We start from the raw sequence: 144,179 nt of genomic DNA on the forward strand, positions 1-144,179 counted from the left end.
CTACTCCATAGTTGTATTTACTGCCTGCAGGCCTTATTAACATGCCAACGGGCTCTCAATGTTTAGTCAGCTGACTTTAAATAAGGGGACACCCTAATGCCTAAGACCATCACTATTTAAGAGCATTTACCACCAAATGGGTGTGTGTCTATTTACTGATAGTAACACACAGACGGGTTAAAGGTAGTTTACACTTGTTTATTTATCCATTCTTGCAGTGATTTTTAGTCAACCAGGTGTGTCATAGGGGCCTTGTTCTTTGAACTGAGGCTGGGAACAGAGGATTCAGAACTACTAAGTGGCTCCTTTGGAAGTTTCACTACATACAAATATATATATATATATATATATATATATATATATATATATATATATGTATGTATAAACGTTTTGCCTTGCATTTTTACATTAAACTGAATTGAATGTTTTAAAAAAACAAGGGTTCACATATGCCTTACTTCTTCAAGATCCATGTAACTGGGGGTATGGATGTGTCCTTTGGCTCCATACTTTGTACTAGAAGATGTCCATCCTACTCATCTCAGATTCTTGGGAGATATACAATTACTGCACATATCAGTTATCTTTTAGACTGCTCTAATATGCAAATACTTACTTGCTTTTCACCCTTCCACATACAATTTCTCATGTATGTTCCAGTGATTTGATGGACACTCACCAAGTGTGAGGTGCTGGACCAAGTGTTAGCTTCCAGATGGAAGGCTATATTTAATATGTTTTGGGAGCCTGCAATGTACTTTGAAAGCTAACTGAGGAACACATATTGCTATTTAAAGTGGTTTACATAGAGGACAGGGAATATGGATACACTGAGGAAATGTACACATTTAGCAATACACACATAACATGACATAACACTATAAGCACAATATCAATGTAGCTCAACCATCTATTATAATTTAACAAGCCACATAAAACAACGTAATGATCTTATTTCAAGGGCTTAAGATCAATTCCCACACCGAGAACATATCATTAAGTTTTATTCTTGAAGTACCATTCTTAAGGAACATGTCTGCAGAAATAACCTGTGTGATCCAATCCCTGAGTTTGGGGACCTCAGATGACTTTTTTCTAGTTGTATTATGCATATGCTTTCCACTTCCTACAAGTTCCTTTCTATCCACTTAACTTGAAGAACATTCCCAATGCCAAGGGGTTGATTTACTAAAACTGGAGAGTGCAAAATCTGGTGCAGCTGTGCATAGAAACCAATCAGCTTCCAGGTTTTATTGTCAAAGCTTAATTCAACAAGCTGAAGTCAGAAGCTGAATGGCTACCATGTACAGCTGTACCAGATTTTCCACTGTCTAGTTTTAGTAAATCAATCCCCAAGTGTTTCATAGAATATTTTCTGGTGGACAGTGTTAAAAGCAGAGACTTGCTTGTGTTAGTTTTAAAATGAATAATTTTTCTTATGATGACCCTAACCTGTGAAGAGTTTCTGGTCATCTTCTTTGCATGCAAAGACCCATATGCCCAATTTAATATTCAAAGTCTACTCTAATCTGCATTATCAGAACTATCAGCAAATCTATTCATTTAATTAACACAGTCCAGCTGTGTATACACATACAACAAGCCTGATGAAGAAGGGCCGGTCCTAACCCTCTAAATACATTGTTTTTTCTTGTGCCATCCTGTTTGTGCATTAAAAAACCTATCATTCACTTAGGCTGGCCATATGTTATACAATTTTTCTGAGCTTTGTGCTTTAGATTTACCAAAAACCATATAATATGTCAAACCTAAACGACACTTTCAATTGTATCCAATTGGGCAAGCCCTTGCACTACATACTTAAAGGTAAATCTAAAGGAAATTGCACAGAAAATTGTATAATGTATGAGCAGCCTAAGGCTGGCTATACATTATACAATTTTTCTTGAGAATTTTGCTTTAGATTTACCAAAAACCACTTGAGATCAAACCTAAAAAACACTTTCAATTGTATCCAATAGTCAGGACCCTGCACTAAATAATTGAAGGTAAATCTAAAAGAAATCGAGCAGAAATTGGACAGAAAATTGCACAGTGTAACGCCAGCCTTAGTGCGGCTATAGTTATGTCCATCTAGATAAGTCAGCCAAGCAGAATAGTTCACTAATGAGTATCTAAGGCAAAGTACAGATATTTATTTGAACCAGGAACTTTGAAATTGCAAGGTAAAACAGATTTCGGGCTAGGTAATCACTCCTTTGAATAAAAATAAATAAATAAAATGACAACTGCAATTGGCAAAAATACTCAAATAACCCTATGATCAGAAGACATGCTTTCTCTCTTCTACTCTCCCAAGATTTCTCTCTTCTACTATAGCAAAAACAAGATCTGTTGGCAGTGGGCTTGGACTGTAGCGGTGGATCCCCTGTTTTTACTCACAGGGTTTAGGGAAGGTTTTATTTGTGAATGAGTGGGAATGGGATGAAAATGGAGGAATGATGATTTTAACACATTTTCTTAGAGATGGGCTTTACAGAATGCACAGATGCACACGTGGAAATCTAGTACCATTTTTTAAACCATATTTTATGTTACTCGTATTCCCTCTTGTAGAGTTCTATTACCTCTCCTCAGTATAAGGGGGGGAGGGTGGTGATGAAAGCAGTGTTACTATTTGAGGGAAGTGATGTTATAATTGTGAAGTTGTGTGTGGGAGTTACTTCATTCCTTGCTAGGAACCAAGAGTATAATACAGTTTAATTCCTGCCCTAATTGTCTTTCTATTTTTTCTCTTTAACAGCAACCAGTTGCTTGGTTTACTAAATGCAGATGTCAATCAAATGAGATGGGAGAACCCAGAGTGGGCCTGAGAGGAGCCATATTGTTATGTGCATTGATGTTCTCTGCCCTTTGTGGAAATGCAGAAGCTTATTAACATACTAAGTGGGAGGTGAGAAAATCCTATGACCCGTGGCTATTTAGATAAAAGAAATCCACCCAAAAAGTCATAGAGCATGTCCATCTGTTTTACCTGCAAAAGTACAAAGTTTTTCAGATTGGAATAAAGTCATTTTTAATATGCAATATGAGAGTGTGTGAATTAAAAAGATGATACTTTCATTATGCTGTAAGAACTCTTCTGTATTGAGGGTGACGGCTTTGACGGCTTCAATTTTAAGCTAAGCAGGTATCAGGGACAGTGTCATCTCAACTCTAAGACATAGAAGAGTGTTGAAGAGGTTTATTCTAATTTTCTTTTGACCCCTACCAAGCATTGTAGTTTCATCTCCCATGCTGCAACATTAAAGCAGAACTACAGACACATTTTTTTTTTATAGCGTAATGGAGGACTTTAACCCCTCTGGAAGTGGGAGGAAATCTACTCAAGGTGAAGGAATCCCCGGCTGTCCCCAAGGCCATCAAATCTAGTGTCCCCATTGGAAGATTTGCCATTTCTAACTGTTCTGGGGACAACCCATAATTTGGGAATTTTTTAACTTTCCCTTTTATTAACCGCTTCCCACCTGGAAACTGCACATAAACGGCCAGGTGGGAGCTTCACTGTTCTAAGTGGACATTCCTGAACGTTCTTCAGAATGTAAGCTGCAAGCTCTTGATGTGCCTGTGTCCCCTGGACACAGCGCAAAACCGCTTGGCATAAGGGCTCTCTGATTGACTCTTCTGATTGTATGACTGTGTCAAATCACACCTGTCATGTGATGTCAACAAAGCCGCCAATCAATTGAACAGCTCTGCTAGTGAGAAGCAGAGCTGATCTGTGAGTTAGAAAAACACACATCACCCTGTCACAGTACCAGTGATCCACATCTGTCACAGGAGCAGAGATCCACATCTGTGATCCACATCTGTCACAGTGCCCGTGATCCTCATCTGTCAAAGTACCTGTGATCCACATCTGTCACAGTACCAGTGATCCACATGTATGATCCACATCTGTCACAGTGCCAGTGATCCACATCTGTTACTGAGTATCAGTGATCCACATCTGTCATAGTGTACCAGTGTAAATTCCACATCTGTACCAGTGATCCATATCTGTCACGGCTTACCTTTGTAAAATTCACATTTATACTAGTGATCCACATCTGTCATGGCATACCAGTGTAAAATTCCATGTCTGTACCAGTGATCCACATCTGTCACAGTGTACCAGTGTAAGACCCACATCTGTCACAGTGTACCAGTGTAAAACTCCACAACTGTGCCAGTGATCCACATCCGTTACAGTGTACCAGTGATCCACATCTCTCATGGTTTACCAGTATGAAATTCACATCTGCCCCAGCGATCCACATCTGTCACGGCCTACCAGGGTCAAATCCACATCTGTCATAGTTTACCAGTGCTCGGTATCTGTCACACAGTACTAGTGTAAAATCCACATCAGTACCAGTGAATAACATTTGTCACAGTGTACCAGTGTCAAATCAACATCTGTACCAGTGATAAACATCTGTACCAGTGAACATAAAAATGTCTAAAAAATATTATACATCAGCAAGGAGGCTTTCGAGATATTGAGTATGATGGACGAGAGTAGCTGGGAACTCTTTTTGTCACACTCAGATTCTGAGTATGAGCCAGTTGAAAGCAGTGGGTCAGCAATGGATTCTGAGGAGGAGAGAGTCCAAACAAAGAGGTTCAGGAGATCTGAGGAAGAGCAGGCATCTACCAGTAGCTCTGTTAGTCTGACGGCTTCGAAGAGTTTGGGTGGCACGAAGCCTCTACCCCTGTGCCCAGGTCTTACCTGACCAAGGCCCTAAGCCTGATATTTCTGCCTGCTTACTGCCATCATGTCTCTGCCTGCCGCATGAACTGACAACACCTCTGCCTGCTACCTGTACTATGGACTGTGTTCCTGCCTACTACCAAGACTGATATTTTGGCTGTGCTGACCATGTCTCTGCCTGGACAACTCATTTGGCTGTTGCTGATGACATGTCTTCCTGCTTCCTGGACCAATGCATTGGCTGTGCTGGCAATACTTCTGCCTGCTGCCTGTAATGACTATGAACAGTATTCCTTCCTGCTGCCTGGGTGATTCCTTTTGCTGTCACTGATCAGCTTGCTGCCTGGACCATTGCTCTCCTCTGTGGATAACTGCACTACTAAAACCACAGGTAATTTGCTTGTTTACCCTTTGCTCAGCAGAATGTATTTTTGGGGTGTAATTCTTGGTATGTACATACTATGTGTTAGAAGGCTGAAGATGCTACTCGGATGTTGGGCCTCTGTATGTGGCCAGGCTGTGGAAAAGTCTTACACAGGTAGTATCGCCATACTCAGGAGGAGTAGCAGAATGTATTTTGGGGAGTATTTCTTGGTATGTACATGCTATGTGTTAAAAATATCTTATAAATGGATAACTTTGTGTAAAAAAAAATACATTTTAATTTTCTTGCCACATTTTCCAAAAATGTGTGGAAAAAAAGGACATGTTCAAAAGACTTATTATGCCCGTAGAATATACATTGGGGTGTCTTATTTCCAAAGTGGAGTCATTTTGTGGGTAATTCCATTGTCCTGGTGCACCAGGGCCTAAAAAATGTGATAGATAGGCAGGAATATATATTTGTAATTTATGCCTCTAGAACGCCTGTAGGTGCGACTTGGATGTTGGGCCTCTGTATGTGGCCAGGCTGTGGAAAAATCTTACACATGTGGTATACTCATACTCAGGAGGAGCAGCAGAATATATTTTGGGGTGTAATTTTTGGTATGTACATGCTGTGTGTTAAAAATATCTTATAAATGGATAAATTTGTGTAAAAAAAAAAATACATTTTCATTTTCTTTCCACATTTTCCAAAAATGTGTGGAAAAAAAGGACATGTTCAAAAGACTTATTATGCCTCGTAGAATATACATTGGGGTGTTTTCTTTTCAAAATGGAGTCATTTTGTGGATAATTCCATTGTCCTGGTGCTCCAGGGCCTTTTAAAAAATGTGTTGGGTGGTCAGGAAATGAGATGTGTAATTTATGCCTTTAGAATGCCTGTAGGTGCTTCTTGGATGTTGTGCCTCTGTATGTGGCCAGATTGTGGAAAAGTCTTACATTTTGCTACTCCTCCTAAGTATGGGGATACCACATGTGTATTTTGGGGTGTAATGTTTGGTATGGACATGCTATGTGTAAGAAATATCTTCTAAATGGATAACTTTGTGTAAAAAAAAAATACATTTTCATTTTCTTTCCACATTTTCTGAAAACCTGTGGAAAAAAATGACATGTTCAAAAGACTCATTATGCCTTGTAGAATATACATTGGGGTGTTTGATTTCCAAAATTGGGTAATTTTGTGGGTAATTCCATTGTCCTGGTGCTCCAGGGCTTTCAAAAGTGTGGTAGGTAGTCAGGAAATGAGATGTGTAATTTATGCCTCCAGAATGCCTGTAGGTACTACTTGGATGTTGGGACTCTGTATGTGACCAGGCTGTGGAAAAGTCTTACACATGTGGTATCCCCATACTCAGGAGGAGCAGCAGAATGTGTTTTGGGGTAAAGCTGCAAGTACTCATATGCCGTGTGAGAGGAATAACCTGTTAATATAATAGTTTTGTGAAAAAAAAACTAATTTTATTTACTTGTCCATTTTCCAAAGGATTGTGGGAAAAAATTACAAGTTCAAAAAACTCACCATGCATCTTACCTTGGAATGTCTACTTTCCAAAAAAAGGTAATTTGGGGGTATTTGTACTGTCCTGGCTTGTTAATGTCTCAAGAAATGAGATAGGCCATCAGTACATCAGGTTTGATTAGGTGTGTTCAATTTTTATTGATTGATACCATAACTTGTAAACTCTATAACTTTCACATAGACCAAAAAATACACACCGATTGGGATTATTTTTACCAAAGCAATGTAGCAATATACATTTTGGCTCAAATTTATGAAGAAAAATTACTGATTTGCTAAATTTTATAACAGAAACTAAGAAAAATGCTTTTTTTAAAGACAAATTTTGGTCTTTTTTTAATTTTATAGAGCAAAGAAAAAAAAACCCAGTGCTAAATACCACCAAAATAAATGTCTATTTGTGTGAAAAAAAGGACAAACGTAGTTTGGGTACAGTGTTGAATGACTGAGTAATTATCATTCAAAATGGGAGAGCGCTGAAAGCTGAAAATTGGTCTGGGCAGGAAGGGGGTAAATGTGCCCTGTATTGAGTTGGTTAATAACGGTAAACATGACAAATAGAGATGGTGAATCTCTCTAACAGGGGCACAGATAACAATAAAAATCTGCCAAGTTTTTTTTTTTTTTTAATTCTTTTATTAGAAAAATACAATATGTATATATATATATTTTTTACAACTTTTGTAACTCACAGAAATCAAAGTACATCATGTTACAGCACATCAACACAAAATAAAGTTTTCTTAATAATAAAAAAATACAGTCAACAGAAAAGCAACATATACAATCTGCATATTAAAGAAAATAAACAATCAACAACTGTGTATTTTGTCGTTATTTTCTCTTTTCTTTAGTCTTTGTACTTTCTTTAGGATTTCTGTTTTCCGTGCTCTATATGATGTTTTTCACGTGAGTGACAATTTCTCCTGCCCCTATACACTATACAATTTTCCATGCCTACGACTTTCCCTGTGGAACCACACATCCCACCACCGGAACTGTATATACTCCTACAAAGGAATCAGACAAGCATTAGAACATCAGCAAAAAAAGCTCTCTATCGTATTTGATCCTCCATGGACTCGGAAGAAGAACATCTTTAAAGAAAAATGACTGCAGAATAAGGTAACTGTCATTATATCAACATATCTAGAGACACATGATTTCTCCAACAAAGCCTCATGCCACCGCCCATGCTTTCCAGTTTCTGAAGTGCCACAAATCCTCTGCCACCTCAGCCCCAAATTTAACACGATCATAATACGCATAAGAATACAGACGGACCATGGCCATGCACTCTCTCTCTTTCAAACACTCTTTCTTATAAACCAACACATTCCTAACATCCCACAAGCATTCTTTCACACAACACAAAAGCATCCACATCACTCTCGCTTCTTTCTTACCTAACGGCCACAACCCATACAACACCATTTCATAAGACAACTTTCTCACTCCAGACAACCCTATAATCATTTTCTCCAAACTCTTCCATACTTCTTTCGCAAACTCACATTCCCAAAACAAATGCTAAACACTCTCCAACCCCATACATCCCTCTCTCGGACACCTCTGAGTCACTCATCCCTCTCTTCCGCTGAAACACCCTCACCGGCAGACATCCATGCACCCCCATCCATGCTATATCACTCTGCCTATTATCAATCTCTCTCATCCCCACATTCTTCCACATCCTTTCACTCTCCGCAACCGTCAAACCTCCAATCCATATCATCTCATCCCTTTCATCCAGCCCTTTCAACACTTTCTTAACTTCACGCCACTCATCCTTTTTCACCCCATCCAACCCAAACTTATACATCCCTCTCTCAATCCTTGTATAGAACCATGGACTTCGAAAACTAGTAGGCTTCCGTAAGTCCGTCCCACTCCATCCAAATTTCCTCACAACATTACCACCCACATACCTCATCATACAACCTGCCAAATTCTCTTTCGCACACAACGCCACACACATCCCAACATACCGCACAAACAACACTCTTTCCATACATACCATTCCTCTACCACCTTTCATCACATTCTTCACTACTTTCTCTCTTTTAAGCTTTTCCGCCCTAGAGGACCAAAAAAAGATAAAAATCTGCCTTATAATTCTCTTCAAAATTCTATCTTGGGCAGGAAAAACCTGGTATAAATACCACAAGATAGGCAAAAGTACTGCTTTTACAATCAAAATTTTACCACCAAAGTTTAAAGTCCTTAAAGACCACATGTTAATTTTTCTTTGAACCTTCCCGGCCACATCCTCCCAACTCTCACGCCCAAACAAATCACTCTCAAACTTAACACCCAACACTCTCACACTACCTTTACATACTTTCCACTCATGCTGCCCAGTCTCACCCCATTTACCAAAAAACTTGCACTCACTCTTCCCTACATTTACTTTAAATCCACTTGTCATACAAAAAAAATCAATCAACAACTTCACACGCCTCAGACTTGCCACATTCTTACACACCACAGTCACCTATAACTTTCAGCATTATCCCTCCACTCCCAGGTATCACCAAACCATTCACGCACTTATCCCTAGCAATCATCCTTATTAAAGGTTCTATTACGCATACAAACAACACGGGGGACAACGGGCACCCCGTCTCACACCTGACCGTACATTCACGCCCTCAGACACCCATCCATTCACCTGTATTCTACTCGTGATACCTGCATACAATGCTTTTACCCACCCAATCATCCGTGCAGGCACTCCCATTTTTTCCAACACCGCAAACATAAAATCATGCGCCACCCTATCATACGCTTTCTCAAAATCTATCGCTAACACAGCCGCACCTTGCTTTCGCTCTTTACTATCCCACAGTGTATCTCTCAGACAAATCAAGCTTTCCGCAGTCACACGCCCAGGCACCGCACATACTTGCTCATCACCCACCATTCTTTCCACCACCTCACGCAACCTATTTGCAAGTACTTTTGCTATAATTTTATAATCGACATTTAAAAGAGAAATTGGCCTCCAATTTTTTAAATCTCTGTTATCCCCTTTCTTGAATAGCAAAACAATCACGCTTTCTGACATACTTCCAGGCAACACTCCATCTTGCAAAACCTTCACAGATACTTCATGCACCCATTTACCAACCAACTCCCAGAACACACAAAAAAACTCAACAGGCAACCCATCCAAACCAGGGATTTTTCCCTTCCTCGTCCCTTTCATACCCAACTCTACCTCACCCAGGCTCACATCCTCACTCAGTGCCGCTCTATCTTCCTCACCCAGACATTTCTCAATTTCACTCAACACTTCTTTCTCTACATTCACATCTCTCTTACTCACTGCAAACAACTTATCATAAAACTTCCATACCTCTTTCATCACCCGTTCATTCCCATTTACCTCACAACCACCCTCATCCAATACACTCATCACCTCATTCTTACAACCATACGCTTTCTTGAAAAAAATTTTTGTACATTTCTCATCCTTCTCTCTCAACACAACCCTTGTTTGCGCCACAATCGCTCCCCCTTTCGCTTCCATAAACATTCCAACTTTTACCCGAGCTTCCGCAATTTCATTCTTTACATTCTCACCCCATTCACTTACTTCCTCCAAATACTGCAATCGCCTCTGCCACCAATCATACTCCTCTCACTCTCTCCTTACTTTCTCACATCCTTTCCTCACAAAAAACCTCTTCGTACATTCTTTCACCCATTCCCACCATACAACCACACTCTCAAAATCCAGTCTCTTCTTTTCCCATTTCAAAAACAAACACACATACTCCTTTCGTACATTCATATCCTCAAGCAAATCCACATTTAACTTCCAAACACCTCTTCCATGCACCATATCAGCCTTCATACTTACTTCATACTCAATCCGGCCATGATCCCTGAACGGTGCCCGCTGAATGGCAAAGGCTTTTGTCACGAAATCTATAGACAAAAAACAAAAGTCAATATGAGAGCATACTGTATTATTAGCAGAAAAATATGTCAATCCTTTGTTTTTCCCGGCATCCGCCAGACCAAGATCTGTGCATAACTCCTTTAGGAGTTTCCCAGACCTGTCAACACCACCACCTACACCTCCCCCACCCCCACCTCCCACACCTCTCCCACCCCCACCCCCCCATTCCCCCCTCCACCAACACCTCCCCTACTCCCACCCCCACCACCCACCCCTCTTCCCCCCTCCTCCCCCTCCCACCACCCCTTCCCACCCTATCCCCCACACCCAACACACAGTTAAAGTCCCCACAAACTATCAGGGGCTCCCTGCCCCCCAAAAAGAGCCACAACTTCTCAAAAAGGGCAATTCTATCCTTTTTATCTGCAGGGGCATATATGTTTACCACTCTGAAAACCAAACCCCCCACCTCCACTCTCACCAGCAAAGCCCTCCCTCTTTCTATATGTGTTGTTTTTAGAACCTTAAAATTCCAATTTCTGAATAAGATCCCAACACCTTAATTTTTTTGAGAACCTGCCGACCATATGGCTGGACCATGTACCCAATTTCTCTGATGAGGCTCATCTTTGATGTTACACTCTTGTAGAAAATGTATATCCCCAGGTACCAAGGACAAGAATCTCAATACTGCCGCCCTTCTAGGCGCAGACAATACACTCCTCACATTCAAAGATGAGATCTGTAGGTTCATTCCAGCTGAAAAAGGAAAGAAAGGTCATACACACACATATAACATCAAGTTGCTGCCTTTTTTTTGGCCCGACCCCGTCCTCCCTTTTCCTTCCCTTTACCACCGACCACACTTCCACTTCTGAGGCCAGTTTTCTTTTTAAATCCCATTAAGAACCGTAAATTCTCAACCTGTCCTGAGCTCATAAAGGACTCGGTTGACTGGGCAGAAGAGTCTGAGTCTATATCATGGCTGGAACCAGGGCTGGAAAACTCCTCTATTGCTTGGGATACTGACGCTTCCTCTGTATCCTCCTTCCTCCGCTTCAGCGTGTCCTGGGACAAATCCATTCCATCATCCCCCGCCATCCACCGCCGTGGGTGCCTCCGGCAAAGCCTCACTAGACTGGACCTCAGCCCCCACCACGGCTTCATCCGGCTTGGGCTGTACTGATGTCCCCGGGGCCACCTCTTCATCCCCTCGGACTTGGACCCCACCTCTAGCTACATCTGCATAAGAAGGGGCCGGTGTACTCCTCTCATCCATAGATCTGTCGCCCAACCGTGGGCACTGTCTTGCCAAGTGTGACTCACTGCCACAGAAGTGGCACTTCCTCCCCTCAGGGCACTCCACAGTTCTGTGGCCAGCTTTGAAGCAATTGCGGCAGACTGTACCAGCCTCACATTGATCACGCACATGGCCAAATGAGAAACAGTTCCTGCAAAATAAAGGCTGGTCCGGGTACCAAAGCACCCCTCTGTTTGGACCTATGGAGAATGCTTGGGGCGGGTGCGAACATCCTCCCACTCCGCTACTGTCTTTTTTAAGTTGAACGAAAAATCGCCGGTGGCCATTAAAAGTTCCCAGAATGTTAGTCTGCATTATACCAGCGGACACATTAGTACAGTATTTAGACAAAAAGACCCGGATTTCGTCTTCTCTGACAAAGGGATTATACATCTGTACCGTTATTGGCACCCTCTGTCTCGCCTCATTAGCCACAAAAGAAATGCCATCTACAGTTGCAAGAAAAAGTATGTGAACCCCTTGGGATTACGTGGAGTTTTGCATGAATTGGGCATAAAATGTGCTCTGAACGTCATCTAAGTCACAACAATAGAAGAACACAGTCTGCTGAACATAATACTACACAAACATTAGATGTGGCCATGGTTTAATTGCACATAACATGTAAACATTCACAGTGCAGGGAGGAAAAAGTATGTGAGGCCCTAGCTTAATGACTTCTCCCAGAGCTAATTGGAGCCAGGAGTGAGCCAACCTTGACTCCAATCAGTGTGATGATATTGGATGTGTTGCTGACAGCTGTCCTGCCCTTAAAAAACACACACCTGTTTTGGGTTTACTGGTTTCAAGAAGCACTGTCTGATGTAAACCATGCCTTGCAGAAAAGAGCTCTCAGAAGACCTACGATCAAGAATTGTTGACTTGCATGAAGCTGGAAAGGGTTACAAAAGTATCTCCAAAAGCCTGGATGTTCATGTGTCCACGGTAAGACAGACTGTCTACAAATGGAGAAAGTTTAGCACTGTTGCTACTCTCCCTAGGCGGGGTCGTCCTGTAAAAATGACTGCAAGAGTACAGCGCAGAATGCTGCATGAGGTAAAGAAGAATCCCAGAGTGTCAGCTAAAGACCTACAGAAATCTCTGGCACATGCTAACATTTTTGTTGACACATCTACAATAAGGAAAACATTAAACAAGAATAGAGTACATGGGAGGACATCACGGAGGAAGCCATTGCTGTCCAAAAAGAATATTCCAGCACGTTTGAAGTTTGCAAAAGAGCACCTGGATGTTCCACAGCACTACTGGCAAAATATACTGTGGACAGATGAAACCAAGATTGAGTTGTTTGGGAAGAACACACAACACTATGTGTGGAGAAAAAAAGGCACAGCACACCAACATCAAAACCTCATACCCACTGTAAAATATGGTGGAGGGAGCATCATGGTTTGGGGCTGCTTTGCTGCCTCAGGGCCTGGACAGATTGTTGTCATTGATGGGAAAATGAATTCCAGAGTTTATCAAGACATTTTGCAGGAAAACGTACGACCATCTGTCCGCCAACTGAAGCTCCACAGAGGATGGGTGATGCAACAGGACAATGACCCAAAGCATACAAGTAATTCAACAAAACAATGGCTGCAACAGCACAGAATACACCTTCTGGAGTGGCCCAGTCAGAGTCCTGACCTCAACCCGATTGAAATGCTGTGGCATGACCTTAAGAGAGCGATTCACACCAGACATCCCGGGAATATTGCTACACTGAAACAGTTTTATGAAGAGGAGTGGTCCAAAATTACTCCAGATCGTTGTGCAGGTCTGATCTGCAACTACAGGAAACGTTTGGTTGAGGTTATTGCTGCCAAAGGAGGGTCAACCAGTTATTAAGTCCAAAGGTTCACATACTTTTTCCTCCCTGCACTGTGAATGTTTACATGTTATGTGCAATTAAACCATGGCCACATCTAATGTTTGTGTAGTATTATGTTCAGCAGACTGTGTTCTTCTATTGTTGTGACTTGGATGACATTCAGAGCACATTTTATGCCCAATTCATGCAAAACTGCAAGTAATCCCAAGGGGTTCACATACTTTTTCTTGCAACTGTAGTATAGGGTCCTGCGCCTTCTCTTGTGCCCACAACAAACAGGTTCGTAAATCCACCAATCGAAAAAAGGACACGTCAAAGAATCCACTGGATGGGAAGGCTTGGACGCAGAAAATGCTCTCGAGTGGCATTCCGAGTAGATCCATCACCACCTTTTTCTGAATAAAGTACAATCCGCAATCAGCCCGACGGCTCTCCTCCACGGCCACCCTTACAGTATTGGGTGCTTCTGGCACCGCTGCCATACTCCTTCAGGAACCTCACCGCCCCAACCCCGAAGGGAAGGATTTAGCAAGGTTGATCCCAGCTCGCAGGGTTCAGGGAGCGCCACCCCCAATAGCAGCAAGCCGTGCTTTGTAGTACACGGCAAGGCCGAGGGCGCTGGTCCCTTACTTCCTCTACCTCTCAGCTGCAACCAAGGATGATCGCAGCCAAAAGGCCGAGAAGTGCTCTAATTTCTCTCCACTCTATCTAAGTATAACTAAAGACAAACCTTTTTTCTTTAAAGGCCTCACTATATCTTTTAAAATAGTGAGAAATTCAACGGGCTGAGATTCCTTGACTGCTGAAGAACATAGGCCTGAATCCCAACTGATAAATAAGTAACCTTGACCACATAAATAAACCACACGTAGAACCTTTGAGTTGGAAAGGGCAAGGCCACAGCTTTATTTAAAATTCTAAAACAGACAATTTCCAAGATAAACGATTTTAACCAGTGCCAGCCACAGTTCTACTGTGAGCACATTTTAACACTATGATAACCAAGTCAAAAGGGGCCTGTCCTTACCTGAAGTGCTGGACAGATATTAACTAATTCCAACTTCCGGTCAAGATTGTAGCCCATTACAGCAACTCTTCCAGTTGCACTTTCTCAAAGGCAAAATTGTTACCTCAGAAACCATTTTTAAATGAGCTCAGGCCCCACCCCATCACCTCATGTCACATTGCCGATCATCATTATCCACTTTGGATATTGTGTGTTACCACTCCCCAATCCTAGCCATGCCTCCTTTCTTACGGCTCCATTTCCCTACGAGGGTCAAGGGGCCTTTATTCTAATAGCTGCAATTAAAATGATTTCTGAATTATGGTGCACACGTTTTGCCTGTGGCATACATAACAGATGATGGATGATTTAACACACTAGACTTTGACCAAAACTAGAATATTATTTATAGTTAGGCTAAATATATTAGCTTAGTGTTGCATGGCATAAAAGGGTGAAAGGCAGACTATCTTACTACATTTTAGTATTACAAGGTTTTCTTGCAGAGGGCAGTGTGTCATCAATTAATTTAGTCTGCTTTGAAAATCAACTGAAAATTTTCAAATCAGCACAATAATAACTAAAAAATAAATCACAAAAATCAGTGCTAGTTGAAAACTAATATGATTTGTCCCAGGACAACGTAATCTGACATCCCTACACAGATACCAGTGTCAATCCCCAAGATAAGACGTCTCATGCTTGCCTATCTGCACTTACAATGGCCAAACTAGCATAGAGTGTAGAAATTACAGTCACTGAGCCCTCCCCTTCATATTGCCTGAGGTGGCAGTCTTTCCCACCTTTGATCACATCATTTTTTAATACATTAAACTTTTTAAGGCAAAAAAGTGTCATAAAAAATCTCCATAGTTCCAGCTTCTTTGGCAAGATGTGCACTGAACAGCCTTGGGACATTATGAGCACTACTTGCTATAGAAGATGAGCAAGCTGAGTCTAGAGAAGTCAAGTTTGATCAGCCTGTTTTGAACTGCCCCAGAAAATTCTGCAGTCCAGGTGTCTGCTCTGCTTTTTTTTCATTATTTTAAGTAATATATAAGTAATAAAAGGGCCATTGCCACCAATCAGCAAGTTTTTGTGGGGAAATGGTGTGAACGCACTCATCTCTGCTTGCTACTAAGATATTGTTCAGCATGTCTTCATGTTCTGCCCTATTTTATCTCTTCATAAAATGTTTGCTGTCAGTCCATATTTCATAGCAGCATTTTTGCTGGCCCAGCACAAAAATATGTAAAGTATATAGACAGTTGCCACTTCTGTTGTTTTACTGGCTCCCCGTTTTTTTCCTTCAACTTGATACATTATTAAAACAGTGCCCTATCAAGGTCACACAGCTGCTTTAATGGGGATTATGCTTTAAATCACAGTGGATAATTAAATAGGATAGAAAAAAATAGCAGCGGGCTTTGTACAAGAGACAGCAGGGGCAAAGACAATATAAAAAGCAGTTGTTTGTAAGTGAGACAGATGAGGTTAATGAAGGACGGTCATCTTATATCCATATGTCAGTACACACCAGCGCATATTTTTATGTCTTGTAGATAGAAATAAAAAATACACTATTCTCTTTTTTGACACTCTTCTTGCTACATTTGTCTCATTCTTTTTATACACACCATATGTACATGTCACCAGCACTGCAACATTGCTCTGGCATGAGCACGTATTCAGTCATCAATCATTAATCAACATGCAATATTACACAAAGGCATAAGGACCCCCCCTTCATCAAGGTAAGACTTGATAGTCTACAAAGTGTAGCCTGTGATTTTGCTACAGCCATGTGTTTTGTATGGCCAAGCCAATGACTAAATGTAGATTAGTGCTAGGACATGCCAGCACTGGTGTCTATCTTACATGTAGCGCTGATGTTGGTGGGATTGCTATGGAATTGATTTTTTTGGTTTACAAGTAGTGTGGCTTGCATATAGCAGATATACCTCAATCTGGTCCATTACAGTTTGAAAAAAAAGCTTGTTTTCAGTTAACTTTAGAAGTGACACATGCTTTTCCATCACACAGTATTAGACCTGCTTTGACCAGCAAATGGAAATTGGCCAATAGTTAGCGGAGGCTATCCCTGTGCTTTCTGCTGGTGGGGAAGGTCTTCATGAAAAAGAGAGGAAGGCACCTCTAAGTGCAGTATTAACAATTTATTAGTAGACAATGGAAAATTTTGCACTTACAAGATAAACGGTTAAAAAGACTCATCGTGTGGTAATTGGATCCAGGTGGGACATCCAGCTGTCCAGCAGCAAGCTATGCCTATAGGATCAGGAAGTAGAGTCCAGGATGTGCCTGTGCATCAAAAATGAAGCTTGGAGAGCAGAGTCAGCTGTAGCAGGTGAAAGGGGCGGTAATGCATTCCGGAGCATGCTCAATAGGCTTCTTCTTCAGACCTCAAGGTGCATTACCTGCTACATCTGACTCTGCTCCCCAAGCTTCATTTTTGATGCACAGGCACATCCTGAACTCTACTTCCTGATCCTATAGGCATAGCTGGCTGCTGAACGGCTGGATGTCCCACCTGGATCCAATTACCACACGATGAGTCTTTTTAACCGTTTATCTTGTAAGTGCAAATTTTCCATTGTCTACTAATAAATTGTTAATACTGCACTTAGAGGCATCATCAGACTTTTTCTCTGCCCAATTAGCAATACATGCCCTGGGTGTGGAGTGGCCCTCTATTTTTGTGCCTGCCCTTTGAAGTTGACTGTGGATTGGGGTTTTTCCAACTGTGCCCCCCCCCCCTTTCCACCGGGTGTAAGCAGTGCCTCCTAAACTTCTATACCAGTTCGCAAAAAGAGATCTCCTGAAAAAGTAATACTAGGGAAAAGAATAGAGATTCTACAGCCTCTTAAGCCCCACCATACCTGTATTAATATAACATTTTGCATATATTCTTATTATTTATTTTGCTCATTCTTTAGAAGTGGTTGTACTGGGCCCAAGACTGGGAGTGGTTGGTATATATTTTAATTACTGATCATGATTGTTGTAGTCTGGATATGATTTAAATTTTTAGTAGTTATTAAAATGTGACTTCTTACTCTATAATGTTTGTGTTCATTCCTGAGAAGTAGAGCACCATAAAAATCCCAATTTCTATTCCATAATTCTAAGGTCTGTTATTTAGAGATGTGGTGCTCAATATAACCATTCACATTATGTTTAGGGCTTAAGGCTTCACTACAATAATTAAGATACTACAGAGGATGCAGAGGTGTAAAATTGGCCAGCAGCAGAAGATTTTTAATGAGGAAGAATTGGCTGAAATGTACTAGAGTCAAACAGTGCAGGAAGTTGTTTTACTACTAGAATTATGAGACTGGAGATAACAAAGTACAAATGGCCAGCTATAGTACAATTTTAATGAACAAGGCTAAGCCCAAATTTACTAGAGACAAAGAGCATAGACTGAGGTTTTACTACAAGAATTACAATACTGCAAAGGATATAGCAGTATAAAACTTCCCAGCAGCCAGATAGTTTTAATTAGCGATAATAGGACTACTTGCTGTATGTCTAACTTTTATTCTAACTATGGGGATGGGAGGTTAGATAACTGTGAATGATCAATGTGAGGTGGTTTAGGTGCACACTGTTCTTGCACTTTGTTTTGCTTTTCTTTTAAATGATGCAGCATAGAAGCTGGAGACAGTCATCTATTCCGCTAGATTGGGTCAAACAAAAACTTAATTGGATTATGATAAATTATAAACTTACAAGTATTGTTAAAAATAAGACTTCTAAATTTGAGGCTACATGGGAACCATCGATTAGGTATATCTCTATCATTTAATGGAACTGCGGCTGACCCTCTCTTTTCTTTTTTCCTCCTTTCTTTCCTCTTCCCCCCTTTTTCTTTTCTTTCTTTTTTCCTTCTGTTATGTTCTTGATTATTTTGTTTTTTTATATTTAACTGCCCATGTTTACTGACCAATGGAACATTTGCTACCATATGGGGGTTGTATTTTTTGTTTACAATATCATTGATTGATACTTCTTACGTGCCTATATTTTTATGAACCTGCTTATTTGCCTCAACTCACCATGTAGGTGGGCTATGTTTTTGTGTTCTTGTTCTTGTATATTACTTTTTCATTAAAAATATTGAAATATAAATGATGCAGCAGCAAAGGCACCTTTAAGAACAGATGGTCAATACAAGTGAATGTTCCACTTTGAGAATTCTAAACTTAAAAAAAAGTTACTATCAACATAAAATATAAAAGAAAATACAAAAGTTCCCCAAAATACTACCCCTGACACAAAAAAACCCAAACAGTTTAAGCTAAAATAAAGGCTCTATCAACATAATATTAAAACTAATATACCCCCAAAATAAATGAAAATCACAAAACACCACCCCTTTTAAAAGGGAAGTCTTGTGTAGCAAATAAGACTGCAATGAAGGATAGGTTCACATCTCCATGTTCCTGCGGGCCACCTCTTGCGTGGGCATGAGAGCCCATTCATTTGAATGGACTCCCGTGCCCCGGGACATGCAGAGAAGAATTCCCTGCACTTCTTCCTTACAGTTTAATCCTGCAAATTCTCATGTAAACACATTCACTCATCAACCTAGTATAGCTTTTGTGGTCTTGTACTTGACAACTTTGTGCCACATTTTATATAATGGATTATGTGCCACACTGCATTAGACAAAATGCGCTTTCCTGCCACCAGCTCAATACAGACCCCTCTAAGCAATTGCCACCCTAAGGTTCCTTGATGTTTCCTTGGATATTCTTTCTAAGCTGCACAGTGAAGTGTTTCTCTCTTTGTCACCAAAACAGGAATAGTGGTGATATCTTCCAGTCAGGACACTTGTTCCTGTAACAGTTGTCAAAGAAGGGATTCCATCTCATTTACAGCTGTTTCCCAAAATCTCCCCAATGGAACACATCAAAAAGTATCCAAAACACAACCCAAAACATTAAAAGAAAGTTGATGTTAAAGTGGTTGTAAACCTCTGACATGAAAAATGAACAAAGCATATTGTTCTATAGTGTGTGCTTGCCTCAATTCAAAGTACTGAGTGTGGTTTCTGTCTGCAGTCTCTTTTCTCTTCTATCTGCATGTGTCATTTCTTACAAGATGTGCTGACTTTAAAGGATCGAAGGGGACTAGGGCGGAATCTCCAGCACACCACCTGTGATTGACAGCCTCAGCTGTCCATTTTTTCCTATGAATTGTGTAGAGTGGGGTTTGTCCATTCCCTCCACTCAGGTCCCAGATTACACTCAGCCCTCTTCTCTGAGCTGTGTGGTGTGTGACATCAAATCCCAGCCCCCAGACTTTGGAAGCTCAGAAAAGCTGTGTAAATTCTGGACTTTGAATTTCTGTAGCGGAGAGAGGGCTGAAGATAAACAGGTACAACATATGTAGGAGGAATTAAAATAATCTCTGTATAACACCTGAGGCTTGTCAATTCCCTGGTTATTTGTAAGGAATTAAAACCGCTTTAATGCTTTCTTTTAGCTTATTTAGACCAGATGTAAATGCATACAGTTAGCTGTGTTTCATAATGATTGGAAATTGCCTCTTCCGTTTAAAAGCTATTCATGTGAATGGGGCCCATTCTGATCATGGTATAGCGCATGTTAAACATATCCTGCGTGTTGGAGTTTTGGGTGTGTTCACCTGTAGTTTCCTATATAAGGCAATTGAATGTATAGCTCTGAAGAAGCAATTCAATGCACAATAAGTTGTGTTCAACACTTCATGGGGTTTATACGGTCACAAAGGTTTTTACTAAAGAAATGTTTAAAACTCTTCAATTGTAGATATGTTTCAACATCCCTTAATAAGACTAGGTTCACACCTGTGCTTCTGCTTCTTTATGTGTGTTTTGGTATGTTTTTGCAGCAAGTGTTAGACGCATTGCAATGCACTTTTCATGCTTCATGTTTTTCTTTTGTTTTGCATAGTTAGTGACAAGAAAGTTTGTATGCTGCAGTGTCATTTTATTACATATACATTAGTGTATGCATCAAAGTTATGTCCAGAATAAACGTATGTTTTCTTTCTTTCTGTGATGCCACGTAACTGTATCAATCCTTGCACACCTCGCAGGCAATGTCCTGCCGTGCCCTCTCACTCTTGGTGCTATCTTTTTGTTGATGTTGTTGGATGGGTCATAGAGAAAAGGCCTTGCTCTCACCAGCAGGATTAGATTTTCTGGGTCAACCATGCTGTGGTCTTCTCAATCTTTATGTGCAGCTTGTAGAGTAGATGTTGCTAGGAGGAGGTGTCTTGTTGTCATAGTACAAAACACATTGGAAATAAATCAAAAACACATGTACATGTAGCACTTTTTTCTGGTTAGGATGTTAGGCTAAATTTAGTTTTTTAACTCACTGTAGTCGGTGGAGCAGTGATCTATTGTTTTTGTCTGGTCAGGGCTTCCTAGCTGGGTATTTTATTTCTTCTACCTGCTTCTGAGGGAAGCTTCCAGAATATAGGGCAGGAAGAGTCAGATATCCATTGATGAATATTTATAATGTCTCAGCCAATCCCTGGAAGGAGGCATCCAGAAGGTGGCTGCGGAGGTGATAAATGTTTGAGAGAGGCCATTCTAGAGGGTTCTTCCTATGCTAACAGGGTTCCCGTTCTTCTGGGTCTGCTGCCCATGTGAGACAGCTTGAGTGTGGTGAGGAATTGCAATTGGGCCAGCAGGTGTTGGGCTGAGGACCCAGAGAAGATAACTAGAAAAGTATTTGCTGAAGGGTACTGTCCTAAAGACCTGTTCTGGAGAAGGATCTTTTGTCTCCCTCACTGAGGAACTACTGGTTGAAGCTGGGTGACAGTCAGTTTCTGGTACAATATGAGTAAGACCTACTGTGGGACTTTCATGTGTGCCTGCAACTATAAGAATTTGGGCTGGGTCACTTTGAAGTATCCTGAACCCTGGAACCCCTCTCTTATTTTAAGTTACTCTACAATAAATTCTAAAAAGACATCCCCTAAACTGAGCCTGTATTGTCATTGTGCATGGACCTGTGCTTTTGATTGGCAGCCTCTGTATTAGCAAGGGAAACATGGGTGTATCCTCAACAACCCCTCTTGGAGAGAATGCCGCATATGTGAGTTTTTGATCTGCTTCCATTGAAGTCTATGAACCCAAAATTTCACCATCCTGCACCAAAAGAAATGACGGCAGATGTTCCAAAATCACTCAAAGGTATGATTGAAGACTAAGAGGTGAAGCAAACATCTATCCAGTAGACTTATTCAAACTTAAAATACAAGAATACATTGGTACTAAAACAACTATGGACATCAGAATAAGCCCAGTATCAGCCAAGCTACAATGTGAAGCATTTTTTTAACAGGTTGAATATGCATGAGAAACCCAAGGTGTTCAAACCATCTTATTTCCAAAAAAGGTTAGAAGATCAGAGCAAAAGTGTAATCAATCAATAGATGTCAAACTTTTCTAAACAACATTGTAGAGTCAGACTTTAGAGATCTGATCTTTTTTGTTACCACAAAGTTAATTTGATTTTTCACAGCATCTAAACAGTGTCGGTTTTCTCCACATCATCGCTGTATGGAGTTCAGCAGCAATTGCTATAAATTGTATTAGCTTATGATAAAAATTGTTTAAACCTGAATATTTGTTTCCTAGAAGAACCAAGGGGATCTTCTAGACATCTGTATTAAAGATTACAAAGAGAATTCCAGTGATTTCAGTCCAAAGGGATGATGCACCTGGAATATGCCACCATATGTGAATAGAAGGGCCCAATTCTATACCGTCCCTAAAGCAATTTGGATAGAATGAAGTGTCAAACTTGTGAATCTTTTCTGGGATCATATAGTATTTATGTAAAAAATCAAACCTATGTGGCTTATGGCCAAAGTTAAAAAAAAGCTATAAATAATAAGAAAAGAGATGTCATTAACTATAAAAATGAAGGAACACTATCATCATTTAAACATTACAAAGAATATAACAGAATATGCAAAAAGGAATTCAAGGCTGAAAAAATTTAAAAAGAACAACAGATTGCAAAAGATAGCAAGACCAACCCCCAATAATTCTTCAAATATATTAATAGTAAAAAGGTCCAGTCCGAGCATGTAGGCCCTTTACAAAATAATCTAGAGTGGGTGACTGGGGACAAAGAGAAGGCAAATTTATTAAATACCTTCTTCAGCTCTGTATACAAAGGAGCATGTGGGAGCTTTTGTCCATAATGGTCATGGTATTGACACAGTACCAGATGATCCACATTGGCTTACAACTGATATGATACAGAAATATTAAGACAGAATAAAAGGGGAATAAAGCACCTGGACCAGATGGCATACACCCATGAGTCCTTAAAGACTTGAACTCTGTCATTTCAAAGACATTGTTTCTCATTTTTAGGGACTCTTTAATGACTGGCATAGTACCACTGGATTGACGTAAAGCCAATATGGTGTCTATATTTAAAAAGGGATCAAAATCTTTATTAAGTAATTATAGACCTGTTAGTTTAACTTCTATAGTTGGGAAGATACTGAAGAGTTTATTAACCATTAGCCGCCCGGCCAATGGCCGTTTGGCAGCTTCAGAAGTGTCTCTGCACTCCGGGTGCACGTCATTTGGCGTGCTCCCGCACATGTGCCGTTTGCGCTAATGCAGAGCGGCGCAGCAGTGCGATCTGTCACCGGCCGTGCACCTCGGACAAGGCCGATGACAGATCCGAGTACTGGCTCCCGTTGCTGGTACCATGTGACCTGCTGTGACCAATCACAGCAGGTCACATGACAGTTGTATACAATGGATGGCTTCATTCATGATGCCATCCATTGTATACTAGTGCCTAGCTGTGAATGGTCACAGCTAATCACATGCACATGTCATGTGATTAGCTGTGACCAAATCACAGCTAAGCACAAAAAAATAAAAAAAAGCTGAATGAATCGATTTCATTCAGGTAAATGCTTGCTTATAGCAAAGTAATTCTTTGCTATAAGCAAATTGTGTAAAAAAAAAAAAAACTGATCACTTCCCCAAAGTAGTACAATGTTACTATTGTAACATTGTACTACTTTGGTCATAGTAAAATATGAAAAAAAAATCTTAAAAAAAATTAAAAAATGTAATAAAAAATTAAATATAATAAAAAAATTAAAAAAAATTAAATATATATATATTTTTTTCATACTGTCACCAGTCAGTGTCCCTGATCACCGCCATGCCAGTTATATGATGATACTGTACTGCACTGGTGACAGTATGTAAAAAAAAAAATAGTGAAAATAATTTTTTTTATTTTTTCATTTTCCGAAAAATTATGACAAAAAAATACAACTTCAAAAAACTCGCCATGCCTCTTATGAAGTATGTCGGACTGTCTACTCTGCAAAAAGGGGTCATTTGGGGATATCTGTACTATTCTGACATTCTTGGACCTCAAGAAATTAGATTGGCTGTCAGTACTTCAGGACTGATCAATATTCAGATCTATACTATAGTTTGTGAACTCTATAACTTTCCTACAAACTAAAGAATACATCCTAATTTGGGTTATTTTCACCAAAGACATGTAGCAGAATACATCTCGGCCTAAATTTATGAAGAACAATTATTTATTTGTAAACTTTTATAACAGAAACAAAGAAAAATGTGTTTTTTTTCCCAAAATTTTTGGTCTTTTTTTGTTAATTTAGCAAAAAATAAAAACCCCAGCGGTGATTAAATACCACCAAAAGAAAGCTCTAGTTGTGTGAAGAAAATTATAAAATTTTAGTTTGGGTACAGTGTTGTATGACCACGCAATTGTCATTCAAAGTGTGAGAGCGCTGAAACCTGAAAAATGGCCTGGGCAGGAAGGTGTAAAATTGCACGGTATTGAAACGGTTAAAAGACCACCGAGATGAGTTTTTGCTATAAAGAATTATTTTAAGCAACAGACAGCATGGATTCATGAAAGACAGAAGTTGTCAAACAAATCTGATTTCTTTTTATGAGGAGGTGAGCAAAACTTTGGACAGAGGGGTGGCGGTGGACGTGGTATACATGGATTTTGCAAAAACGTTTGACACAGTTCCCCACACGCGGCTAATGTGAAAGGTAAAGTCTACAGGCTTGGAAAAATCTGTATGTAAATGGATAGAAAAGTGGCTAAAAGATTGTATTCAGAGAGTAGTGGTTAATGATTCATTCTCTGAATGGTCTAGGGTTGTCAGTGGTGTACCCCAAGGTTCAGTGTTGGGACACTTACATTTTAATATATTTATAAATGATATAGGGTCTGGGATTATAAATCCCATTTCAGTCTTTGCAGATGACACCAAGCTGTGTAGTGGAATAACGTCCTTACAGGATGTCTCTAACTTACAAGCCAAAGTCAATGCACTATTTAATTGGGAAACTATGTGGCAAATGAGGTTTAATGTTGATAAATATAAAGTTATGTACTTGGGGGCTAAGAATATGCACGCATCATACATACTGGGGGGAGTACAACTGGGGGAATCAATGGTGGAGAAGGATCTGGGAGTTCTGGTAGATCACAAGCTTAATAATGACATGCAATGCCAAGCTGCGGTTTCTAAAGCGAGCAAAATCCTCTCTTGTATTAAAAGAGGTATAGACTCCAGAGAGAGATATCATATTACCCCGGTACAAATCATTAGTTATCCCTCATCTGGAATGTGCAGTTCAGTTGTGGGCACCAATTTACCAAAAGAACATTGGGGAACTGGAGAAAGTACAGAGAAGGGCAACCAAACTGATAAGAGGAGGAGCTCAGCTATAAGGACATTTCGTCATTTTGGCCTAAATTTATGACGAAATTTGATTTTTAAAATTTTTTTTACTGGACTTGTTTAATAGCAAAAAGTCCAAAATATTGTTTTTTTTCTTGAAATAGTTGTTTTTGTTGTTTTATAGCACAAAAAATAAAAAACACACAGGCGATCAAATACCGCCGCAAAAAAGCTCAACTTGTGGGAGAAAAAGGATGTAAATTTCATATGGGTGCAGGGTTGCACAACCGCGCAATTGTCAGTTAAAATAACACAGCTCCATAATGCAAAGATGGCCTGGTCAGGAAGGGGGGGGGTAAATCCTCAGGAGGGCAAATGGTTAAAGAAACTGCCTTCAGAGCTTAGAGATAGGATTATTGCAAGGCACAGACTTGCGGAAGGCTGCAAATTTTCTGTTGCATTGAAGGTTTCCAACAGCACAGTAGCCTGCATTATTCTCAAATGGAAGAAGTTTTTCCTGGCACAGCCAGGACTCTTCCAAGAGCTGGTCGCCCAGCCAAACTTCATGGCAGAGTGTCTAGACAGAAGCCTCTCCTGCAGAGCACATGAGCCTGCTTAGAGTTTGCAGGCAGTTTCTTTGACCTCTTTGCTTTTGCTCTGACACAGTATGCATGGTCCGCTGTGAGGCCTTTTATAGGCTTGATTCACACTGATGCTTTTTGCTTTTGATCTATGCTTTTTTTTTTTTGTAATGCATTTTGCACTGTGCTTTATTTTTACACGCATGTTTTTGCTGCATTTTTCCTGTGTTCTGTGGTGTGTACGTGTTTTTTGTTGTTGTTGCTGGGCAGAAAAAAAAACGCAAAAAGTGACTACATAAGTTTTAAGCAGCTTCTCTATTGAACTCTATTGTAACAAAAACACTGCTTTATGCATTTAAAAAAAAGTCCCTGACCTTTTCCAAAAATGCAGCAGCACAAAAAAAAGCATAGATGTAAACATGTCCTATAGGAAACCATGTTAAATGAACTGGAATGTGTTTCTGCAAAAAGCACTAAAAAATGCATTGATGTGAACCAGGGGATAGAGAGGCATGTGCCTTGTCCAATTTAGAATTGTAGAAACATCTCATCAATGATCAAGAGAAATTGGAGGCACCTGAGCTAAATTTTAAGCGTTGTTACAAAGGGTCTGAATACTTATGCCAATGTGAGTGTGTGTATTTCAGTTTTTCCTTTTTTTTCATAAATTTGCAAACATTTCTAAAATTCTGTTTTCACTTTGTGATTATGGGGTGCTGAGTGTAGATTAATGAGAAAAAAATTAATTTAAACTGTAGTATCAGACTGCAACATAACAAAACTTTAAAAAATTAAGGGGGTCTGAATACTTTATGAATGCACTGGGTGTATATAGATAGACATATAATTATATATTTTTTGTCATCAAATATAAGCAAATTTTTCTGTCCAGTATTCATACCTTTCTCATATAATACACACTGAGGTGTCTTTAAATGCCTCTCCTGCTTTTGAAGTTAAATATCTACTGCTCTCAGTGGAACATTTCTATTTCTTTTAGTTTCAGAACAATTTTTCACATGCTGAGTGCTGTCTTCTTTAACCATTCCAAAGCAGCCTCCACCTGCAAAGAAAATGATATATTCTCTACAAGCTTTGTCACTGGTTGTAATAATTCCTGCCCCAGCAAATCTTAGCTAGTGAGTAGCTTTGTTTATTTTTCTGGCAACTGTGCTTTGGAATTGCTACATCATACCATGTTCCGGTTTTTCACTGACAGGTTCTCTTTAAATTACATTGATATTCAGTGCCCATTCCTGCTGAATATAAAACATATCTTCATAAGACCCATGAAGCCTTGAACAGAATTGTAATTACGAGATGCTGGTAGTGCATGAAATGAAAACACAGAAGGAAAAAAAATGAAAAACAACTTGTATCTTTTGTGTTTTAGGGCTACTAAGAAAAAAATCTTAGACATTGGTTAGAGAAATGATTAAAAAGCCTAATGAGGAAAAGAATTAATGGCCCAGAAGAGCTAAATTGCGAATTAAGAATTAATTGATTTATAAAAAAAAAATCAGATTCAAAGGGAATATTAAATGTAATTGTTCCAGAGTCATTAGGCTGGAAGTAATACAGGGTGTTAAGGCTGCTGTCCCTCCTCTACAATGTATTTCTGAATGTGCTATGCAGTATATTATCATTTCTAACACTCATAGTAGAGTGCGTACAGCGCAGTCACCAGACACACCAGTCTTAAATGTATTACCTGCGCATTTTTTTCCTTCTTTTATTTATTATTTTGTGTTTGGTTCTATTTTTGCTGTATAGTATTTTATATAGAAGAGTATATAAAATGCAAACAAACTGAAACATTTTGGGAGAAGCAAAGTTGCAAGAGATAAACATCTTAAATATATGTCCCTACAAATTGTTGTTCCTTTCCTTTTTTTGTTCAGATCTCAGCATATATTTTACTGTACTGCTGATTTAATTTAATATTTTCTTATATAAGAACCTCTAAAAGTATCTAAGCAAAAATCTTTACTTAATCAAGTAAAGATATCACAATGGGGAATATAATGATCAAACTTGTGGCATAACATTATGAAGCATGTTTAAACTATTCCCTGCAAATTGCATTAAAGTAAGGGTGCTCTTTCTTTTAGAAGAAGTCAAGATCTAATTTTAGATGCCACTTTTTTGATGGTTGAGTCAATGAAATTCAGCATCTAAAATTGATTCCCCCATTAAGGTTTAATTTTATGTCTGTTTCCCCAAATGTTAAACCAGTTCCCTTCTCATTTCTCTCATTAAGGGAACTAAACTAAAGATACAGAAAAATACAGTTCGACTTTCATGTGTAATTTAAAGTGGTTCTAAAGGCTTATGCATAGAATACATGAAGGTAAAAGCCATTCTGTGTGCAGTAACCTCCCCCCCAATCCTAACCTGAGACCCCTCCAATCCAACTTCTGCTGTGTTCCTCCTCATTGGCTGGTCCAACAGCAGGAACCCATCGGCTCCCTCTGCTGTCAATCACAGCCAGTGAGCCAAAGAGGAGAAAGCAGGGGGGGTTGAGTCACGCCTCCTATGTGTCTTATGGATGCATAGAACAGCGGCTCGAGGATGAGCATGCAGCAGTGTTCCCAGGGTGAGTGGCTTTCCCTGGGGGCATGACTTGAGGTGAAGGAACCAGGAACGCCGATGAGGACCCGAAAAGAAGAGGATAGGGGCTGCTCTGTGCAAAATCACTGCACAGAGCAGGTTAGTATAGGTATGTTTATTATAAAGAAAAAAAAATTAAGCTTTAGTGTCACTTTAAGTCTCTGGTCAGAGGTTTACCATAAGGAAAGTTGCAGAATTGGGCCACACAATGCTTCCATTTACATGACTGAAGTATTGCTGATGTTGCGGCTGCCTTGACCCATTACTACCATAACCCGTGTACCATTCAGCTTCTTTAAAAAATTACACAACGACATACTGTATCTTGGATTTACAGGGCCATAGCAGCCCTTTTATTAACAACCATAAAATAACAATCACTTTTAATACCAAATTCTTAAACATAAACTTTCTAATTATAAAGTATATAAATGACAATCTCCTTTTTGCCTCAGATTAATGAAGGCCCATTTTTACTACAGCATCGGCTGTATCACCCACCACGTTCCTATTCAGGCCCCTAGCCACATGTACACAATGCAACACACTAAGTGACAACACATCCCCAAACAACAACAAGGAACAGATTACAGAAAACACAGTGTTAGGAAGAAAAAAAAACACATGTTACAACAACAACAGCTACAAGAGTTGTGGATGAACATATAAATGGAAACGTTGGGATTCCCAATGACCAATCCGCAGCAGAATCTGGTCGCTCAGACCCACCAGGCAGCCTTCGTGGCCACCCCAATCTGGAAAAAAGTGTACTCTGGCGGCGAAAAACCCACCGCCACCAGGCACTTCCTGAATATAGCAATAAACTGAAAACATGACAAAGCTGAACCATCAGCATGTCTCAAGAAAGGCCTGGGCCCCGAAGTTTCAACCAAGCAAGCAACACAGAGACTGGGCATAGAAGAAAACCTGGAACCTGACCCAACTCTACCTTGGTCCCATGACCCAACTGGTCTGTTTTAGAAAGGCGATGGGGCAAAATCACCCTGTCTTCCTGAGCCACTACATCAGAATAGGCCAAACCCCCTTCCCTACGTGAAGAAGGACTCACCAACTCCCCCACCCTAAGCGCCCCAAAATAGGCCAGCACCAACGCCGTCCAAAACAGCTCAACTTTGAAGGCATTTGAACACATTGCAGGCAAGAGGTCTGACAGGACCCCAAGCATAGCAAAAGAAACCGAACGGCCAGAATCTGTAACGCGGCATCCCCTATGGTAACCCCTCAATGCCATCCGCACCAGAAAAGACTTTGTAACATCCTCGATTTCCGACAACCGGAATAGAAAGGCTAGGCCTGCCATTGTTTGGCTCAGCAAAGAAACAGACACCCTGCTCACAGTTCTTTCTGATAAGATACAGCAAAGCATGTAGCTTATCCTCATCCCCAAAGCATTTACCCACCAAACTTCCCAGTTCATGCCACTCCCGCCAGACCCGTTCTTATGCTGCCCAGGTAGTGTCCGCAACTGAGCGACATATTAGATTGTCGATGGTGGTGAGATGACATCCCACAAATGACTGGGGCACTGGATTCCAAGTCACTCTGCCCCCAGCACCAACTGACAGAACCTGTCCCACTGCAAGCGAGAAAGTGCATCAGCCACATTCTCAACTCCAGGAACATGGACAGCATACACAAAAACATTAATACTCAAACAGAAATAAATGCCTAAGTAGATTCACTACAGGAGGGGAAGAAGCAGAAATTGAGTTAAGGGCCTGCACCACCCCAAGGTTGTCACAGTGAAACCATACCTGCTTGTTCTGAAATTCAGAGCCCCACAATTCCACAGCGAGGACAATCAGAAACAATTCAAACAGTGCCATGTTGCAAATGAAATCCAATCTGCTCCATGAGCTAGGCTATCTCCCCGCGCACCAGAGTCCACGGAAAAAGGCTGCAAACCCCACGGAACCCACCATATCGATATACAGGTCCAGATCAGTGCTTGACACTGCCGACTCCATCCACAAAGACTTCCCATTGTGGGTAGCCAGAAACATCTCCCAAACCCACAGAACATCCTGATGTTCCTTGCCCAGTCAAACAGAGTGGTGGGGAGCTTTCACCCCTGAGGTAGCCATAGCCAACCTCCGCATCATGCAAAGTTAATAATGCCCAAGAGAGATTGCAAAGCACACAACTGCACTTTTGGGCAACGGATAACACTAGACACCACGTGCCGCAGGTTCTCCAATTTATCTGGTGGCAGTCGGCATTCCATTCTGACCGTGTCAAGAACAATCCCCAGGAACTTCAGTTCCATCATGGGGCCCTCCATCTTCTCCGATGCTAACGGCACCCCAAAGACATGAAACACATGCTGCAGTGTTACCAATAGATTCAAACAAGTCTGATCATCCGGGGGGTCAAGCACCAAAAAATCGTCCAATTAATGAATGATTGACCACAGACCAGACAAGTCTCGTGCCACCCACTCCAAGAAGGAACTAAAAATTTTGAAATAGGAACAAGAAATAGCACAGTCCATAGGCAAGCAATGATCAACAAAATACTGACCCTGCCACATGCATTCCAACAGCCGGCAACTGTCCGGGTGGACTGGCAACAATCTGAAGGCCGCTTCTATGTCAGTCTTTGCCATAAGAGCACCCTCACCAAACCTGTGCATCCACCCAACCTCCACATAAAAAGACGCATAAGATACTGTGCACAAGGAGTCATCAATTGTGTCGTTCACCGAACCACCTTTAGGGTAGAACAGGTAATGAATGAGTCGAAATCTATTAGGTTCCTGCTTGGGGACAACCCCCAGTGGAGAAACCACCAGATTATCCACTGGGGGAAAAGAAAACGGGCCTGCCATTCTACCCAAGGACACCTCATTGCTCCATTTTTCAAAAATCACGTCCGCATGCACTTATGCAGATTTCAAATTGGCCACCACCGGGGGGGGGGGATGGGGGGGCAGAGGACAAATTAGCCGAAATCAGTAAAACCTTCGGTGAAGCCTTGCAGAAGAAACAGGGCCTCATCCCGATTGGTGTATCTACTTAAGAATGGCACCAGCTTTTCCACCCTCACTGGCTTCATGCCTTTATCCAGCATCAGTCAGCTTCCCTTTTCCTTGCTTAAAACATTGTGACAATGGATGCGAATCTCCGCAGCTGGAAAATTTGTGTTGAAAATGGCAAGATTCTCCAAATCAACAGGTTCCCTCATTAAACTGCCAGCAATACCCCTTGCGTTTTACGGCCGATGGTGACGAGGCAGCAGAACCCCCGCCCCCCCAAAAAAAGGGAGAAGGAGTGGCCCTAGCCTGGGTCATAAGCTTCATCCACAAGCTGATGTCCTTATGATCCCACCTAAGCAAGGGTCTGACGGCCTTCCGTTGATGGAACTGCTCATCATAATGCAGCCATGCCAAGCTCCCGTACACTCTCTGGGCCTCATTAATGGAGTCCAGGTAGCAGAAAAGAGCCAAACAGTTCTCCGGTGCTTTTTCCCCGATGATGCTGGCTAAATATTGAATGCCTGTAGCCAGCTGGGGAAACTTCGGGGAATCAGTCGACAATGCCGCTTTTTTTCCTCCTCCTTCTTGCTCTCTTCAGGCTTGATTTTGTCCAGATTAAATTTTTCCAAGGGTAAGAGTGCAAATATATCTCAACACATTCCCCTTTCCAAATCTTCTCCTTCACTCCACACTTAAGGTGCACCCCGAGGGGACCCTCATAACAAACGTATACCTTGCATTGCGCAGAGTCAAACAAATGCACCCCATCAGCAGCCGAATCCCACCTTAAGGCCTCGACTACTGCCGTATCCGCAGCGGCAGGTAAAACTGCCAGAGAAGCATTCATAACCGAACTGGGGGTTACCCCGTCAGTCACAGGCGTGACTGAAAGCGCTGCCACAGAGAGGGGCACCAACGCCATCTGGGATGTTCCAGCGACGGCTGCTCCAACATCCCCCGGCAATGTCCACGCAGGTACCAGTGAACAAACTGGGGAAGAAGATGCACCAGCAATCAGCAGCCTATATTTTGTCTTTACATTCAGCTCTGGCAGGGGCGGACTGACAACTCATGGGGCCCCCGGGCAATAGGAGATCATGGGACCCCTGTGTCCTTGCCCAAACTCACAAAAGCCAATGAAAAAGGTACCAGGGGCATCTCATGGGGCCCCCTACTGACCCCGGGCCCTCGGGCAGTGCCCAAGTTTCCAAATGGTCAGTCCGCTCCTGAGCTCTGGGTACTTGGTGGTGTTTCTCTCTTTACTGGCACACCTCTCTGTGGACTAGACTTTGAGACCTAGATGTCTTTCCATTTCTTCTACCACTAGGTGCAGTCTCTTACACCTCTCGTATACTTGCTCACCATATGTCTCCTTTCTCACTATTATACTGCAGCTAGCATTACACATTATGTTTGTCGCTCATCACTTATCTTGGTTTCATCATTCATTTATCACTATTATGTATTTCTTTCCATAGTTATTATTTTGGGTGCTATCATGATTGCCCACCCACTTTGCACCTGCTTCTGGCTTGTCCCCTTGGGTCCTCGTGGAGATGTACTTCCACAGCTCCTGGGTGAGACTCCCCTGGTGATCACCATTTGGAAATATGCATTTTTAGCTGATTTGTAAGTATTAAGGTCCCTCTGGCGACCTTTGAGATTGGAGCTATTTTATATATTACAAGATACCACTAGGTCATTGTATACTTGATGTTTTACCTTGCAGATATTATACATGCATCTACTCCTGAAGAAGTGAACTAAGAGTCATGATACGCGTCGGGTTTTTGGATGCAATTTTAATGTAATTATGTATTGATATCTGGATTGTATATTGTCAATGGTATATCCAATTATGTATGAAATACATTAATATGGATTTATTACAAATCAGCTTGTTTCCATTTTATCCTCTTTTTGTAAGCAAGGAGAAGTTTACTCATTTATTAAAAATAAAATATTAATGTTAAAAACTAGTTATTCGTTGGTCATGTGTGTTGTGCCACATTTAAAGTCCCAAGACAAATAAATTGGTTGTATGGATATATTAAGGGATGGAGGCACATCACTTGGTACATCAGGTGACATTCTATTTTAGTGAAGATGTCATTGGCCGCTGCCTCCCCCTTCACCTGGCTGCACAATAGCTGTCTCCCACACCGAGCTCCGAGCGTTGCTGCTCCTTTCATTGATGCAAGCTGCTAGTCAGTCTCTGCTAGCAGCTCCCTCGCACCGACATAACCAGGACCTCGACTTCTTCCAGTGGGGATCTCTGCTGCCCCAGGAGCAAGGACCTCATGGCCTGGTGTTTTCAAAAAGTGACAGCTAGTACCGGGAACTTTTCCCCGTATGGCTGTGAGAAGGAGAGAGGACAGCAGGCGGCATCTGCACCAGTGGAACATGGTACAGTACATGTTCCACCCTAAAATAGGTAGAACATGTAACACGTTCCCAAAGGTGAACTTATCCTTTAGGTCCCATTCTTTTCTGCATTAAACCCAAATTCATCTGCAAAATGTCAGAGGTTCAGTAAGCAGTAGAGTTTTTGGCTTTTTGATAGCTAAATGAGAGTGAGTGGGCTCAGTACAGGGAGGGGCTTAATCTTGACTTTGCAGAATCTAGACTTGATATCAGGGGCGGACTGACAGCTCATGGGGCCCCCGGGCAATAGGGGATCATGGGGCCCCCTGTGTCCTCGCCCACACTCAAACCACACCCAAAAAAGCCTATGAAAGGTACCAGGGGCATCTCATGGGGCCCTCTACTGACCCTGGGACCTCTGGCAGTGCCCGACTTTCCAAATGGTCAGTCCGGCCCTGCTTGATATACATCTTTGGTTTAGAAAGCAAGGTGCTATCAGGGACTTGTCAAAAGCAAAGCATGTCTGCACTTCAGGGCTATTTGTAGATTGTCAGGTTTATAGTAAGGGGAAGAATGACACTTGTGGGAGCTATTTAGGGTCATTTATTAGGAAGATGCCAGAATAAGTGCTACAGAGTATTGGAATACTCTTAGCTTTGTGCACCAAAAGCAGCACATTCTGGTTCTACTCTCCCAGTCTTAGCATTAAGGTGGAACTTTGGGTATATTGCTAAGTACACAATTAAAATCCTTGTCACTGTTTTTCCTAAAAAGGATTTGTAAATCAACTTGGCCAATCATGCAATGTATGCTCCTTTGCAACACTACACAGCCACCTAAGTGACAGTTTTACTTCTGGCTATGCCTTGTTATTGACTGAACTCAATTAAAGGTAAGCCCTAGCACAGTGGCGTCCCAAGGCAGGTGCGGGGGGTGAGGTCCGCATTGCTTGACACCTACCGCATGGGGTGACACCGGACCCGCTCCACAAAAAGGTAAGTTGTAAAGCAAGCAGATGATCCACGCAGGATGGATCCGATCCATCCTGCGGGGATCGTCGGCTTTCTTTACAACTTACCTTTTCTTTACAACTTACCGTCGGCTTTCTTTACAACTTACAAAAAGGTAAGTTGTAAAGAAAGCCAGCGATCCCTGCAGGATGGATCGGATCTGCAGATTGAGCATAATCGATCAGAGTCCGATCCATTATGCTCAATCCGCTGACCCGATCCATTCTGCGGGGATCGCTGGAGGGGGTGTCACCAAGTGTTACCGTTCCGGGTGACACCAACCCTAGGGACGCCTCTGCCCTAACATCTTCCAATGAGCAACATGGCTTCCTGGTTCAGCAAAACAGCTTCCTTTGTTAGTTCTCCCCCTCTAACTTGCTCATTGGATAATAAATTATCATCATCATCTCTGTCATTACATTGATGACCCATAAGCCAGTAAAGCCCAAGAATAAGTAACCCTCAACCAGGAATTAGCAGATTCAGATTGATCTTCCTAACCAGTAGAGGTATGTGTATCACAAAAGTGCCTGGCCAAAACTAGAAATCATTGATGTGTAGAGCATTAAATGTAATAAAACTGTGTATTTAGCTGTTATCTAGGAATTTAAGCACTAAATTTCCTACAACTAATTCAACTCCTCCTGATTCTTGCAATTGCAACCTGATTTCCCTGTTGCTAGAGTATCAAAGATGACTTTTGGTAAAAAAAAAGGTGACAACCTAGTCCCATGTTTTTTTTTAATTACCTTCTTTTTGACAAGAACATCCTGCTTCAGTGGCACCGCAATACACAGCACAGCTGAACAGCCAACATGAAAAGTCGTGCCACTGAAGCTGGAGAATATTATTTCTGTTGTAAAAAAGAAAAAAAAAGTTAACTTTATTTGTTTCTTTTTATGTCACTCAAGCAGGAACCATATGAATAATTGGACTCAAGGCAAGGAGTGTTATCTCTTAAAACTTGAGTGCATTTTATTTGATTCTTCAAAATGCAAGAGAACTTTTGCATGGCACATTCAGATGCAGATCCATAACTGGTTCATGTAGTCCCAGTCTGCCCAAGACTGGGCGGGTTCAATTGAAATAGGAAATGTTAAATTGGTTGTAAAGGTTGAAGATTCTTTACCTTATTGGATTCTATACAGTAAGGTAAAAAACCTTCTGCATACAGCTTCCCCCATAGCGCCCCCCCCCCCAAATACATACCTGAGCCGATTTCAATCCAGCAATGTGCACAAGAGCTAAGGTTCTTATGGCTATTTCACTCCTCATTGGCTCAGATACAGCAGTAGGAGCAATAGACTGCTGCTGCTGTCAACTGGGGCCATTGACAAGGAGCGGGGGTGACTCAGATAGTGTTGCTGTTTTTCCCCTTTTTATTGTCCTTATAGAGTTGCTTCCACTCTGACAGCTGACTGCTTCTATAAGGAGTGCATATGGACTTATGACCCCAAGGACTGTTATTACTATTACCATGTGGACTTGAACACCTATATCTGTTTTTTTTTTCTCATGGCTTTATTTAGCTCCACTTCCCCCTAATTGCTCTTATAGCGCCACTGTATTTTCTTTTAGTTTTTCTATAGATATCTGCAGGTTGTACACCTCCGTTCACAAGAAACCTTGTCATCACACACTGTTCCATTTACTAAAACTGTTGTCTGCCATCTTGATTAATGGTCTCTGGATTGGCCCACTACATGTATGCTGCCTATCAGTAACAGGACACACTTGTCACTTACCACACTAGCATCCCTTTTTATACTTGTAAAATTAAAAGTCCTGGTTTGACTTGAACACCCCTTGTCTGTGTGTATGTATATATACACTGCTCAAAAAATTAAAGGAACACTTTTTAATCAGAGTATAGCATCAAGTAAATTAAACTCCTGGGATATTGATCTGGTCAGTTAAGTAGCAGAGGAGGTTGTTAATCAGTTTCAGCTGCTTTGATGTTAATGAATTTAACAACAGGTGCATCAGATAAACAACAATGAGATGACCCCCCAAAACGGTTTTGCAGGTGGAGGCCACTGACATTTTTTTCCCTACTCATCTTTTCTGACTATTTTTCATTAGTTTTGCATTTGGCTAGGGTCAGTGTCACTACTGGTAACATGAGGTGATACCTGGACCCTGCAGAGGTTGCACAGGCAGTCTAACTCTTCCAGGATGGCAGATCAATATGTACCATTGCCAGAAAGTTTGCTGTGTCTTCCACCACAGTCTCAAGAGCATGGAGGAGATTCCAGGAGACAGGCAGTTACTTTAGGAGAGCTGGACAGAGCCATAGAAGGTCCTTAACTGTCAAGGTCCTACCTTTTCCCAGAGGTTATGTTACTCCATGTGCTGGCATCCATCTTGGATTTATGCTGAGCATGGTGGGAAGCTTTTATGCCTTCAGGTCTCTGAGGTCCATCCCCAAGAGGGGTGTGGCTGAGTACATATAAGCCTGTGATCCGCACATGCTCTTTGCACTTGTGTCTTGTGTCTTTGTCTTGCTACAGCTCTGTGTATATGCTCGTGACTCTTCTGGTATTTGACTCGGCTTGTGACTAGACCATTCTCTGTGTTTTCCTTCGATCTGACCTTCCGTTGCTGAACCCGGCCCGTGACCTGTGATTCTCTGTCTACTGTTCTGTACTGATTTGTCCCGTTGTTGTTGACCCAGCTTGCCTGACTACGCTATTGTCATTCTCACCAGCTACACGCCATTGGTGGCGGCCATTACCGCAGCCGGGGTGTCTCGGGGGCCGCGACCTGGTTCCTGGCTGCGTCAAGTCCATCCCCACCATCAGGGGCCCTGGTGAAGGGCAGCCTGGGACTTAGACTCCGCGCCCTGAGGGACTTCGGTCTGTTGGTGGTGGTTGTCGTCAGCCAGTGCGTTACCCTGCCACTAGGCCTACCTGTCCGTTCCACAGCTGCCCTGACATTACACAAGTGCCATGAATCCCGACGGTGCAGGTACGCCTTCACTTCCAATGTTGGTCGCCAGACTGGATCAACAGGATCTCCTGTTGGATCAGTTCGCTCAGGCGTTGCAAACTCTGTTGGCACGTACCGCACACCTTACTCCTGGTGTTATTAGGCCGGTTGTCACTCCGGTGGTCGCTCCCGCTGCTGTTCCGCTGGTTGCGCCTACCGCCGCGGCTGCTGCGGTACCCGCGGCGCCCAGAGGTATGACTGGTTCAGCCCCTCTTCCACAGCGCTTTGGGGGTGAGCCAAGTCAGTGTCGTGGTTTCCTCAACCAGGTGGGGATTTACTTCGAATTAATACCCCACGCTTTTCCGACTGAGAGGTCAAAGGTGGGTTTCCTAATATCGCTACTCTCAGACAAGGCCTTGGCCTGGGCGAATCCCTTATGGGAGAGGAATGAACCAGTGATTCACGAGTTTTCCGGTTTTGTCGATGCCTTCCGTAGGGTATTCGACGTACCGGCTAGCTCCGCCTCGGCTGCCAAGCTGCTCATGTCTATGCATCAGGGTTCACGGACCGTTGCCGAGTACGCCATAGAGTTTTGTACCCTGGCAGCAGAGGTGGGTTGGAACAATGAGGCTCTGGTGGCTGCGTTTTCTCAGGGTCTTTCTGATGCATTGAAGGACGAGATCGCAGCCAAGGAATTGCCTGTGGAGCTGGAAGCACTAATTTCCTTCCTGATCCTGATTGATACCAGGCTCAGGGAGAGGCCTTTACTCAAGGAACGCCTGCGGAGGCCTTCCAATCGACTGGCACCTGCGTTTTCTGTCCCACCCATTCCTCCCTCTCCTCCCACGCCTCCTGGGGATAGCTTGTCTGGTGGTGAGCCCATGCAGCTGGGGTTTGCTCGCCTTTCCGAGGGAGAGCGGGCCGCTCGGCGTCAGGAGGGTCGCTGCCTGTACTGTGGTCTTGGTGGGCACTTTCGGCGGTCCTGTCCGGTCCGTCCGGGAAACGCTCGCACCTGAGATCCTGTCTGGGACAGATCTTGGGTGGAGTCTCCTCGTCCCCGGCGTTCCGCAGAGATAAGCCACTGATCATCGTTGTGCTCTCTTGGGTAGAGGGCTCGGTGACGGCCCAGGCGTTGGTAGATTCTGGGGCCGGCGGGTTGTTTATGGACAGCTCGTTTGCTGCCCAGCACTCCATTCCCCTGCAGGCTCGAGTTACCCCATTGGTTCTCGAGGCGATAGATGGCAGGCCCCTGCAACCACCGCAAGTTACCCACGAGACTATGCCAGTTGAAGTAGCTATTGGGGCTGTTCACAGGGAGTTGGCCTGTTTCCAGGTGATTTCTTCTCCGCACTATACGGTGGTTTTGGGGTATCCCTGGCTCCAGATGCACAATCCAACCTTCAATTGGCAAACTGCCGAGATTCTCTCGTGGTCTCCACAGTGTGGGGCCGGGTGCATCCGTGGGCCGGTTAAGGTGTTGTGTGCCTCCTCGGACTCTGCGTTGCCCACTGATTATGGGGAGTACCAGGACGTGTTTCATAAGGTACGCGCTGGTGCCTTACCTGCTCATCGTCCTTACGACTGCGCCATATCCTTGCAACCCGGTGCCACTCCTCCACGTGGCAGGGTGTATCCTCTCTCGGTTGCGGAGAATAAGGCCATGGAGGAGTACGTTGCGGATGCGCTTTCCCGGGGGCACATTCGTAAGTCTACTTCCCCAGCTGGAGCGGGCTTTTTCTTTGTAAAGAAGAAGGGTGGTGAATTGAGGCCCTGCATTGATTATAGGGGTCTCAATCGAATCACCACTAAGAATGCATACCCGATTCCCTTGATTACTGAGTTGTTCGACCGCCTTAAGGGGGCAACAGTCTTTACCAAACTTGACCTTAGGGCGGCGTACAACCTCGTACGGATCAAACAGGGGGATGAGTGGCAGACCGCGTTTAACACCAGAACCGGCCACTACGAATACCTGGTGATGCCCTTCGGGTTGTGTAACGCGCCCGCAGTTTTTCAGGAATTCATAAATGATGTCCTTCGTGACTTGTTGCAGCAGTGCGTGGTAGTTTACTTGGATGACATCCTGGTTTACTCTGCCTCCATGGAGTCCCATATCCAGGATGTCAAGCAGGTGCTGCAACAATTACGTGAGAACGAACTTTTTTGTAAACTTGAGAAGTGTGAATTCCATCGATCCCAAGTTGCCTTTTTAGGCTACATCATATCTGCGGAGGGATTCTCCATGGACCCTCAGAAGGTTTCGGCGGTTCTGCAGTGGCCTCGTCCCAATGGTCTTCGGCCCATTCAGCGTTATTTGGGTTTTGCCAACTACTATCGGAAGTTCATCAGGAACTTCTCCACGCTGGCAAAGCCTCTCTCAGACCTAACCAAGAAGGGCAGTAATCCTCACGAGTGGTCATCCGAGGCCATCGTAGCTTTCGAGGCTCTGAAATCCACCTTCGCTTCGGCTCCGATACTGTCTCATCCCAATCCTGGATTGCCCTTCGTCCTTGAGGCCGATGCATCCGAGACTGGAGTAGGCGCTCTCCTGTCTCAACGTCGGTCGCCCGATGGACCCCTACTTCCCTGTGGGTTCTACTCCAGGAAGCTTTCCTCTGCAGAGTGCAACTACCAGATTGGAGATAGGGAGTTGTTGGCAATCATACTGGCTCTCAAGGAATGGAGGCACCTGCTCGAGGGCTCCGCGGTTCCGGTCCTCATTCTTACCGATCATAATAACATGACTTATCTTTCGGAGGCAAAAAGATTGACACCTCGTCAGGCCAGATGGGCCTTGTTTTTGTCGCGGTTCAACTATGTGGTCTCCTATTTGCCTGGTTCCAAGAATGTCAGGGCTGATGCATTATCGCGGCAATACTCTGAGTTGTCCAGGGAGGACTCTGAGCCAGCCTCGGTCATACCTCCAGATCAGATCCTGGCTGCCATTCGCACCAGTCTGACTTCTCCCCTTTGGGAGCAGATTTTGGCGGCTCAAACTGACGCTCCTCCCGAGAGACCGGAGGGTAGATGTTTTGTACCCGAGGGGTTGCGCACCCGTCTGCTGCGTACTTACCATAACTCCAAAACTGCCGGGCATCCGGGGAGGAACCAGTTGTCTTGGGTCGTCTCTCGGTTGTTCTGGTGGCCAACTCTCCGTGCCGACATCGCCTCTTATGTAGCGGCATGTTCGATCTGTGCCCAGAATAAATCTCCACGGCATCTTCCAATGGGTCTTCTGCAACCCATTCCCAATGGGGAGCGTCCTTGGTCACACCTGGGCATGGACTTTATTGTAGACCTCCCTGTGTCTCGGGGTCATACGGTCATTCTCATGGTCGTCGATCGTTTTTCCAAAATGTGCCATTGTATTCCACTCAGGAAATTACCAACAGCGCAAGAACTGGCCACGGTCTTTTCCAGGGAGATTTTTCGCCTGCATGGGTTGCCCAAGGTGATTGTCTCGGACCGCGGGAGTCAGTTCGTGTCCAGATTCTGGCGCGCCTTCTGCTCCCAATTGGGTATTAGTCTCTCCTTTTCTTCAGCCTACCACCCGCAGTCCAATGGGGCTGCGGAGCGTTCCAATCAGGCCTTAGAACAATTTCTTCGGTGTTATATCTCGGACCATCAGGACGATTGGGCCGATCTCCTGCCTTGGGCAGAGTTTGCCAGGAACTCAGCGGTCAACTCCTCCTCCGGGATGTCTCCCTTCATGGCCAACTATGGGTACCAACCCGCGGTATTACCTGAGAGGTTCTCACCACAGGACATTCCGGCTGTGGAGAACCATCTTGCTGCCCTGCGTTCTTCATGGGGGCAGATCCAGAGGGCTTTGAGGGACTCGGCTCAGCGTCAGAAGTTCCAGGCTGAGCGCAGACGGTTGCCCGCTCCTTCATACCAGGTCGGCGATCGGGTGTGGTTGTCTATTCGTAACCTCAATCTTCGGGTGCCCACACCCAGACTAGCTCCCCGTTTTGTCGGTCCTTTTCGCATTCTCCTCAAGGTGAATCCGGTGGCCTATGCCCTTGCCCTTCCACCTGGGATGCGGATCTCCAATATCTTTCATGTATCACTGTTGAAACCTCTGATCTGCAATCGCTTCACTACCTCTCTGCCTCGGCCCCGTCCCATTCGGGTTGACGGTCATGAGGAGTATGAGGTGAGCCGGATCCTGGACTCTGGATTGGTGCGTGGTCGATTACAGTTCCTGGTTCATTGGCACGGTTATGGTCCCGAGGAGCGTTCCTGGGTTCCTTCCGCGGATGTCCATGCTCCTGCCCTCCTCCGCGCTTTTCATACCCGCTTTCCTCAGAAACCTTTTGTTGAGCCGCGGAGGGGGAAGGGCCCTTGAGGAGGAGGTACTGTCAAGGTCCTACCTTTTCCCAGAGGTTATGTTACTCCATGTGCTGGCATCCATCTTGGATTTATGCTGAGCATGGTGGGAAGCTTTTATGCCTTCAGGTCTCTGAGGTCCATCCCCCAGAGGGGTGTGGCTGAGTACATATACGCCTGTGATCCGCACATGCTCTTTGCACTTGTGTCTTGTGTCTTTGTCTTGCTACAGCTCTGTGTATATGCTCGTGACTTTTCTGGTATTTGACTCGGCTTGTGACTAGACCATTCTCTGTGTTTTCCTTCGATCTGACCTTCCGTTGCTGAACCCGGCCCGTGACCTGTGATTCTCTGTCTACTGTTCTGTACTGTTTTGTCCCGTTGTTGTTGACCCAGCTTGCCTGACTACGCTATTGTCATTCTCACCAGCTACACGCCATTGGCGGCGGCCATTACCGCAGCCAGGGTGTCTCGACCTGGTTCCTGGCTGCGTCAAGTCCATCCCCACCATCAGGGGCCCTGGTGAAGGGCAGCCTGGGACTTAGACTCCGCGCCCTGAGGGACTTCGGTCTGTTGGTGGTGGTTGTCGTCAGCCAGTGCGTTACCCTGCCAGTAGGCTTACCTGTCCGTTCCACAGCTGCCCTGACATTAACCCATCAGAAGGACCGGTATCTGCTCCTTTGTGCAAGGAGGAACAGGATGAGCACTGCCAGAGCCCTGCAAAATGACCTCCAGCAGGCCACTGGTGTGAATGTCTGTCTATGACCAAACAATCAGAAACAGACTTCATAAGGGTGGCCTGAGGGCCTGACCTCCTCTAGTGGGCCCTGTGCTCACTGTCCAGCACCATAGAACTCAATTGGAATTTGCCATTGAACACCAGAATTGGCAGGTCTGCCACTGGTGCCCTGTGCTTTTCACAGATGAGAGCAGGTTCCCCCTGAGCACATGTAACAGATGTGAAAGGGTCTGGAGAAGCTGTGGAGAACATTATGCTGCCTGTAACATAATTCATCATGACCATTTTGGTGGTGGGTCAGTGATGGTCTAGGCAGGAATATCCATGGAGGGACACACAGACCACTACAGGCTAGACAATGGCACCCTGACTGCCATTATGTATTGGGATGAAATCCTTTGACCCATTGTCATTCCCTATGTTGGTGCAATGGGCCCTGGGTTCCTCCTGGTGCCAGGCCTCATGTGGCGAGAGTATGCAGGCAGTTCCTGGAGGATGAAGGAATTGATACCATTGAATTGCCACCACGCTCCCCTGACCTAAATTCAATAGAACACCTCTGGGATATCATGTTTTGGTTCATCCGACACCGCCAGGTTGCACCTCAGACTGTCCAGGAGCTCAGTGATGCCCTGGTCCAGATCTAGGAGGAAATACCCCAGGAGACCATCCGTTGTCTCATTAGGAGCATGCCCCGACATTGTCAGGCATGCATACAAGCACATGGGGGCCATACAAACTACTGAGTACCATTTTGAGTTGCTGCAATGAAATTTCAGCAAAATGGACTAGCCTGCTGCATCATATTTTCACTTTGATTTTCAGTGTGTCTTTGAATTCAGTCCTCTGTAGTCTGAAAATGTTCATTTCCATCAAACGATGGGGCATCCTTATGTTCCTAACACATTACCCAGTCCATATCACTATAGATATCCAGCATGATATTTTTTCCCATTGAGATCTGATGTGTTTTCAAAGTGTTCCTTTAATTTTTTTAGCAGTGTGTGTGTGTGTATATATATATATACACTGTGTGTATATATATATATATATATATATATATATATATATATATATACATACAGGACAAGGACAAGGGGTGGGCAGGCTGCCCTGGGTGGGGTTGGAGATTTGGAGGGTCGTGCTAGAAGGGGTGATTTGAAGGGGGGTTTGTATTAGGTTGGATTTTTGTTAGTAGGGATGATTGGGGGGTTTTGTGCTGGGAGAGGGAGATTTGGAGGGGGAAGAGGATTTATGCTCAGAGGGGAAATTTGAGGGGTAGAGGATATTTGGAGAGGGAGAGGATTTGAACTGGTAGGGGAGATTTGTACTGGAAGAGGGTACATTTTTTTTAAGGGAGAATTTTTGACTTGCAGAAGGAATTTTTGCTTAGAAGGTGAGTGTGAAGATTAGTATTTGAATTTTTTTCTTGCTGACACCATGCTCATACATTGAAGAGGAACTGTTTGGCTTGCCATGGGCACTAGGTACTGTTTGGCTCGCCCTGGGCACTAAATGACCTTGTCCTGCACGCACTGTGTGTGTGTGTGTGTGTATATATATATATATATATACATTTTCTTTTAGTGTTACTTTATAAGTATGCCTACAAATATATACCATAGAATTGAAAGAGATGTAAGATAACATTTTACAAACCTGGATACGCACATCCTGATGAAGCAGGTGAGACCCAGGAAACACATTGACATGCGGGATATCCAGAAATGTGATACATATTGTAAATTTAATTTACTAAGGGTGTCCATTCAGTTCATACGGACATCATGGTTTAACCTCCTTGGCGGTATGATTATTTCAGGTTTTTGGTGCGGAAAGCGGTACCATTATTTTGCATGGAAATATGTAGTTTTTTTATTGTAGGCTGTAATTTTTAGGAATAACTCACTGAAATCTGTCCGAACAAGAGTCTAGTAAACATCCCGGGTATGATAAAACTTGAAACACGAAATCATAAATTATAATGTAATAAACAATCATAAAAAATAATAATATAATAATAATAAATTTAATTCAATAATATAATCAAACCAAAAACACTGAAATTTGAAATATAGCGCCAAGTTCGCACATTGCTGAGCAAAATCGCAGAATCGTTTTCAGTGTCTGATGACGAATTTCCCCATGAATCATTATCACTCAATTCTGCAAGTGGTTATAATTTACTATCGCTGTTCTCTAGCTGGTCTAAAACCGATTTTGACCTAAAGGGACTTTTTTTGGACGCCATGGACTTTTCCCAGTTTCCAGGCAGAAAGAACAGTCAAAATGCAGACAGGGCACAGGACAAAGCAGTAGGGACAAAATGTATGTGAAATGCTTTGAAACAGCAATGTTTTGCTATATAATAATATTTTTTTAAAAAATTACATTTTTGAAAACTTTCAAATTTGCCACCGGCGCCCGTACATCCAGACGTCACAGGGACAGGAACACGGAAGCCGGATGCCGGCATCAGCCGGAGGAGATGGCCGGGGACGCTGCAGGGGATGCATCGCGGGAGCGAAGGACAAGGTAAGCGCTGCAAGGAATCCCTGAGCAACGCCGCATGGTAAGCCCGAGTGTAGCTCGGGGTTACCGCTTGTGGTACTGAAATTTTACCCCGAGCTACACTCGGGAATACCGCCAGGGAGGTTAAATTGTAAAGAAGTATGGTGGGCTTCCATGTTTTATTGCAGTGGAATAAATTACGTAAAATTGAATAAATTATCTATTTTTTTTTTAATTAAGGTGTCAGATATTAATATACACAAGTGCTGAGCTGTGCAACAACCTCCTTTCACTATTTAAGAGTTGCTTTGGATACAATAAAAAATATTTATTGGGGTGATCAACATTGCAAAACCAATATATCGCATAGGATTGCCACTGTTTGAACTTATATGGATACTCTGCAGAATAACATGGAAAGTTCTGTATTTAAACCTGTCGATTCCATCTTCATGACAATTTTACACTGGCTATCTCTAGCAGCACTGAAAAACTGAAAATTTGTTTTTATGTCTCCACTTTCCAGGTTGAATCAATTTTGGTGTGTACTGACTGACACATTTCCTACACAGAAGAGAAATAAAGGACCCCCTTCTTTCCCTGAACAGGAAGATGTAGCTCTTAGGTCCTTTTCTGTAAATAGATCAGGGGAGAGAAAGTCCCTCAGAATGTGGAAGCACAAACACATCACGGATAATATGTTGAAAAGCCTGCGGTTGCCATAGTAACAGATTAAAGAAGCCTTTCTCTAGAGAGCCTAGAAATGAGTTTTACTACTCTGACTTTGATGGCATGGAGGTGGGTTTCTTCGAATTAATCCCCCTCCCTTAGCCTTGTATTTTCTTGCGGCATTGCCTGGAGATGTTTACATAGTCTGAACATCTTAAAAGCATTGGTAAATGAGAGGGAGCTTAAAATGGCTGCCAGTCAAACAGAAAGCCAGGCTTGTACACTTTAGTCCTTCCCCTAAACATTTGAGCCAAACAAAATAATTAAAATGATTATTGTGACTTCAGTGGAGGTAGGTGAGACCTGTGTCAAGAAAGAGGTTGCACCTGATATCATTTTAAACTAACAGACTAATGTATGCTGCTGCAGCATCTCTCTATGAGAGATAGAATGGCCAAGACTTTCATAGCTTTCATATCAGTAAGCCTAATGGGGTTGATTTACTAAAAGCAAATAGATTGTTCATTTTACAAAGGACTTTGCAAGGAAATTTGTCCCAGAGCTTAATGAATGAGGGGAAGTTGTACTGACTTGAATCATCCAATCATGCAAGGAAAATGCATTTTATTTTCCTTGCACATGTAGCGCTACTCCAACAGGGCTGCTTAATAATGCTTGTCCCCAGTGGTTGCCCTGACCCAACACCTCTGACACTCTGGGTTCAGACATATTTCAACAGTATAGAATAATAATGCAAGAGACACAATTCTTTAGTAACACCTCTATATTAGACTTGTTCAAAAGAGTAGACCACAGGAATAATGGGTTTAGGATATACAACCCCAGGTAATGCATAGAAGCAGAACACTGGTAAAAGAGGAATAACCAATTGACAATGTTTAACAGGCTATACAGTCCTGAGTAGTAAGCTTCAACTATTTATTTGCAACTCTACCAGCAAGAGGGGGAAGAAAGGGCTTTTGGACTTATCAGCTCCCTCTGTGCCACCAAACAAGATATACCTGTGCTCAAATCCCAATAGCTAGTACATGCATTTATCCATCAGATGATAAAGGGGTGTAACCACATATTAACACTAGAAATTCTGAAGGGCCCTCTGCACACTGATATATACCCTTTTACCCTTGTTCACATATATGCGGCCGTGCGGGCTGCGTTATGCGGCCGTGCGGGCTGCGTTTTGCGTGGGCACGAGAGCCCATTCATTTGAATGGACTCCCTTGCCCTGTGACATGCAGGAAAGAAGTCCCTGTACTTCTTTGGAAAACGCAGCCCACACGGGAACCTCAGATCCCAGTACGGTTCTATTTTCCAGTGCGGGCGGTATGCCATTAGAACTAATGGCACCTGCCCGCGGGTCTGCAGTCCTCTGTGCGAGTGGTTGGCTGCACAGATTTTTGTGCGAATCCGCAGTGGCACCACCCACACAGATGTGAACCTAGCCTCAAAGCAGACTGCAATAAATAGGAATATTTGGTTCACACATATTGCAAAACATGTTTAAGCTGGCCAACTGCATCAAAGTAATCCCTCTATGGCCAGTCCTACTCTGCTCTGCCTACGCAAATGCTACTGTGGACACAATGCCAACATAGGGGAAAAGACAAAGTGGGGGAGAGATACCAGGTTTAGGTCTGGCTACTGACCCACAATGCACAAACAAGATATACCTGTGCTCAAATCCCTATAGCTAGTACATGCATTTATCCATCAGGTGCTAAAAGGGTGTAACCACATATTAACACTAGAAATTCTGAAGGGCCCTCTGCACACTGGTATATACCCTTTCTGTGCCACCGGCGCCATAACAGGCAATGCAGAGAATTATATCTATCTGTGCCAAAGCATAAATTTACATAAGTATCTTAAGTTGATTAACAATAGCCCTATAAGAAAAAAAGGTCACTAGAGATTGTGACTTGAGTCCTGCAATGTTTAAATTTCCTGATATGGTGGTATCCGCTGTCTTCTGCTAGCAATGGTTGGGCCCATAAGCATTAGTAAATACTGGTAATTCAATAAAGTTAAACAGGTAAGTGGTGATACTGCTCAAAGCAAAAGTCTTCTGTTAACTGAAGTGTAAAGGTGTCTCCATGTCTCTGGAGTGATGACAGAAAGATGTTGGGCATCACCAATCCTATGGATAGCGCGGTCTCCTAGGAACAAGAGTTTTTGCACAGGCACTGCTATGTCTCGCAGCAGTAGACCAGCAACTTGTCTCCATAGGAGAATGGCAGTCCCCCTGTGTTCAGTTCTGAATCCTGCACCAAGAGAGAGAGACAGTCCCTTGCTGTAGAATATATCTGTTCTCCCAGCATTCTTCTGGTTCACCAGCTCTTTGGTAGTTGTAGTTCAATCAGCACTCAGAAATGCAGTATGTGTTAGCTATAGGACTACAAGTCCCAAGATCCTCTGCTGTCAGAAGAACTGGATCCACTCTGTTCACAGGAAGTGATGTAGCAGTCCCAGTACTGGGCACTAGGGAGAAAGGGAATAATCATAGTCTCATCTCTAAATGTTCCTGAAAGGCATAACAATATATCTGGCACCTGGCTGCACACATGATTGGGTATTCTTTGCAGAGTGAAACTTCACCATATACACTAAGCTGTGGGGCAAATTCCTTTGGAATCAAAGTCAGTGGGAGAAAGACAGATTTTACAACAACATCAAATTAGCTGGTTGGGCAATGAAGGGACAGAAACGGTGCTTGTGAAACAAATGAGGGGGGGATTGCAAATTAGATCACCTTCCTACACTATTACCTACATGCATGGCATGCTCCATTGTTGCTCATACTTGCATAAATTTTACATTACTGTTGCTTTTTGGCTGCACTGCTCAGACTGGGATTTTGTTATATATAAAATAATATCCAGCTAGTAACAGATGTGGAAGCAGAAGGAAGACTGCTGGTGCTAAGAGGAACCGGTTTCTATAGATAACACTGAAGATGTATCCCTTGACTTGGAAAATTAAGAACTGGAGTTAAGAAAAGCAAAAATTAGGCATCCCCTGACTACGTTCTTTCACCTGTTTTTTCAAATTGGTGCTATTGTTGCCTATTTGTTCTGCATCTGGTTCAGCAGAATCTTTGTAACATGCTTTGTCACTATCCTACTCCTTCTGTCCTTTGCCAGTAACATTCTTAACAGACCAAATGTCAGACTTTTTGTTGGCTTACGCTGGTGCAACCAGATTGATGACGATGTAAAAAGTCAGTGGATTTTTAAGCCAAAAAGGTTTCATCCAATAATTCGGCATCAACGGAGGTTGAAACTTGAACCTTCTGGCTGGGTTTAATTATCTGCCCCATGATATGAACCACTTTTTCCTTTAACACATTGTTTTCTCTAAAGAAAACATATGTTGCAATTCCACAAATGTAGTTTACGTGAAATGTCCTTTCAAATTGCAATATGTTGGCATACGTGGAATGTCCTTGAAAATTGGAATATGTTGGCAGGACAAAAAGAAAATAACATGTAAGAGTAGGTGAGCACATCACTAATATAAAACATGAGTTTGGGAAACACAATGTATCAATTCATTTTAAAAAGAAACATAAAGACTCAAGCTGTTTCACATTCAATGGCATAGATAGACTGTATAAAACCACACTGGAGGGGTAGTGATAATGTGAAAGCAATTTCAAAAAGGGAGATACAGCAGATATATCAGTTAGAAATATTGGAACCAGCAGGTATGAACATTGATAGTGATCTAAATAGCTTTTTAAGCAATTATTAAGATGGTATTGTCTGTTTGGGTAACAATATAAAAGAAGGTATTGAATATAAGGCTGAATATGTTTTACATATTATGCATGTTATCTGTATATTGATTTTTGTTGAGATAGAGTACTACTTTATGATAAGTTAATATGAAGAGTATTTTTTTAGAATGTGGTGTTAACTGTTACATCCAGAATTTGTGGACATGCATTTTTTTTCTGTTAGAGTACTTCTTTAATATATTGTAAGCCACTATGTAATTGAATATTTCCAGTATATTCAATATGAGATATGTGATAAGTTACATATATTTAAAGGTTGGTGAATTTTTAGGATGGATTAAATGTATTTTTTAAATGTAAAAATGATGCAGCGCTAAAAATAAAAAATACTATATATGAACAGAATACAGCATAAAAATAAATATAAATAAATGACCCACATCCACAGGGGGATATGGAAGGAACAATAGCCCTTAATAGACAAATGACAGTGGTTTAGTGCAAAATAAAGTGTCCATAGTTCATATTTCTAAGAAGTGCAAGTGAATCACAGCACACTCCAAACGTGATCCCAGGCAGTCTTGCTGCAATGGCCTCTCACCTCCACTCTATGACCCCACAGGGCCACAAAGCATAGTGTAGATCACCTCAGGATCCTCCAATTCAGTAACTCCTTAGATAAGATGGCATCACATGAACAGGGACAGTATTCATCCAGACCAGTGGGCAAACGGAAAACACTCTCCTCCGATGTCACAACCGCTCATAGGCTCATAAATGAGGAGATAAACACAATCCTCATAGTGTATTACTGCTTTAATGGCAAATGGGCAGCAATAAACCAAGAAGAAGGAGATAATCCACTTACATAGCAACAGCCTGTGTATAGATGATTTCAATGTGCTGGGTGTACAGCATGATCACAAAGGTGCACCAAGATGGCGTCACGCCGGAAGTACGTCACCACGCTAATGCCGTCGACGCGTTGCGTCACGTAACTCGTGACTTCATCAGGACAGCGTGATTGGCCAGCAGTACTTCCTTATAAAGGCCAAAGACCGCACCAATCCAGACTAATGGGCGGTGCGATCGCAGCCATGTTTTAATGGTCCAGTATGTGCAGACCTTTGCAGCCATGTTTTTGTGGTCCAATATGTGCAGACCTTCTCCCATTAGGCCTAGCGATCCCAATAGGGCAAAAAAGCTTACAATAAAAAAGAACCAAGCAACCAATATATCTCAATAACGGGCATATTAATCGTGGGAAAACGTATTAAAATTAGATGCGGAAAGCCACATACTTTAATAAAAAATATATATAAAGATAGAATCATACGAGCATGTCCATAAAATTATATATAACATGCCCTATATTAATAAATAATGAAAATATCATAAAAGGTCATAAAATAAAAAAATATATAAAAAATAAGAATAGCTCCTTTGTAATCATGCATGAACTCTTTGCTTCAAATACTTTAACACAAAATACACCAACATAGGAAATTTATCGATCGCTGATAAAGCAGTTCAAGTCGAACTCAATATTGAGTCCCATAGGGGCAAAGGTATCCATCAGAAAAATATATTTAGATTCTGTCTGACTCAAAGACCTCACTTTATGGGTCCCTCTCCAGTGTTTCTTGTATTTTTCAACTCCCCAGAATTTAAGACTAGAGGGATCTTGATTATGGCACAGCCAAAAATGGTTGGATAAACAATGTTTCGGGAAACCCTTCTTTATATTCTGTACATGTTCTCTCAGCCGGACCCACAAAGGCCTTTTTGTCCGTCCCACATATTGCAAGCCACATCCGCATTGGAGGACATATACGACCCCCTCCGTCCTACAAGATATGAAATCCTTGATCTGGAAGGACCTACCATTGCTAGTAGCTGTAAAAGAGCTCAATCTAATGTTCAAACCCTTTGTAGCCCTACAGGCATAGCATATTTTGCACGGGAAAAACCCTTTCTGATCAAGAAACGTAGCTTTAAAACTCTTAGTAGGGGGGTCCAGTACGCTACGAACCAATTTGGACCTAAGGGAAGGGGCCTTCCTATATATAAATTTGGGTGTAACCGGTAACAATTTTGAGAGAATGGGGTCAGTTTTTAAAATCGGCCAGTATCGTCTAAAGACATTTTCTATTTGTTTATAGTTACTAGTAAAGTCCAGAATAATTGCCGTATGGTCCCCCGAGTCTTCTATTTTGGGTTTATCCATAAGGAAATTACTCCTCATCATCGTTCCCACTTCGGCGATCTTGTTTTTTATTATTTCTCTAGAGTACCCTTTACTGCAGAATCTCTCTTCCATAATGTTGGCTTGCTCATAGTATTCCTTAATATCTGTGCAGTTCCTTCTAAGTCTAACCAGTTGTCCTTTCGGGATATTCATTAGCCAAGGAGGAAAATGGCAACTATCTAATGGGATATATCCATTGCGATCTACTTTTTTAAAAAAAGTTTTAGTATGGAGATTGTTGTCCTTAACAGAGATGCACAAATCCAAGAAATTAATAGATGTACTACTTACTTCCCACGAAAGCTTAATACTTTTATCATTGCTATTTAACTGATTTAAAAAAGACAATAAATCAGATTCTAATCCATCCCAAATAATGATAACATCGTCAATAAATCTTTTATAAAGAAGTAATTGTCTAGGGGGATTCCGATATACTGCCTCCTCCTCCCAGTGGGCCATAAATAAGTCGGCCACACTGGGGGCAAACCTTGCCCCCATAGCCACTCCTTTCATTTGGTTATAAAACTGCTTCTTATACCAGAAGTAGTTATGGGAGAGACAGTACTCAAGACTTTCCAAAATAAATTTCCTCTGTGACCATTGAAGGTCACTATATACTCTAATACCCCATCCTACTGAGTCCACTGCATCCTTATGGTCGATGATGGTATATAAAGCAGAGACATCTGCACTCGCAAGCAGAATACCATCATTCATATTGATACCATCTAATAGTTGTATAAGGTGTTTAGTGTCTCTCAGATAGGCCTTAGTTTTTTTAACAAGGGGTTGAAGGAATATGTCAATATATTGACCCATCCTAGACATAACAGATTGTATCCCATTGACAATGGGTCGCCCTGGTGGATTCAAAGGGTCTTTGTGCATCTTCGGTAAAGTGTAAATAACTGGTAATCTGCATACATCTGGGACCAAATATAGAGCTTCTTTTTTATTTAGTATCTTATTATCCTTTCCTTTCTTGACCAATGCAACAAGATCCTTTCTAAATTGATAGGTCGGATCTTTTGATAAAGGGAGGTACGTACTGGTGTCCCCTAATTGGGACTCCAATTCTTTCTCGTAATACTCTTTGGAAAGTATCACTATACTCCCCCCTTTATCAGCAGGTCTGATAACTATATTGTCCCTTTTGGACAGCCTCTTCTGTCCAATATATAATGCTTTATTTTGCCTCACTTTCCCAAAATTTAGATTCTTCATATCGCTATTGACCATTTTTTTGAAAACCTCTATCTGATTATTGTTAGCCACCTGAGGATTAAATAAAGATTTATTTCTTAATCCCGTATGGATAAAAACATCACTACTGGCACTGGACATAACATTCTTGGCTCCTGGCAGACTATAGAAGTGTTTCTTAATATTAAGTTTTCTAACATATTTGAGAGTATCTATATACACATTAAATCCATTCGCGGCTACAGGGGGAGCATATTTAAGACCTTTGTCTAACACTAACAGTTCTTCGGTGGTAAGTGTGACTGGGCTAAGATTGAACACCCCTTCACCTACAACTCAATTTTTCTTTTTGGCCTTCCAACCCCCTCTACATCCCCTCCTCTGTCGAAACTTCTCCGGACCGGGCTGAGATTGGTTCTGCCCCTCTCTAAAAAACCTTCATTCTGTTGAGACTCGGTGTATTGTGTTCTCAAAGGTTCATACCTATTATGCGTAGGTATAGGACTACTAGTATAGGGATGATGGTAATTCCTCTGACCATAGTACGGACCAGGGCTTCTGCCATATGAAGGTCCAGGGCTTCTACCTTGTGAGGGTCCGTGATATGATCGGGGTGGAGCTTCGTATGAATAGTGATTATATCTCTGGGGTATATTATAATCACGTCTAGGATAATCCTGATAAGGTTGCTGGTAATTATTTCCCTGTGTATAGTTAGTATTTTTCCATTGTTTCCCCCTTTTAAAAGGCTTTTTCTTAGGCTGTCCCCCACTACGTGGTTGCCAACCTTTCTTGGGGGAATGGTTCATAGGTCGATGAGAAGGATAATTATAAGGGTGTTTAGGACCATTATCTGGAGATTTCAACAGTCCAGAATTAGTGTTAAATCTAATTTCCTTAACTGGTGTGGTACTGATAGATGCTGCTTCAGTCTCAGCAATGGTATTTTGCCACTTATAAACCTGATCTTTATGAAAGTCATTCAAATCTCTATGATATTTCTTAATTTTCCTGCATTTTACCTCCTGGTCTACTCTCTCCAAGTCTTTATATAATCTATTTGTAAGATTGATAACCTCCGGATTATCTTTGAGGGGGTCTAGTTTGCATTTGATATCAGAGATCAAAGCTTCTAGATGTTTCATTTTCTTTTGTTTCCTCTTAAGGAGGAATTTGACCAGTTCCAACCCTCTTTCTTGGAAGAAATTAAACCACTCATCTCTGTCTTCTGTATCTAGTAACCCATCACTGATGGGGACGTCCCATCTAAGATGCCTAGGGACTAGTTTATCCTTGAGGTATCTCTCATGCGTGATCATATCCCACCAAGTAGTAACCTTTTTCTCCATAAGGTGACCCAGTCTCCTAAACTGAGTATCTAGGTCACTATTGAGATCATTAGGAGATTTAGAGAAAACCTCTTCAATGTTAATGGGTCTACTATCAATAAAACCAAATACATCCATAATCTGCAGCAGGAAGTGGAATGGTAAGAATAACAGACTAAATCAATAGATATATATCCTCCTGCGCTCTTAGGATAAACAATGTAATAAGCTAAAAAGCAGCCAGCATCTGTGTTAGAAACACTGGAGAGGGACCCATAAAGTGAGGTCTTTGAGTCAGACAGAATCTAAATATATTTTTCTGATGGATACCTTTGCCCCTATGGGACTCAATATTGAGTTCGACTTGAACTGCTTTATCAGCGATCGATAAATTTCCTATGTTGGTGTATTTTGTGTTAAAGTATTTGAAGCAAAGAGTTCATGCATGATTACAAAGGAGCTATTCTTATTTTTTATATATTTTTTTATATTTTTTTATTTTATGACCTTTTATGATATTTTCATTATTTATTAATATAGGGCATGTTATATATAATTTTATGGACATGCTCGTATGATTCTATCTTTATATATATTTTTTATTAAAGTATGTGGCTTTCCGCATCTAATTTTAATACGTTTTCCCACGATTAATATGCCCGTTATCGAGATATATTGGTTGCTTGGTTCTTTTTTATTGTAAGCTTTTTTGCCCTATTGGGATCGCTAGACCTAATGGGAGAAGGTCTGCACATATTGGACCACAAAAACATGGCTGCAAAGGTCTGCACATACTGGACCATTAAAACATGGCTGCGATCGCACCGCCCATTAGTCTGGATTGGTGCGGTCTTTGGCCTTTATAAGGAAGTACTGCTGGCCAATCACGCTGTCCTGATGAAGTCACGAGTTACGTGATGCAACGCGTCGACGGCATTAGCGTGGTGACGTACTTCCGGCGTGACGCCATCTTGGTGCACCTTTGTGATCATGCTGTACACCCAGCACATTGAAATCATCTATACACAGGCTGTTGCTATGTAAGTGAATTATCTCCTTCTTCTTGGTTTATTGCTGCCCTTTTGCCATTAAAGCAGTAATACACTATGAGGATTGTGTTTATCTCCTCATTTATGAGCCTATGAGCGGTTGTGACATCGGAGGAGAGTGTTTTCCGTTTGCCCACTGGTCTGGATGAATACTGTCCCTGTTCATGTGATGCCATCTTATCTAAGGAGTTACTGAATTGGAGGATCCTGAGGTGATCTACACTATGCTTTGTGGCCCTGTGGGGTCATAGAGTGGAGGTGAGAGGCCATTGCAGCAAGACTGCCTGGGATCACGTTTGGAGTGTGCTGTGATTCACTTGCACTTCTTAGAAATATGAATTATGGACACTTTATTTTGCACTAAACCACTGTCATTTGTCTATTAAGGGCTATTGTTCCTTCCATATCCCCCTGTGGATGTGGGTCATTTATTTATATTTATTTTTATGCTGTATTCTGTTCATATATAGTATTTTTTATTTTTAGCGCTGCATCATTTTTACATTTATTTTCTATTGCCTTCGTTTGGTATGGGACAGATGCTGGCTGCTTTTTAGCTTATTACATTGTTTATCCTAAGAGCGCAGGAGGATATATATCTATTGATTTAAATGTATTTTTTACCTATGGTTTGGAACTGTGAGAACCTTGCAAGCCCATTACTGAAGAGAGTGGATCTATCAACCCACCGTTGGCTGTTAAAGATTGCATTGTGCTCCAACAAGATTAGAACTGGATTGCGTTGTGATTTTTTTGTACATTGGATTGCAAGACTTAATTTTTGTAACAAATTTATTTCACTATATACATCTTTTTTTTTTGCATATATTGCACCTGATGGTGGACATCAAAGACTTTGTTTATTTGGATTTAATAATAATTATTATGGACACATTGTTCGTGAACTGGTGACAGTATATAGATAAAAAAAGTGAACATTTTATTTTTTCATTTCTTCATTTTCCAAACTACGACAAGAAATTACGTAAACAAACTTGCTGTGCCTCTTACTAAATACCTTGGACTGTCTACTTTCCAAAAAAGGGTCATTTGGGAGATATTTTTACTGTCCTGACATTTTCGGGCCTCAAGAAATGAGATGGGTCATAAGTACATCAGGATTGATCTATTTTCAGATATACAGTATATAATATAGATTGTGGACTCTATAACTTTCCTAGAGACTAAATAATAAACACTGATTTGGGTTATATTCAACAAAGAAATGGAGCAGAATACATCTCGGCCTAAATTTATGAATAACAATTATTTATTTGCAAAATTTTATAACAGAAACATAGAAAAATGTTTTTTGTTTTCAAAATTATCGGTCTTTTTTCATTATTTAGCAAAAATAAAAAACTCAGTGGTAATCAAATACCATCAAAAGAAAGCTGTATTTGTGTGGAACAAAAATCTAAAAATGTCATGTGGGTACAGTGTTGCATGAAAGCGCAATTGTCATTCAAAGTGAATCAGTGCTGAAAGATGAAAATTGGCCTGGACAGGAAGGGGGTAAAAGTGGTTGTAAACCCTCACATATTCCCAGGCAATACATAGAGATGAAACAAATCCTCCTACACAAGTTGTACATGTTTATCTACAGCAGTCTGTCCCCTTCATCCATTTGAAGTGCAGAATCTACACAGGATCTCTCAGCTCTGAAAAGTAGGGGGCGGAGTGCTGAAGTTACGTCAGTGAGGAGAGTACTGAGAGCTGATTGGAGGGAAGGGACACATTCCACTTCACACAGCACACAGGAACAACAGAGGCTATCAGTCACAGACTGTGCCCTCTCCAGTCAGTCACCATTATTCTCTTGGTATCAGGAAAACTTGTCAGAAGTTGATAGCAGAGGAATGAGGCAGCAGACAGAAATGACATTTAGTACTCTGGATTGAGAAAAGTACACACTGTAGAGGGATATGCTTTGTTCATATTTCTTGTCTGAGATTTACAACCACTTTAACTAATTTGAAATTGTAGGTAAAGGGTGCAAAAGGTCCCTTTGGTTGCAATAATCTAAAGCCCAACTTGGGGCACTTTTTTAATAAATATGAAACCCAGTTTAGTGTTGAAAATAAAAAAGCTGCTCAGTCACCTATCCACGCCTCTTCTCTTGGCTGTCCCCCCACAGTACCTCTTCACTGCCACAAGTTGTTCTCCATCCACCACCTTGTGTAATTCATCCAGTAACACTGAGGAAATATTTTGAGTGTAGGGTTTCATGGATGCATCCTCGTATTCACAGCACCCTGCACTCACAATAATGGAAAAAGCTGCTTTCTGCAACAAAGAGGATTGCTCTCTACTGGAGAAGAAGACCCAATATGATATGTGGCAGACCTGAACACATCAGAACGTGGTAAGCATACAAACAATATAGAACATAAAACACTGTCAAGGGGCATCTGGGAGGAAGGGGAGGCGACTTTGAGGGAGAACCTGGCGCCCAGAGCAGAGCTTTATTCAAAGCTTACATTCAAATTATAGACAACCCATATTTAAATAAAAAAATTCTCACACACCACTTGGAAGTCTGGAAGCTTTTAGTTAATAAAATGCCTGTCTTGGGGCCTCTATGACTAAGTCCCGGTGGACGGGGTGTGAGGTTTGGTGAAGATATGTAGGCTGAGGCTACTCTTTACCGTTTATTCACATGGGCTGGTCAAGAGTAGCGGTGATCCTTTCATTTTTATAGCTTGGGGTCCCTGCAAAATTGATGAGTCAAAAAGTTCAGCACTAAAGAAAAATATTATCCAATAAAGAAAAGAGACAAAAATGCAGAAAAGTGCTCTACCCATTAAGACAAACTTCATACCAAGGAGTTAAGTAACTAATAAAAAGTAATGAACACCATTGGAAGTGTCATTTAATCATCCTGTTTGTCGATTCCCCATATTTAGTTAAACTCAACATATTCTTGCTCAGGGTGCAAGACTTACTGCTTTGGGTTTCAAATTTAGCATATTTTGATCTGCACCAGAGAAAGCAATTAATATTATATAATGAGCTGCATTTATATCTGTCGATAGAAATATAAAACTCTCAAGTAACACTCAATAAAGTTCTCCTTTCTGCTGGGTTTTGTTTTTTTTGTGCTAGTGAGCAGACTAATACAGTTTAGCCATGCTAAAAGTTCCAAAGATAAAGCTAAATTCATACATTCTTCTCTATTAGAGTTCTGAATTTATACTCATTAAAGTTTTAACTGCTGCTACAGATTTGAAAGTAATGCTACTGAATGCACCAAGATGTTCTACAAAGTTATGGATGAACAAATGGTTATAGTATGTAATTTAATAGCTGTAAAAATGAATTCAGATCAGCTGTTCTTTTTTACTCTGTATATCAGTGGTCTCTAAACTGTGGTCCAGGGGACCTATTCCTCTCACTGACACCAACAATGGAGGAATATTATTCCCTGTAATTTCAAAGATGGAACACTGTTTACTCCCGCTGGCAACAGTCCGGCTCTCCTAAAGTCTGAACAACAGTAAACCAGCCCTTTGTTTAGCAAGTTTGGAGATCCCTGCTGTATATACAGCTGACTAAACGACCTACATTACCTGTATGGCAGTTATGTATTTGATACAGGTATATAAATTCTGCAAGCAAGGTTTGCAATCAAGCAGCATTAGAGTATATCTAAAGCCATTTTTTTTAGTTTAGATATGCAGTGTGTCCTGACAGGTTAGCAGTCCATTCAGGACTTTTTGCTGCCAGTGTCCCCCTTAGTCCTGGTTTACACCTACGCATTTTTTAGTCCATTTTGCAGAAACGCACTACAGTACATTTAACATGGTTTCCTATGGGAGACGTAACTAGAACCTTCAGGGCCCCAGTGCAAGAAACCATGAAGGGCCCCACTGACCCTGTCCCAGGTCCCTTTCCATTGATCCCAGGGTCCTTTATTACAATCCTGCGGGACCATTTCACATATTCTGCATAGGGTTGCCACGTTTTCTTCAAGAAAAACCCAAACACTTTAGCAGCGCATGGCAATTTTTTTTGTAGTATACTCTATGCATTACATTCTGTGATTAAATAACATTTCTGTTACAGGGATCAGTGTCTCCTCCTTCACAATACAGGGGCCATCCATAGAAACCCCCCTTAGATCAGTACCCTCTTATATTAATGCCCCTCCCCAGAGACCCCCCATTAGATCAGAGTCCCATTATTTCAGTAATCCCCCCCCTTAGAGACACCCATTAGGTCAGAGTCTCCTTATATCAGTGCCCCCTTAGAGAACCCCCATTAGTTCAGAGTCCTCTAATATAATTGCCCCCTTAGTGGCCCCCATTAGATCAGAGTCCCCTTATATCAGTGCCTCCCTTAGATAGCCAAAAAACTAACATTGGAAAGATACAGTGCAACCTCCCCCTATAATTATATTCATACGAGAAAAAATGATTGTGAATGATGGTGGAAACCCCCAAGGGTAATCCAAGTGTTAATGCACTCCAATCTTATTCAAACATGTACTGTACACTGTGCAATCTTGATACACATAATACTACATGAAAGGTGGTGGAAACCACCAATCCTTTACAAAATGTGTTGTGCTAATATCCCTTTTATCCAACTCAAATAGACTTTATAAGAACTTTATGTAGTGTACTAATACTTGGATTCCCCTCGGGGTTTTCCACCATCATTTACAATTATTTTTCACATATGAATTAAAATTATAGGGGGAGGTTGCACTGTATTTTTTCAATTCTTTACTTTGGGAACACATATCAGTGTTAGCAGCAACCCAAGAGTAAGTTTATTTACTGAGCTTTTTATTTGTTTTTATTTCAGAGTCCCCTTATATCAGTGACCCACCTGAAGACCAACCGTTGATCTCTAAGGGGGGTTGCTGACATAAAAAGACTCTGATATAAAGAGGTGATCTCTAAGGAGGGGGGCTAATATAAAGGGACTCTGATCCAATGGGGTCTCCAACCATTAGAACAGCAGTCAGCACCCCTGCCTTAGAGACCACCATTAGCTCACAGTCCTCTTATATCAGTGCCCCAGTTCAAGCCAGTCAGTGTTGGAGGCAGGGAACCGGAGTTGAGGGGCGGAGCTGGGAGGTGGAGCGGCTGTGCCTCTACAGATATTTTCCTCCCCTCCAGTGTGTGCCATGTCAAAAGCATGTCATTGGTTGACAGGATAACTGGTGGTCCCATCAACCAATGACAACTTGCAAAGGAGATCATTGGGAAGGGGGAGAGGGAGGGGGAGAGGCACCCGCCGCTAGGGAGAAAGCAGAGAGCAGAGGATGACAGGTGCAGCTGACAGGAGTGGGGGGGGGCCCTCCACAGTGGCAGAACTCCAGAGCCCAGTTGCAAATGTGATGGTTGCGACCATGGTAGTTCCTCCACTGACACGTTCACATCTATGCATTTTTCAGCCGCCAAGTTTTTGGATAGGGTCAGGGACTTTTTTAAATGCAACACAGTGCATTTTTGGTTCAATAGATTTCAATGGACACTCAACAGAAATGCAGGTAATGTGTTTTCTTTAAATCATATCTTTATTAATTTTTATAATACAAGTCCACTGTAAACCAACATCATGCAGTACAAAAATCCATACTTAATTACATCCCCCATCCCTGTATTTTGCCCCCCTCCCCTTATCTTCTAGGTCATTCCATTTACTTCTTGTTCTTCATTTGCTGTTCTGTCTTACTATTTCCCCTCCTTATCTTTTTCCTCTTTCTTTCCTATCATTTCTATCTCTTATTTATTTTATTTTTCTACTACACTCCAACCGCTTTTAAAAATCTTTTTTATTTTTGGAAATTATACCATCCTTTCCAAGCTTTCTTAAATTTTCCACTTTATCCTCATCTATGTGATATAATTCTTCCATCAACTCCAGGGGCTGACTGACAACTCATGGGGCCCCCAGGCAATAGGGGATCATGGGGCCCCTGTGCCCTTGCCCAAACTTAAAAAAGCCTATGAAAAAGGTACCAGGGGCATCTCATGGGGCCCCCTACTGACCTCGGGCCCTCGGGCAGTGCCCGAGTTTCCAAATGGTCAGTCCACCCATGCTCAACTCTATCCATCCAATCTTTTTTTTTGTTGTTTGCCAATATTTAGCAATAAGGCTTTTGGCCGCATTTAAAAGATGGAACAGTATCATGTTTTATATTAATTCACCGAAAGCTCTGATTTATAAAATAGGCAAACTCACAGGTCTGTTGGTACACTAATCTTCTGAATCTCTTGTATATATTGCATTATCTCCCTCCAAAACTCCTGTATTTTAGGACAATCCCACCAGATATGTGCCATTGTACCCTTACTCCTGCATCTCCTCCAACACTGGGGTGAGACTGTATTCATATTCACCTGCCCATGTATTAAACTAAACATTTTATTTTTGCTGCTCGTTCCATTTTGTTCCAAGCTCCATTTCCCACTTCTCCAAAAACTTTTGGATTAACGGTCCCTCTATTGCAGTAAGGATTTTATAAATCCTAGAGGTAATGTGTTTTTGTATTATATTTGTACTACACAATTGCTCTAAAGGATACATTTCTTCCTAGGTCCTTAGTGGTTGTAGGAACTTTGCAACAAAATGTCTTATTTGACAATACCGCCATTCATCCAATGTGGAAAATATTTCTTTCTTATTTTTCAAGTCATGTAAAGAACAGAAAACCCCCTTATCTACAATATCTTTTAAACGTGCATTTCTATCATGTATCCATTTCCCTGAAATATTATCATTCCCAGGTGGGAACCAACCAATGGGATTGACGATGCGTTAAACTTCCAGTCCTTCTGCTTCTGCATTTCATCCCAAATCCTTAATACATTCCATGTCAAAGTGCTTGTGTCCTCATCCCATGTGCGGAATTCCTGTGGTATCCAAATAAACATATCTAATGGTGCCTTACTAAGTGAACTCTCCATTTTTACCCAACCTCTCCCCTGTGCATTATATATCCATTCTATAATTCATGATAGTAACACAGAATTATAATAACTCTTAAAATCTGGCATATTTAATCCCCCTTTTTTTTGTTACTGCATTAAACTTCATATTTAACTCTTGGTTTTTTTGTTGTCCGACACATATCGAAGTATAATTTTTTTGAGAAACCTAAAAAAAGACCCCGATATAGATATTGGAAGCATTGTAAATGTGTATAAAACTTCTGGTATTATAATCATCTTAATAATATTTATCCGCCCTACCCAAGACATCCTTCCCAGGCTTTCCTTAATCCATCCTTTATCTCATTTATTAATAGGATATAATTTGCTTGATATAGATTTTTTATAGCCAATGTTAATTTTATTCCCAAGTACTTTAGTTCTTTTTCCTCTCCAGTGGAATTCTTTTTGTAAAATTTGTTTCTCAACCTTTGGTACATTTATATTTAAAATCTCACTTTTCGAGGGATTAATTTTTAGGTTGGATAGCTCTCCATATTCTTTCAATTTTCTCATTAAGTTTGGTAATATTAGTCTGGGGTTTGCGATTTAGAACAGCATATCGTCTGCATATGCTGCCATTTTATGTTCAATGTCCCCTGTCCACATTCCTTTGGCGTCTGCACTATTTCTAACAATTGCTAAACAATTGGCCATCTTTTAATTCACCTCATGGTCAGAGTTTTTTTGATTCCTTCACCTATGCTATAGTGTATGGAAATAAAATCCATTTTTTAAAAACGGTATCACGCTATTGGTCTCCTTTCTTTGTGGCCCTTGGTGAGTCACTTATCACCTATAGAGCCACCCAAAAGGGAGACCGTGGATTGTCAGCAACATCCAGCGGGGGGAGGAATATCTTGTCTGACCTGACCTTTAGGAGCTACCAGTGGATCCAGTAGAAAAAGTTCATCTTTAAATGCGCAGTTACACTGTGCATCTGGTGAGTGCACAGCCTTACCCTTCTCACTATCACCACATGGAAGAAGCACTTTTGAAGGAGAGTGATTGTCACTAAAGACTGTTTATTTTGCACTGCATGTTACTCTGCTTGTGACATAATGTTTGTGATCACATTAGTCACTTAATCACTATATATCTTGGATGTTTTTGCATAATTATAGTTGTGATATAGCACCGCATCCTTTATATTCTATATTAAAATATTTACCTTACTCCCAGTTTCTGCCTATGGCACCTAGGAGAGTGACATCACAATCCATTGGCGAAATCCAATAAACTAGACTTCTGCAGTGTATAAATTGTGTATTATTGGAAAGAATTTTGAGGAACGGTTAACTGAAAATATATCATAGCAAACTAATCAATGAGAATCAGTATAGGGTTGATTAAAGATGTCATGTCTATCTAACATGATTAATATTTATTAGAAGGTATCTGGATGTTGGTGGTACATTTGATGCAGTAAACATAGATCAGCCATAACTCTATGACCACCACATAATAATGAGTAGGTCACCTACTCTTGCTGCCAAAACAGCCCTGTCCCGAAGCATGGACACCATTAGAGGGTATGCTGTGGTATCTGGCACCAATCTGTCAGTAGCAGATCCTTTAAGTCCTGTATGATGCAGGGTGGGCCTTCATGGATTGGACTTGTTTTTCCAGCACACCCCACAGATTCTCTATTGGACTAAGAGATGAAAAATTTGGAGGTTAGCACCTCAGACTGATTATTACATTGCTCAATCTATTCTTTGAACCATTTTTGCAATGCAGTAGGGTGCATTATCCTGCTGAAGAGGTTACTGCCATCAGGGAATACTGTTTCCATGAAGGGATGTACATGGTGGGCAATGGTGTTCATGTAGGTGGTACGTGTCAAGTAACATGTACATGAATGGCAGGACCCAAGGTTTCCTAGCAGAACATTGCCCAAAACACCACACTACCTCTACCAACTTTTTCCCATACTGCATCCTGGTGCCATCTCCTCCCTAGGTAAGTGATACACACACACACACACACGGTATCCACATGATGTAAAAGAAAATGTGATTCATCATACCAGGCCACTTCCTTCCATTGCTTTGTGGTCCAGTTCAGATGCTCACTTGTCCATTGTGGGTGCTTTTGGTTGTGGACATGGGTCAGCATGGGCACCCTGACCAGTTTGTGGACATGAAGCCCCATACACAACAAACTGCAATGTCCATTTTTTATGCTTTTAACACATCAGCTACAAGGACGACATGTTTACTTGCTGACTGATATATTATTATTATTATTATTATTATATAATACAGGATTTATATAGTGCAAACAGTTTGCTCAGCGCTTTACAATATAAATCCCACCTACTCTCAGATGTCATTTTAACTAGTTAATTAATGTTATTTAATTAACCTTTTAGTGGTCATAAAGTTAAGGCTCATAGATATATGCAGATAAAGGAATATCTGAACTGGAAGGCAAGGGGAGATTTGCCAGTTGAAGCAATATACAATATGTTAGGAAAGTGGGACCAGTACTCACATAGCTGTACAGACTTTCAATTTTCCTGTATCTACATCCTTTGCAAATCTTGTTATGAAGAGAGCTGCAAAAAAGTAAATGCAGGAAGAATGCAAAAACTGGGAAATGTACTATGCTCATTTGTTAAAATGGTATGCAATGGATTATTTGTGACGGTGGCATGATATTTTATTTAGGTAAGTCCAAGTAATTTCCACAAAGTAGCAGTTATTTTGTTTTCACAAATTACTTATTCATTTACAATTCATCTCTTAGAATCCCTCTTCCTGCATGATGATGTCATTGTGCTTGACTCCACCATATGTGTTTTGTCACAATTTGACTTCCCCGGGAGTGAACTAATCATCACATAGAAAGGGGAGGAGCTACATACAGTCAACAGCAGTGGAATGATTGATGTGCTTCCCCTATACATGTCTGAGTAACCCAAAACGTAGTGCTGGGAGAAAGCTTTATTTTCTGTAGTTATTTTTAGTTTTTCCTTGTTTTTTATTATTTTGGTGCTACACTAATAATCACAAGTGCTGTTAGATCAGATTGTGTGTATATAAAATATGCTGCACTAAAAAAAAAAATCAATCCTATCTAGTGCTTCATATCATATGCTCTATACCCATGCACCTATTATATATCATCAATTGCAATAATACATAACAACATGTATCCCGTGAATAAAATATATCAACAAATTGTATCACAATAATATAAAAATCAAAACACAATAACAAACTTACAAATGTGAACACAGAAAATCAAAACCTTGAAGGCAATATATTGCAAACAATTGATGGTGTTCATAAATTGCATCTTCTAATATGTGAAAATATACAATGCTGTAAAAGCAATTGTGACCTCCACCTTTCCCTCACCTTCTTAGATAGACCTCTGTATCAATAGGTCATCCAGAGCATGTCCCCTTTCAAGCCAAGACAGGGCTAACTCCAAAGGCAAATTCAGCTCACTAAATGCAGAGATCTCCCAGTATGATGATAAACTCAAAAAAGATAAACAGAAACCGTAGTGCTCTCCATAACATCCAACAGCTTTATTAAAACAGTAAAGGTAGCACTCACATGTATTTAAAGGAATCAGGCTTATCTAGTGACTTCAAGAAAACATCTCTAAGGGTTGATGCAGTGCAAACTTTCACAGCCCACAGACTGCGATCCCCTCCAGGCAGTCCTAGGCAGCACCTTCCACATGCACAATATCCTTGTTCTGCCCAACTAAGTTTGTCAGTTCTGGGCAATGTAAGAAGCATTGAAGATTAGATCAGATATTTCACTGAACTGGTCAAATCACTTTGATGAGTATGTTTTTCATTGGGATAGCTGTGGTGATGGATCTGAATATTGCCAGTGTAAGGAACAAGAGCACATCTTTATAATTTAAGATTCTTCACACTCCTGAAGATTTGTGTTTTGAACATTTAATTCAGTGCTGTACTGAACTCTGTGGGGGCCCCTATGTAGCTGAAACCTTGGGGCCCCCTTCACAGGTTTCTGCAGTTTTATCATGTGTGTGCTCTAGTGGGATAACTTTTAACTAAGTAGTGTGCATGTCAGCCGCTAGAAGGAGATGACAATCACTGCTGTACATTTCATGTACATAGGTTGCACCAATTTATTTTTTACAAACTGACAGCTGAAAGAGCTTTTAAGACACAAACAGTAATGTGAACCTGTTGTCTATCTGATAACTTTTGCGAACCTTCCCACTATATAAAGGGGAGACTAATCATCTTGCATATCTGGACTTGTACATATTTGTTTGTCTATTTTGCACATAATATGCATTGTGTTTAAAATTGGTCACATTCTATTTGCTCAATTTGTATTAAAATTTAGTATGATTATTAAATGTAATTTGTACCTTAGTTATAGTTGCAACTCTAAGTGTTGTGTGATATAAGTTTTCCATTATTTTTTATAGTAGCTAGTCACCAATTTAGCACTGATAACACTCTATTGTTAGTATGCATTTTTTAACATAAAATATGTTTATAGCACCAAGCGCTGTGTCATAAACATTCATTATAGTGTATTAAAAGTATTCTTTGATAGTCACACAGAAGCTGTCAAGGTTATTTCAACATTTTTAGCTTTTTGTTTTAATTGAACTTCTCTTATATATATAGTATTTGGTAATAATAAAAGTAATAACATAATTAGAAAATGAACTGGATAATGTTCTGTAATTGTAACAGGACTGATGGAGGACTAGATCCTAATATGAGGAGAGGAAGTATTCTTAGTTTTTGAGGCCAACAGATTAATTTACTAAAGGCAAATAGACCATGCACTTTGCAAGTGCACTTGCTCCAGAGCTTAGTAAATGAAGGAAAGCTCTGCTGATATCACGTACCTGGTGGAGACTGGAATGTTGTGGAGGCTTCTCTTGCACCTCCCTCCCAACACTCCTGAAGGTGGAGACAGAATATGAAGGTATGGAGTGGCGCAAGTGTTGTAGTAGTTGGCTAATGGAATCTATACTACATGTGGGTGTAATTGGAAGCTACAGCCCTTAGTACATGATACAGAAACAGCTTGGTTCCAAAGCAGAAAGCAGTGGAGTCAACCGGAGAGCAGCCAAAAGTTAGCAACAGCCAGGAAGCATGGGACCAAATCAGCAGGCAGGGCACTTCCAGGAATCAGGCCATGGTCAGTAACTGTTGAGAAAAGCAGTACAGAATCAGGCAGCAAAGACAAGTCCAGACATTAGGATGAGGTCAAAGGTAACCAGATGAGCAGAAATGAGGCAGAAAGCAGAGGCAAAGTCAAGTGGGAAGCTGGATCATTTATGGATAGGCAAATGCAATGGATCAGGCCTCAGGAAACACAAGAATAAGCTGAAGACCATTTAGCAACTTCTCTCAGTGATACCAGTTTATATAGGCCTCTGGGTGCAAAGCACTCTGCCCAAATGTGTATGAGCATGAGTCTGCACTGTTTGATCTTGGGAATCCGGTTTACCTTACAGCTGACTTCCATCATTCAATTATGTGCAAACAATGTTTTTAAATGTTTTTTGCATGTGATTGTGTATTCTTTGCAAAGTGAACTTTCACCCAAATTACTAAGATCTGGAGCAACTGAACTTGCAGAGTGCAGTTTGTTTGCCTTTAATAAATCAACACCAAAGACATCTACAATGGAAACCAATAGACATGGATAGATCCTTGGAGCAACAGTAATAGGTATAGCAAAAAGTTTGTCATGGGTTCAGCAAGTCTTTATTTGGCAAACTGGCTGCCCAAACAAGCTTTGACAATTGAACAGCAATTTCACAAAGAAACCTGGTCTAGTCTAGTTTTTGTAAATTTATGTTATCAGTATAAGCCATGATGAAGACAGATTGGTGAGCTCCCAAAATGTCTGGGAATTCTATTTGACATTTGCTCTGACAAATAAAGACTTATTAGAACTGCTGCTCTCATCTTTCTTATATACCTACATCTGATCTTGGGCCATTAACCGCTTGCCGCCCTGCCACTGTGTATATACGTGTGCAGGGCGGCAGTGGAGCACAAAAGCACGTTTTAAAACGCGCTCTGCACTCCCGACACATTCGCGGGTAGGGGGCGCGCGCGCTCCCGCCGACCTGTGGGTGACACGATTCGATCCAGGAGGGATCAATCATTAGATTTCAGCCAGTGATTTCTGGCTGAAATCACATGATCGGTCCCTGTCCTATCCTGTCCTGTGTTGACATTTACACAGGGCAGGATATGATGTCATTCTTCTCTGCCTGGACACATTCCGTTCCAGACAGAGAAGAAGACATCCAAACAGTGAGTAAAACACTACACACTGACAGTTAGAACACTCTAGGTCACATTTAACCCCCTGATCGCCCCCCCCAGTTAACCCCTTCACTGCCCTGTCACCAGTGTCACTGATCAGTGAACCAATTTTTACTGATCACTGTATCAGTGTCGCTGGCAACTTCCGATAGTGTTAGCTGCCCTCCCAGATAGCACCAGATTGCCCGCTAGTACACCAGTAATCCCATTTAACCCCTTAATCTCCCCCCCCCCAGTTAACCCCTTCACTGCCCTGTCACCAGTGTCACTGATCAGTGAACCGATTTTTACTGATCACTGTATCAGTGTCGCTGGCAACTTCCGATAGTGTTAGCTGCCCTCCCAGATAGCACCAGATTGCCCGCTAGTACACCAGTAATCCCATTTAACCCCTTAATCTCCCCCCCCAGTTAACCCCTTCACTGCCCTGTCACCAGTGTCACTGATCAGTGAACCGATTTTTACTGATCACTGTATCAGTGTCGCTGGCGACTTCCGATAGTGTTAGCGCCCCTCCCAGATAGCGCCAGATTGCCCGCTAATACACCAATAATCCCGTCTATCCCCTTGATCGCCCCCCCCCGAGTTGACCCCTTCACTGCCCTGTCAACACTGTCGCTGGCGACTTCCGATAGTGTTAGCGCCCCTCCCAGATAGCGCCAGTTTTCCCACTAGTGCACCAGAAATCCCATTTAACCCCTTGATTGCCCCCCTCCCCCCCCAGTTAACCCCTTCACTGCCCTGTCACCAGTGTCATTGATTACAGTGAACAGATTTTTACTGATCACTGTATTAGTGTCACTGGTGACTTCCGATAGTGTTCACTGTATTAGTGTCACTGGTGACTTCCGATAGTGTTAGCGCCCCTCCAAGATAGCGCCAGTTTGCCCGCTAATGCACGGGATTTTTTTTACCAAAAACAGGTAGCAGAATACATTTTGGCTTAAATTTATGACTAACTTTGAGTTTACGATATATTTTTTATAGCTGAAAGTAGAAAATATTGTTTTTTTTCAAAATTTTTGTGGTTTTTTTGTTTATAGCGCAAAAAATAAAAAGCGCACAGGTGATAAAATACCACCAAAAGAAAGCTCTATTTGTGTGAAAAAAGGATGTAAATTTTGTTTGGGTACAGCATTGCATGACCGCGCAATTATTATTTGAATTAGTGCAGCGCCAAACAGCAAAAAAAGGCCTGGTCATTAAGGGGGGTAAATCCTCTGGGGCTCAAGTGGTTAAACATTTTCTTATCCTCTGGTACAGCAACATTGCCTTCTTCTGGGCCAAACCTGCAGGTATTATGAATACTTCAGCTTCATGAACATTGAGCTTTTTCAAACTTTATTAACCATGCAACCATTACAGAATTACCTTAAAGGGTAATTCCACTTTTCTTTAGGCAAAAACAGCAAAAAAAAAGCATTTTCAATCTGTGGGGCTGTAAGTTTGTTTAAAATGCAATGTAATATGGCAACCAAGAGGTGTTCCATACACAGTTGGTGTATCCAGTTCCCCCCACATACTGTATATAATTTCCTGCTTGTGTGATTGACTCACTCATTTTCTCACAAGTCTGCTCTATGATTTAAGTCAGATTTTAGGCATCCTCTGCAGCAAACATATAATTTAGGATGAGATGTGCAGAGAGGGTTAATCACATGTAAAGGGAAAGCAGACAGTGCAATCTTTCCCATTAGAAGTCTGCAAGAGCATCAGCTGAATAATAATGAAAAAGTCACTCCTTTTCACATACACTGTGCACATTGATGCAAACAAACAAATAAACAAACAGCTATTCTTTCAGAACACTGACATATTACATGGTGTTTTTGCAAGTACCTCAAAAAAGGGATAAGTGAAATTGTCTGTGTTCGGTTCATTGGCCCTTAGTCAAACCCATCATTAAGTCTGAAAACTGAGAATGTCAGCATCTTTTTTCCTAAATAATGTTTTTAACGAAAATGATGAACTTTAATCTGAACCCCATTGACATTTATAGGAGCGAATTTTGAAAATCAGTTCAGGCCATTTCAAGGCTAATGAGCAACAGATTGTCAAACAAAGGACATAGAGAACTGGGCACTGGAAACATGCACTAATGCAAAAATGTAATTTAAAAAAAAAACAAAAACATACAGAGGGTAGAGGATCCTCCTTTTTATTTGACTTGGAGAACAACAAGAGAAAAACACTAATCATTTTAATTACATGCTTTGGAGATGCTTTCTAGCTGCACTGTATGTGGTACAACATATTATGGAAGAATACAACTCTCCATGAGAGCATCAGCAATACTGCACTCTGGAATTGCATATTTTGCAGGTGTAACTAATTTTGTTACTGTACATTATTACTTAGTTGAAATAAAGCAGCAGCGGCACCCCAAAGAAACGTGGCTGTAACACATGATTTTTTTTATCTAATGGTAAAGAAATGCCCGTAGGGAAATAAAGAAGAAATAGCGCAGGGCATACATGACTAGGCCCAGAGTGGGGGAAGGAAGAGCAGAAAGGGTTAAGGTAGCTCCAGGGGGATTTGTTATTGTTAGTGGGGGGTAGCTGATTGGTAGAGGTTGGTGTAGGTGGGGTTTTGCTGCACCTTAGGGTGGGAGGTTCTGTGAGGGGGCGTCAGTTAGCTGGACGGCAAGAGTGTGAGCTTGGGGTCTGTTTAGCACACCTTGCTTCAGGCCACCTTTAGCCCTGCCATGGACGGCCTTTTGGCTCAGCTGCGGGAGGCAGCGGAGGACAGGGGGATGGACTGGCTGCAGAGCCGTGTCTCGGATCTCTTGCAGGATCCGGGCTCATCACTTGCAGCAGGGGGGCGGGAGCGCCCACGTGCTCGGAGGTCTAGGCCTCCGGAGCGCTTTAGCCCGGGCTCCCCCCCCCCTCCCAGAGCTCAGCGCCACCATGGGAGCCCTGCTCGGGCCCCTCCGGCTCCATTTGCAGGGCGCTCCCTTGCCTCTGCTAGCGAGGAAGCCGGGAGGAATCCCCGCCATCGGCGGAGCTCGGTGGGCGAGGCCTCGCGCGGGGGAAGCCCCTCCCCCCCGCCCGCACGGCATGGAGGCAGAAGAAGAATCTGCGGCTCCTCCGCTGACAAGGTGCCGGTCAGGGAGGGAACCCTGCGTGGGAGGCGCACAGCTGCGGCTGCCGGGCTGCCTCCTGCTGCGGCCGGCGGGCCCCCTGAGAAGTCTGGGGCTCCGGCTCCAGTGAGGCAGCAGCGTGGGATCGGCACTGGACGGAGTGCAGCAGGGAGTTCTGCAGATGCTGGGCTGTCTACTGCTGCGGCCGGCGGGCCCCCTGGATGGTCTGGTGCTCTGGCTCCACAGCAGCATCAGCAGATGACTGGAGCTGGGCGGAGGGCAGCTGGAAGTGCTGCAGGTCGGAGCCCAGGGACGGCGGTGAGCGTGTCTGGTGCCGGGAGGCGGAGTCGTGAGCAGCACAGACCAGCAGGACCCGTGGCTCCTGGGACCGGGAGGCCATCTGAACAGCGTGCGGAGGACGAGAGGTCGGAGGGTGAGCTGTCAGAACCCGATGCGGGGGCGACGGCTGGCCGCTCTACAACGGTGGATCGTGAGCGCGCGGCTGTAGGGGCATCTCCTAGGCAGCCTGGTGAGTTACCTGTTCTGGGGTCTATCTCTTTTTCTTCTGCGTTACAGGACCTGCTGGGGGGTGGTAGGGCCGCTACGGTGGGCGCGGCCTCTGCGGCGTGCACTGTCGGCGTTCCCCCGTCGGGTATGGGTGGGGGTCTCGGTGATGTGATTTCCGGTTTGCGGGACCTGTTGCGGCGTCTTGAGTGGGGCGGTGGTGGGGCGCCTGGGCCTGCTTCTGCGTGGCTCCCGCCGGATGGTGGGGAAAGTTTCGGGGTTCTTGTACAGGACAGCGGGGACGTGCGGAGTCCGGGGGTCTCTTCTCCTCCGGGGTCTGGGCTAGGAGTTGTTCCGGCCACGACAGGTGATCGGGGTTCTGCGGCCCCCTCAGCGGTGTTGGGTGCGGATTCGAGGGTGTCTGGGCCTGTCGGCTTGGCGGACTCGGCCAGGGGCGAAGTGTACGTGTGTTTTGAGGGCCCTTTTGGGTGCGCACTTACAGTCAGAGGTACGGGAGAAGATTTGGAGTGGGGAGTTCGTTGATATATTCTCACTCTTGCCTTTGGAGCGTTTTCCTTTTGAAGGGTCCCGGGTTGACGAGAGTAGGCGGGTGGAAGTGGAGCAGCGGCGTTTTCGTTTTATCCCGCGTACCTTTGCAAATTGGTTGCAGGCGTTCGCGATCATGGCTAGTGTGATTGGGGAGAAGGCTCCTGAACATTGCTCGGCACTGTTCAGTTACCTTGATGCCATTGGTGAGGCTCACAGGGTTTATGGGGGTACTGTGTGGCTTCGGTACGATGAGCAGTTTAGGCAGCGGAGGGCGGTTCGCCAGTCGTTGCGTTGGGATCATAAGGACATTGGCCTCTGGATGCGACTCATGACACCGGCGAGGGCCCCTGGTTCGTTTTTTCAGAGCGGGGCCGGCGGTTCGTTCTCCCCGGGACAATCGGCCTCCAGGCGTCAGGGGTTCTGCTGGCAGTTCCAAGAAGGGACGTGTCGATTTGGTGAGTCTTGCCGTTTTAGGCACGAATGTTCCGGGTGCGGGGGCTCCCATCCCTTGTTGCGCTGTTTCCAGCGGGGTCGAGGCCTTCCCGGAGAGCATGCTGGTAAGAGGGACGACTCCGGTGCGAGTGGAAAGGATGGGGCCTTTCTTAAAGAGGTATCCTGATCGGGCAGCTGCAGTGCTGCTGACGGCGGGTTTTTCGGAGGGTTTTCGCATCCTGTGCACTTTGACTTTGATTCCTCCCTTAGCTCAGAATTTGCGGTCGGCCTTGCAGCATGAGGAGGGGGTTTTGGCTAAGTTGCGTAATGAAGTGGGGTTGGGACGCATGGGGGGTCCGTTTGCTTGCGCTCCGTTTTCGGATTTGGTTGTTTCTCCCTTGGGGGTTGTGCCTGAGAAGGAGCCAAATGCGTTTAGGTTAATTCCCCACCTGTCCTTCCCTAAGGGGGGGTCGGTGAATTATGCTATTGATTCGGTGTCGTGTTTGGTGTCTTACACGTCTTTTGATGCGGCTGTTTTCTGGGTCCGTCGGTATGGGTGCGGTGCGCTCATGGCGAAATTGGACGTTGAGTCGGCGTTTTGGCTGTTGCCAGTCCATCCGGACAGTTTTCGTTTTTTGGGTTGTCATTGGCAGGGCTATTTTTACGTTGATAAGTGCCTTCCTATGGGGTGTTCTATATCTTGCGCTTTGTTCGAGAAGTTCAGTTCATTCGTGGAGTGGGTGGTGCGGGATGTCTCAGGGGTGATTTCGGTCATCCAATATTTGGATGATTTTCTTTGCGTGGGTCCGCCAGATTCCGGAGTATGTGCAGTTTTGCTGGCCACTTTGCAACACGTTGCTGAACGTTTCGGGATTCCTCTGGCGGTGGATAAGACTGTGGGCCCGGCTACGGTGATGACTTTTAGAGATGAGCGAATTATTCAAAAATTCGATTCGGCTGATTCGCCGAATTTGAGGAAGAAATTCGATTTGATGCGAATTTATTCGCTACGAATTTAACTTATAAAAAGGGTTTCTAGGCTTCAGAGAGCCTTTAAATTAGTGCAGAACACTGTACCTTTAATTTAAATGCCCTTGGAGATGAGGAAGGAGAAGGAGAAGGAGAAGGATGAGAAGAAGGAGAAGGAGAAGGATGAGAAGAAGGAGAAGGAGAAGGATCAGAAGAAGGAGAAGGATGAGAAGAAGGAGAAGGATGAGAAGAAGGAGAAGGAGAAGGAGAAGGAGAAGGAGAAGGATGAGAAGAAGGAGAAGGATGAGAAGAAGGAGAAGGATGAGAAGAAGGAGAAGGAGAAGGATGAGAAGAAGGAGAAGGAGAAGGATGAGAAGAAGGAGAAGGATGAGAAGAAGGAGAAGGAGAAGGATGAGAAGAAGGAGAAGGATGAGAAGAAGGAGAAGGATGAGAAGAAGGAGAAGGATGAGAAGAAGGATGAGAAGAAGAAGGATGAGAAGAAGAAGAAGGATGAGAAGAAGGAGAAGGATGAGAAGAAGAAGAAGGATGAGAAGAAGAAGAAGGATGAGAAGAAGAAGGATGAGAAGAAGAAGAAGAAGGATGAGAAGAAGGAGAAGGATGAGAAGAAGGAGAAGGATGAGAAGAAGAAGAAGGATGAGAAGAAGGAGAAGGATGAGAAGAAGAAGAAGGATGAGAAGAAGGAGAATTCCAAGCCGGCAAAAAGTGTATCTGCAGAGCTCCGCTATTTCTTAGCGGAGCTCTGCAGATACACTTAGTGGAGCTCTGCAGATACACTTTTTGCCGGCTTGGAATTCTTCTTATTTTCATCCTACTTCTTCTTCTTCTTCTTCCTCATCCTCAGAAGAAGAAGAAGAGGATGAGGATGAAGAAGAAGAAGAAGAAGAAGTAGGATGAAAATAAGAAGAATTCCAAACCGGCAAAAAGTGTATCTGCAGAGCTCCGCTAAGTGTATCTGCAGAGCTCCTCTATTTCTGACAGTTCTCTGACATTCACATTTACAGCGGTTGAAACATTGTATCTATTTGTTTCCATAAATGGAAACAAATAGATACAATGTTTCAACCGCTGAGCTCTGCAGATACACTTAGCGGAGCTCTGCAGATACACTTAGCGGAGCTCTGCAGATACACTTTTTGCCGGCTTGGAATTCTTCTTATTTTCATCCTACTTCTTCTTCTTCTTCTTCATCCTCATCCTCATTCTCAGAAGAAGAAGAAGAATGAAAAGAAGAAGAAGAAGAATAAAAAGAAGAATGAAAAGAAGTAGAAGAATGAAAAGAAGAAGAAGAAGAATGAAAAGAAGAATGAGACGAATGAAAAGATTCTTCTTCTTCTTTTCATTCTTCTTTTCATTCTTCTTCTTCTTTTCATTCTTCTTCTTCTTCTTTTCATTCTTCTTTTCATTCTTCTATTCATTCTTCTCATTCTTCTTTTCATTCTTCTCATTCTTCTTCTCATTCTTCTTTTCATTCTTCTTTTCATTCTTCTTTTCATTCTTCTTTTCATTCTTCTCATTCTTCTTTTCATTCTTCTTTTCATTCTTCTTTTCATTCTTCTTTTCATTCTTCTTCTTCTTTTTTTCATTCTTCTTTTCATTCTTCTTCTTCTTCTTTTCATTCTTCTTTTCATTCTTCTCATTCTTCTTTTCATTCTTCTCATTCTTCTTCTCATTCTTCTTTTCATTCTTCTTCTCATTCTTCTTTTCATTCTTCTTCTTCTTTTCATTCTTCTTTTCATTCTTCTCATTCTTCTTTTCATTCTTCTTTTCATTCTTCTTCTCATTCTTCTTTTCATGAAGAAGAAAAGAAGAATGAAAAGAAGAATGAAAAGAAGAAGAAGAATGAAAAGAAGAATGAGAAGAAGAATGAAAATAAGAATGAAAAGAAGAATGAGAAGAATGAAAAGAAGAATGAGAAGAATGAAAAGAAGAATGAGAAGAATGAAAAGAAGAAGGAAAAGAAGAATGAAAAGAAGAAGAAGAATGAAAAGAAGAATGAAAAGAAGAAGAAGAAGAATGAAAAGAAGACATACACTCCCACGGCTTCAATTACCACCTCTATGCCGATGATACTCAAATCTACCTATCCACCCCTCACCTCACCCCCACATTCTCCGCCCGCATCACTCACCTCCTAAACGACATCTCTGACTGGATGTCGCTCCATTTCCTCAAACTCAACCTCTCCAAAACCGAGCTTCTCATCTTCCCCCCAGCCCGTGCCCCCCCCCCCATCCTTTCCATCACTACCAACAACACCACCATCAATCCCGCCCAGCAAGCCAAAGTCCTTGGCGTCATTCTGGACTCAAACCTTTCCTTTCAACCTCATATCAAATCTCTCACAAACACATGCAGACTCCACCTCCGCAATATCGCCAAGATACGCTCCTTCCTTACCCCAGACACCACTAAACTACTAGTACACTCCCTGATTATCTCACGCCTGGACTACTGCAACTCCCTCCTCACCGGCCTACCCCAGTGCAGGCTCTCCCTGCTTCAGACCATCCTGAACTCAGCGGCCAGACTCATCCACCTCACCAGCCGCTCCACCTCTGCCACCCCCCTCTGCCTCTCCCTCCACTGGCTCCCCATTGCCCAACGCATTAAATTTAAATTGCTCACCCTGACCTATAAGGCCATTCACAACACTGCCCCTAACTACCTCACCGACCTGATTCCCAGGTACCACCCTACCCGTACCCTTCGCTCTTCACAGGACCTCCTTCTATCTTGCTCCCTGGTCTCCTCCTCCCACGCACGACTGCAAGACTTCTCCAGGTCCTCCCCCATCCTCTGGAACTCACTACCCCAATCCATCAGACTGTCACCTTCCCTCCTCACCTTCAGGCGCTCCCTGAAAACCCACCTCTTCAGGGAAGCCTACCCCACCCTCACCTAACAGCCGCTGCCCTTCCCTCCTCCTACCACTCCATCCCCCACAGCCGTTTCCTCCTGTGCCTCTACCCCCTCCCTCCTAGATTGTACGCTCGAAAGAGTAGGGCCCTCTAACCCCTCGTGTGCTGTTTGATGTTACTGTTCTGTTTCATGTATTGTCCCCCCTCTATTGTACAGCGCTGAGCAAACCCTTTGGCGCTATATAAACTCGATAAATAAATAAATAAATAATAAGAAGAATGAGAAGAATGAAAAGAAGAATGAAAAGAAGAAGAAGAAGAATGCAAAGAAGAAGAATGAAAAGAAGAATGAAAAGAAGAAGAAGAAGAATGAAAAGAAGAATGAGAAGAAGAATGAGAAGAATGAAAAGAAGAATGAGAAGAATGAAAAGAAGAATGAAAAGAAGAAGAAGAAGAATGAAAAGAAGAAGAAGAATGAAAAGAAGAATGGAAAGAAGAAGAAGAATGAAAAGAAGAAGAAGAAGAATGAAAAGAAGAATGAAAAGAAGAAGAAGAAGAATGAAAAGAAGAATGAAAAGAAGAAGAAGAATGAAAAGAAGAAGAAGAAGAATGAAAAGAAGAATGAGAAGAATGAGAAGAATGAAAAGATTCTTCTTCTTTTCATTCTTCTTTTCATTCTTCTTCTTCTTTTCATTCTTCTTCTTCTTCTTTTCATTCTTCTTTTCATTCTTCTTTTCATTCTTCTCATTCTTCTTTTCATTCTTCTCATTCTTCTTTTCATTCTTCTCATTCTTCTTTTCATTCTTCTTCTCATTCTTCTTTTCATTCTTCTTCTTCTTTTCATTCTTCTTTTCATTCTTCTCATTCTTCTTTTCATTCTTCTTTTCATTCTTCTTTTCATTCTTTTTCTTTTCATTCTTCTTCTTCTTTTCATTCTTCTTCTTCTTCTTTTCATTCTTCTTTTCATTCTTCTCATTCTTCTTCTCATTCTTCTTTTCATTCGTCTTCTCATTCTTCTTTTCATTCTTCTTCTTCTTTTCATTCTTCTTTTCATTCTTCTCATTCTTCTTTTCAGTCTTCTTTTCATTCTTCTTCTCATTCTTCTTTTCATTCTTCTTCTTCTTTTCATTCTTCTTCTCATTCTTCTTTTCATGAAGAAGAAAAGAAGAATGAGAAGAATGAAAAGAAGAAGAATGAAAAGAAGAATGAGAAGAAGAATGAAAAGAAGAATGAAAAGAAGAATGAGAAGAATGAAAAGAAGAATGAGAAGAATGAAAAGAAGAATGAAAAGAAGAAGAAGAAGAATGAAAAGAAGAATGAAAAGAAGAAGAAGAAGAATGAAAAGAAGAATGAAAAGAAGAAGAAGAATGAAAAGAAGAAGAAGAAGAATGAAAAGAAGAATGAAAAGAAGAAGAAGAATGAAAAGAAGAAGAAGAAGAATGAAAAGAAGAATGAAAAGAAGAATGAGAAGAATGAAAAGATTCTTCTTCTTCTTCTTCTTTTCATTCTTCTTTTCATTCTTCTTCTTCTTTTCATTTTTCTTCTTCTTCTTTTCATTCTTCTTTTCATTCTTCTCATTCTTCTTTTCATTCTTCTCATTCTTCTTTTCATTCTTCTTCTCATTCTTCTTTTCATTCTTCTCATTCTTCTTTTCATTCTTCTTTTCATTCTTCTTCTCATTCTTCTTTTCATTCTTCTTCTCATTCTTCTTCTCATTCTTCTTTTCATGAAGAAGAAAAGAAGAATGAGAAGAATGAAAAGAAGAAGAATGAAAAGAAGAATGAGAAGAAGAATGAAAAGAAGAATGAAAAGATTCTTCTTCTTCTTCTTCTTTTCATTCTTCTTCTTCTTTTCATTCTTCTTCTTCTTCTTTTCATTCTTCTTTTCATTCTTCTCATTCTTCTTTTCATTCTTCTCATTCTTCTTCTCATTCTTCTTTTCATTCTTCTTCTCATTCTTCTTTTCATGAAGAAGAAAAGAAGAATGAGAAGAATGAAAAGAAGAATGAAAAGAAGAATGAAAAGAAGAATGAGAAGAATGAAAAGAAGAATGAGAAGAATGAGAAGAAGAATGAAAAGAAGAATGAAAAGAAGAAGAAGAATGAAAAGAAGAATGAGAAGAAGAATGAAAAGAAGAATGAAAAGAAGAATGAGAATAATGAAAAGAAGAATGAAAAGAAGAAGTATTCCAGTACAACAAAAAGTGTATCTGCAGAGAGCTCCGCTATTTCTGACAGTTCTCTGACAGTTCCTTCACATTTACAGCGGTTGAAACATTGTATCTATTTATTTCCGAATAAAAACATCTGTATCCTAAATGGAAACAAATAGATACAATGTTTCAACCGCTGTACATGTGAAGGAACTGTCAGAGAACTGTCAGAAATAGCGGAGCTCTCTGCACGGACACTTTTGCCGGCTGATCGGGAAAAATCCGATTCGCGCACCCGAAGTATGCAAATATTCGGATTCGATGCGAATCAAATTTTTTCCTGAAATTCGAAACGAATTCCACTTCGCCTGGTTCGATTCTCTCATCTCTAATGACTTTCTTGGGCATTGTTTTGGATTCCGGCACGATGGAGTGCCGCTTGCCTGAGGTTAAGCTGGTGGCTTTACAAGGGGAACTCCATGGGGTGCTGGGGCAAGCAAAAAATTCAGCTGCCGGCCTTACAGTCGTTGTTGGGCAAAACTTAACTTCGCTTGTTGGATTCTGCCCATGGGTCGGGTGTTCTGCCGCCGGTTGGCGGCGGTGACGGCAGGGATTACCTCCCCTTTACATTTTATTCGGTTGACTCGGGATCATCGGGAGGACTTGCATTTGTGGCACACCTTTTTGGATTCGTTTAATGGGCGGGCTCTCTGGATGTCTGGCCCTGTTAGCAATTTTGACTTGGAATGGTTCGCGGACGCGGACGCGTCGGCAGGCTATGGGGCTTTTTCCAGGGTCGATGGAGTGCGGCCTCGTGGTCTGCTTCCTGGCGGGAGGCGGGTTTTCTTTGCAACTTGGTGTTGTTGGAACACTCCGGTGGTGTTGGCGGTTGAGGTTTGGGGAGAGAATTTTCAAAATCTAAACGTGCGTTGTCACTGTGACAATTTGGGGGTGGTTCAGGTCATCAATCGGGTCTCAGGTTCTTCACGACCGGTGGTGGCCTTGCTTCGCCATTTAGTGTTGCGTTGTCTGCGTCTGAATGTTTTTCTCCATGCGGTGCGTCTCCCTGAGGTTGATAACACCGTGGCTGACGCTTTGTCTCGCTTTCAGTGGGACAAATTCCGAGAGGTGGCGCAGGCGGCGGTGCAACACGGGGTTCCTTGTCCCGACGGGCTGTGGGAGATTGCCTTGGAGTCCTTGCGGGCTGGATCCGGCGTTCGGTGAGTGAGGCGACTTGGTCTGCATACTCTAGGGTCTGGCGGGAGTGGCTGGATCTGCTACAGCGGGTTGAGATTGATCCCTGGGGGCCGGAGGTGGTTTTGGCGGTATTGTACTTTGTGGCGCGGAATTTTGAGCGGGTGGTGTTGGCTGCTGCGGTGGATCGCCGACTGGCGGGTTTGGCATTCTTCTTTAAGTTGCAAGGGTGTCGGGATTTCACTGAAGATTTTTGGGTTCGGCAGGCTCTCCGGGGTTACCGGAGCGCTCATCGCTGTAAGGATTCTCGTCGTCCGGTGTCTTTTGAGTTGTTGGGGTCTTTGTTTGTGCATTTGTGGTCTGTGTGTTCTTCAGACTTTGAGGTGTGCTTATTTCGGGCGGCTTTTGCGGTGGCCTTTTTTGGGGCGTTGCGTATTGGGGAGCTCGTTAGTCTGTCCAAATCGGTTCTTGGGGGGTTATTGGTGGATGAGGTCAGGTGCTCCGGTGAATGGGTGGAGGTGCTGGTACGTCGGTCTAAGACGGACCAATTGGGACGTGGTGGTCGGGTGCGTTTTTTCGTTCTTCCGGCTTCGCTGGTGTGCCCAGTGCGGGCGGTTCAGGAATTTTTGTCCCGTCGTCCAGTGGAACAGGGGTGTTTTTTCAGGCACGCTGAGCGGGAGCTGGTGCGAGATGTCAAGCTAGACTTTCTTCAGTTGCGGCGGCCTTATTCGGGGATGGTGGTGGTGTGGTCCGACATTGTCGCCCGTACCTCTTGGCGTTGGGCGCGGTCGGTGGAGAGGCTCAACAAGGCTCGGATCAAGGTTAACAGAGAGGTGGGGTGTTTCTTTAGTCACCATGGGGGGTTGGTGGTCCGGCACTTGGAGTTGGAGGTGGATACTTGGCGGTATCTCAGGTGCGATGGGGTGCATTTGAATGTGGTTGGGGCGGATTTATGGTCCCTGGATCTGCAGGATGGCATACAGCGGGCTGTTCGTTTGTGGCGTGGCACGCATGGGTAAGGGCTTACCCAGCGTGCTGTGGCGGTTGTATGGGATGCCCGGGGACATTCCCAGTTAACCAAGGTTTAACTGGAAGGTGGTGGTGCTGCACTGCGGACGGTATGGTTGTCTCCGAGCTGGTTGGTTGCGGCTGGAGGCCTAGTGTATATGGTTGTCCGCAGGTGCATTTCGGATCGTTTTGGGGTGCCTTCGAAGACCAGCAACAATTCTGTGGGTTTCTGTTATAAGGAATGGTTGGTGTATTGTAACTTGAGTTGTTAATAAAAGGCCATGTTGGCCATTTACTCCAAAATTGGTGTTATGTCTTTTGTTAGTATAATTGGTTAAGAGGAAGGGGGTTGGTGAGGAACAGTAATGGTGGTAATGGGGAAGTGGACGAGCCTATCTCTGGTGCAATAGTCAAGATAAAACCCTCAATTTTGTACAAATTGTACAGTAGTAAAACAGTTTAATAGTGTAGTATTTAAGCCTTTTTTTTCACAGTACCACATTGCATTGTCTTAAAAGTTTAATAAAATGTCAAAACAGGGTGCAGAAAAACACTTCAAAATTTCAACCCTACATTCCCAAACTACATCCCATCCCCATATCACCAATTATTCCCCAAATAGTTGAAATATAGACATCAGGCAAATTTTGATATAAACTGACTAGTGTCAGGACAGTATGCATGCACTTGAATGGGCAGCAAATTGTCTAGGCTTTATTTTCCCATGTTTGCAGCCGACAGCACTGCTGCGGTCTGCATGCTCTGCTTGCAGCTTATCAGCTCTGGTAAAAGTACCAGTCATTTGGGTACCACATGCATTAGTAAACAAAATTATCAACCAAAGAGCTCAGTGGGAGCTGCACCTCTAGTGGCAACAAAAGCAAGTTGGCAACAAAAGGAAGGCACGCCTCCTCCTCGATTGTGCATAGCAGCCAATTGTCTTTAGAGTACTGCTAATGCACTTTTCTCTTCTCTCCTTCTCATTCTCAGGTGTGCATCACAGCAATAAAAATCATAATGTAATAGCAGACAAGAAGACAATTAAAGAACTGAAAGGTCCAGCTGAGGTGTAAAATGCTAAAACCAGCAACATGGAAAGATCAGATGAATACAATGAAACATTGCACAGTCTATTGCCTTGTAGTGAGATAAAATATCTGGACTGGGAGAAGTGATTACTGCAAGAATAACCATCTTGCAGGTGAGAATAGAAATATAAATGTCTGTAATGGACTAAAAAGGCCATGTCTGAAACACATAGAGAGCCAAATTGTTTTGGAAAATGGATATTGACCCGCTGTGTTATCTACATTTTGGAGAGGGTGTGATTCTTAAAAGGAAAAAAGTGCAGATTCTAAACACAGACAACAGATCTTAACCAGGGCACCCCAAAAATAGTGATAGATATATTGGTTGTGTATTAGGTTGCAGCGCTCAGATACACCTGTGCAAATGTCAGCTGAACTGGAATAGAACCAGAGCATGGCATGCACTCAATGGGAAATATGAGAAATATGGACATGCAAAAGGTCAGGGTGGCCATCAAACAAGCGTAGTCAAATGCAAGCTGTGGTCAGTAAACACAGGAAAATAACATGGACTGGAGCTAGGAAATGAAGCTTATGCTCAGGCAACATATGTTCTAAATAGTGAGCTTAACTGACACACTGGGTGGGGAATCATCCTGTAGGTTCTATGTAAACATTAGGTTAGTTTCCTCAACACCTACACCTCCTGGTCTTAGAAGAAAGAATTCTGTAGAAAGATAGCAGAGACCACATGCTAATGGAACCACAAGTAGCACCAGATCTGCTTTATTGTTGATCTGGCACATATTTATTCTGTAAGTAGTAAGAGGTCCAAGGTCTTTTAAACAAGACAGAAAGAGCAGAAACCTGGGCTTTTATAGTGCTATGAGCCAAATATGGGCCCTGACCCAAACTTATAATGTAATAATAATTAATTCATAAGAATAATGTCTATTTCATAGAAAAAAAGCAGACATATTGCGCAAACCTGATGCACACTACTTAAGCTGCTTTAATAGGCCACAATTTCAGAGGAAGAGACCAGGTAGATTTTAATCAAGAAATAAAAATTGGAACATATTATTCACAGTAACAAATCCCAAAAAACTGTACGGACTAGGCTACATTATGTAAAGTTTTACCGTGCCACAGTTTTAGAGGGGGAGGCCATACAAATTTTAATCAAGAAATCTAAATTAGAGTGTATTATTTCATAGAAAAATCCAGAAATATTGTACAGACTTGGTTTACAGTATGCAAGCAATTTTATCATGTCACAATTTTAGAAGGAAAGACCAGGCAAGTTTTATTGTGAAATTTTAAAAAGTAAAGTGCATTTTTAGATCCCATTAGTCTGTAATGATATATCTTAGATGCTGTCTGTGATTACTGCCTGCAGCTGTGCCTGTGTGCTGTGGTTGAAAAAAACAACCTAAAAACATCAATAGGGCAGCTACTGCTGCTCCTCCTTTCAGTGATTTGAGGATTAGGAGCAAGTTGAGCATGAGAGGGGATTCTTTCACTATCTGAAAATGCAGCAAGAAGGTCTTCTTCAGCAACTGATAAGTACCATATTTTTCCATTTATAGTTGCCCAGGGCCACCTTTAACATGGCACAAAAGGGGCAGCTGCCTCGGGCCCAGTCATTGTTGTGGGACCCAAAGCAGCTACCCCCTGAGACTGCGCCGCTCATAGTTGCCAACTGTCACAGAAGCTGCTTGTCCCTCATACGTCACGGATCGCTCTACCAGGATTAGGAATTGCTGTCCAAACACATCGGGGCTGAAATCTCCGCCCCCTGTACCGCCCCTACCTCGCTCCCCCAGCCACTCTCCTGCAGACCTAAGGAACATCCCGAAAGTGGAGCCTTCTGCTTTCTGCTGCTTGAGTGTGAGGGATGGGGATGTGCCTGACCTCCAGGATTGTGCCCGCCTGGGGAAGGATGGTGTGACAGAGCAGAGCAGAGCAGAGGGAGCCGAGCGAGTGTGGCTGCAGGTAGAATCATTGAGCAGCACATCATGGATTAGCTTGCAGGAACCTCTGCACCTGCACCTTAGCATAGAAGTGCTGTTAGTTGACAAATGGGAAGCTTCATATGGCACCCTGAGAAATTTGGCTCATTAAAGCATTGTTATTGCCCCTGGTGTGTGCCCCCCACAACCCCACCGGTGTATGCCTTCCTGACTCACCCGGTGTGTGCCCTCCTAAACCCATATATTAAGCCCTCCTGACCCCCTGGTGTGTGCCTTCCTGATCCCCCTTCTGAGTGCCGTCCCACCCTGGTTTGTGCCCCCCAACCCCCCTGGTGTGTACCACCCCCCCAGTGTGTGCCCCCACAACCCCCCCCCCCGGAGTGTGCCTTCCGATTCCCCATACTTCACGCTCCTGATCCTCCTGGTGTTTGCCCTCCCGACCACCATATTATGCCCTTCTGACCCCCCTGTACTTTTCCCTCACTACCTGCACTGTTCCCTGCACTCTCCTGACCCCCTTTACTGTGCCATGCTGACCCCTCTGTACTGTGCCCTCTTAACCCCCTCTCCTCTGCCCTTGTGAAGCCCAGTCCTCTGCCCTACTGATCCCTGTACACTATCTTACATTCTGATGACGTCTGAACACTGCTCTACCCCGGTCATATCAACTCCTATCCTCTGCCCTGCCGATCCCCCTGTTTTCTGCCCTTCTGTTCCCTGTACACTGCCCTACATCCTACCGACCTCTGTACACTGTCCTACATCCTACCGCCCTCTGTATGCTGCTCTACATACTACGACCCCCTGTACACTGCCCTACATACTACCGACCCCTTTACACTGTTCTACATCCTACTGACCCCTGTACACTGCTCTACATCCTACTGACCCCTGTACACTGCTCTACATTCTACTGACTCCTGTACACTGCTTTACATCCTACTGATCCCTGTACACTGCTTTACATCCTACTGACCCCTGTACACTGCTCTACATACAACTGAACTCTGTACACTGCTGTACATACTGCTGACCCCTATACACTGCCCTACACCCTACCGATCTCTGTATGCTGCCCTACATCCTAAGGCTAGGTTCATACCTGAGCGGGTTTGTGGCCCATTCACTTGTGCGGGCTGCTGTGCCTGCGTTTTGCACAAAAAAAAAAGGTGCCTGCACCTTTTTCAAACTGCAGTCGCAGTCGCTTTTGCACCATGGGATTTCCCTGCAATGCCCACACCTAAAACCATCCACTACAGGGTCAACCTAGCCTAACGCCTATAAACTCTCCTAAACTCTTACCACTATGAGCATTTTTTCTGCCGCATTTTCTGCCAGAGGTATTGGTATTTTTTCTGCTCCTAGTCTGCATGTACTCCTAATGTTGGCTACATTTATATTTTTACTGTGATATTTGTGTTATATTTTGCTAATTTTTCTTCATGCTTTCCTTATTTTTTAATAGAAAGTGGGAAAAAAGACCCAGACCCATAGTATTATCTCATTGGTATGGTCTCGATGGCTTGTAGTGTAATATAACAAAAATGCAAATTGTTACCCTTAACTAAACTCTAATTCAAGTAGTCATTCCTTAGGACTGGTAACCAAAATTGATTTGCATATTCCAGATGAGCATGAACCAGCATCAACCTTTAGCAACCAATCAGTAAGCAGTAATGATGTGATCTAACCTCTGAAACCAGTCAGTGAGCGGTAATGATAAGCAGTAACCAACCAGTTAGAAGTAATGATGTGCAGTAATCTATAGCAACCAATTAGTGAGCGGTAAGGATGTGCAATAACCTCTGGTAACCAGTCAGTGAGCCTGGACCAGTTCTTTATGTTTACATTATTAAAATCTGTGTGTGTGATTGTTTTTTGGGATGTTGGTGTGGAGAGTGAAATTGCATGGGGGGGACAAGAAAAATGTTTGCTCAGGGTCCAAACAATACTAAATACGGCTCTGTGCTTTCCCCTTACTAGTATATTTATAACCTTTGCCTCCCTTTAGGCATGCCTGACATTATAAATACAGGGGATTGTCCAACTTTATCAGCAGCTATGGCAATAGGAGGATTGATAATGTAATGCTTTGGTAGACTTAACAATGTGGTTGTTTGGTGCACTAAGTATGTGGTGATGTGTTCCAAAAAAGTTCAGGTTTACCTATGCCAGGAGCAAGCTCAGGCACCTGAACGTGAAAAAGACACACTCTAGCAGAATTATATTTTAAAAAATATACCCCCCTCCCCCACTGAAAAAAACCTCTTAAAACACTAAAGAACAACCTTAAAACAACAAACCCCACCCCTTTTTGTATGTGTATATATATATACAAATACATATATTACATATACTGTGTATATATAAATATATATATATATATATATATATATATACACAACACAAGAGAAAAAACAAGGTAGAAAGGCCTGGACCAAGCAGCTAAACAGCAACTGAAAAAAGGAGTCTTAGAAAGGACTGTTGGGTCTAGGGTCTATACACTGTAAACACAAAGAGAGGTGCATAATAATACGTTGCCCACCATACTGCAATTGACAGTAACGTAGTCATATGGCATAAGGTAAGAAGATTCTTTGTGCAGGAATGACCATGGCTAGTGGCTGGCTGGATACCAATCTAGAAGTAGTCTTTTGTCCAGGCAAGGGTCAGGGTAGGTGGCAATCAGTAGCATAATATATTATAAAGGAAAGGGTCAGGACAGGCAGCAGTCAATATCACAATCCATTATCCAGGCAAAGATCAGGGCAGGCGGAAATCGATAGCATAATATAAAATCCAAGCAAAGGTCAGGACAGGCTACAGTTAAGGAGGCAATCCATGTCCAAGCATGAGATCAAGTAGGTTGAAGCAATTCACAGATGATGTGCAAGATACAAAAGCCAGGAAGCTGAATGTTCAAGGCTATGGGCTTGTAAGGTTTAAATAAAGTGGAACAGCAATGCCAGCCAATAGGAACAGAGTAATGCAGGCCAACAGAGCTGATCTGCTGCCTAACAATGAAGACACAACTCAGGGAAGTACCTCTGCTTACCAATGGGATTGGAGGAGGAGTTGCCACCAGAGAAAGCCTGTTACAGATATTCAGGTCTGGAATGATAACTGCTGAGTGTGGGTTTATCGGTAGATGAAGATAGGCAGCGCAGCAGCGTGTGAGATGCTCCCAATAAAAACATACACATGTCTATGAACATACATGTTTCTTGTGAGACTTCATAGTAGCCTGCCTTTTACATCAATTTGTGTCCCTTGAAACTCAGAATTAGTATTTGTTTATCTTTAGCTTAACAGCTGCTAATGGGATTTATTTCAATCTTTATGGTATTTCTCTTTGGGTATCTAAATTATTGAGAGGTATGGAGTGCATGGATTGCTGTTACTATGACAACAAAAAGAAATTGGCTGCACTGTGTGAACTTTCTATCATATAAAGGTGGATTAGAGTCCACAGTGTTCCTGCAAACATGTAAGAAAACTGCAAAATAAATAGTATGAAAGTATAACCTCAGAAAGCTAAAGTCCAAAGAAAATTTTGAGACTGGGCATTTCTACCCATTCCCTATGGCTTTTGTTACTGCTACAAAGATAAGATGTTTACTTGGTGTGCATTGATCTCACATTCAGTAGATATTGGATGAAAAATAGGGATCATCATAGAAGCCAGGTGGATAGCTTTTTTAGAAGGTGTAGTCAGCAATGACAGATTTATAGTCTCTCAGGTTTAATTTAAATTCAGGTAAGGGGATTGACATCAGGATGAGGTGCTGCTGCCTTGAGTGCCAAACCTAGTGTACTACCCCTGACTAAAGCTGGATAAATGTATAGCTTGATAAATTCCTTGTAAAGAATACTGGAAGTAGAACATGGAAAAACAAAACATTTTGCCTAATGACTTGGGCTACAGAAAGTCTTTTTCTTCATTGTTTCTTCAAAGCTTCAGTTCTTTTGAACACCTGTCAATACTTTATTGACCCAAATTTATTGTTTTATTGCTTTGTCAAATCATTAGAATTGTGTTGTCATGGAGCAAGTAGCAGAGATGGTTTCTACAGCTCAGACATTTTAATAACATAGCAAAATGTCTGGTAAGATTTCCTTTTTACAATTCATACCAGGGGTATTGAATTAATACTTAAGGCGGTCCAGTCACTAAAATTTTCTTTCAGCTGAGGTCCAAATCTCCAGTTTGTGCAATGACTCCGAAAAATTGTAGTCACTGAGTTTCTAATAAAAACCTTGAAATATACACTTTTTATAGCTTTTCAAAAATATTTATTGTCAAGTTTCAGTTATGACAAGGGGACATCAGTTGACCCCATCAGAGTGCCCCCTTACATCAGGTATTTAAGTCAGAGTGCCCTCTTACATCAGGATTTTCAGTCAGAGCTCCCCCTTACATCAGGTGTCCCAATCAGAATGCCACTTATATCAGGTATCTGCATCAAAACTCCCCTTACATCAGGTGTCCCCCATCAGAGTGCTTCTTTACATTATATGTGCCCATCAGCATGCCCCTTTACACCATATGTGTCCATCAGAGTGCCCTTTTACATCATATGCGCCTAGCCCATCAGAGTGCCCCTTTACACTACATGTGCCCATCAGAGTGCCCTTTTACACCATATGTGCCCATCAGAGTGCCCCTGTACAGCATATGTGCCCATCAGAGTGCACTTATAAATACCATTCATGTGAACAGCATACCTGGATATGTCCAGTAGGCAGGCAGGCATGGATGGGAGATGGGGGAAAGAAGGCATTGCAAGGGACAGGAGGTGGCAGAAGGAACAAGCTCCATGGGGAGGGAGCTGGCAGCAGGAATGAGCTGAAGGGGGCAGAGGCTAAGCTGAGAAACTTGCTACAGGTGGCGGGACGCACATGTGACTGCTGAGCAGAGGGGATCTGGCGCTGCAGATTGGCGGATTTATTTTAACATTTTTATTGTAAAGGTGTTATAATAAGTCAGTATGGCATTTACTGTATGTTCAAGAACCCATTTCTATGTCTTCTCTTAAAAATTAAATGGGGAGTAAAGCTCCCAAATCATTAGTGGGTCCCAGATCATCAAATTCCTATTTTGTCATTTATTAAGTCAAACAAAAATCTTCAAAACTATTTCTAACTTATGTTTTTCAAATAGGGCCTGTTCCAGTTGGCTGTATTTTATGCACTTAGTGAAAAGGTTGTGCACACACCATATTCAACCCCTTTAAATGTCTCAATACGATACTCTAAAGCCTCTGAATATAAGTAAAAAAAAGTAAATGTAGGAATCCTTCTTATTCCCATTTGGTATTTAATATAATAATTCATATACATATGTGAGAATTGTATCCCCTAGTCTCCATTCTCACATGTTTAATCATTGCCTGTTTCCTTTGCTAGTTGCAGTGTGCCATAATTTATCTGATTGAGAAGGTTAGAAAAGATTTAAGGTTAAAGTGGTTGTAAAGGCTGAAGGTTTTTGACCTTTATGCATTGTATCGTGACACAGAACACCAGCGCACAAAGAAACTCTTTCAGTATAAAAAATGTGCTGTTGTGCACCAGTGTAATACACCAACATACAAAAAATATAAATAAATAAGCAGCGCAAATCAAACAACTCATTCAGTACATGTTCCCGGGACTCCCTCTTTTCACTGGCTGTGACAGAAGCAGGAGCCATTGGCTCCCGCTGCTGTCAATCACAGCCAGTGAGCCAATGAGAAGAGAGAGGAATGGGGCTGAGTCGTGGCTCCGTGTGTGAATGGACACAAGGAGCAGCAGGTGCCCTCATAGCAAGCTGCATGCTGTGGGGACACCGGACAGGAGGGAGGGGCCAGGAACACTTGTGGGGGACCCGAGAAGCAGAGGATCCAGGCTGCCCTGTGCAAAACCACTGCACACAGCTGGTAAGTACAGATATGTTTGGGTTTTTTTTCCTTAAAAAAAAATAATCCTTTAGAATCACTTTAAGATATATTTTAAATATCTAGCTCTACTTACCTACCAAAATATTAAACCCAAGACCAAAAATTCTAAAATATTGCAGCTTACCAGTACCTAGATATGGTGCTGCATTCATTTTTTTTTTCCCTTTATTTTTACCCGACAATCCTGCCAGTAACACACTGCCTGTCCTAGGGTGACAATGCTTACCCGTTGTACTGTATCTATGGAGGAGCAGCATTGTCACCTTATGACAGGAAGTCTCTCCTGTCCTTATCTCTATAATACAGGGGAGGCTTTCTGTAGTCCACACAGAGAGCTGGGATTGTAATCTGATAGAAGTCAGCAAAGAAAAAGCATACAAGAAATGTGCCTACAGAATCAACAGGTATATTTTTGTACTTATGAAACAGATATAAGAAACATGCTTTCAGTGGTATATATGATTTAAGAAAAAAAATCTACTCCTTTGATTTGTACACTTGTGGCCAATGTGTTTCTCAAAGAACTGCTGTCCTATTGCAAACACTCCTCTCCCATTACAGTTTGGTGCCTTTGGCAGATGCAAGCATTAGACAAAAAATGAATGTGGCACGCTGTCACTGTCTTACTGGTCGCTCTCGCAACTCCAAGTCAGGCAGTTCAAAAACCTTGTCTTAAAAGTGCCCAAAGCATTTTTCTTCCTTTATTGGTCACAGTGAAGTTATATAAATGCAGAGATACTGGAAGACGTTTTTTCTTTGTTACAACAGGGTACATTCTTCAGTAGAAGCCATACTCCTGTAACAACGTGGTCTTCAGATTACATTGGATTTAACAGATTTTTCTACAAACCAGATTTTAATAATATCCTTTTCTTTGAATGAAGCTAAGACAGCTGCTTAGTTCAGAGATGAGCAGGGAAGGGCAACTAAAAGAGCTAGGGCATGGAGAACCCCTGCTGTATGGAATTATATACACCAATGATTATTGTTGAGCTGCATCTTTAAATAAATCAACTCAACTGTGGAAATTCAGCAATAATACAATTCATAATAAAATCATGTCACGTGCAAAGCGTCATAAATACATATACTACTAAACCATTCATTCATCAATAAGAAATGTCATACTATGGGTGGCGCATGCACGGCATGGTGCGGAGCAGCAGCTAGTCGTCTTAGCTTTGCACACCTGCCGGGATTCTCGCTGAGGGGCTACAGATTGACAACTTCACATCTTCTATCACCCCCTCAAACTTCTGATCCTGTGAATGCCTGCCTCAAGGAAAAAAAAGCACAAGAGTGCCCAGAAATCCCAAACTCAATACCTTTTGCAGGAGAAGGAAAAATCACACATGGCTCAAGATGGCGCCGGTGATCTCTCAGCTTCATCTATGCTGCCTTCATCAGAACATGAAACAACCACTCTACAGGATCATGAGTACTCTAACTCTCTCACTAAAGACGATCTAGACAAGAGTTGCATAAGACCCCTAACATTCTCTCACAGGAGTTGGCTGCTTTATTCCTCATGCACACGGAACATTTTTACAGCAGCAGTTTTGGGCTTTTGACATTTTTTTCTACAGCCAGTAAACTCCCCAGTATGTTATCCTACGTGTCCATACACACATACACTGTAATCAACGTTTTTTGGCAGCGGCACACGTTTTTTGGCTGGAAAGAAAACCCAGAACCAGTGGGTTTCTAGAAGATTTTTTTAGCTGTAAAAACGCTCTAATGAGGCAAAATGAGGTAGATCACAGAAAATCAGCATTTTTGGACATTTTTTTGATGAAAAAAGAGTGCAAAAGAGTGCAAAGAGTCCAAAGAGTGCAAACGTGAAAAAACGCAGCAAAACTCAGCTAAACGCTAATACAAAAATAATAAAAAATGCTGAAAAACTCACGTTTTTAACGTGACTTTACACAGCTAATGTTACCAGCATTATTAAAACGCTCCGTGTGCATGGACCCTTAGGGGGCCATACTGACAGGCTACAGAAGAATGATGAACTCAGCTTCTCAGATCTCAGTAGAGAACATGAATCCCTTTCACAGACTTTTTCTTTAGTACAGGCTCAAGTTGAAGATCTTGATAACGGGAACAGGAGAAATAATCTAAGAATTTGTGGGATCCCGGAAAAGGTTACTGATTTAATGCCAGCCACCATTAAATTATTCAAATCGCTGTTACCTGAACAGGAACCTACTGCCTTCACATGTGAACGCATTCACAGGGCTCTTCGCCCCAAACTACCAACAGATAAACCTCCTAGGGATCTGGTTCTTTGTATGAAGAACTTTCTAATTAAAGAGGATATACTTAAAGCGGCAAGAAACACCCAAAATATCTTCTTAAATGGTGCAAAAATTCTAATTTTTCCTGATATCTCGCCAGCTACATTAGAGAGATGCCGGAAAATGAAAGAAGTGACAACAACGCTTGCTTCAGCCAAGATTCATTATAAACTTAAAATACAAACTCCTGCACCACAGAATAACCCCCCCAAAAGGTATGAGCTGCTGCTGTACACTAGTGCAATACACCAAATAATATAAACCAAAATAAACGCAGCACAATTCCCACCAAATCCCAGATGGAGGGCGGAGCCTGACGATGGTGGTGGCGGAGAGCTCGTGCTAGGAGCTCTAGCAATGAGCCTTCCCTGACCGACCCCCCATATTTTCGGCCTCAATTCCCCCCAGCGGTGTGAAGCCCTAGATGGCGGAAACATACCTCGGCCGGGTGGGCTTACCTTGATGGGCAGCGGTGCGCGGTTGGAGGAGCCGGAGAGCAGTGGAGAGAGACTGGGACGCTGAGCCTGGTTGCCGGGAGACAAGGAGGCGCGGCCGGGACACGTGACCAGCCGCGGTGCATCCCTGGGAAGCAGGGACGCCGGCCGGCTGAAGGCTGACAGGAGGAAGGAGAGTCGGATGAAAGTGGAAGCCGGCTGCCTCCTCGATGTGACTGGGAGACGCTTACTGCTGCCTATACCCCCCCTGGCTGGCTGTCCGTGCCTGGGCCTGGTGGACCCAGGAATCCCAGGAAACCCATCCTGCCTCCCTGGGACGGATCCTAAGGAGGAAAGGAGTGAGAGAGGAAAGGGGAGAGAGGAGAGAAAGAAAGAAAAAAGAAAAGGGAAAGAAAAATAATACAGCATCGGAAACCCTGAGGAATCCCCCCCCAGGACTGAGCAGCAGTGATGGCCCTCCGCATAAGCATGGAACCACCGTCCTGAGAAGGGAAGAGTGAGTGAGAGCTACTGGGGGCTTATTGTGTTGGGGACCCCTGAGTGACATAGGAGACCAGGTGATGAAAGAGTGGAGGAGAGGATTCCCAGGGGTTGGAAGAGAAGAAGAGAGGAGGCCGAGGTGTTCTAGGAAAATAAAACATAAAAAATCACAAGTGTGCCTAGTCCAGCAATTATAAAGGAGAAGTATAATCCCATCTTGAGGATACAGAAAGAAAAAATTTATAAAAGAAATTTACAGAGGATATGAAGAATAAAGGTCCCAAGGCAGCAGGGCCCAAAGGGTCTCAAACAGGAACAATAAAGAAATTCACATCATATGGAAATAGTACGTCAGAAAGGGCCCAGGGCGCAAGCACAAAAGGGGAAATGGACACTAGTTCAGGTAACAGTCCGAGATTATCATTGGGCATGAATAGCAGCTGCAGCCAACAAATAGAGGATGGCCCGGGAAAAAGAGAATCAGATGGAGAACTACAAGCACCAAATAAGAAGGAGATGATAGAAATGTTTCAGAATTTGGAAAAAATTATAAAACATGAAATGACAGCTATTCGAAATGACCTAGGGCACCTGCTATTAAGAATAGAAGAAACAGAGGAGAAAGTTAAAATCCAGGCCCAAAACATTGACAATTTAAGGAAAAAAATAAATCAATTGGAAAACACCCAGAAAAAATTTACCTATAGGATGGAAGTCCAAGAAAATAAAGAAAGAAGGTGTAACCTTAGGGTACGAGGAATTCCAGAGTCGGCAAAAGGCGAAACACTATATGAACTAGTGAAAAAAATCTTGAACTCCATAAGAGATAGACCTGAAACAGACGGGATCAAATTAGATGGAGTGTTTAGAATAGGAATGCTTAAACAGGCTACTGAGAAGGAAAGACCGAGAGATATAATTGTCCAGTTCCAAAAATTCGGGGTCAAAGATGAGATTTGGAAGAAGACCAAGGGAAGATCATTAATTAAGTATGGAGATTTGACTATTCAAATTTATGCGGACTTAACAGTAAAGACCCTATGGAGAAGGAGATCCCTTAGACCCCTGTTGGAGCAAATGAGGAAACAGAATGTGCAGTATAGATGGGGTATCTCAGCATCTCTAGCTGGCTGGAAAAATGGGGTCACAGCCTATTTGAGATTTCCGGAGGAACTAAGAGACTTTTGCGAGAGAATGGATTTGCAAACAATGGAGATAGCGGGGTGGGAAGAAGAAGAAGAAGATAAAGGAGATATAGATGTTTCAAGAAAATAGGACTGGCAGCGGGTCGGGGGGAAGGGGAGGAAGACTTTGACTTTGGGGTTGGGGGGGGGAAAGGAGGGAGAATTACCGTATTTTTCGCACCATAAGACGCACTTTTTTCCCCCCCAAAAAGGGGGGAAAATGTCAGTGCGTCTTATGGAGCGAATGTAAAGCGGCCGGTCCGGTATTTCTGCCGCCACCATGTCAGAATACCGGGCCGGCCGCTCAGCTGTTCTCTCCTGCAGGGCCTTACCTGTTCCTCGCTCCAGCGCTGCACAGTCTTCCCGCGCTGGCTTCTGTGACAGCCGGGTGCCCACTGCGCATGTGCTGCGCTTTGTGAATGATCCGGCGTCTTCTGGGACACATGAAAGGTCACAGAAGGCGCCGGGCCATTCACAAAGCGAAGCGCTTCTTGCACCTGCGCAGTGGGCACCCGGCTGTCACAGAAGCCGGCCCGGGAAGAAGAGGGAAGGCAACTCCGCGGAAGTGGGAGCGGGTACCTGTCAAATTCAGGTACCCGCTCCCCCTCCCTCCCCAAAGGTCAGCAGTCTCTGGTCATCCCCTTCACTGTCTGCAGTCTCTGGTCATTCCCTGCACTGTCCGCAGTCTCTGGTCATTCCCTGCACTGTCCGCAGTCTCTGGTCATCTCCTGTACTGTCCGCAGTCTCTGGTCATTCCCTGTACTGTGTCCGCAGTCTCTGGTCATCCCCTGTACTGTCTGCAGTCTCTGGTCATTCCCTGTACTGTCCGCAGTCTCTGGTCATTCCCTGCACTGTCCGCAGTCTCTGGTCATTCCCTGCACTGTCCGCAGTCTCTGGTCATCCCCTGCACTGTCCGCAGTCTCTGGTCATTCCCTGCACTGTGTCCGCAGTCTCTGGTCATCTCCTGCACTGTGTCCGCAGTCTCTGGTCATCTCCTGCACTGTGTCCGCAGTCCCTGGTCATCTCCTGTACTGTGTCCGCAGTCTCTGGTCATCTCCTGTACTGTGTCCGCAGTCTCTGGTCATCTCCTGTACTGTTTCTGCAGTCTCTGGTCATCTCCTGTACTATGTCCGCAGTCTCTTGGTCATCCCCTGTACTTTGTCCGCAGTCTCTGGTCATCTCCTGTACTATGTCTGCAGTCTCTGGTCATCTCCTGTACTGTGTCCGCAGTCTCTGGTCATCCCCTGTACTATGTCTGCAGTCCATTGGTTCAGAATATTTTTTTTTCTTGTTTTTCACCTCTAAAACCTAGGTGCGTCTTATGGTCAGGTGCGTCTTATGGAGCGAAAAATACGGTAAGTAGAAATTGTGTTTTTTTTTTTTTTCTCCCACTTCCATCTCTCGCCCCTGGTCTCTCCCCTCCGGATGTCGAGGTCCTTTAGAACGCTCTGGTGAAGGGAGGGAAGTAAAGATTCTTCTTGAGCCTGGAGGATAGAGAGAGGAGATTTTGGGGGGGTCGGAGGAGAGGCAAGCCGTCCATGGGCGGAGCTTACGCCCTAAGTTTTAAATCAAAGGTGGAAACAGATCCACAAATGATTTGTAGGCAGTTTATAGGCCTAAAAAGGGGTAGGGGAAAAAAAAAAGAGGGGGGGAGGGATGGGGGGGTGGGAGATGGGTGTCGGGTGGGAGGATGAGGGGGGAGGGGAGGTGGGGCTAAAATACTGCACGATAGAAGGGCCTAATAGGAAGAGGTATATTAGAAGAGAGATAGACAGATTAAAGAAGGATGGAAGAAATACAGGTTATAACATATAATGTGAATGGGTTGAACTGTCCTGGGAAAAGATTTAAGTTGTTTAAAGAGTTACACCATAGGGCAACGTCAGTGGTATTTTTACAGGAAACACATTTTGAGATAAAGTCAAATGTGAAATTAAAATCTAAATATTATCCAACATGGTACTACGCTGACTCCCCAATTAAAAGAGCAAAAGGAGTGGCAATAGGGTTGGCAAAGAACATGAGATTTGAACTGGAGAATAGAAGAACTGATCCGGAGGGGAGATTCCTGTTTTTGAAAGGTAAATTACAGGGAATCGAGTGTACATTAGCCAATATATATTGCCCCAACAAAAAGCCGGAGAACTATTTGAAGGGCCTGTTGAAAAAACTGATGGACTTTAAAAAAGGGCGTTTGATAGTAGCAGGAGACTTAAATCTCTGTATGGATCCCCAAAAGGATGCAACCTCCCCTGTGCGGAGAGAGGGGGTTGGGTCTCTGAGAGCTTTGAAGAAAGCGATTCACGAGTACCAACTGGTGGACACTTGGAGAATAATGCATATGAGAGACAGAGACTACACCTTCTTCTCTAAGGCACATGAGATATATTCGAGGTTGGATTATATTTTAATAGATCATCAACTCATAGAGTTATTGGTTAAAATAGAAATAGAGATGAGTACATTCTCGGACCATGCCCCTGTCACAATGAAAATGGGATGGGGAAGACGGTGGACGGGAGGTTTAGGATGGAGGTTAAATGAGGCCCTTCTTATGGATGAGGACATAGCGCAGAAGATTGGGGAAGAGATCAAGTTATATTTTAAGGAGAATGAGACAGAGGAAGTATCGACAGCTACAGTATGGGAAAGCCACAAGGCATATATAAGAGGTATCCTGATTGCGATGGGAGCAAGGAAGAAAAGAGAAAGAAGAGAGAGGGTTAGCGGGCTCCTAAAAGACATCCTGGATTTAGAGCAGATACAAAAGAAGAAAATAACAAGAGAAATAGGACAGAATTTAATGGATAAAAAAGATGAATTAGAGAGATTGATGGACGAAGAGAGGAGAAGGGTATATAATAAAGTACTAAATGAAAGATATAGATGGGGCGACAGACCAGGAAAATACTTAATGAGAGTTCTGAATAAAAAGAAAAATAGAAATTATATAGAAAGGATAAAAAACCCTAAAGGAGAGTTGGTTTATTCAACCAAAGAGATTATTAAAGTGTTCACGGAATACTATAGAAAACTGTATAATATCAGTCCCCATGGCTCTTCAAAGGAAAATGTAAAGGATATTAACGAAAAAAGGATGATATATTTAAAAAATGCAGGATTACCAAAGTTAAGTGAAATACAATTGAACGCCTTGGACGCGGAAATTTCCCAGGATGAAATAAAAGTAGCATTAAGAAGTACAGGGGGTGGAAAAAGTCCAGGACCGGATGGGTATACAGTTATGTACTATAAAAAATATAGTGAAATATTGTTACCTAAGCTGAAGAAGTATATGAACGACCTGGGAGGAGGGATGGAGGGGAGAAGAGAATCTCTTCAGGCCCATGTTGTACTCATTCAAAAGGAGGGAAAAGACCCTTCCCAGTGTTCTAGCTATAGACCAATTTCATTATTGAACACCGATACTAAGTTGTACGCAAAGGTTCTAGCAAATAGGCTGAAAGATCTAATGCCTGAATGGATTCACGGAGATCAGGTGGGCTTTGTCCCAGGGAGAGAGGGTAGAGACAACGGGTTGAGAACACTGATGCTCATTCAGAAAAGTAGAAAAGGGAAGGCCCCGACGGTACTATTGTCGATTGATGCCGAAAAGGCGTTCGATAGAGTGGACTGGGGCTTCATGATGGACAACTTAGAAGTGTTGGGGATTGGAGAGAGAATGCGTGAGTGGATAGGTAAATTATATAGGGAGCCCACCGCAATTATCACGGTAAATGGGGAGAGGTCGGAATCCATTGGAATGTCCAATGGAACAAGACAGGGCTGCCCACTGTCCCCCTTGCTGTTTGTTCTGTCATTGGAACCCCTGTTGTCTACGATAAGGAATAGTGGAGCGGTAAAGGGAATCCAGATAGAAAATACAGAGCATAAAGTAGCGGCCTTTGCGGACGACTTATTGTTTTATGTAGACAACCCTCGAATAACATTACCAAATATAATGAAGATCTTGAAGGAATATGGCGATCTATCAAATTTAAAAATTAATCCAACAAAAACAGAGATCTTGAACATCAACGTACCAAAGAGTGAAAAGGAAAAGCTACAAAAAGAGTTCCCCTTTACATGGAGAGAAAAAGATTTAAAATATCTAGGAATAAAACTTGCTATCTCATATAAACAACTGTATAGATTAAACTATATTTCTTTGATAAATGAGATTAAGGAAGAATTAAAAATATTAGAAGGTGGAAACCCATCATGGATAGGACGTATAAACCTAGTTAAAATGGTAATCATACCTAAAATACTGTATAGATTCCAAATGGTTCCAATTAAACTGCCAGAGGTGTTTTTTAAGATAATGAAAAAAATGTTAATAAGATATATCTGGAGGAACAAAAAATCAAGAATATCATATGAAATATTGAGTAGAACTAAAGAGAAAGGGGGAATGGGACTACCTGATGTCAAGAGATACTATAAAGCAGTAATTTTAGCAAGAATTTATTATTGGACATTCAACCACAAGGGGAAGAGTTGGGTAAAAATTGAAAACTAATTGAGTGGGATTAGTTTGAGTAAGATGATATGGGTTCCAGCACATCTTAGAAGAGTTAAAGAAAGCACAAGTATTTACACTTTAAATGTTTTAAGGGTATGGGATAATTTACACAAAAGTAGGAAATGGGAATTCAATTCTATATTAATGCCTCTTGTAAATTCTGATTATTTCCCCCCAGGAAAGGATGAGATATCTGGTAGATGATTTAAAAGGGAAGATATCCAACTGAGAGATGTACTGGTAGAGGGGGAATTGAGACCATTTAAAGAATTAAAAGAGAAGAAGGGAGAAAGTTTTATTGGAATAGACGAGTGGAAATATCATCAGTTAAAATGCTTTATTGGAAAACTACCAAAACCCCTGAGATTAAAAAAGGATTGGAATATGTTTGAAAGGTTGTTGGAAACATGTAGAGATGGGAAACACGGAATTGCCAAAGTTTATAGAATACTCACAGAATTAGACACAGACACAAAGTTAATTTTTATAACGAAATGGGAAAGAGATATGGAGGTGGTGTTAGACGAGGACCAACAGAACAAGATATATAGATTGATACACGAGAATGTTAGTATGAGAGATGTGGAGATTAACTATAAATGTTTGACACGATGGCATATCACACCGAGTATTGAGCACAAGATGAGGGGGGAGAATTCTAAAATGTGTTGGAGAGGTTGTGGGGAGGAGGGCACGGTGTTTCACATTTGGTGGCAATGTCCGAAAATTCAGGCTTTCTGGAAGATAATAGTTAACTCAATAGAAATAATAACTGGAAATGACATAGGGTTAGACCCAACGATATGTCTCCTACATAGTGTTGGGATCACAGTAAATAAATATAAAGAATCAGGCGTATGGTACTATTTAAATGCTGCAAAGGGGTTGATACCCAAGTTCTGGCAAAAATCAGAGGTGCCGAAGGAGGAAGACTGGATCAACAGAGTAAATCAGATAAGTAGAATGGAAAAATCTTACTATATGCAGGAACATAGGATGGAAATATACTATACAAGATGGGAAAAATGGGAAAAATCAGGACTGAAAGAGAAGTATAGAAAACTATAAATTAAGAAACTATTGGGCCTCGAGAGAGTATAGAACGTGCAAAGGGGAGGGAGGGGGAAGGGGGGTGGGAAAGGGTTGGGAGGGGAGGGAAAGAAAAGATTTATTAGAAGGGGCAAGGTAGAAATGTATGGAATATTTATATGTATTGTTATCTCTTCTTATGGAATTTTTTTGTAAAAAATGAAAAACTAATAAATATTTAAATTAAAAAAAAAAAAATAAACCAAAATAAACAGTGCAAATCAATACCCAAAACAAATTATTTACATAATATAAATAAAAATAAATATAAAATAAAAATAAAAAATGTAAAATATTTTTAGTGTCCAAAAAAAAACTTTATGATTATTAATTTATTGTTTTGGACACATTAAGTCTTTTTTCCAAATTCCATGGTGCTCCAACCAATAAATAATTTCCTCCTATAATATGTGCTTCCACCATCCACTGTAACCAACATGAACTGCACTCACCAGATATTGGTGAATTGTAGGCTTTTTAGGACTTTTAGGGATCCTACACCCCCTCTATATCCTCCAGACCTCCATACAGGGCTTGGATAATCCTTCCGCTCACTTCCTGATATAGCCATCCAAACTAGCTCCACGATAGTGCAAGAGAAAAAAGTGTACATAGTGTGATATTGCTAATAACCACATAACATTAATTAGTAATACCAGGCCACTCACATTTCACAAATTCATTAAAAGCATTGTTTATTAGCCTTCACCGGTCAAACAGGATTAGCATGACATCCAGGGAAAAACTCCAGAAACCTCACAGCTTGAATTGCAGAGGATGACAGTATGTGTATCAAACCAGATCAAAGATGGCCGCTTGGAACGCACCGCTCAGCATGTGTTCCACTCACCGGAAGTTGCGCAGGACGTTCAGATGGCAGACCGGAAGTGCGTCAATGAGTTGCACCCCTCCTACTGGACGTTCTCAAGACACACACCTCCAGTCACCAGCTCCTTAAATAGCAATACAAAGACCATCCCCTCTTTACTGGGTATTGGATTATATTCAAGGCATTGCACTAATATGTTAGATAACATTTTTTTTTCCCTGGCACTGCCCATCCATTCAATGCAACCCTATTCAAATTCGGCACATTCTCTCCAGAGTCTTGCTGAATTTGAATTTGGGACTTAACAGTTCCACAAGTAATAGTTTGTTATCAGGTGTTGATATGCTGCCTGATCCAGTATTATTTTTGTATACTATTGGTCTTTTTTTGTTTGCTAGCTTTTTTTAGACGTTTTCCAAGTTATTCACACATTGCTGAGAGTTCTGGGTATTGTAAATTACTTAGGCTTCAAGTTTCCTATTTTGTACAGTATTTTCTCTCTTCAACATAAGCAAATACAAGTCTATAATTCAAGTGCTTTGGATGTTTTATTTGAATAATATGTGCCAAATCCCAAGACTTATACTTACACAGAATTAATATTTTGTCTTATAGTTTTTTAAACTCCACATTATGGGTATTAAAATAATTTCACACAATGTACAGGGGTTTAATTCCCCTTCCAAATGCAGAAAAGCTTTTATGCAATCTAAAAAAATTAGTGCTGAAATTAATATGATTCAGGAGAAACATTTCCAAAGTAATAAGCATCCAAAGTATTTTCCTAAAACATTTTCTCAAGTGTTCTGTACAACATGCTCCTCTAAACGTAGAGGTGCTGCTATTTTTATACACAATTCTCTGGTATTTGATACCCAACAAGTGTATAGAGATCCGGAAAGCATATTTTTAATCATTAAAGGGTCCATAGTGGATAGGGAGCTTACTATTGCAATGTCTAGGCCCCTAATGATGCCCTCACAGTGTTTTTTAGATTTTTTTTTATATTCTAGAGGGATATCGCTCTTCTCATATGTTTGTAGGTGGAGATTTTAATCTAGTGTCTCAGCCTTCCCTTGACAAAAGTAACCCAACCAACAATTCAAAAGCATTCCCTAAAAGTCTTGTAAAATACCTCATTAATAATGAATTAATTGACTCTTGGAGAGCCCATAACACTGATGCTAAAGAATTTTCCTTCTTTTCACACCCTCATCAAACTCAAGCCAGGCTTGACTATATATTTTGTACCCCAGTTATTTTGGCTAATTCTCTTTTAGCTGATATACGTCCATGTGCTTGGTCAGACCATCATATGATCTTATTAGCCATTTCATGAATTGGACTGCCTGATACTCCATACTCATGGCGTCTGAATGATTCTTTACTTTCTGACCCTCCTATAAAAACTGAAATCACTTTGGCTCTTGAGGAATATTTTACTTTAAACTCTACACCCAAATCATCTATCCCTATTGTGTGGACTGCTCATAAAGTAGTCCCACAAGGCCACTTAATTAGTATTGCAGCAGCACGCAATAAGGAAAACTGGCTAAAAATCCATTCTCTTGCCAAGGAACTCAAATTACTATATAACACACAAGACCAAACTCCTTCTGATTATATTTTTCAAGCCATATCAGCTAAGAAACTAGAATTGGACACCCTCTTAACTGCAAAAACAGAAAAAAATTTTAAACAGTCAAAAGCCAAATTTCTACTTTACAGCAATTCAGCATCAACTATGTTTGCTCGAAAACTGAAACAAACAATAAGCCCTCCGCATGTATACAAACTTAATTCTACATCTGTAAATATCTCTTCGTTACCTAAAGAAGTCTCACAAATTTTTGAAAAATTTTATAAGGGTCTGCTTGCCCCCTCCCCCCCATTGATGTAATACCAGATTCGGCACTGGATTGGTTTGAAAATATCCCCCTCCCTTCAATCACAAATTCCTAAAAAGATATGTTAAATTCACCCTGTACAGAAGCAGAAATACTCAAAGTCATTAAATCTTTAAAACGTTCTACAGCCCCGGGTCCAGATGGGTACACCTCAGCCTATTATAAGCATTTTGCCACAATTGTAGCCCCTAAATTGTTATCTGTTTTCAATTTTATTCTCCAAGGCCATCACTTCCCAGATTAAATGCTATTGGCGAACATGTCATTGTTACCTAAACGTAAAAAGGATCATCTTTACCCTCAAAATACAGGCTGATTTTGATGATTAATAATGATCTAAAAATATTTAGTAGAATTCTAGCTGACAGATTAGCCTCTATTATTCCATCTATTATTTCTCCAGATCAATCAGGATTTATTCCAAACAGATTAATTACAGATAATATAAGGCTCGCTACCAATGTTTTACAAGATGCCAATCTACAATCGAAAGAGGTGGTTTTATTAAGTTTAGACATACACAAAGCTTTTGATAGAGTGACATGGCCTTATCTCAATATTCTACTCCAACGCTTTGGAATAGATGGAAAATATAATCAAGGCATCCAAGCGTTATACCTAGAGATGAGCGAATCGAAGTATCCGAAGTGGAATTCGAGTCGAATATCTGAAAAATTTCGATTCGTGCCGAATCCGAAAAATAGCCTAATTCGGACGCGCGAATCGAAATTTTTCAGAAAATGGCGGCTGACATGTGCGGCAACGGAGCGGGGATGTCTGGGAAGGCGCGCAGACAAGGCGCGCTGACCCATAATGCATGCCTCAACTACATGTGATCGCATCAGCCTATCAGCAGCCAGCCAGCCAGCACTGTGTAATGGTCGAGCTATAAATAGCGGCCATTTTGGAATTCTTCATTTGCCTGCAGTTATTGAACAGAGGCAGACCGCTCTGTACTAGGGACAGGGACAGAGTTAGGGCCACAGAAACGATAATTGGGGACAGAGAAAAGTTACTTAGGGACAGAGAACCATTACTCAGGGACACAGACTTGTTAATGAGGGCCACAGAATCGTTATTTAGGGACAAAGAAACGCTAGTTAGGGCCACAGAATTCATAATCAGGGACAGACAGAATTGTTACTCAGTGCCAGAGAATTGTTACTTAGGGCCACAGAAACGTTATTAGGGCCACAGAATTGTTACTCAGGGACAGACAGAATTGTTACTGAGTGCCAGAGAATTGTTACTCAGGGACAGACAGAATTGTTACTGAGTGCCAGAGAATTGTTACTTAGGGCCACAGAAACTTTAATTAGGGCCACAGAATTTTTACTCAGGGACAGACAGAATTGTTACTCAGTGCCAGAGAATTGTTACTCAGGGACAGACAGAATTGTTACTGAGTGCCAGAGAATTGTTACTCAGGGCCACAGAAACTTTACTTAGGGCCACAGAATTTTTACTCAGGGACAGACAGAATTGTTACTGAGTGCCAGAGAATTGTTACTCAGGGACAGACAGAATTGTTACTGAGTGCCAGAGAATTGTTACTTAGGGCCACAGAAACTTTACTTAGGGCCACAGAATTGTTACTCGCACAGACACAGAATTGTTACTCGCACAGACACAGAATTGTTACTGAAGGCCACAGAACTGTTACTTAGGGCCACAGAATTGTTACTCGCACAGACACAGAATTGTTACTCGCACAGACACAGAACTGTTACTGAGGGCCACAGAACTGTTACTTAGGGACAAAGAAACGCTAGTTAGGGCCACAGAATTGTTACTCAGGGACAGACAGAATTGTTACTGAGTGCCAGAGAATTGTTACTCAGGGACAGACAGAATTGTTACTGAGTGCCAGAGAATTGTTACTTAGGGCCACAGAAACTTTAATTAGGGCCACAGAATTTTTACTCAGGGACAGACAGAATTGTTACTCAGTGCCAGAGAATTGTTACTCAGGGACAGACAGAATTGTTACTGAGTGCCAGAGAATTGTTACTCAGGGCCACAGAAACTTTACTTAGGGCCACAGAATTTTTACTCAGGGACAGACAGAATTGTTACTGAGTGCCAGAGAATTGTTACTCAGGGACAGACAGAATTGTTACTGAGTGCCAGAGAATTGTTACTTAGGGCCACAGAAACTTTACTTAGGGCCACAGAATTGTTACTCGCACAGACACAGAATTGTTACTCGCACAGACACAGAATTGTTACTGAAGGCCACAGAACTGTTACTTAGGGCCACAGAATTGTTACTCGCACAGACACAGAATTGTTACTCGCACAGACACAGAACTGTTACTGAGGGCCACAGAACTGTTACTTAGGGACAAAGAAACGCTAGTTAGGGCCACAGAATTGTTACTCAGGGACAGACAGAATTGTTACTGAGTGCCAGAGAATTGTTACTCAGGGACAGACAGAATTGTTACTGAGTGCCAGAGAATTGTTACTTAGGGCCACAGAAACTTTAATTAGGGCCACAGAATTTTTACTCAGGGACAGACAGAATTGTTACTCAGTGCCAGAGAATTGTTACTCAGGGACAGACAGAATTGTTACTGAGTGCCAGAGAATTGTTACTCAGGGCCACAGAAACTTTACTTAGGGCCACAGAATTTTTACTCAGGGACAGACAGAATTGTTACTGAGTGCCAGAGAATTGTTACTCAGGGACAGACAGAATTGTTACTGAGTGCCAGAGAATTGTTACTTAGGGCCACAGAAACTTTACTTAGGGCCACAGAATTGTTACTCGCACAGACACAGAATTGTTACTCGCACAGACACAGAATTGTTACTGAAGGCCACAGAACTGTTACTTAGGGCCACAGAATTGTTACTCGCACAGACACAGAATTGTTACTCGCACAGACACAGAACTGTTACTGAGGGCCACAGAACTGTTACTTAGGGACAAAGAAACGCTAGTTAGGGCCACAGAATTGTTACTCAGGGACAGACAGAATTGTTACTGAGTGCCAGAGAATTGTTACTCAGGGACAGACAGAATTGTTACTGAGTGCCAGAGAATTGTTACTTAGGGCCACAGAAACTTTAATTAGGGCCACAGAATTTTTACTCAGGGACAGACAGAATTGTTACTCAGTGCCAGAGAATTGTTACTCAGGGACAGACAGAATTGTTACTGAGTGCCAGAGAATTGTTACTCAGGGCCACAGAAACATTAATTAGGGCCACAGAATTTTTACTCAGGGACAGACAGAATTGTTACTGAGTGCCAGAGAATTGTTACTCAGGGACAGACAGAATTGTTACCGAGTGCCAGAGAATTGTTACTCAGGGACAGACAGAATTGTTACTGAGTGCCAGAGAATTGTTACTTAGGGCCACAGAAACTTTCATTAGGGCCACAGAATTTTTACTCAGGGACAGACAGAATTGTTACTGAGTGCCAGAGAATTGTTACTCAGGGACAGAGAGAATTGTTACTGAGTGCCAGAGAATTGTTACTTAGGGCCACAGAAACTTTAATTAGGCCCACAGAATTTTTACTCAGGGACAGACAGAATTGTTACTGAGTGCCAGAGAATTGTTACTCAGGGACAGACAGAATTGTTACCGAGTGCCAGAGAATTGTTACTCAGGGACAGACAGAATTGTTACTGAGTGCCAGAGAATTGTTACTTAGGGCCACAGAAACTTTAATTAGGGCCACAGAATTTTTACTCAGGGACAGACAGAATTGTTACGGAGTGCCAGAGAATTGTTACTCGGGACAGACAGAATTGTTACGGAGTGCCAGAGAATTGTTACTCAGGGCCACAGAAACTTTACTTAGGGCCAGAGAATTTTTACTCAGGGACAGACAGAATTGTTACTGAGTGCCAGAGAATTGTTACTCAGGGACAGACAGAATTGTTACGGAGTGCCAGAGAATTGTTACTCAGGGACAGACAGAATTGTTACTGAGTGCCAGAGAATTGTTACTTAGGGCCACAGAAACTTTAATTAGGGCCACAGAATTTTTACTCAGGGACAGACAGAATTGTTACTGAGTGCCAGAGAATTGTTACTCAGGGACAGACAGAATTGTTACCGAGTGCCAGAGAATTGTTACTCAGGGACAGACAGAATTGTTACTGAGTGCCAGAGAATTGTTACTTAGGGCCACAGAAACTTTAATTAGGGCCACAGAATTTTTACTCAGGGACAGACAGAATTGTTACTGAGTGCCAGAGTATTTTTACTCAGGGACAGACAGAATTGTTACGGAGTGCCAGAGAATTGTTACTCAGGGCCCCAGAAACTTTACTTAGGGCCAGAGAATTTTTACTCAGGGACAGACAGAATTGTTACTGAGTGCCAGAGAATTGTTACTCAGGGACAGACAGAATTGTTACTGAGTGCCAGATAATTGTTACTCAGGGCCCCAGAAACTTTACTTAGGGCCACAGAATTTTTACTCAGGGACAGACAGAATTGTTACTGAGTGCCAGAGAATTGTTACTCAGGGACAGACAGAATTGTTACTGAGTGCCAGAGAATTGTTACTTAGGGCCACAGAAACTTGAATTAGGGCCACAGAATTTTTACTCAGGGACAGACAGAATTGTTACTGAGTGCCAGAGAATTGTTACTCAGGGACAGACAGAATTGTTACTGAGTGCCAGAGAATTGTTACTTAGGGCCACAGAAACTTTACTTAGGGCCACAGAATTGTTTCTCGCACAGACACAGAATTGTTACTGAGGGCCACAGAACTGTTACTTGGGGCCACAGAAACGTTAAACAGGGACACAGAATTGTTACTGAGGGCCACAGAACTGTTACTTAGGGCCACAGAATTGTTACTCGCACAGACACAGAATTGTTACTCAGGGACACAGAATTGTTACTCAGGGACACATAATCGTTTAATTAAAGAGTATGTCAGACAACATGCAGAGGAGTGGCAGAGGAGGCAATGTTTTAGGAGCGAGCAGACGTGGCAGCAGAGGAAGGGGTCGAGGCAGCACTATTCGCAGCCAGAGGCCAGTGCTCCCGGTGTCATCCAGCGGTCGTGTCTCCACCGACAACCCTGCCGTCGTCGATTGGTTGGCTCGGTCGTCTTCCTCTTCCCAGGTCACCTCTGACACCTACAGCCAACGGTCGGTGGGTACGTCAGACACAACCGTTAGTTGGCATGGCCCGGGACCAAGCCCACTGAAATCACGTGTCCTCTACCTGCCCCTGTCCTTTGGTGTTCCCTCACCAAGCGAAGTATCGCATGCTGTGGGCTCAGCCCCACTGTACAGTGAGGAAGAGCTAACAGAGGGCGGTCAGGAACAGGGGGAGACATCCGCCTTTTCAGCAGCCAGGCGAAGAAGTAGTGGCGAGGAGAGTGGCTCGGTAGCCGGTCTAGAGACAGGTCTGTCTCCTGACCCAGACGCAGCCGAGGGGGCTAGTAGTGAGGCGGAGACCCTACTTGATGATGAGGAGGTTGATCGCACTTGGCAGCCTCGTCGTCATCAGGCAATTTCTTCCGCATCATCAGTAGAAGAGGGTGGCAGCTTGGCAGTGAGCGAAACAGTCGGTGGGTTGCCCAGGAGACAGCAGCAGGGTCGCAGCAGTGTCAGTGGAAGCAGTGTCAGTGGAGCCAAACGGCCACGGAGTAGAGCACCAGCTCCACTGCAGCCTACCACCACGGCCAGTAGTGGTGCCGGTGTGCACGGAGGAAGCAGCAGTCAGCCAGTGAGGAGTATCGGGGGCAAAGTTTCCTACTCGGCGGTGTGGCAATTTTTCGTCAAGCCGCCCGAGGAAGTAAACGTAGCCGTATGTCGACTATGTGGCCAGAAAGTCAAGCGTGGCCAGGGGGCCCATGTTGGGACTATTTGGGCCATGTTGGGACAATGGGAGACCTCCCATTGCTGCTGTCTCCATCGCCACACTCTGCCATGTGCCACTTTCAGGTCTCCTCACACTGCTGGTGTGTTGAATTTTTTGACATAGGGTGCTGGCAGATTATGGGCCTCCTATAGCTGCTGCCAGGCCCCTAATCTGCCATGGGCCCCTATATACCGCCTCCTCATGCTGCTGCCAGGTCCAGAGTCTGTCATGGGTCCCTGTACGGCCTCCCATTGCTGCTGTCTCCATCGCCACACTCTGCCATGTGCCACTTTCAGGTCTCCTCACACACTGCTGGTGTGTAGAATTTTTTGACATAGGGTGCTGGCAGATTATGGGCCTCCCATTGCTGCTGCCAGGCCCCTAATCTGCCATAGGCCCCTATATACCACTTCCTCATGCTGCTGCCAGGTCCAGAGTCTCTCATGCCATGTGCCACTTTCAGGTCTCCTCACACACTGCTGGTGTGTAGAATTTTTTGACATAGGGTGCTGGCAGATTAAGGGCCTCCCATAGCTGCTGCCAGGCCCCTAATCTGCCATAGGCCCCTATATACCGCTTCCTCATGCTGCTGCCAGGTCCAGAGTCTGTCATGGGTCCCTGTACGGCCTCCCATTGCTGCTGTCTCCATCGCCACACTCTGCCATGTGCCACTTTCAGGTCTCCTCACACACTGCTGGTGTGTTGAATTTTTTGACATAGGGTGCTGGCAGATTATGGGCCTCCTATAGCTGCTGCCAGGCCCCTAATCTGCCATGGGCCCCTATATACCGCCTCCTCATGCTGCTGCCAGGTCCAGAGTCTGTCATGGGTCCCTGTACGGCCTCCCATTGCTGCTGTCTCCATCGCCACACTCTGCCATGTGCCACTTTCAGGTCTCCTCACACACTGCTGGTGTGTAGAATTTTTTGACATAGGGTGCTGGCAGATTAAGGGCCTCCCATAGCTGCTGCCAGGCCCCTAATCTGCCATAGGCCCCTATATACCGCCTCCTCATGTTGCTGCCAGGTCCAGAGTCTGTCATGGGTCCCTGTACGGCCTCCCATTGCTGCTGTCTCCATCGCCACACTCTGCCATGTGCCACTTTCAGGTCTCCTCACACACTGCTGGTGTGTAGAATTTTTTGACATAGGGTGCTGGCAGATTAAGGGCCTCCCATTGCTGCTGCCAGGCCCCTAATCTGCCATAGGCCCCTATATACCGCCTCCTCATGTTGCTGCCAGGTCCAGAGTCTGTCATGGGTCCCTGTACGGCCTCCCATTGCTGCTGTCTCCATCGCCACACTCTGCCATGTGCCACTTTCAGGTCTCCTCACACACTGCTGGTGTGTAGAATTTTTTGACATAGGGTGCTGGCAGATTAAGGGCCTCCCATAGCTGCTGCCAGGCCCCTAATCTGCCATAGGCCCCTATATACCGCCTCCTCATGTTGCTGCCAGGTCCAGAGTCTGTCATGGGTCCCTGTACGGCCTCCCATTGCTGCTGTCTCCATCGCCACACTCTGCCATGTGCCACTTTCAGGTCTCCTCACACACTGCTGGTGTGTAGAATTTTTTGACATAGGGTTCTGGCAGATTATGGGCCTCCCATTGCTGCTGCCAGGCCCCTAATCTGCCATAGGCCCCTATATACCGCTTCCTCATGCTGCTGCCAGGTCCAGAGTCTGTCATGGGTCCCTGTACGGCCTCCCATTGCTGCTGTCTCCATCGCCACACTCTGCCATGTGCCACTTTCAGGTCTCCTCACACTGCTGGTGTGTTGAATTTTTTGACATAGGGTGCTGGCAGATTATGGGCCTCCTATAGCTGCTGCCAGGCCCCTAATCTGCCATAGGCCCCTATATACCGCCTCCTCATGCTGCTGCCAGGTCCAGAGTCTGTCATGGGTCCCTGTACGGCCTCCCATTGCTGCTGTCTCCATCGCCACACTCTGCCATGTGCCACTTTCAGGTCTCCTCACACACTGCTGGTGTGTAGAATTTTTTGACATAGGGTGCTGGCAGATTAAGGGCCTCCCATAGCTGCTGCCAGGCCCCTAATCTGCCATAGGCCCTTATATACCGCCTCCTCATGTTGCTGCCAGGTCCAGAGTCTGTCATGGGTCCCTGTACGGCCTCCCATTGCTGCTGTCTCCATCGCCACACTCTGCCATGTGCCACTTTCAGGTCTCCTCACACACTGCTGGTGTGTAGAATTTTTTGACATAGGGTGCTGGCAGATTAAGGGCCTCCCATAGCTGCTGCCAGGCCCCTAATCTGCCATAGGCCCCTATATACCGCCTCCTCATGTTGCTGCCAGGTCCAGAGTCTGTCATGGGTCCCTGTACGGCCTCCCATTGCTGCTGTCTCCATCGCCACACTCTGCCATGTGCCACTTTCAGGTCTCCTCACACACTGCTGGTGTGTAGAATTTTTTGACATAGGGTGCTGGCAGATTAAGGGCCTCCCATAGCTGCTGCCAGGCCCCTAATCTGCCATAGGCCCCTATATACCGCCTCCTCATGTTGCTGCCAGGTCCAGAGTCTGTCATGGGTCCCTGTACGGCCTCCCATTGCTGCTGTCTCCATCGCCACACTCTGCCATGTGCCACTTTCAGGTCTCCTCACACACTGCTGGTGTGTAGAATTTTTTGACATAGGGTGCTGGCAGATTATGGGCCTCCCATTGCTGCTGCCAGGCCCCTAATCTGCCATAGGCCCCTATATACCGCTTCCTCATGCTGCTGCCAGGTCCAGAGTCTCTCATGGGTCCCTGTACGGCCTCCCATTGCTGCTGTCTCCATCGCCACACTCTGCCATGTGCCACTTTCAGGTCTCCTCACACTGCTGGTGTGTTGAATTTTTTGACATAGGGTGCTGGCAGATTAAGGGCCTCCCATAGCTGCTGCCAGGCCCTTAATCTGCCATAGGCCCCTATATACCGCCTCCTCATGCTGCTGCCAGGTCCAGAGTCTCTCATGCCATGTGCCACTTTCAGGTCTCCTCACACACTGCTGGTGTGTAGAATTTTTTGACATAGGGTGCTGGCAGATTAAGGGCCTCCCATAGCTGCTGCCAGGCCCCTAATCTGCCATAGGCCCCTATATACCGCTTCCTCATGCTGCTGCCAGGTCCAGAGTCTGTCATGGGTCCCTGTACGGCCTCCCATTGCTGCTGTCTCCATCGCCACACTCTGCCATGTGCCACTTTCAGGTCTCCTCACACTGCTGGTGTGTTGAATTTTTTGACATAGGGTGCTGGCAGATTATGGGCCTCCTATAGCTGCTGCCAGGCCCCTAATCTGCCATGGGCCCCTATATACCGCCTCCTCATGCTGCTGCCAGGTCCAGAGTCTGTCATGGGTCCCTGTACGGCCTCCCATTGCTGCTGTCTCCATCGCCACACTCTGCCATGTGCCACTTTCAGGTCTCCTCACACACTGCTGGTGTGTAGAATTTTTTGACATAGGGTGCTGGCAGATTATGGGCCTCCCATTGCTGCTGCCAGGCCCCTAATCTGCCATAGGCCCCTATATACCGCTTCCTCATGCTGCTGCCAGGTCCAGAGTCTCTCATGGGTCCCTGTACGGCCTCCCATTGCTGCTGTCTCCATCGCCACACTCTGCCATGTGCCACTTTCAGGTCTCCTCACACTGCTGGTGTGTTGAATTTTTTGACATAGGGTGCTGGCAGATTAAGGGCCTCCCATAGCTGCTGCCAGGCCCCTAATCTGCCATAGGCCCCTATATACCGCCTCCTCATGCTGCTGCCAGGTCCAGAGTCTCTCATGCCATGTGCCACTTTCAGGTCTCCTCACACTGCTGGTGTGTAGAATTTTTTGACATAGGGTGCTGGCAGATTAAGGGCCTCCCATAGCTGCTGCCAGGCCCCTAATCTGCCATAGGCCCCTATATACCGCTTCCTCATGCTGCTGCCAGGTCCAGAGTCTGTCATGGGTCCCTGTACGGCCTCCCATTGCTGCTGTCTCCATCGCCACACTCTGCCATGTGCCACTTTCAGGTCTCCTCACACTGCTGGTGTGTTGAATTTTTTGACATAGGGTGCTGGCAGATTATGGGCCTCCTATAGCTGCTGCCAGGCCCCTAATCTGCCATGGGCCGCTATATACCGCCTCCTCATGCTGCTGCCAGGTCCAGAGTCTGTCATGGGTCCCTGTACGGCCTCCCATTGCTGCTGTCTCCATCGCCACACTCTGCCATGTGCCACTTTCAGGTCTCCTCACACACTGCTGGTGTGTAGAATTTTTTGACATAGGGTGCTGGCAGATTATGGGCCTCCTATAGCTGCTGCCAGGCCCCTAATCTGCCATGGGCCCCTATATACCGCCTCCTCATGCTGCTGCCAGGTCCAGAGTCTGTCATGGGTCCCTGTACGGCCTCCCATTGCTGCTGTCTCCATCGCCACACTCTGCCATGTGCCACTTTCAGGTCTCCTCACACACTGCTGGTGTGTAGAATTTTTTGACATAGGGTGCTGGCAGATTAAGGGCCTCCCATAGCTGCTGCCAGGCCCCTAATCTGCCATAGGCCCCTATATACCGCCTCCTCATGTTGCTGCCAGGTCCAGAGTCTGTCATGGGTCCCTGTACGGCCTCCCATTGCTGCTGTCTCCATCGCCACACTCTGCCATGTGCCACTTTCAGGTCTCCTCACACTGCTGGTGTGTTGAATTTTTTGACATAGGGTGCTGGCAGATTATGGGCCTCCTATAGCTGCTGCCAGGCCCCTAATCTGCCATGGGCCCCTATATACCGCCTCCTCATGCTGCTGCCAGGTCCAGAGTCTGTCATGGGTCCCTGTACGGCCTCCCATTGCTGCTGTCTCCATCGCCACACTCTGCCATGTGCCACTTTCAGGTCTCCTCACACACTGCTGGTGTGTAGAATTTTTTGACATAGGGTGCTGGCAGATTAAGGGCCTCCCATAGCTGCTGCCAGGCCCCTAATCTGCCATAGGCCCCTATATACCGCCTCCTCATGTTGCTGCCAGGTCCAGAGTCTGTCATGGGTCCCTGTACGGCCTCCCATTGCTGCTGTCTCCATCGCCACACTCTGCCATGTGCCACTTTCAGGTCTCCTCACACACTGCTGGTGTGTAGAATTTTTTGACATAGGGTGCTGGCAGATTAAGGGCCTCCCATAGCTGCTGCCAGGCCCCTAATCTGCCATAGGCCCCTATATACCGCCTCCTCATGTTGCTGCCAGGTCCAGAGTCTGTCATGGGTCCCTGTACGGCCTCCCATTGCTGCTGTCTCCATCGCCACACTCTGCCATGTGCCACTTTCAGGTCTCCTCACACACTGCTGGTGTGTAGAATTTTTTGACATAGGGTGCTGGCAGATTAAGGGCCTCCCATAGCTGCTGCCAGGCCCCTAATCTGCCATAGGCCCCTATATACCGCCTCCTCATGTTGCTGCCAGGTCCAGAGTCTGTCATGGGTCCCTGTACGGCCTCCCATTGCTGCTGTCTCCATCGCCACACTCTGCCATGTGCCACTTTCAGGTCTCCTCACACACTGCTGGTGTGTAGAATTTTTTGACATAGGGTGCTGGCAGATTAAGGGCCTCCCATAGCTGCTGCCAGGCCCCTAATCTGCCATAGGCCCCTATATACCGCCTCCTCATGCTGCTGCCAGGTCCAGAGTCTGTCATGGGTCCCTGTACGGCCTCCCATTGCTGCTGTCTCCATCGCCACACTCTGCCATGTGCCACTTTCAGGTCTCCTCACACACTGCTGGTGTGTTGAATTTTTTGACATAGGGTGCTGGCAGATTATGGGCCTCCTATAGCTGCTGCCAGGCCCCTAATCTGCCATAGGCCCCTATATACCGCTTCCTCATGCTGCTGCCAGGTCCAGAGTCTCTCATGCCATGTGCCACTTTCAGGTCTCCTCACACTGCTGGTGTGTAGAATTTTTTTGACATAGGGTGCTGGCAGATTATGGGCCTCCTATAGCTGCTGCCAGGCCCCTAATCTGCCATAGGCCCCTATATACCGCCTCCTCATGCTGCTGCCAGGTCCAGAGTCTGTCATGGGTCCCTGTACGGCCTCCCATTGCTGCTGTCTCCATCGCCACACTCTGCCATGTGCCACTTTCAGGTCTCCTCACACACTGCTGGTGTGTAGAATTTTTTGACATAGGGTGCTGGCAGATTACGGGCCTCCCATAGCTGCTGCCAGGCCCCTACTCTGCCATGGGCCCCTATACCGACTCCTCATGCTGTGACGTTGCAACAAGGTGGAATTCAACCCTACATATGTTAGACCGCCTTTACGAACAGCAAAAGGCCATCACAGATTTCCTGATGTTAAAAGCGGATAAAGGTATTCCCTGTGTAACTTCGATGTCAGCTATTGGCAGCTCATGCGTGACACCTGCGCTTGCTCAGGCCCTTTGAGGAGGCCACGCTATTCGTGAGTCGGCAGGACTATGGGATGAACGACGTCATTCCTCTGTTGCACGTCCTGGAACAAATGCTGTTAACAATGGCTGGTCAGGGTGCGGTAGACGTGGCGCACAGATCTCAATGCCACATGACCCCTGTGGGGGCAGGACAGGAAGAAGAGGAGGAGGTAGAGGAGGACATTGGTGCTCAGGAATTATTGAGTGAAATGGGTGGTTTTTCCACTCAGCGGACAGGAGTGGAGGAGCAGGAGCATCTGGTAGAGGAGGAGGAGGAGGAGGAGGAGACAGAGGACCCAGACGCACCGTGGCAGTATGCTGTGGAGATGGAGGCAGGGAGTCCCTCGCATTCCTTGGCACAAATGGCCCATAGCATGCTCGGTTGCTTGCGTAGCGACAGCCGAATAATAACCATCAGACAGAGGGATGACTTTTGGCTGTCCACCTTGTTGGACCCTTGCTACCGTTCCAAAATGGTGGCCTTTTTCACACCTGCTGAGAGGGAGGCCAAAATAACGTACTATAAAAACCACCTATGTAGTCAGCTGGTCTCTGCCTGTCTGCGCCAACGTCCATCCTCAGACACTGTGGGCCCTGTGCGCTCGCGTTCCGCTGCGATGGCAGCAGGGGAGGGGTGGGGTGGTAGGAGCAGTGGCAGCTCCACCAGCAGCGGCTGCCTCAGTCTGCAGTCGATGATGAGTAGCTTTCTTCACCAGCGCAGTGAGGAAACTACTAACCAGCCGCAGCAGCAGCAGCAGCAGCAGCATCAGGTGGACCTGGAGCAGGACCTCAAACAACAGGCTTAGGCCTACTTGGACAGCACCCTGCCAACCGAGGTAGACAATCCCCTTGACTACTGGGCAACGAAACTTGACCTTTGGCCCCAACTAGCTGAATTTGCCCTTGAAAGGCTGTCATGCCCGGCCAGTAGCGTGGCATCGGAGCGCGTGTTTAGTGCGGCAGGAGGTATTGCAACTCCGCGGAGGACACGACTGTCCACCCAAAGTGTGGAGAGACTGACGTTTGTGAAAATGAATCAGGCGTGGATTAGTCTGGATTTCAAACCACCAGTTCCTGACACAACTGACTAAATCCGCCATGAATCATGCCCCAAACATGTGCCACTTTCAGGTCTCCTCACACTGCTGGTGTGTTCCATTTTTTGTCATAGGGTGCTGGCAGATTATGGGCCTCCCATAGCTGCTGCCAGGCCCCTAATCTGCCATGGGCCCCTATACCGCCTCCTCATGCTGCTGCCAAGTCCAGAGTCTCTCATGGGTCCCTGTACGGCCTCCCATTGCTGCTGTCTCCATCGCCACACTCTGCCATGTGCCACTTTCAGGTCTCCTCACACTGCTGGTGTATTCCATTTTTTGTCATAGGGTGCTGGCAGATTACGGGCTTCCCATAGCTGCTGCCAGGCCCCTAATCTGCCATGGGCCCCTATACCGCCTCCTCATGCTGCTGCCAGGTCCAGAGTGTGTCATGGGTCCCTGTACGGCCTCCCATTGCTGCTGTCTCCATCGCCACACTCTGCCATGTGCCACTTTCAGGTCTCCTCACACTGCTGGTGGGTTCCATTTTTTGTCATAGGGTGCTGGCAGATTACGGGCCTCCCATAGCTGCTGCCAGGCCCCTAATCTGACATGGGCCCCCGTACCGACTCCTCATGCTGCTGCCAGGCCCGTAATCTGTCATGGGCCCCTGTTGTCGCTTGTTGGCATATTCCGCTCGTTCAGATGCTCCTTCTCCTGCTACTCCTCTTCACGGATTCCGTCAGCAGTCTTTCTTGGAATCCGTTTCCAAGAGACAACAGTTTGCGAGCACGCACCAGATGGTGCAGAAACTGAACGTCCTCCTGTCCAAGTTGCTGCTGCCAGGCTTGTAATCTGTCATGCGCCCCTGTACCGCCTCCTCATGCTGCTGCCAGGTCCAGAGTGTGTCATGGGCCCCCGTACCGACTCCAAATGCTGCTGCCAGGCCCGTAATCTGTCATGGGCCCCTGTACCGCCTCCCCATGCTGCTGCCAGGTCCAGATTGTGTCATGGGTCCCTGTACGGCCTCCCATTGCTGCTGCCAGGCCTGTAATCTGCCATGGGCCCCCCTACCGACTCCTCATGCTGCTGCCAGGCCCGTAATCTGCCATGGGCCCCTGTACCGCCTCCTCATGCTGCTGCCAGGTCCAGAGTGTGTCATGGGTCCCTGTACGGCCTCCCATTGCTGCTGTCTCTATCGCCACACTCTGCCATGTGCCACTTTCAGGTCTCCTCACACTGCTGGTGGTTTCCATTTTTGTCATAGGGTGCTGCATGGCCTCCCATTGCTGCTGCCTCCACCGCCACACTGTGGCTCCACACTCTGGTTTTGGCCCCGTGACTGGCCAAATGAGTGAAGTGTGCGGTGATTCTAAGATCGACGGCACTCATCTGCATGTCATACTGCCTGACAGTATTATTTCTCTTCCCCAGCAGACTCCAAGAGCATTTAAATTAAAGGTACAGTGTTCAGCACTAATATTAAGTCTCTCTGAAGCCTAGAAACACCCTTTTTTAAGTTAAATTCACAGCGAATATATTCGACTCGAATCGAATTTTTTCTACGAATTCGCCGAATCAGTCGAATCGAATTTTTGAATACTTCGCTCATCTCTAGTTATACCACTCTCCCAAAACAAGAATTAAAATCCCAGGCTATAACTCAGAATTCTTTTCTGTGGGTAGAGGCACTTGTCAAGGCTGTCTCCTTTCACAGCTAATTTTTGCATTGGCGATGGAACCCCTTGCTAAAGCGATCAATAAGCACTCTGACATTGCTGGATACTCTAATGGCTTCCAAGAATTTAAACTTTGTTTGTATGCAGATGATGCCCTACTATTTATCACTGAACCATTACTCTCTTTACCGAACCTTCTCTCTACTCTTAATAAATTCTCCTCCCTTTCAGGTTTACAGGTCAATCTTTCTAAATCTAATGCGTTACCAATTAATAAACCTCCTTCCTTAAGAGAAAGACTTAAAATTTCTTTCCCATTTCAATGGTCTAAAGATTCGAATCCTTATTTAGGAATTTATTTGACCCACTCTTTCGTGACCTATTCTTATACCATTATAGTACTATTCATACTAAAAATACAAGTCTTCTTAAACTCTGGAGAACATTCCCTATATCATTTTTGGGCAGAGTGCCAGCAATTAAAATGAGTATACTCCTATACTATACTTATTTAGGGCCCTCCCAATAAAAATCTCTAAGACATTTCTAGATGGCATCAAAGGGAGATTGATACCTTTATATGGCTAGGCAAACATAAAAGATTTTCTAAGCCAGTACTTTATAACTCAAAACCCTTGGGTGGTTTAGGTGTTCCACACATATTGTCATATTATCTTGCCGCCAGATTTGCTCAATTAGCACAGTGGAATATCCTCCATTCTAAGATCCCTTGCATTAAATTTGAGTCAGGTTCAATTTATCCATACTATCTCCTCAGTTTACTTTGGTCATCTAGTATTACTTATACAATGATTGCCCCATATAACTGCCTGGTTGCACAAGCCATACAATTATGTAACTCATATGAAAAATAATTTAATCTGATCTCTAAGATTTCCCCGCTGACTTCCTTTTTGGGAGATCCTAAATTGGGTACTGCATTCTCATCACCATAGAGAACTACATAGATATTATCAAATCAGATAATTTTTTGCAACAATTTATTCCCTATCAGTCTCAAAGGATTGAACTATTTTGGAAAAGATATGTAAATCTTCTTCTAGAAGTAAAGGAATTATATGGACTATCTATAAGGTTATACAAACATCACCTAATCCAGATAAACAGCCATACATGCTAAAGTGGGAACAGGAAAGTGGTGCCCAATACTCTATAGAAGAATGGTCTAACATGATATTGACTCTCCATAAATTTACTCGTTCCATATCTATAAGGGAAACAGCTATGAAAGTAATAACTTGTTAGTATTATACTCCCTCTAGAATTCATAATATGTATGTGGATTCTTCAGAGATTTTGTTTTAGAGGTTGCTCAGCAGAAGGATCTTTCCTATATATGTTTTGAGATTGTGAAGTATTGAAACCATTATGGCTTAGGGTATCTTCCTTTGCTTCTCAAATAGCAACTAGCCCTATCATCCTTTCTCCATCAATATTTGCATCAATTCTTGGCCTGTCTCCCCTTGCAATACAACTAATTCATACTGTATGTGTGGCCATACAGTGGTCTATTGCCTTCAATTGGAAAAAAATCTTTTGTTTCCTTTCACATATCACAGATAGAGTGGACTGTATTATGTTGACTGCAAGAATTTTCCATATGATCCATATGATCTCTGAAACCATGCACATTTTCAATGCAAAATGGAACCCATAGCTCCCTATAAGAAGTTCATTTAACCACCTCCCGCCTGCCATATTGTCCAATGACGGGCGCAAGGTGGTTCTCTCGTTCTGGGACGACGTCATATGACGTCCTCCCATTCTCACTGCGCGTGCGCAGCCCAGGGAGCGTGCAGCGTGGCGATCGGCGGTGCGCTGTGTCCCTCGGACACAGCGGATGGCCGATCCATGGAAAGAGCCGAAGATGTCGGCTCGGTCATGTGATCAGCTGTGTCCAATCACAGCTAATCACATGTAAACTGGGAAATGCCGGTTATCGGCATTTCTCTCCTCTCGAGCTGTCGCGCTGACAGCTCGAGAGGAGAGCCGGTAATCGGCATTCCGTGGAGGGGACATGTACACTGATCATCAGGGCACTGATGATCAGTGTGCCCTGATGATCAGTGTGGCCCCAGAAGTGCCACCTGGCAGTGTCCATCAGTGCCAGCTGTCAGTGCTGAACAGTGTCGTGTACCAGTGCCCATCAGTGCCACATCAATGCCTCATATCAGTGCCTACCAGTGCACATCAATGCCACATATCAGTGCCCTTCTGAACTGCCTTTCAGTGTCACCCATCAGTACTAGTCAGTGCCACCTATCAGTGCCAGTCAGTGCCACCTATCAGTGCCAGTCAGTGCCACCTATCAGTGCCAGTCAGTGCCGCCTATCAGTGTGCATCAGTGCCGCATATCAGTGCCCATCTGTGCCGTCTATCGGTGCCAGTCAGTGCTGCCTAACAGTGCCAGTCAGTGCCACCTATCAGTGCCAGTCAGTGCCGCCTATCAGTGCCGCCTATCAGTGCTGCCTTTCAGTGCCCATCAGTGATGCCTGTCAATGCCCATCAGTGTCACCTACCAGTGCCTCCTCATCAGTGCCCGTCAGTGCCACCTATCAGTGTCCATCAGTGCAGCCAATCAGTGCTCATCACTGCAGTCTCATTAGCGCACATCAGTGAAGGAGAAAAATCACTTATTTATAAAATTGTATAACAAAAACTAAGAAAAACGTTTTTTTTTCTTCAAAATTTTCTGTGGTTTTTGGTTTGTTTAAGAAAAACTAAAAAACCCAGAGGTGATTAAATACCACAAAAATAAAGCTCTATCTGTCACAAAAAAATGATAAAAATTTCATATGGGTACAGTGTTGCATGACCGTGCAATTGTCATTCAAAGTATGACAGCGCTGAGAGCTGGAAATTGGCCTGGGCAGGAAGGGGGTATAAGTGCCCTGTAGGCAAGCGATTAACACCTAGAATCTCAAATTGATCATTTTTCTTTTTATTTAGTCTTAAGTAAAGTTTCTTGTGTAATTCAGTAATTTGCCAAAACAGTTTAACATCATATACAATTTAAATGCCTTAAACTGCATTCAGTGTTTTTGTTATACAAAATATACATTATATCTCTTCGTACAATTATATTTTGTTATGCTTTTTGTAAACTATAATGCGTATGACTTATGTAATTATTGTCCATATATTGTAATGTACATTTTTCTTATATAAACCTTTTGAATAAACAGTTTGTAAACAAATAAAGAAATGTCATACTATGTCATATAATTCATTGCATCTTGTGCAAATACAGCAAAACTCCCCTAGAGGGAATTGTCGTAGGAAGACATTCTCAGGGGATCAGATCCACTTAAGAACATCTTCCTACAATGAAATGCGTCAGTGCGGGGCTTGTTATGATGTCATCACGCTTCAGGACTTGTGGTGGGTCCATTTGGAATGCTGCTCTGTTTACTGTAAATATTGTGAGTAACTTTTTAGAATATTAAAGCGATGTTTATGGTTTTACACTATGCGTCCTTTGTGTTTTATGTTTTGCCGGTCCAGCACACATACCTGCTGGTGAAGCCTGTGATTCCATTTGCGTGGTCTGAATAGGACCATACAGCATACAAGCCTAGTGAATAAGTGCCATTTTGAATTTCAGGTAAGAGGCTGGTGTTTACTGTATGTGTGGTGGAGGAGTCACATATAAGGCCACAGAAGAGATTGTCTGCTCACAAATGAACTTTATTTCAGCATTCATTTGTATATTTGCGGTGGTTTGCACAGATGGAATGAACTTCACAATACAGTACAAACTTTTTGAAGCAATTTGTTTATTTGCACAGAAGTCACGGAGGAGTTTGTCAGTTCAGTGGCAAACATTTTCAGCCTTATTTGCACATTTGTACAGTATTTGCACAAGATGGAATGAATTATATGGCACAGTAAGAATTTGTTTATTGATGAATGAATGGTTTAGTAGTATATTTGTTTATGACACTTTGCACATGACATGATTTTATTATGAATTGCATTATTGCTGAATTTTCACAGGAGAGATGATTTATTTCAAGACGCAAGGCAACAATAAATATTGGTGTATATGATCACAGTTTGTATTTGGATGTACTGTTGAGTGCAGCTGCAACTATTGGTTTTTGATATTTGATTTGGGTTACTTAGCACAGTTATTTAAGTTTTTTATTTTTATAAGGAAATATTAACTGAACTGAATTCATCTTCCATCTAAAAGAGTCAATTAAAGCGGAACTAAAGTAAGTAATACCTACCTCTCCTTCAACAGTCCAAGGTCCCTACCCTGCATCTTCTAATCTGCTTCTCCCTGGTGCTGGGAGGCGGCCAACTTTTGCACATGAGCAGCAGTTCAGTCATAGTGGCACACAGGATCTGTTCCAGAATGTAAACTGAGCTGTGCATATGCAGCTTAGTGTACATTCTAAAGAAGAATGTGAACAGACACATTTATTTTATTGCAGACTTTAGTTCCAATTTAAGAAGGGGAAATAGTTCACATAATAAACCTGGAGCCAAATTGTTCACTTTAGGCGTTTTACAAATGACAAAAAGGTACTCTTTGTGACATGTGACAAAAAGGTTTTACCTCCACATAAGTAAAGGCTTCTTTCCAGTATGAACTTTTAAAATGTGGAATAGACTTCCACACTGTTAGTTTTAACCAACTCTGTAGATTATTAAAAAAAAAGGCTTGATGTGTTTCTACATGCACAACATATATCTGTCTTTTAATATGTATAACTAATAACACATCAGATTGTTGTTCTGTGAAGTATCACGTAATGATCAGAAAATATTTTTTTTCCCTGTTGGAGCAAATTGGACTGTGGCTTTTCACCTACTCTGGAAATGCAGTCACAGTTCAAGAAACCTGGCAGCTATGTGTGTGGCAGTCACCCGAAAACAATAGCCAGCAGTGGAGGTTCCTCCCACCATGCTGTTTAGCAGGGATGGAGTTATACATTGGTTTAAAACAGGAGTGTCCAACGATGTGGATCCTGAGAGTTTAGCATGCAGCCTGGCCCGTTTGGAGGGACTTTGGGTATGATGTGCACCAAGGCCCCATGCCTACAACTCCCCAACACAACGCATACATAGGCTACATTCACGCCAGTGTTTAGGGTCTGTGTGAATTGTAGTGGCAGTTTTTCCTGTGGCTCTCATAAAAATGATAAAAAAATGGAAAAAAAAAGTGAGTCCCAATTCCAAGAAATTGAACATATCAAAGGTGCAAACGTGAATCTTCAATTGCTAGATGACCAAACATTATCTGTGCGATGCACGTGTCACCCCACTCCATGCTGAAAGAAGGCTTACCAGATGTATTTGACCATCATGTTATAGAGTGGTCAAAATCAGCTCAAGAATGATAATTAAGCAACCGTTCCAGCCTGCTCCATAGCATCCAAATGTGGTTCAAATAAAGTTCGCCCACTCCGTATTGACCATCAATGTATGCGTTGTCAGGCATAAAAGTGGCATGACGTGAGAAAGCTGTGGGAAGCAATGGAGCCAGTTTGAGAAGCCACAGTGTTGAGTCCTGGTGAGTTCGGGTGTTGTTCTCCCGCCCTGTTTCGGGAAGCAGGTAAAGAGGAGGAAAACATGAATAATGTTTGGTTATCTAGCAATTGAAGATTCACATTTGCACCTTTTGATATTTTCAATTTCTTGGAATTGGGACTAACTTTTATTTTTCATTTTTATATAATTTTTATCTTGTATTGGAAGCAATTTCACATCTAGCTTTACGTATGTACAGCTAGGATTGCATTATTATTTTTTTAATTTATTCATTTAGCGCTACACTTTTATATGAGTGTATTTTATGTACTGCCCAAGACAATTACTCTTCTTTCCATGTGGCCCAGGAAGGTCAAAAGGTAGGAAACCTCTGGTTTAAAAGATCTAATAATGTAAAGTTAGCTTTACTTTGTAACTATGTAAGCACAACAACAGACATATTAGCTTATGCAAAAACTATTAATACAGTGTAACATTTATGTTACTTTTTGGCGTAATATCTGTGAAAACATAGGGGGGTTATTTACTAACACAGCATGATGCAAAACCTGGTGGAGCTCTGATTAGAAACTAATCAGCCTCCAGGTTTTATTGTCAAAGTTTAATTGAACAAGCTGACATTAGAAGCTGATTGGCTACTGTGCACAGCTGCACCAGATTCTGTGATGTGTGTTTTAGTAAATGCCCCCCACAGTATTCAAAATAATATCACCATCATTTTCTGCCCCATTCTTCAAAATCTCCACTATAGCATTCTATGGTATAATGAAGTGTCAACACCGGGCTATTGTGGCATTTACTCTAAATCAATTGCTGACATGGCTTTCTTATTTTTACATGTCCATATTGACAATTGTGCTGATTTAAAGTGTTACTAAACCCACAACAGTAAAATCAGTCTGTATATGCCGTAAAGCATGCTTTTTATACCCACTGTGGAACCTAAGGGGTTAATCCTCTGCATTTTGCAAGAAGGATGTTTGATCCTTTCTTCTCTGATCCTCCCCTTCATCTACTGTCCCCAATCCATCTGCTGACAGAACAGAGCCTTGGAGCCAAGCTGCACATGCTTACGTTGGTGTATATTGCTAGAGAGTTTTTTTTTTCTTGGGAGAGTGCATGCCATCAATACAAGGCCAATCAGCGCTGTCCAGAGAGAGGGTTAGGGGTCCTGCAGCCTCATATGACAATCCGGAGAGAATGAAAACTCCTCCTACAAGCTTTAACCACTGCTCTTCTGGACACTGATAGTCACAAGACTGTTCTAATTGCTGATGAGAAAAGGTATTTAGCAGTTTGTATTTACTAAAATAATTCCATTTCCATGTTGTATGTATTGTGGGAGACCAGATATAGTAAATGCAGGGTCCTGGGTTTAGTAACACTTTAATGTTCCTTCCCTCCTCTCCTCTGGCAGAATAATTTGTATAAATGTATAAATTCTCCCAGGATATCCAGATAACAGGAATAGGATGTACCTGGGGGAAGTTAAACTATTTTGACTCAATCACTAGCAATGACTGTGCTATTATGACTCAATCGCTTTTGTTTTACAAGTTTCCCTTCAAGTCCACTTGGCAGAGGTGGGGTGTTCAGTGCAACCTTATCTCCAGTAAGAGCCTCCTGCTAGAGACAGGGCTGGGACAAGATGGGGGGCAAAAGGGAACCTGCCATGGGCGCAGTGTTGAGGGTGGCATATTGGCATACTCCTCCTGCATCTCAGGGACAGGATCAAAGCTGTCGGCTTCTGTCCCCACCGCCGGCCTGTCCACCACTTTGACTTGCATCCAAGAGACAGTAATCAGTCCTTGGGCTTGTTTTTTGAAGTTTTATTAGGATAATTGAACTTGGATAAGGTAAGGGGTGTATGGGATGCCCAGTGGAACTAAGAAACCAAGGACAACTTCCTGAAACTATATACAAGTTTTTACAGCAAAACAGTCTCTTTTGGAGAGCTAGCCATCCGGACCCCAGATGAATCCTCCACTCATTCAGCTATTTAAAGGAAATCCCTGAGCAGGGAATCCAGTGCCTGCTTTATTAGAGTAAGACAGTCCTGGGTAGTTACTAATATGGTTTCCCACCAGAGTGATCCTTCCCCTATGTGGCCCAGGGGGTGCAGGTCTTCTCACCTAGTCCTTCTCCTGTGTTGCTGGTGGGTCGGTGGCTGCTATCAGGCCTTATAGCTAGGCAGCTCCTTCCCTGCCACACAGGTAGTCCTCTGTTAGGGGACTGGCGAAGTCCCAAGCTTTCTTCCTTCCTAGTTGCTCCTGCCTGAAGGTGAAATCATCTCCCATCTGGGCCTCTTCGCAGGCTGCTGCTCTCCAGCTTCAAATCTCCATCTTCCACCTGAACTCTTCTCCAACTCTATTTCTGAGCAGGCTCAGTTACGCTGAAAGTCTGTCCTGGCCCCTTGCCAAGCCTCCTGTTAGGGATTAACCACTCCTTACAGTGGCCACTCCTTACCCTTATTAGGTACACCTTGCTAGTGCCAAGAAAAAAATCCACCACACCATTACACTGCCACCACCACCAACAGCCTTAACCATTAGTACAAGGCAGGATGGATCCATGCTTTCCTGTTGTTTATGCCAAATTCTGACCCTACCATCTGAATGTCACAACCAGACTGCCCATTTTCCTCTGACCTTGGACATCAACAAGGCATTTTTGTCCGCACAACTGCTGTTCACTGGATAGTTTCTCTTTTTCTGACCATTCTCTGTAAACCCTAGAGATGGTTGTCAGTGAAAATTCTAGTAGATCAGCAGTTTTTGAAATACTCAGACCAGCCCTTCTGACACCAACAACCATGATACGTTAAAAGTCACTTAAATCTCCTTTCTACCCCATTCTGATGCACGGCTTGAACTTCAGCAAGTCACCTTCACCACATCTAGATGCCTAAATGCATTGAGTTGCTGCCATGTGATTGGCTGATTATCAATTTGTGTTACTAAGCAATTGAACAGGTGTACCTAATAAAGTGGCCGGTGAGTGTAACTTGCAAGAGACTGCTAATACCTAGATAGTTGTTAGAACTCCACAGATGAATGGTCATGCAATCAAAATTATTTATGAAAGAATTAATAAATGAATGGATCCATACTGACACTTGTAAAACTCTCTTCATCAGCACAGTATATTAGTTAATTAATGCTGTGACAACATGACTTAGAGGCATTTCTGTCAGCTTGGAAATAATTGAGACAGCAAGACGTAATGACATGATGAGTTTAGTAATTTAGTCTACTAGAAATATTTCTACTGCAACTGGTTTTACTGACATTTCCTACACACGGTCATCCCATGTGTAATTTTACATCATGCATATCTTTTTTATTATTTTAGATTTAGCTAATGATGAAGTAGTCCTTCAATTTGTACTTTAATTTACTAGAGAATACACTGATAGGGCTTGATGACAGTGTGGCATTTTTAACACGTTCAGCAGCTAACACAATCTTAGAAAATGGTTTATACCTGCTAATAACTGCACTATTCTTTACTTAACACTAGCAGTTCTTTTTTTAGGACTACTATGCTGAAAAGATTTTGTTTTTTTAATTTCTGGATGCTCTCATTGTAGCATTTACTTGTCTTTAAAGTATTTATGAAGCTGTCTTTTGCATGCAGCATTGTTGTGTAAAAAGCACCTCACATCACTCATGATCACCTTATCCTCATACTGCCATAATAAAAAGAAATGTTAGGCTTACACCTGTGGCACTACCCCCTAAGGAGCCACTGAATGTTGGGCCCCCCCTATTTCAAGCATGGCCAGGCAATAAGCATTTTTGGCAAACACACAAGGTCAAGAATCCAGTCCATGGGATAGTTTTTGTTGTTTCATTTAGGGGGAAAGAGTTAGGGGTTATGGGATGCCCAAATTAATTAGAGAGAATTGATTGAGGACAAACATTTGTGTTTATGTAGAAGAAAAGGATGGATCCTGAATATTACCTCAGCCGGGGGTGGTATCAGTCCCTTAAAAGATCTGTAGCAAAGTAACTTTGGTAGCAACATGACTTAAGGAGCTCTGGGTCCCTTGGGTGAACTCTCACAAAGTCCCAATAGCTGGTGAGGAAATGCCATCCCACCTGGCTGCTTTGAAAGTGTCCCAGAGCATGCTGGATATTGCATCTGGCAGCTTTCTCCCTTTTAGGCCCTGGGGGTGTAGAGGTAATTACTCTGTCCCTTGTATCCTGCAGTTTGGCATAAGACTGCTTGTTCAGGCCTTTCAGCTGTGCTAGCCTTCCATGCTGACCAGGGTACCCTCTGGATAGGACTTGTGGTGCAGTTCCCTCTGTCTAAACTTCCTCTCTTTACTCCTCTTCAGCAGCACCCTGAAGGCAGAACCCCCTTCCCTGGGATCTCCTCCCAGGCCTCACTATCCTCAACAATCTATCTTTCACCTGATCACCAGAATCCATCTGCTGGCTAGGTTCTCTCATATTTATGGACCTATCTGTCATACCGCTAGGCCTCCTGCCTGGGATTGGTCAAACTCCCATGGATTTGCAGATTTTGGTCTCCATCTCTCTGCCCACTAGCTTCTACAATCTTCTAGAGCAGGGGTGTCAAACTGGTGGCCCTCCAGCTGTTGCAAAACTACAAGTCCCATCATGCCTCTACCTTTGGAAGTCATGCTCGTAACTGTCAATCTTGCAATGCATTATGGGACTTGTAGTTTGGCAATGGCTGGAGGGCCGCCAGTTTGACACCTGTGTTCTAGAGGGAACCAGAGGGAGGTGCCATAAACCTGACCTGTAGAGCCCTCCAGCCCTAAAGTTACCCAAACAGACGTGCTCACTTCACTACTGTCAGCCAACTAAATGTAACTCTCTAGCACCCCTAGAGGGCAGTACACACCTAACAGACAGTACAGTATAAAAGACAGTATAAAAGCAGCAACAGTGCTGCTCATAGAGGTTATAGAGGGAAAGCAGGTTCCTCACAACTTAGAAGTGGTGTAGCTTCACACAGCAGAGAAAAAATATCTGACTTTCCTTGTACAAAGTATTCAACCAATCCATTCACCACAGAACAAACAGGATGTAGTTGCCTGGTTCATGATGCTTGTGTTATAATTATTATTATATTATATATTACAGGTGTAGCACTACCCCCTTAGGAGTTGAATTGTTTTCGGGTTCCCTGTGGATCTGGACCCCAATCTGAAAACCCAACCCCTGCTGACACCACAGTACACTCTTAGCTGAATTAAATCACCACCCGAAAGTAAATTGACACACGATTGAAGTAAGCTAGCAAGAGGTTTATAGCAAACTTCAATATGGCTTGGTTACACAGCATAAACAGAATTGGAATTTTTAAAATCAATTGTTACTTGTGTTGATTTTAACTTAAGGAAAAGACAACACTTATCACAGAATCTCAGTTAGTGTTAGCAGGCCTGCTTTTCAGAAACTAACCTAATACCTTAAACCTGAGGTGGTCTTACAGTCCCCAGTGAGCAGCTAGGACTATCAGACAGGAAGATTACCTCACGTTGGGCCCTCAGGACCTGATAGCAAAGAGCCTGAAATAAGGAACAGAGCTCTTTATTCCAAAACAAACAATGTTCCTTAACCACTTGCTGTCCACCTACTGTTTTTAAACGTCAGGACGGTGTCACTCTAGGGGCGGGTTGCCATTCATAAACGGCACCCGCATTCTCTAGTTGTGCGCGCTCCCTCGGAGCGCACAGCACCACGATCCGGTGCCAGCTGTGTCCTCCGGACACAGTGGAACACCGATCGTTGGACGGGACCTCTGTGTGAGGTCTCGATCATGTGACCACTGATTGGCCAATCAGTGATCATATGCAGAGTAGTAAACAATGATGTCACTTGTGACATCATTGCTTACTACGTGTGAAATCTGTGAATGATCACAGAGGTCATATGGTACAAGGCTATTCACAACAGCCTTGTGCCATGTGACAAGCTGTGACCAATCACAGCTCACTCAGTAGTTCTCAATGGCTGTAAAAATGCAGCCAGAGAGAAGGAGAAATTATTGCTTTTACACCCATAAAGGCTGTAAAAGCAATCAGTGTAAAAAAAGAAAAAAAAATCTTCATCACACCCCACAAGTAGTACAGTGTCACCATGGTGACACTGTACTGCTAGGGTGACAGTATGTAAAAAACAAAACAAAAAAAAAACATAAATAATAATATAAAAAAATTAAAAAAAATGTAAAAAAAATTTTTTTTTAATTATAATTTTTGGTTATAAACTAATTTGTGTTATTTTTTTTTTACTAAAAAGATAACGGAATAAATTTTGGCCAAGATTTATGATGAAATATTATTTATTTGCAAAATTTTATAAGAAAAACACTTTTTTTCAAAATTTTTGGACATTTTCATTTAAATAGCAAAAAAAAAAAATCCCAGGGGTGAATAAATACCACTAAAATAAAGCTTTATCTGTCTCAAAAAAATGCTAAAAAATTCATATGGGTACAGTGTTGCATGACCGCGCAATTGTCATTCAAAGTGTGATAATGCTGAAAGCTGAAAATTTGGCCTGGACAGGAAGGGGGTGAAAGTGTCCGGACAGGAAGTGGTTAAAGGCAATGAAAAATCTTCTGCACACGTGATGGGGCCCAGTTGGTGCACAGTGAAGAAAAGTGTGGACTGTAACTCTCTGAGAAACAGTGTAATAAAGAGAGGGAAGAATAATACTCCTCCTGCAAGCAGCAATTTTACTAATGTAATGTCCCTTTAAGGCACTAGTCACTAGCAAATCTAAAGCAAAAAGTGGCCAATCTGGTAAAAGTGATTGTTGGTACAGGGCAGCTCTTCTTTGGTCTGCAAGACATTTGGCACAACAGGGAAAAGGCCTCCTTAGCAGAGTCAATTGATGATGATGGTGACAACAGTGGTTTGGCTTGTGGACCAATTGTCCTGCTATCAGTTCTGATGATAAGGCTGTGCTAAGTGTAGTCAGGCAATAGCAGCTAAAGAAACTAGGCTGCAACGTCTAATAACTATGTGCAATATCCACAACTGTGTACAGGAAAATGTCAAAGGTGGAGCAGGTTTCAGTGTTTCCTGTCCTTGGTAATGCTTGGGACTCTCTCACCCGAGGGATTGTGTTTGGCAAATTCTGTCAGTCTTTCTCTCTCCTTCGATAAGGCCTCTACACACTCTCCGTTCCTACCTGCAGTGTTCCTTCCGGTCACCAGCTAACAGATTAGCTTTCTCCATGATGCAGCAAGGTCAGCGATAAGCAGACTGTCCTTGCCTCCTCTCTTTCACTCTTTCCACGGCCTGGTCCAGTCCTCCCACAGTCAATGCACTCCTCTCTCCAGATCTCTCCCTTCTTACTTCCTGTCTCATCATATATATATATATGCCCCTCCCAGATGCCAGCTCCTCTGGGAAATGTAGTTCTTTACTACACTGTTCAGCATACAAGAGTGTGAATGTGACTGTTCTGCAGGACACTGCCATCTTGTGTTTGTTTTAAAATCCTGCATCCACTTGTAACAGGGTGTTACACATATGTTTTTTAGCGCACCAACAATTTATGCAGTGCTTCACATATTGTGCATTCACTTTAGTTCAATCAGCTTCGCCATCCAACATGCATACATACACACATACAAGGTTTACATATGGATTACCTTCTCTCAGGCACAGAGAAGCCAATATTCTGCCTGCATTGCCAATGTGCCCTTTTTCTCCTCACCTGATCCTGCCATACCCCCTGAAAATTGGCATTGAGTAGTTATTTTATGATTTGAACATTGAGGAGAAGGTTTGAGGATGTTAAAAAAATAAAAATTAGGGGTTTATTTAGTAAGAATCCTTTCACACAGGCGTTCCGTTTTTAACATCAGTTCAGTCACGTTTTTTCAAAGAAAAAACGAATCAGTTTACATCAGTTTTTTACATTTACCGATTTTACATTTTACCGATGCAAAAACAGATGCAAAAATGGACCATATGTCTATTTACATCTGTTTACATCCGTTTTTCATCCTTTTTTTTACAGACAGAAAATAGGGTTTTATTCCGTTCATAAAAACGGATGTTAATGGATGCAGACGTTAACAGATGTAAACAGATGATCATCCGGTTACATCCGCTAGTCCATAAAAATACATGGTTGTCCGTTTTTCATCCATAAATGGACAGATGAAAAATGGACATACGGTAATTAGCTAATATCAATATAATTATAAAAGTGGTGATGACATATAACTAGCATTTCAGCACTCATTCTTCCCATCCTTTAGCACTTTTAATTGGGTTGGTGGGGGGGGGGGGTCTCAGTGACATCCTGTAGAATGCCCACAAAAAGCTATTTCATCTGCAGCTCTGCAGCTATTGATTTTACAACTAAATTATACACATGTGCCAAAAGTAATTCTAAAAGCCAACGCCTCTGATACACAGGTCCAATTTGTTTATGCACATTGAACTGGACCCTGGAACCACAGACAAGGCAAAAAGTTGTTAAGTATTTTTCATTCCTATTTGCATTTATTTTATTGTTTATTCAGACTCTATATATTATTCATGTTGGGACATTTTTTGTGACTGAATTAGTCACATCGGTATGCAATGCATGTTGGGGTGGGGTGGGCAGTTGCCACTTGACTTGGAGGTGTTGTTTTCTAGGTATTTGTATGCTTTGTTTTTTGTTTAGCTCTGGTTTTCAGATCAGTGGCTCACTTATTGTACACAATTATAATGTTGACACCTATGGCAATGGTATCTCTGGGTTCATGCTGAGAAACAGGTTAGTGGTACTCCTTCTGGCAACACCCTGACTTAACCCCTATATGCTGTTTTTCATATTTTTCCTAATAATTCTCCATACCTATCTGGAACATTCTGGGATTAATTTCAAATATTTAAGTGGGATTTAAGATGTAAGTGGGATTCAAGAATCCCACTTGATGGGCAGTAAAATTTGAAGGCTGAAACAAAAGTAGATTGAGGCCCACTGCCATATCAATAATCAAATTATGCCAGAGGAATGGGTATGCTTATTCCAAAATCACTCAAACCTTCAATAATATAACCTCAAGTTGAACCCAGAGGGCAAATATGTTATTATACATGTGGTTAATGATACTGGGACAATGGTGAACATGGGGCTTTTCTTGATAAATTCATTATTTTAAACAGCTTAATACAACTGATGTTCCACTTTGATGCAGATTGGATCCTCTTTTTGGGGGGGACTTCAATATGGTCCTTTGCCCCCTTTTGGATAGCATTAAATCTACATGTAGAGGTTTCCCTGACTTGTTAAAGGGGCTACAACCTACAGCCTGACAGACATCTGGGACAGTTTGGAAAAAGATCATACTTATCACTTTATCTCTCATAGCTCTTTATTCTGCATAGATCTGGCTTCAGTTTCTCCTGAAGTCCTGCCTAAAGACATATTGAATCATTTGTTCTGCGGCAGAATGTTAACCAAAAAACTAAAACAAATTAAGTTCATGCTGCACTCTATTATTTTGAAATGCTATTATCCTATAAAACATCGCTTACCATATAGGATCAGTAATTAAGCCATACTCTCTACTGCCTATTCTACTATTCATGTGCAGGATTCCTTTCATTTTTGGCCTTACTGAGATAGATGCCGAGTTTTTGGTCTTCTCTTCGTAGAGATAGATGCCGAAATGAAGAATGATCACTGCTGAATTGAGCTCATAATACCGCCACCAGTGGGGAGGGTCAGGACCGCACTGTTTCTTAAAAACAGGTAAATTAAGAAACAAAAAAACCACTATGCTATTATGTAGAGGGTGAAGATCCGCTTTTGGTATGACCTGTCTAATCAGATGTTCTAGTACTTACAGCTGCCTCATCCAGTACAATCCCAAATTCCTTCACAGACTTCTATACAGACTGATCTTGTGGAACAGGTGCTAATGAGTAAAGAGCTAAAAAAACTATTTTTCTCCCTCTACTCATGTCTACTATGTTGACTCAATACCCAAACCGAGATGCCTAATGACATAGCAACAAGCAGGTATATCTACTCTAGAAAAGGAGGATTAGGATAAATGCTGCAGACACTGTTCTAAAGTAATGATTTCATTCAAGAATACAGAAACAATTGAGTATTGAGTGATACTTTTTTTATTTGCACTAACATACAATTTTGAGGACAAGCTTTCTTCAAGGTCTAAGCAGTACTACTCACAAAGTTAGGAGAATGTTAGAAGAGATGAAAGGAAAAAAAAAACAAAAAAAACAAGGAGGCTAGAGGGGGGGGGGGCATACTACACTCACACAGAGGAAGTCAAGCTACAGCTAACAGTCATAAAAATGTCGGATAATGATTGAGGAATCCCATGTCCAAATTCAGGCCCTTATCTCTTGTGTCAAATAGAATTATCATTCTTAGTTCAAAAGTTTTTCTTTCCTGAATGGATTTGAAATTTCCTTTAAGTACTAAAACATTGAGGTCTCCCATTGTGTGGCCTGGTTGTGCGAAATGGTGTCCTACAGGTATGCAGAGGTCATCTGCTTTATGTTCCTTGATGGTATGTGTGTGCAAATTCATCCTTGTTTGCAACTTCTGTCCTGTTTCGCCAACAATAGGATGCAAGAATAGGATGATTCAGGTTAGGTTTTACATAGAGTATATTACAGTCTTCAGAAATTGCAGAGTATCTACTCTAATCTATTCCCCGCATGCCCTAGAAGTCACACAGAAACCGAAATGCTTCTACACATGTTCTGGTTTGCGTGCACATACAAAAAGACTGGCCAGGGATCTTTTTGATGATCAATTTTAGATTGCAATTTGCCCCTATGACCAAAACCCACACTTGCATTATTGGTTATACAGTACATGATGATGTACAGTAGCACCATCCTATTGATGTTTTATCTGTTGTACTATGCAAACAGGACAATCTTTCCTCAATTTGAAATCCCAGCAGCAATCCTCTTGAGAATCCATTATTATGACTTGTACAAGCTAACATATTTGGGTAGAAATTGGCCTAATAAATTTGGTCACAATTAACAAATTGCTAGACCACCTCTCCCCCTTCTACCCCTTCCTTTTCTTTCTCTTCTTTTTTTCCCCTCTCCCTTTATTTTCTATCCCTATTGTCAGTCACCCATTTGATACTTAAAAATCCTCTTGATGTACATTATGAACCTACAGATCCTTCCATGCATATAATAAACTGTATAGATGTACACATAGTACTATACAAAAAACACATTGGAAGCTATTTTCTTGTAATGGTTTAGCTGGCAGGAGCAGCAAGGCTGTAAGTAAAACACTTACCACTAGCGATCATATCTCCTAAATTAGAGGCAATACGGCTCTTTTCTGCTGTCACAGACATTTATACAGATGGAATGATCCAGCTATAGCTCTGCATGAATAACAAGATATTTCATTAAGACCACTTGGAACTAACTTTTACTTTACCTGTGGGGATAGTAGAGTTGCAGTGCTATAAAGTGATGAGGTTTAGGTACTGACACTTCTTGCACTTATTTTTTTCTTACAAAAAAAGGCAAAACATATGCTCTTGGATGGCACCAACTGCCTGATGTTCTCTTCTCATACCAAGCTTAAATTTAAATTCTAACAAAATATCAAATTAAAGAACCCCATTTAATAAGAGAAAAGTAGTTCAGGTGATGACAGTTAAAAAGCTAACTACTAATCAGTTGTTACAGAAAATAAAAAAGATTTTTGGGTGTACAGATCTTTGCACATAGACAGGGCACAAAAGAATGTACCCCAGCACTTCAATTCAAAGTAAACAAGCATAGTTGAAGTAGGTGAAAACCCAACCACTAAAATCTCCTATAAGCTTTACCAGCTGGGGATATTTTGGTCCTTGTTTGGGCACTTGTGTTATGGGGTGACAGTACTTTGACCCTGTCTCCCACAATCATCTGCCTACAGATTATCCTATCACATAACTTCCCATAGGAAAAAATAAGTATCTATGCTGATGCATGTTACCCAAGAATAATGATGAGCTTGGATTCGGTCCAGGCCCAAGTTTTTCCAAACCCAGACGTTAGCTGTCATTGTTGGGCCAATGAGGTGGGAAGGGAGATTTCCCATCTTGCAGATGACATACACAAAGGAGCAATGTTGCTTGGGACATCATTGCCCTGATATGGACACATGCGCAAATTAAGTCAATGTCATTGACTTAGTATGGATATATGGCCGTATTTGGTCAACTATGTCAAAAGTATCCCCATCCCTTTGTATACGTTCAGCTGCAGGGGAAGGGGGGGGGGTAGAATGTCCACAGCTCATTGGCCCCGTAATAACAGCTGTAGAAAGTTCAGCCAGCAAAAAATAGAAAATATGCCCTGATCCTTCCAGGGTGTATCCACCATCACTTCTGGGTATGCGATACGGGATGAGCTGGTGGACACGCCTGGGAAGGAGCAGGAAGGGACCGCTCAGTTGCATACTAACCCATATGTAAGAAAAAATATATTTGGGAAGAATATTTTTAAAATATATTTCAAATATATAACATATATTTGAAATGCTACAATTTTGGCCATATTAAAATAAATAAATAAATATATATATACACACTATATGTTGAAATGTGTTTTATTACAAGATATCTGAAGAATATATTTAAAGAAACTTTAAATATATATATTTTTTAAATATATTCTTCAGATTTTTTTTTACATATAAAAAAGGAATTTTAACATATATTTTTACATATATTTGTAAATGCATTCCACAAATGTAGATTTGTATTTTTAAAGACAATACAGTATATTTTAAATGTATGTTTAAAAAATGTTTTTCATATATTTTGTAATAAAAACACATTTCAACATACAGTATATATATATTTATTGAAATATATTTTGAAACATTGAATATGGTCAAAATTGTAACATTTCAAATATATGTCAATATATTTGGGAAGAATATTTTTAAAATATATTTTTCTTCCTTCTGGGAAGGAGCAGGTACCTGAAAAGTGCTAAAAACGTATAAGCGCACATACTAGTGCAAGGCAAAGCACTGTTTAATGTGAATGAATTCTAGAGATTTTATGAAAAACAAAGTTTTTAAGGTTTTACACCATGACAGTCTCCCTTTATTCTCTCATGTGACATGCGTTTACCTGACCTGATATAAGCACAGGTAGAATGAAGAGATTGACCCTGGTGGAAAGCAGAAGGTGTCTATTCCCAATATCACAAGTGCTGTATGACTTACCTACAGTGGGTGGTCATATATATTTGGAGAGTTCTTTGTGTTGGTGGTGGAGGATCACTTGATTTTTGTTTGATGATTGTGCACAGAATTATTTGCATGAAAATAACTACACAGACACTTTATTGAAGCACTTTATTGAGGCCATGTGTGGAGTACTCAGGGGCGGACTGACAACTCATGGGGCCCCCGGGCAATAGGGGATCATGGGGCCCCTGTGTCCTTGCCCAAACTCAAAAAAGCCTATGAAAAAGGTACCAGGGGCATCTCATGGGGCCCCCTACTGACCCCGGGCCCTCGGGCAGTGCCCGAGTTTCCAAATGGTCAGTCTGCCCCTGGGAGTACTGCTGCATAAGATCACTTAAAAATGTGGACATTATATATGGACATTGAATGCACATTTTATCAGTATAGTTTTTTTTGGGAGGTGTTCATATCGTTGTATATATTCATGTTAATTATGTGTCTCCATACCCTTTCTTTTACTCTTATCAACTTTGGGGGTTAATTACTAAAACTGGAGAGTACAAAATCTGGTGCAGCATAGAGACCAATCAGTTTCCGGGTTTCATTGCCAAAGCTTAATTGAACAAGCTGAAGTTAAAAGCCAATTGGCTACTGTGCAGAGCTGCACCAGATTCTGAGTACACCAGTTTTAGTAAATCTCCCCTCTTTATGTTAGTGTAAATCTTTGCATAGCAATACCATCACCATTGTAACTTTGTGGGCTCAAGATTATCTGCATCCCCTTCATCTGTGGAACATTTAAATGTTGGATTTCTCATCCTGTTAAAAAAACAACTGGTCATCCTCCAGTTAACACCGAATCTTTGAAAGTCTGCGTTACCAATAAAAAAATGATTACCAATTTGTTATGTGATTTTATACTGAAATTATACATTTCTGAATGTACAAAATGTTAAATCACACAAGATAAGAAAAAGATATTACACAGGGAAACAAGACATGACAGGTAACATGTACAATTAATTAACTACATTCATTTTAATAGAGATTACAAAATGGACAGCTAACAAACATTCTTCTTTCAAGCACAGAGATGCTTCAGTAAATGACTGGTAGGAAAAAAAAAAACAGAAAAGGAATGCCTACAAAATATGCTACCAAGACAGACCTGGCCTGTGATGTATCTCCAGTTTTCTGCTTCCCTGCATGTCAAGGAAAATAAATACAAGAGGAGGAGCAGAGCCCCTTTTCTTTATCTAGTAGAATATGTCACAGTGGATGAAAAAAATCCCTAACCAGAGCTTGGCTTTAATATTCCAGCTTTACTGCTTATTCTTTTAGAGAATGGAGCAGCCATGAAATTATTGCTTTGCCTTCAAGATTTATTTGTTTATTTATTTATTTTTCTGAAAATCAATATTCCATTTTAGCTTTCATTCATTGCCAGTTCTGCTAGTTTACCATAAGATCCTGAAAAACACGTGAGAAAAAAAATGATATTCTCTAATAATTTTTCTGACTTTTGCTTCAGAGGTCAACTCCCTAAGGGAGTACATAAAATACAGGAAATCCCTATGGACAATTTTTTTATAGACCATATAAAATTAATCAGAATGTTTTATGTTACACTGAGGTGAATACTGTTACAGCGTAATAGCTATTGTACGCTACCTCTCTGCTTGCCTGATAAGTTAGCAGTGGCAATTCCAGAATTGCAGAACCAGATCGAAATCCACAGCAATTTTCCCACTTGGGCTTATATTTTGGGGGGACGGAGGGTTGGGGTTGGTGGAACAGAAAAAGGCTGTCTGTTGGATTCCCACATATAGTTCTCACTTGGTTGGCAAAAATGCACACTTATAAATTTGTTCAGCTGAAACATATTGTTGCTCGGAATAAATTGCTTTTCTTTTTGTAAACCAACAGCACACGCACCATCAGCATCTTGAATTAATCAGTGTAGAGGATGGCAATGATAAAGACTATATAAATATTGAGAATTATTGTAGAACTTATTTCATGGAGTGCAATAAAAACACAGCAGCAGCATTGATATTGAATCGGAGTAAGGAGTCTAACGTTCATGATAAAGATCAGAAAACAATGTATAGATTTTTTTCCAGGGTGCAGCAGTACCACAGAAAAGTATCATAAGCCTCCAACCTCAGCATCATAAAAAACAGTGAGCACCATTACAATCTTGGATCATGCAGAGAAGCTGATGATGAAAATCCAAAGGCTCTTTTATAGATTTTTCCAGGGTGTGACCACACCACAACAAAGCATTATTAACCTATGCCCTTGAGTTAGCAGGGAATATAATAATAAAAATAGTAGAAAGTATTTTATAGAGTTTTATGAAGTACCACAATATAGGAGTAACAATAAAGCTGAACTCCAGGCAGATATAAAATACACGCATTAGTGCAGCTCTGTAAGTATTAATACACCATTAATGTATTTTTTAAATGCAACAAGCTTAAATACCTCAATTTGATTTGTCATCAGTCTCTTGCAATCACTTGTGGAACAAAGAAGCAGCACAGGGAGCCAGTCAGTTATGCTGTCATGCTCATATGCTAACATGGAGCATGTTGATCGGAGGACAGAGCAGAATTAAAGTGGTTGTAAACCTCAGACATTAAATATGAACAAAACACATCCCTCTCTAGTGTGTGCATGTCTCAATTAAGTGTCATTTCTCTCTGCTGCCCCATTTCTCTGTTATCAGCATGAGACACTTTTGACAAGTTTTCCTGACACCAAGAGCAAAATGGTGACAGGGAGGGACCTCCAGCAGGTTGGCACCCTCAGCTCTGTGTCTGTGAGCTGCGTGGAAGAGGGGGGGTCTCTTCCCTCTAATCAGCTGTCAGATCTCTCCTCACTGAGCTCTGCAAAGTGTAACACCAGCTCTCTGTCCCCTTTTTTGTGAACTCTGACAAGCTTATAAATGTTGGACTTTGAATGGATGTGGAGAAGAGAAGACTGCAGACAGAAAGGTACAACCTATGTAGGAGGGTTTGTTTCATCTCTGTGTATCACCTGAGGCCAGTTACTTCACTGGGTATTTGTAAGGGTTTACAACCACTTTAAACTAACTAGTCACAGGCTGGGGCAGAGAGAATTCTTGTAAGTGTGTGTACAAGCAATAAAAATATAATGGTCAGCAATGCAAATCCTTTGAAAAGTAACAGATATCCCAATAATATATTTTATCTGTATACACCTATCAACCATAACTTTATGACCACTGACAGTTTAAATGAATAACATTGATTATCTCATTACAATGGCATCTTAAAATTGGTGGGATATATTTAGCAGCCGGTAAACATGTCCCTGACCTTGATGTGCTGAACACAGAAAAATTGGGCATCTCAGTTTGTTGTGTATGGGGTTGCATAGCAGCAGACCAGTCAGAGTGCCCATGCTGATTTATGTCTTCAGGTAAAAACACCTACAATGGGCACATGAGCATCAGAATTAGACTACTGTGCATTGAAAGGTGGCTTGGTTTGATTAATCTCTTTTTTTTACATCATGTGGATGGCCGGGTGCTTGTGTATTGCTTACCTGGGGAAGAGATGGCACCGGGATGCAGTATGGGAAAAAGGGAAGCTGGCAGAGGCAGTGTGATGCTCTGGGCAATGTTCTGCTAGGAAACCTTGGGTCCTGCCATTCATGTGGATGCTACTTGACATGTGCCACCTACCCAAACATTGTTGCTGATCAAATGTACCCCTTTATAAAAAACATATTCCCTGATGGCAGTGGCATTTTTCAAAAGGATAATGTGCCCTGCCACAGTGCAAAAATGATTCAAACATTGTTTGAGGAACACAGAGAGTTCAAGATGTTGACTTGGTCTTAAAATTCTCAAGATCTCAATCCAACTGAAAATCCTTGTGATGTGCTGGAAAAACAAGTCTCATCCATGGAGGCCCCACCCCACAATGCAAAGAAGATAAAGGATCTGCTACTGACAACTTGGTGCCAGATATAGCAACATACCTTCAGAAGTCTAGTGGCATCCATGTTTTGACAAGTCTGGGCTGTTTTTGCATCAAAAGGAGGGCCTAATTAATATTATGTGTGTGGCCATAAATTTATGGTTGATCAATGTATTCAGCTGTTTGGTTGTCAATATGACAATAGAGAATCCATATATTTACTTTTGCCATATACAGAAATGTATTTATAATGGAACTAAACCATCTTAGCTGCCATCTTAGCCTCTCTTTGATCTGTAGTTACCATGGTGCTGTGCGTCTGATCAGTTATGATGCCAGCCATTTGATGACTTGACAGTTCAGTTGACCAACCAACTGTGACAATTATCAGTCATGGCATGCATTGAAAGTAACTGTTTGGGGAAATAGTTAAATCGATGAGTTTAGTTTCACTTGCGATCAACAATAGTCAGGCATTGCTTAAAAAGGCAGGTCAGTCAGTACAGCGGTAGACAGGCACGGCAAGAGATAGATAGGTCAGTCAGTGCAGTGTAACATGTTCACTTGTGAATTCACAATGGAATATAGAAATAGAGATAAAACCGTCATAAATTAGGAGACATTTGTAAATTGGTAAAGCACCAGATATCATTTGAATGAGTTAAAGTAAACCTATCATCCATTTAAAACTGTGTGACAAATAGTCCTCTATTTGTTTTTAAAAGAAAAATAGTAAAGATTCAGACATTGTTCAGAATTCAAACAAAGACATTTCTTTTCCTCTGGTACTTTCTCATCTTACCACCTGAGAAGCTGAATGACTGCATGTCCAGTTCTGAACTCTAAACTCTTTGGCTTTCTTCTGTTGACTTCCTGTTTAGCCACATCCAACGCCATACTGGGATAAAAAATAGGCCTGGGCATTTTAGACTGAGTACCTCTGAGCTGGGGGGCCCTTCCATTGGAGCCCAGTGGTGGAACTTCAGGGCCTGGTTGCAACCTTTGCAACCCTGGTAGCTTTGCCACTGGTGTCATTTTTTTTTAATATATATATATATATATATATACACAATTTTATTTTTTACAATTTCTTTAGGAGCCCAGTTGGGTGGCTTTGGTGAGATATCAGGGTTTTAAACAGACCCCTGACATCTCACCTTTGAGACAGAGAAAGGAAATTGAAGACACAGTCCGATAAGCTCATACAGTTTATAATACTCCACCGAATTTATCTCACTCTCGGGAATCATGCATGACCACGCAATTGTCAGTTAAAGTAATGCAGCACCATATTGCAAAAAATGGCCTGGTCAGGAAGGGGGGTACATCCTCTGGAGGGCAAGTGGTAACCTTTGTGGTACCCTTGTAGAAATTGACCCATATTTTCAAACCAACAAGTTTGCTAAGGCGTGGGACATCTGGATTGACTCGCCTTTGACTCCTGCCTAGGTTGCATATTATACTATATTTACCTCTTGTACCACACTCCAAGATGGATTAGTTTAGATATTATTCCAACACTCCTAAGATCCTCATTGTGATGTGGATGGGACTATCATTCTGTATAATTACCCTAGTTCAAGTTTGGTGTTTTGAACAAGGTTACCGCCAATTAGGCGGCATTGTTTTTTATTTGTTTCAACGCTCTGTTAATGGTAATTTGTAATTTTGTGTTACTTTGTAATTTCCACGCGCTAGGGAATGCCCAGATGGCTCAGTTTGTATATTTCTATTCTATTTTAAAAATCAATAAATAGAAGTTAAAAAAAAAATCATCATGTCTCTTATTAAATACCTCAAACTGTCTACTTTTCAAAAAAGGGCCATCTGGGAGGGGAGGGATAGCTAGTTGTACTGTCCTGGCATTTTAAGGGCCTCAAGAAATGAGATCAGCCATCCGTACATCAGCACTGATCGACTTTCAAATATATATATACCATAGTTTAAGTTTCCACAAAAAAAACTATTAATATATAGTTATTTATTTATTTAGTTTTTACCAAAGACATGTAGAAGAATACATTTTGGCCTAAATATATGAAGAAATTCGATTTTTTTTATTGGATTTGTTTTATGACAGAATGTAGAAAATATTGGTGGGGGGTTGGTTCACACTTTTCTGTCTTTTTTGGTTTATATAATAAAAAATAAAAAACCCGGTGGTGATCAAATACCACCAAAAGAATTTGAATACAATGTTGCATGACCAAGCAATTGCCAGTTAAAGTAATGCAGTGCTGAATAACAAAAAATGGCCTCTTCATGAAGGAGGTAAAAAGCTTAAGTGGATATATTGATCTTTTGGTTGAGTAGAGACTACTCTCCAAGTCATATCTGCTACTGTTAGCTATGAACACTAGCCTGTTTATTGAATACCCTTTATCTAGTCCTCTTTGAATAGCTGTCTTCTGTGTACTGAACTCTAACGCTAAACCTTGTCTGGTGTTTCAAAAACTAAACTGATTGTAGATCGACACAGACGTAAACATGTTTCTTTCAGTGTGAATTCATTTTGCCTGAATGGCATGGCATGTTTTATTGCCTCTCTCACTGGCACTTTAAAAGAAATATATTTGTCCCCTATATATGTATAAAGTCGTAGGAATACATTCATCAGTCATAGCAGCAAGATATGGGACTGTATTTTATTTGTATGTATGTATTGACAGTCTGCAGAAGGAAGTCAAACATATTAGAAACACCATAGCAGCAAAATATTGTTTTGTCCTTCTGCTACAAGCAATAAAATATACAGTATATTACAATAATACATGGGCTGAGGGCATTCTTAGCTGAGTATAACTCCAATCCCCACTGTGGTACACACACAAACACACACAAAAAGACATTAAAAAAACCAATTGCTCTATTACAATTGAACAAGTTCAGCAACTATATACAGTATAACACGGTTGGTATTTGTTGATCAATAAGACAAGCAACTGTTTATTTAATTGCCAGTATTTTTTGAAGATTGCATGCATGAGTGAAAGTAATATATGTACTCAGGGATTTTTTTTTTATCTCTGAGAATAGGTGCAGGAACTCAATCATACCCCACCCCTGCCTCTCCCACTTGGAGGGAGATCATCCAGCAGGGGCATCGGCATCCGA

The sequence above is a fragment of the Staurois parvus genome, unplaced genomic scaffold (genome assembly GCF_062004578.1).
Source record: "Staurois parvus isolate SC_StPar_1 unplaced genomic scaffold, SC_StPar_1.0 ptg000104l, whole genome shotgun sequence".
Lineage (NCBI taxonomy): Eukaryota > Metazoa > Chordata > Amphibia > Anura > Ranidae > Staurois > Staurois parvus.